We start from the raw sequence: 144,179 nt of genomic DNA, 5'->3' as shown, positions 1-144,179 counted from the left end.
GTGCGTGCCGTACTGCAGTTTCGCATACTTAGACATTCTCATCCTTTGATTCAGCGGCATCCAAAGCGGCCATCTTTCAGCAACACTGCCCGCGGGAATATGCTGGATTCTGTCACAACGGCGGCCTGTGCATATATCATAAGGAGATGCACGAGGCTTGGTGCAAGTAAGATCTCGTATGCAATTCTAAATAGTAGGAATGGCGGATTTGAAGCAGCTGGTTCGCGTAGGTTCAAAGATTGCATATTTTTACCCGCGTGAAGTAGCATAAAGCAAATCTGTCGATGGGGACTGATGAATCGTAGTGCTATTTTCATTCATATGGGGATGTTGGTACTCTCGTTAAAAATAATTCAATCCAGGCATATAATTCGTTTTTCATTGTGTCCTTTCAAAGCGTTGGGCCGTTCCGTAAGGATTTGGCATGGCATATTCAAGAAATTCAATAAAGCTCATGGAAATCTCTCAATTATTAAAGGCGTCGACAATTCAAAACACTCATCAAAGCACACAGCCATTCCAAAACACCGAATTCGGATCTAGATAAGATCAGGTTCTCGCTACCGCGTCGTCAAGACTTACTGCCACAAACAATGTCGTCCGTCACACAACCAAAAAGCGCAATATCGTCATCGTAATTTTTAGATTCGACATCTGATTTGTATAGCACTTATCTTGGGCATTAATCGGGATTTCGCGCGCTGTTGCGCAGCATTGTACCGATTGCCCCGGAGTGGGATGCGTCAGATTTCGTGCAATCATGCGAGAACGGGCAACGAACAATGGTATAAACAATTGGGAATCAGGGAATGTTTTCTAAGTCGGCGGATATCCGAATCGTGAGCGCTAGCGATTGACAAAACCTTCATTCATAGTAAGCGTGATGAAACATATTTGCCTTATACATTGAAGAAGCGTACACTACGCGACACAGTCACCCCCCCCCCACCACTAATTTCTAATGTCAGATGACCAAGATAGGAGTTTGACAGATTAACTTCGCCAACTCCTTTCCACTCCATCCAGTTGTGACTGCATTGCAGTTCTTGTAGTATCTTGAATCGAAAACATGATAACGAACATGATGGTGAGGTATCTGAGGTTACTAAAAACAATCAACCCCTACGTGACCGCGTGTGCTATTTAGTCAGTGTTCGGACGCGCATTACTGTGTTATCGGGTGTACTTAAATTTATTTACACTCAGTCTTATCTCCCCGCGTAAAAAAACTTTTATTCTTACATCGCGCTATGGATTACCAGTAAAACGGTTTCGATTCCGTGACTGTAATGAGTCACCTTTCTTCCAAGCGCACCGTTTGCTGGAGAATTGAAGTATAATTCAACGGGCCCAGCTCTGAGATTACAGTGAAATATTGGATTATCGAATATACAGTGCATCGGAAACGGGTTTCGCTATATTACGTTCGATTCCCCCGACACCGTTAGGAGGCAGAAGATATGGGTCATTACAAAACACACAATTACTAATTACATAAAATTGAACATTTTTATAATAACCATGTGTCGTTGCGTGATAGAAACGGACGTAATATTACTCTAAATTGTCATCTCAAATCACCAATAGTATCCAATAAGCGCAATAAAACTCATTGATCGGAATGTATTGCAAATTCTAGAACGCCGCAGGCGCCAAAACTCGCGAATTCAAATAATGCTTGATGATTTGTTTCAGGTGTCCGGTGGGATTTGACGGCCCGCGGTGTCAGAGCAAAGAACCGCCCACACATTATAACCAGGTATGTTCTCGCTTACGATACTGCTCAATCCATTCTATATCGACCTCATCGTGAAGGCATAGTTACACTAAACGTTCAAGGCTGCGATCTTGCTTGATCCGACTTGAAAGTGCTATAGTTGGTTTGCTTGAAGGATTGGTGCTATTGGATTTCTAAACACGGATTTAAATTACAGGGCGCCGAAAAAACCTGCGATCTTCGTTTGGAAGTTTTGGCGATATTTGCCATCACACTCCTGTCGATGGTGTTCGTACTACTCATCGTCTGCATATGCATGAGGTACGCACTACGAAAGCTTTTTGTAATCATTTGGTATAGTGTCCAATCTGAATGCTATGCAGAATAGTGATTATCTATCATAGGAATCCGAGCTTGGATAATTAGATTTCTATACTGTAGTAAGGGTTATCATTTTTTAATGGATTTCAGACTGTCGGTTGACCTCCCGTGCAGTTTCCTGTGGTGAGAGATAAACATATAGACAAAGTATCTGTTTTTTTTCTCTTTCGCCATTGGGGCTTCGTGAAATTAAAATATATAAAAAATATTTTTCTTCATACTATATGCCACAATCTTTGATATTTCAACTTGGATGGCATTTAGCTTCTATTTCCTGCCGGCTGCAACGAAACAACAACCGAAACCAGCCCTAGCGTAGCAAACACTCACTGAAGTAGGCACTGATGGGCGAAAGGCACCTATGCCCCCACCTAATTGACGGGTTGTGTGACGTCATACAGACTCACAACCTCAAAATATACATGGGAAATCATCGAAATATTCCATAGCCCCTTTAAATCTGACTGATACACATCAATCTACATCGTACAACTGTCCAGTGTCCAATACAGTAAAAAAATCGACCATATTACGAGTATAATGCTAAAGCGCAATGATACTCAATACTCTGATCTATTCTAGGAAGGGTAAAAAGGAGGACAACAAACTCTGGCCGACCAGCGAAAGAGACGAGACCACGCCACTGCGAGAAAGCGGCCGATCGGATTATACGTATGAATCGAACACGACAAATGACACAACGAGCGAAAACTGAAGCCAAAACCGATTAAACACCTCATGTCTTCAATTTTTTACGCGAAAATACTGTGTGTTAGGAAGCGTATATACGTTATATATATGTGTATGTTCTGAAACTCTGGGACGCATTGAATGGCGAACGTGATCGCTAAATCTGCAAAGTTTAGTCATCAGACCAAGCCAAGTGATCCTGTGTCGGCCGCAATATCAAAATGACTATAAAATAAGAATTTTTATTATTTATTGAGAAATGTTGTCTATCGTTTTATTCTATTGCAATAAAGAATGGCCGAAGTTCCGTTCAAAAGAGGCTCCTTAAAACACTTTGCCACGTCCATCACCCTGCGCAGTCTATGAGTGATAATAATCGCGGTAGAAAGTCGAGGAAGTGTTGAAGATTACAATTCGCAGGATTGGATTTCAGTAATCTGGGTTATCAGTGCCATCAGATATTGTGTCGATAAAACGTGAGCTTCCTCATCCATTGTATCGGACATGCGTCTGTAAGATCACAAGTTTAGAGTTGATTTCCTTGTATATGAGCAGCCAGCAGTCAGGTGAACTTAACGGAAGTTCATATATCTATCTGACGTGTTCGGCCAGTATTCGTAGCTTCAGGTCACCTGTATGAACTTATACACAGTATAGCTACCTATTGTATTCAAGAGGTATAAATACTTAGCTAAATGTACACTCTTAACGTACATATAAATTACGGCATTAAATCAATTTCCCGGCTCGTTTCATCCCGTTAACACGTCTTGCGATACAGTGATCGGTTCGAAAATTGCCACAAAGTCAATAAATTACACTATGCACATGATTGGTACACTAGGTCAGTGCTCTTCAACCGGGGTTGTCGTACACCCTAGGGTGTACCAGAATTTGCAAAGGGTGTACCACTCGGATGGGGTGTACAGGGGTGTACCAGATCCGAATTACAATGAGCCGATGGCTAGCTATCACAAAGGCAGGTTTATGGGTCAGTACAGGTTGACGCACAGCTTAATGAGCAATATGGTACGTTATCTCAAGTGTAATACTATAGATATAGAATGTAAACGTTTACATTCTATAGTAATACTGTACACCGCTTGATTGTGATGTCATAAGCAAATATTTCTTCCATTCATTTAGCCGTCGGCAATAGACCAATGGTTCCGTTTGGTGCTGGATAGTATCAGGGTTGTAACCAAGTCACAATGCTTCGAGTCACAAGTCAATCTCACTTTTATAGTTTCGACTCGAGTCTAGTCGAGTCATTTTTAATTACCACCGAGTCAAGTCCGAGTCCAAGTCATCGAGCAGAGATTCGAGTCCGAGTCATGGTATTATGACTCGAGTCCGAGTCCAAGTCATTGTGTTGACTGCTCAGTTTCCAGTTCCAAGTCTGTTAAACCCACTTTTATAACTATGTTTGGTGACATCGAATGGTTCACGTTTATAATATACTAATTTTCCTCGCTTTTAGCAGTTCTGGTCGCATTTTCAAGTACCACTTCCAATAGACGAAATCCTAATAGGGTGGTGACTTTACTATTCTTCGAAATTACAATGAAATGTCGGTCTTGGCCGTCTGATTCTCGAGTCACATGACTTGGTTCGAGTCATGCGCAATGACTCGAGTCCAAGTCGAGTCAATACACAGACTGACTCGAGTCGAGTCGAGTCTTTTCAGTATTTTTAGAAAATGACTCGAGTCAAGTCGAGTCATCAGAAAATCGTGACTTGAGTCTGACTCGAGTCGAGTCATGACTCGAGTCATTACAACCCTGGATAGTATGCAGTTAACAAACATGTGTTCAGCTAGTCATTTGTCTTTTAGTGATTTTTGAGGAAACCACCGCGATAGCTCAGACTTTTTGAATCTGTACTTCCTACCCGACGTTAATAAATACCGCAATGCACATAAATGAAGTGAGGTAGCCAGCCAGGGTCGAAACAACTTCCATGTTGAAATCGAAACCCTTTTGTTTTAAAATGCCGATTGTATGTCCAATATTTCGCAATACATTTGCAATTTAGTATTTTGTTATTACTGATGTAAATTAGCAACAATAGACTGTGTAGTGTATAGCGGCATACGATCTGAGGTTACTGACATCTCTTACAGCCCATGTGCTACTATCGACTGTGTGTGGGGCAGGCCTCACACGCAGTCGGCTGGTGCGCCTGCTATCATCGCTGATCTGAATTACCGCTTCTGCAGCAGTAGCTTTACCTACCCTCTCCCAATACTGTTACATTTAGGTTGATTATCGTTCGTAATGTCATGCTGTTTTTGCTCTGACACGAAATAAATTATAATTTGCGTGGCGGGGGGCCTAACTGGCTGCGAATAGACTCTGACCAAATACTATTTTATTCAAATCCAAATTTTTTGACGGCAATAACTCCGCTTCTACTGGTCGGAATTGAACCAAATTTGAAGAACATCGTTTTTATACACAACCTAATACTTTCATGGGGTGAACAGAAAAATTTCAAATTTTCCGTTATTTATTGTTAAATAATAAATAGAAACTTTCTTCTCCCGTAGCAAGGCGGCTACTGGTTGGAATTGAACCAAATTTGGTGTGTAGGCTTAAGTTAGGTAACCTAACAATTTTATCAAGTAGCCAGTACGATTTGAGAAAAAAAGTCATTTTTGAAGACCCCTAATGAACAGGGGTGTACGAGTTTTGAGCAGACGTTAAAAGGGTGTACCACGTCGAAAAAGGTTGAAGAGCACTGCACTAGGTGACTATGGATCGAGCACTAATTGAACCACTTACCCATTTGAAAGTATGATAGAGAGCAACATCACTTCACACGATACATTTAACTCACTGCAATGAATATACCATTACTACAATGTGTGGTATGACGTAGGTCAAATCAGAGAATTGTATCGAAGCAGCGATAGATTGATCATGATCCCTCGAAAATCTTGTAAGATATGGTTAAAGTCGTGAATCAATGCTAACCCCGCGAGTTCCTGATGTTTAAAAATCTGGCTGACTCTATGGGAATGATTGCCCACCGATGGCCTATATATATGGCCGATACCTATATGTTTAAAATGCTTCAATATAGCACACGAGATGATGTATCGGTGTGGTGATAGTGATATTGGTACTTAAAACTACTCGTACAGAACACCCGATAGTTTTGTTACTTGGCGCCCACGGTACTGACGTTTATTCGATTTTGGTCATACTCGGTAACAATGTCTCAGGTTTCATTCATGAATAATGAACCAAGAGAGTTAACGACTAAATTTATGGTATTTTGAGTGTAGGCTGTAGCTATGTACTGTATAGCCCACGCTAGAACCAGCTGTTGATTCCAGTCAATCACGAAAAGATGTATATCTGCCTAAGGTTGAAATTCACGGCTGGTAGCTAACTCGGATTTGAGTTGCATTGGTTTTATATTTGCGTGAATGTTTCATGCTTAATCATTTATGTACTTCATCGCGTGTACTATATAGAGACATAACGAGTGAGTGTTTTCCAAGATTCCTGGAAATGCGGAGATTGTCCTTGAGGGGTTATCTCTCTTAGAACCCCATCAATGAGTTCATATTAAGTACTCGTGTTAGTGATCCCGATGTTTGTATAACAAACTTTACCCAGAATTTAGCAATATTTCGATTGATGACAAAATACTAGTATGTATAGTTGGCTTTCCGCTCAGTATCTTGGGTTCGAGTTTGAAAGCAATGGGCAAAGTACGGCGTCACTTCCGAAATAAACACGGATTTGATATTTTTATGTCTTACATTGATAAAACTAAAATGTTTTTGCTCGATTAAATGTTGGTGTTGTGGTGTTAGCTTTCTCGCTCTTATGCGTCAAAACAGTTGTTTACCGAGTAAATTGATAATCGATAGAAGACCCCGTTATCTTGAAAAAAATCACTACTGAAGTCATGTAATCCCAACATGCCTCATGATTCAATACCAAAGGATGTTGGTAAAGGTTATCGAATCAAGTCGTCCATTTAGAATAAGATTATCACCTCGAATTTTCACGGATAGGAGAGTCAACATGGAGTTTTGTGACATATAATCATCCAATAACAATCGAGGCAATGTCGCGGACCGTTCAACTGCAATGCAGTTGCAAATTGGCAATACCGGTATAAACAAGTCGTGACACATATCACATATATACCAAATCAGTGTGTTGTATAAAGCACTTACCACTAGCAGTAACCCGGTGTAACACAATACATCTATTGGAGAATAGATACGGGGCGCTTTATTTTGATTTGACAGATGCTAAGGGTCATGTCATATTTCAGAATTTGTGGCTTTCAGGCCGCCTTTTTCACGAATATCGATTTTTAATCTTATGTTGAAAGCTAAAAGACTAATTCTCTCTCGGATGTGAGCAAACAATCAGGTACTCCAGGAATAACTTTTAACTCCTATTTTCATGAATCTCCAATTATCACATATATCATTGTCCTACATAGAATGATTTATACCGTGTACTTTATATTATGTATCAAAGATATATACTTATGATAAATAATTCCTGTCTTCTTGTGTATAGCACGTACTCTTTAAGTTTCTATATACCCGCCTGTCTTGCCAAATAAGTAATGGGATGGTGTGAGGTATTTTTAGACATAGATTGTGATGTTTATAGCCCATTGAGGACATGATCTTGCAGGAGCATTGTGATTATTTTGCGATCAGAGCGGGTCATGAAGTGCTCAGCCCAATTAGCACTCAAAATGAACTAATTCCGCACGTTAAGGCGCGTACATGACCACAGGCATCTGGGTGAGTCGAATAATTATTCAGTTCAATATCCACACATGTGTAAGTCTATGAATGTAATATGTGGAAATGCATTTTATAGTAGAGCGTACATTGCCAGTAGCTTATATTGTACGATCCCACGCACTTGTATTGATATTATAGGACATGCATTGAGTACAACATTAGTTCGGACTGGGAATTGTGCCATGATTCCATTGTAGCTTTCAACGTGACTTCCTTTTGTGAACAGCGCTTCGACCGCTCACGGATGTTGTATATACGGGAATATTAACAGGTTACCATTGCAGGATATATGCGCTTGGTATTCGTTTACATTGTACCCTGCGGTGTCAATTTTCAGTCTTCCGTAAACAGGCGTGTATGAATCACTGAAGCGGCAGAACGAGCATAGGTCATGATATCAGCCGAAATAAAATTTCGGTATAACGAATTGTTTCTGTCTGTGCGAAGCATTGCAAATAAAGTCGAGTGCAATTCACCCGACATACTTCAGTTCAAAATGTAATTATCACTCATTTCTGATTAATCCATGATCTTACAGCATCAAACATATTTATTCAAGACATTAAGTATTTAAATGGAACTGTTAGATACATATACAGATAGCAGACTATAGTGACTAGTTTACACATAGAACAATGTAAACGTGCGACTAAAGCAGTTGTAGATGTATAGCAAATAATATCAATGTCCACATTACAAACATCGGCGATGGGTCAGCACAACAATTTTGTTCCGGTCAAGCTACGATTATTTGCTTTTATGTCATTTGTGGTCCATCGCATTATTCCCCAAAGGGGATTTCAAGTGCATGGTCACAACGTGTCCGTAGTACAGTAGCATCTATTGCAATATCACAGCAGATGCCCGATTTATCAACGCCAGATCATCAATCATTCATATTATGTGTATTGTTACATATGCAACAGTACATGGTGATGGTATAACCGAGCATTAGAGATCAATATTTCATTGTTAAGTACTGGATTTCAACACGGAACGTGCACATATGGGATTCGGATAATTGGATTTCTAGTACTGCTGAAATTGGAAACATCTCCAATTCTTTATTTAATAACAATTACTCCCGCCCGCGACTTAACGGTGGTAATCTAAATACCAATCATATTGATTCTAGTACCCGTTTACTGCTTGATTCGACAAACCACGCTCGCAATTCAACCGTCGTTACCATACGGCCTACACTCTACATATTATCGAAAATATCATGTTATTGCATGTTAGAGAAAGGCACTGACACATATACGTAAAAAATTAATAAACTCAAGGGAACTATTTTCAACGTAGAATGGACGACGCATTTCGTTATTTCGTCACACGCAAAGTGACGTCATCGCTTTTGAAACAGCAGAAGGCAAAGCACTAATTGCCCAAGGCTATCGCATCTCCAGACATAACGGTAATATTGCTTCACGACGGCGCAGTGGCGTAAATGCAGACATGGTTACTATAACGGAACATGGTGCCGAAATATAGCGTCGCGGTACAATCCGCAGCTGCAACACCAATGGGATGCGGGTACGAGTCCGACAGAGGTCGACGCTAGAATTCCTACCTAAGTGTTGGAGGCTTATCTAGGTTAGGGTTGCCATACGTCCGGAATTTCCCGGACATGTCCGGAATTTCACTGTTCAAACTAGCGTCCGGGAGGAATTTCTAAAATATGCCAAATGTCCAGAATTTTGAAGACTTGACGTAGGCTCATAATTTTTTCGTAAATCAGCATAAAGACAGTATTTTTGGGGAATATTTATGCTGATGCATGGTATTTTTCTTTGCGCTGCGCGCGATTTGCTATCACATTTATTGATTTTGATATGGAGCCTACCACCCTCTCAAAATCTGCAATAGAATATAAATATAAGCAACCTTTATTTACTGGAATAAGCCTAATTGTAATCGCAATTATAGGAGAGCGGTATGTTCCCAGAGATCGTTAAGGCGGTTTAAATTAGGCTTACCATATTTTGGAAATCTAAAAAGAGGACACTTTTTCAGAAATTTGCAACTTGCAAAACCGGAATAGAATTCTCAAAAACCGGTGAATTTTTCCCACTTTGCGATCGGTTGACTAAAAAAAAGGTCATCTTTTCGCTCAGAGCTAAAATCACCGTTTTTCACTCCGAAATACCCGCCGGAGAGTCATTTCTGTGCTAATTTGCGGCATATCACTCGCAATTTGCTCTAAATCTGACCTAAATTTCAAAAAAGAGGACAAAATCTCAAAAAACAGGACAAAAGGGCGTCCTCCGAGGACACTTTCAAAAAAGTCAAAAAAGAGGACAAATCCTCTTAAAAGAAGACGTATGGTAAGCCTAGTTTAAATGCTTCATTCAAAGCGAGTGGTTCCAAGCGGGAGGGGGTCGTTTGCCTTTATTTTGGGGTTTGCGAATATGTTGAACGTAATCAGCTTCCAAATTAGCCCGTGAGTAAGTCTGAGCAAAGGTGCTGACTTCTTTTAGTAATCAGCTCGTCAAATTTTGATCTGGGCCACGGAACATTTTCAAATTGGAGATGGAGTCGCGACCATAAAAGGCTGGAAACCACTGGATGTGGGGTGTCTATAAAGCTCCGTGGTGCGCACCGGCATAAGGCTGATGTTATCGGTAGGACATGAACATGACCTAACGATGTACAATTACGCTTCCTGTATTTTCGAACTCATTATCCTCCACCAGCTCTACCGCTAACTCTGATCATGTGGGCGGAGAATAGTATCTAAATATATGGAACGACCAATATTATTGATAGAATTCATTCAAATAATCCAACGACCAGATGCATATAGAAACCAAATTCATATAGCAAGCACCCCCCACCCAGAAGTTGCATCGATTACCCTATATAGTGTGGGCTCAAAATCATTGTTTATTTGGGCGGGAGGAAGCTGAACACGTGTGCTTTCGGTCCCGATTATAAAACACACACAGCCACATACTCCTGAACCGGATCGTGACCACCTCTGGTCTATGAGCAAAGCTTTGCTAGTCTGACGTCATTACTCATTTTGAAATCCACTAGTGGGCGCTAAAGGGTGTCCGGAATTTGGGTTGCTGAAATATGGTAACCCTAATCTTGGTTCCTCCTCAGCATCTCGTCCGTGTAAGCGCTGTCTTATGAAAGCGTAGAAGTGAGCCGTGCTACAAGTTGGCAGCTATGGAATAAAATGTAGAGAATTGGCCTGGTGTAAATGAACATAGCAGTCGACAAACACCATGAATACCACAATACCACAAACAGTAACGGAATATATATTCACACACCATTTTGTAAGTCGGATAAAATGATTGCAAACAAATTGTTACGCATTATCACAAAATATTAAGATTTCCAAGAAAGATAAGACTTCGTGCTTCACACGAAAACTTGATAAGATATGAATATATTTGTGGGTGTTATGAAATGACATTGACATTCGAAATTACATATGGTTAAATAAAGACTATTCCCGTTGCAAAGGTTACAACAAACATCGTCGTGTCGTGTCTCTGCGTCTCTGCAAGACACTCAACTCACATCACATATTCAATCTGTTTATAATTGAATTGCATCTTTACTTGAAAGTTTTTTCATTTTCAATTTTGTTTAGTATAAGTTAATTTATGGATTAGTTCTATTTGTAAAATCGCCATACCGAAGTAATGCAATCATCGCATCGTATCTATATCCCTGAAAATATATAGTTTCGATATAGCTTATGTTTGCATTAATAAGTTTCGTTAGTTGTGGTGCTGCCTGATGCATCTTCCAAATTTAAAACAGGTAGCGGGCTATCAGCAAGCTAAAGTTTGCGCTTTGTTGCAAAACTCTTAACTTGCGTTCTTTTTGAACAATCATTTTCCACTTCAACTCAGAGTAGTTAATGACAATTTCGAGGCTCTTAGTAGAAATTCGTGGCATAATTCAGCTCCAGTAGCGCGTGTTGCTACTTCCCAAATGTCCCAGTACATGGCAGTAGGTACTCTGAGCGGCGAAAACATTGCTGATATAGAAGGGTTTCGCTGACTTTCCCAATGCCCATGTCAGAAAATGGTAGAAAATTGTACCCGTTGCAAGATAAACAACGAAGCTCTATGTCGCTATCTGGCGGTATTTAAAATTGTCTCAGGTGCGTCCTTTGTCGGCATACTTTGACGAATTTTCTGCAGAGAGAGAGAGAGAGAGAGAGAGAGAGAGAGATTTAAATCGTCAATCGACGACGCCAAAATAAATAGAAGTCATATAAATATGCAGTATTTAACAAACACAAACAGTGGTTTATCGGTATTGACGGGTAGCCTACCGGCGATACGATCGTGACGATCTAGAAGCGGGTTTCACTGGCTTGCCCAATGCCCATGTCAGATAATGGTAGAAAATTGTACCCGTTGCAAGATAAACAACCAAAGCTCTATGTCTTTACCTCGGAATCAAAAGCACACAAGTACAACACACGCGCGCGCGCGTCCACGTCGTCCAGATATCATATGATCGACCGAAAAGATAATCGCTCTATCAATTATGCCGGACCTGGTGTGTGGAACAGTATCCCGCCGGCCTTCCGACAGTCAATGAGCATGTCCACATTCAAGTCGAAATACAAGAAACTAGCCGACTACTAAAGAAATACTAGTCCATGTGTAGCGGTCGATGCAACGACTTGTTGCAAGACACGCTGGTCGCTGGTATAGTGCTTGATTGGAGTCGACGCTACAGCTACAGTTCCCGTTGTACGCACTAGTTGACTGACTGATGACCGCTCTGAGTACTCTTGCAATCCTGATCACACATGCAGATCAAAGGAGCTTTCTTTTATAGCACAGAACAGCCAAATAGTAGTAATTTGTGGTCAGAAACTTGTAGATTTACCAGGATCAAATCATACTGCAATATATTAACAAATATAGAAAGAACTAAGTTAGATGAATCTAATTGTCTGTACACGACTCTGTGACTTAACGCGAGCATGCCCGCTACGGCGCTACACTGGCGATCTCTCAAAGCACGTGCTTCGCAGACTACTTTATCGATATAAGATTAAGGTCGTGGGAAATGAGGTTAGGTGCAGGGTTGCGCGGGCAGATTACTGGCACCCTGCTGGGACAGATCTTACACCATGCTCAAGATTACCAGACCACGACCTGACCTATCGATCTCGCCTTCCCCGACATGCCACCCCATTTTTCCGCTTACATTTTCTATACCACCTTACTTTACTTTTCATTCAGTGTGCATCGCATCGCAGTATACATCGCCTAGGCCAAGGTGGGTGTCTGATTCCACAGACTACTCATAGTCGCTTCGACACCTCCCTATCTTTTCATTGTATCGCATTTTTGTGGTGTGTTGAACTGATAAAAATTGCTAATAAACCAATGATGATGATGATGATGATCTTCATGTCAACCGGAACCAGGGTAAGTTGTTATTTAAATGAGATAACCTCATAACGTAATAACGAACCAGGGTATGCTAATACGGAATGTATCGTACAAAAAGCAATGCCGGCAATACCAACGAATATATGAAACACATAACAGTTACAGACAGTCACAATCAATGTGCAAAAAGAGGAAGCAGGGCGGAAAGCATCGTCAAAGTCGCTGATTATAGAAAACGGTTCGTTGAAGAATAAGATGGTTCGCCAGGTTATGGCATATCTAAGCGGATCTAATTGATCTTCGCCATTACCGCAACAAACGAAGATTGGCCATGATATAACGTTCAGCAGGGTTACAACTACTTGACTATAGCGCTATCCAGCGACGTGCGGTCAGGAGAGGTAAAAGGAAGTTGTCAAGGCTTCATTGACTATCTAGATCAGGGGTCAGATCATGTATAGCGGGCCGCATTTTACCAGCAAAAGACGCTGCGGGCCGCAAAACATTATAACCATGCATTTGTGGGCTTCTATCAAATTTAGGCTTCTGGAGCCTATTTATTAGTCGTATACGGGCGTCTAGTCCATTTTTACGCATTCTGAAGCAATAATGGAGAGCGTTTGTAAGTTTGCAATCGCTGTTTTTGTGAGAATATGTATCTTCCAGCGTCGCAAGTAAATCATTTATTAGAGCGTGCATTGCATTCATTGACAAGTCAGTATATGCACCTTGAAACCCTTCCACCAGAGAACGGAACGCTCTTTTTCAATTCGAGGTCGACCGATATTGATTTTAGCAGGCCTAAAGCCTACCGATACCGATTATCGACACACTCACAAGGCCGATAACCGATGCCATAGGCCAATATTAATATGGAAGGAGCAGAGAACCATTTCGCCAAAAATACTATATATTAGGAAAGATCGCACTTGTACATGCCACAGAAAGCTGAACAACAAACGAGAAAAATAAAAATTAAAAAGAATTATTGCTGAATTGTGCACTTTCGTTGAAGTTTGGGATAACCCAAAAATGCAAAACTTGGTACAGAATTGCAAATCACCCCAGTAGAAGTAGATCGTAATGCAGGAAGCACAGTTTCTCTGCATGGTCTTCCAGTTAAACCTGTCTTGCAAGGGTAAATCTATCACGTATCACCCTTTGCGTCGTCGATTTCTTGAAATTGGAAACACGGAACATTGAATTTCCAACATTTTTGAATTTTTTTATATATAAAATATCGTCCTCGATATCCGCCTTAATAGGCCGATATTGATCATCGGGAAAGTTCCAAATATCGGCCTCGATAATCGGCCAGGTCAATATTCGGTCGACCTCTAGTTTTAATGCGTGAGCGAGCAATTATGAAATCACGGTCATTTTTTCGTTACAACAGGGGCCATTATCACTTTGAGCTCTTAGTGATATGAAAAGAAGTCTGGCGTTTCGGGGTCATTTCTGAGCAAACCAATTAAACCATATCCTTTCTTTCCATGGCTGGAGTCCTCCACCAATATAGTTACAGAAGTCAACTTTGTCAAGTTGATGTTTTTCGCTGGCCACCTCCCCTCGTTTGCCTTGCCAGCATTTCTTCTGCAAATATGTGTACTCTGATAGCATGCACCATGCAAGAAAATTAGCTATGCAGTGTCTGTGAAGTCGGTGGATTTGTCCAATGCTAGGCTAAAGTAGAATACGCCGCAACGTGTTTCAGAACATGCGATAAAAGATCGACTGGCTACTTTTCTGGTCACGGTTGAATCGGACAGCTTCAGCTTAGAAATTAGTCAGGTGATGTTGTCCTTTCTGCTGAGTCCCGGAAACATTGAGTATTCCCACACTATGTTAAAGTATTTTTGAAATCACACTTTCTCTAGCAGATTTCTTGGGTTTAGCAATATTCGAATGCGTCTGTAACGTCGTCGGCAATTTTAACAATTCCTCGAACTATGGATTGCTGGGCTTGACACCTAGGTAGCAACGTTTTTTCCAAGATCAGGCGATATGTAACCTAGACGAAACTTTCGCGGTATCGATTTAAGCTTCTACGCTTCATTACGACAACTGTTCTTCGACAAATATGACAGATATAGATTTTCCATTTATATATGAAAAAGCAAATTCATTATTCCACGCAGAGTTGCAAACCCAGTTTTCGCCGTGCCTTATTCTTTTTTCTGTTGAAACCATTCGCGATGAGTGAAGCACTCTTCTAAAGTGTACTTAGGAGCGGTATTATCTTAAACCAAAGTCCAAACCAATGTTCCCTCCAAGCCGCGCACACAAAACGGCCGAAGTGATGACCTTTCTTTCAGTCGTTACACACTGTTGTCCAAGGGGCCGCGCGGTGAGTTGGTGAGTGTGCGCAGACTCGTGAAAAAGGGAAAAATAAAAGGGAACATTGGTCCATACCAGTACTGATTCAGAACAATAAAACTATAAACTCGAAAACATATCAACAGACCAGAACACATCAAAGAATGGGTATTCAAACGAGATAGCGACAGTGCGATAAGAGAGCTAAGTATCTAAATTAATATGCAACAATGACGTGCCAGTAGTAATTGCATTCATAATGAAAGAGGCCGCGGGCCGCAAAATGAACCTCTGCGGGCCGCATGCGGCCCGCGGGCCGCGGGTTGAGAACCCCTGATCTAGATGACTATAGATAACTAACCTATGGGTAGATTAGTAATCTATATAGACCAGGTATGGCCAACCTTCGGCTAAAGGGGCACATGAAATTGATGAACGAGTGCGCGGTACACTAGCCGCGCCAAGCGGGTAAAATTTTCAAAGTTTATAAATAAACTAGGTCAATAATATTATTACTTGAGTATATTACGGGTCTACTGCATACCGCCCGCTAGGCTCAGTCTGCAAGGACACGACTATTCGGCGTCTGTCCACATCAATATCGAAGGTTTCCGATAATACGCGACAATCATTTTGTGCCTACATTTCACCATCGACGATCTCGCAAACGCGAAAAGACTTTCTCCCGTAATTGCGAGTACAGTTAGACTCAATCTGGTAAATTAGGCGTTTTTTTTTTCTTCATTTTCAGTCGAGGGTAGGCTACCAAGCAAGAAATTGTGTGACATTTAAACACGCAAAGCGTGAAGAAAAAATTTCACTACTATTTTAGTTTATTGTAATGTACGACGTTTTACTGAAAATGTGACTGGACCGTGGATCTGATTCGAATGCATCGGAACTGATATTTTAGTCATTAACATCCCAAGTGTCGCAGCCAGACTTTTAATTTTTGGTTGGCATTGCAAGTTCACAATCTGAGCAATTCATTTACGATAATATAATGGGAAATTACCTCGCGGGCTACGCAAACCCTCTCGCGGGCCACATTTGGCCCGCAGGTTGGCCACCCCTGATATAAACAGGCCCTTCGATAATTTCAGAGCCGGAGCCGGAGCTGGAGCCGGAGCAGTGGTAATAATGCGGCTCCGGAGCTAGAGCCGGAGCTACTACATGATAGAAGAAAGCTCCGGAGCCGGAGCTGGAGCAGTTTAAATTTACGGCTGCTCCAAAGCCCTGTCTGGAGGGGCCACAGCCAACCTCCCACCTGGGGTTGTGTGTGACTACAGCTGAGGTTTTGCACTCAGTGTAGCCACCCCTGGTGTAATAGGGTTACTAGTTTCATTGGAAACGTAGAACGAATGGTTACTACCAGTTTTTTTCCTTTTTAGTTGCTTCTCTGTTTGGGGTGCACCCAACAGGGGTTCGGCGGGGAAAACCGGAACGCCCGGCGAAACACCATGCCCTCTTGGTTCCAGAGAGTTGGCACAAGCAGGCTTTGAAGTAGGCGTCTGTGGCTGCCCTTATGCTGACTGAAAACATCGATATATATACAATATACATATATTTTTAATTGCCCATAAACCCCCAAATGGCTGACGACGAATGTTCCTCTCCTGGCAATCTGAATCTCTCAAGACAAATGCCACCCCGCAGAAAAAAATTATTTGCCAGTGACGAAATACCAATTTGAAGTCGTTTGAGTCTTTAAGTTTAGTACGTTTGGGTGATATCACTATCTTTTGACATAGCAGACCGGAGATCACGAAATAACATCATGTAGCGAAGTCATTATACCAACGGTCCCGTCAAAATATGTTTATTTATTACTTACGGGCCCTGCATTTTCCAAGACAACGCCTCACTCAACTCTACCTGTAAATCTGATAATATGGGCAGAGAGAGAACAAAAAATATATCAATATATATGCAATTCCTGATATTATTGCCCGACTCAATCAGGAATGGTGGAAAATTTTCGCGCTTCGCGCGACATATTCAGGCTAACTAACGAGTGTAACAAATCTTGCTCACAAATTGACGCTGAAAAGCATATCCTAAGAGGGTCTGGGGACATAATCCCCCAGATGGTCGGTTTATCACCCTATGGGGGCTCAAGACCAACGTTTTGAGGGACTGACGAAGTGCTGTTTCGGTTCTGCATACATCGCATGTTGCATCACATACATGGCATATATTTTGTTCAGATTGTAATTGAGTCTCGCATGTGTCGTTCTTAAGAGCAGAACAATCGAGTATCCGATACTTGTTGCCAGGGCCGATAGGCAACAACCTGGATAGGAACGACAACAATTGCGCCGTTATATTTAGTTAACAAATGTAATTTTCGTTTCACAAAGCTTTCTCATTCCACAATTTCCTACCTATATTCTTCAATTTAGTAATATCCTACACCGATGGCCTACCGATGGATGTTAGGTTTTTATTTCTGAAATAATCAAACATAGAAATCGTTTGGGCGTTCCACACTATATGTGTGTATCGCTTTATCAAAAAACACGATAGACTTATATTTTGGTCCAAAACAGGCAACAAGAGGCTATTCATTAAGCATGTATCATTGTTATTTTATACAATGAACAGATTAAAGTTTTTCTTCTGGTAGCTCCTGAATGAGACATTCTATTCGTCAATATATGATTTCGTGATATAATTAGGCTCCAATAAAGTTTGTATATGGTATTAGTTTATCAAGATTACAGTTTTTAATACTTTAGATGGAAACACCTAAAAGGTTCGTGTGGACACGCACATATGACGTCACATGACGTCACAATTTTAATTGAAACACAAATCGTTTTTGTCTTCTTGTCTACTAAGTATATGATAACATCGGTGTATGGTATAGTTATAATTCATATAGTGCGTGATATCAAACAAAATGTGTCAATCATAGCGACGTGACTGACGGAGCGAAATGTTCTATAAAGATCTTATAACAACTCATTGATATGTTTCAGATATATCCAGGCTTACGTTTTGGTCCGCAGGGGTCCCATATTTGCATCCAGTACTGTGGGGCTGTGGAGAAAATCTTCGCAGCCAATGAACAATTTCGCAGCACTGGTTTCAAATACTAATTGCAGTTGCATCAGACATACATAACTCTGCCACTGAGCGGTAAGAGGATCATATCATGACACCTACTTCCAGGTCAAACACGCAACAGTGACGAAAGCGAGTCTACTATTTACAGCCGCAGTAGCGTGATATTTCAATCAACATTCTTCCTTTGCTGCCACCTTGATAAAGTGGGTGGCGGGTAGTTGAAATTCAGGGAATTTTGATGAAGAATTTTAGGATTACCGTACAATTCTGTTATTTCACAAAAATTGATCACTTGGGGTTGAACCTACCAATATGTTATTTTGCGATTACAAACTTTTGTACTATTAAGGTGCACTAACTTAACACAAATGTCGAACGTGAGTCGAACGTTCTAATCATCCCTATAGTTCAGTGGTCGGGAACCTATGGCTCGCGAGCCATATATGGCTCTTTTGGGTATAAGATATGGCTCTTTGCCAAATCGTTATTTTTGTACTGAATTGATCAATATTGCAGCGACGTGTTGATAAATATTTATCACGGCCAGAATAATTATTCTCGTGGCAGTATGAACAATAAACATGTTTTTGAGAGGTAAAGACAATGCCGTGTTCAGGTTTAGGGGCTCGGACCCCCTCTTTTCAAAATCTTCAAATTTAAGTTACTGTCACGCCGGCGGCCAATATCACTCGCCAATTCTATTTACCTGCCTCTGAATCTGGAATGGTGCGATACGTTGACTAATCAAAGAGCATAGCAGACATGGCGACTTCCATTTCAAAACGCAGTTTTCAAATACGCATTGTCTTCCTTATCTACGGCGCGAAATGAACTGTTGTGGATGTGACATTCACAATTACAAACTCGAATTACAAACAACGTCATAGCTATCCAATCCACGTTCTTGATTGGTAAGTATAGCTCTGTGTAGTAGCGGCGATAAAATGTAGGCGAGTAGCGCCACGTTATGTTACCGCCGAATACTTTGAAGATTGAGAAGTCGATAATTATTTAGATTTTCGGAATCAGTGTGACTATCGAATGTGACAGTTACATTCGATAGTGTGACAGTCACATTCGATTAATATCAGTTAATATAAATTCTGAGCTACTTACGATGAATTGCGTTATCAGCGATGAGGCTTGGCCCGTCCGCGCCTTACCTCTCGTTTCGAGCTTTATTTTCGAACAATGAATACAAGTTTTTACAGAGAAAATATCGCGAACTCGAGGAATCCCATGTGGTGAGTTCGAATTAGTGCTACCATGACGTCACGAATTCTCAATTGTGACGTAACAGTTGATTGACATGTATGACTCTTTGGTAGTTGAGATGGACAAAATGGGGCCACTATGGCTCTTCGGACAAAAAAGGTTCCCGACCACTGCATAGTTGATAAGGACACGACTTGATTGGTGATTTATAAAACTGGTTGACGTCAAGTAACATTGTTCGAACACTGATCTAGCACAGGACTGTTCAAGTCGAACCTTTATCGGTTCTGGATCACATTATGGATACTTTGGCGCCTCCGTCCGCGTTGGTCTTGGGCGCCCGAGAGATGATGATGTTCATTGAAGAGTTCAAATATAGGGGACAGGCTACCTTCTACCATTTATTTTCAGTCCAGTTCAGTGGCAACTCTGACTAGGGTTACAGTAAATTTTAGATTGACTTATATACCATATATGTAACTAAACCCCTTATATAAATTGCACGCAGCGCTGAAAAAACGCTTTCGGCGATGAATGAATTTTATCTAACTTTTTGTAACAAGATCAACATAAGCAACATATGCTTTGACACAGGCAACATTAATTTTGACCAACTCCTGGCTTTTTCGATCAAATTGGGTGTTAGTTCAGAAGTGTGACGAAATTGTCTGACAGTCAATATTGAATTTATTCATTGCCAAGCTGTCGACGGATGACCAGCCTATTGCCCCGTGCAGTTAAGCAAGTATCACATTGACTTCGATGGTCAAGATTGCGAAGATGTGTTGTGTTCACTGCTGAAAATCCAGCAAATGCAACCTAACCAATCATAAGTGACACTAAGTGCGAATTCGTGTTGGTTATTAGTGGCATTGCAAATATGACACAGAATCAAAGAACAGCATGCCTGTGTTGGTCGCGGGAAGTAGTCTAACGTAGAGCAGGGATGTTGTGAACGTGAGGTTCACGTTCGCGTTCTGTGTATGTGAACCTCGGAAATTTAGAGGTTCACGTTCACAAAGGAACCTTGGTAGGTTCTGCACTGTGAACCTTTATCATGTATTACAATTTTCACTTCATTATAACATATTTGGTTGAAATCTATTGCATTTCAACTGCAGGCCACTCTATGCATGGCGCTGGCAGCATCAGCACTAAACGAGCATGCACCTTGACAATCTCAGAAATTTTGCTAACTTTGTTACAAAAGCTAGCTCGAAATATCCAGCTTTCCGTTTGTGAATATTTAGTGACTCTTTGCTGCGAGCTTGACCCACAAAGAGCGGAATACACTTCATGCAGTCAGCTAATGATGCTTATTCAACCAATCAATGAAATTGATATCGTTGTCTGTTGTACAATACCGGAGTAAAATCCGGAAAAATTGGTACTTTGTAGTTGGTTCATTAAAAAGAGATAAACTTTCAGACTCGACTCCCAAGATACCCACTTTCTATGAGAATATCTCCGTTGGTTGACTAAAACAGGTCGTCTTTGCTCAACTCTCAAAAGACCCGCCGGTACGTTACTTGAGCACTGATTTCCTATATCTCAGTCCAATTTCCCCACTCATTTAGCCAACATTTTCAAAGAAGAGGCACATTCTAAAAAAAGAGGACATTTGGGCGTCCTCCGAGGACACATTAAAAAATGTCAAAAAAGAGGACAAATCTTTTTAAAAGAGGACATATATGGTAACCCTAGGTAATATCGGTAGCAAGTATAGAAGCCCGTTTTACACTCTGTTCAATATCAACGTAGTAACACTCAGACGCCGAATACATTGTCAGGTCCGGTCTTGGCTAGGCGTAAGCTTATATTCCCTTGCAAGTCCTCATCGGAATTGTTGGCAAAGTGACGGAAGACATTGATATTATGGGATTATTGTATCATTTAATTGCCCCAGTTGATACATTTAATATTTCATCTTTTGATTGCCCCAGTTGTTACATTTGGCGACGTTTAAAACGTCAATATGTACTTCAGCATTGTGGGTTTGTGGCATTATGTGGCCCGAGTCGTCGCTAGGTATCGTGTATTGTACATTAATATAGGGCAGGCTATCACTTCACTGAAATTTAGGGTTGGAATTCGCAATGTGACGTCACGTGACGTCATGGGGTTCACGTTCACGCAGAACCTTTCAAACAGGTTCGCGATCACACGAACCTGAACCTTTCACGGGTTCACACCATCCCTAGTAGATAAAGTACCGCGCCATCTTCATTATATAATAGCTCCAATGTGCATTACCGACTTCATATACACTCATGCTCACCCTTGCTGCGTAATTAGAGCATTACATTTTGTTGTTCAGGTCTATTCTGACCGTAGCCAACGCATCACAGAAATACAATGTACGGATGTATAAGAGTAATGGCTGACATTGTCATAAAGTGAAATGACAATTTTAGCTTGTGGCTTCAGGAATCGCACTCCATTTGAAATGTTGATAACACACTGAGGTCACATTTTCCGGTGCCAATCACTGCAGTTAATGTAGCGTGGGAGTGTATTTGCCTCTTGCAAACAACGCTTCATGGTCACCACATTCTGATAAGTATTTGATATCCGCGTAAGTTTAATGGAAATCTGAATTCTGTGATCGAAGAAACTAGACAGAATATTCAGTGTGCATCGCTATTCTGCGATTCTCTTGCCGTATTCTCGTGCAACAGCACCGCCAACCCCGGTGCCCACCGGGTTTTATCTGGAGATACTATTACAATACGATTATTTGATAATTGCATAATTATCATTACCTTGCATGGTTTGACTTAACGCACCAGTCTGCGTGTGATCGCTGCACCGTTCGCGGGAAAGTGCTCTGCTCCCTTAAACTGTCCTTCTATTATTGCTCACCTCGAAGTCGTATCTGTAACGTTGCTGTTTATCCATGTTTGCGTTGCTTAATCTAAGCCGAGATTTTGGGATACATTATTTGGATATATCACTTACGCAAAAGCTCGATGGGACTCAACGACTTGAAACGGTGAGTAACTCGGTATTCGCCGTGGCTTGAATGTACGAATTTTGTGGTTTGTGGACTTTGATCAGCAACAATTTCTATACTCTATTATTTTGGAGTCGACAGAAAAAAAATTTCGCGCACGAAGAAGGTCCGATTTTAATGGTGTGCAGCCCACGAGACGGATTGTGATATTTAAATTGGTCCAGTGGCCCACGTTCACCAAAGCTTGAATTGGAGTTAGCGCAGGGCCAAAACAGTACTTCGCTAGCCCCTTCTGGGGGGCGAAGCCGAGCCGAGCCTTTTTGCCACCAACAGAAAGGATAGTTTTACTGTTATAGGGGACAATTCTTTTTACTTTTTTCTTTAGTTTTGTCTGTAAAATTGGTAATTGCATTTGTGGCTAATGATTTTTCATCGTCACCCAGTCCACGTGATCAGATTTACTGAGAGAGCTGAGTAAGGTGGTGACTTCAGATAGCAGGCGCGAGACTATTCCGCACCTGCCGCCTTATGGTCAATGAGCATAAGGCAATAGGCTAGGGTTACCACATATATGTCCTCCTTCGGAAGGATTTGTTCTCCTTTTTCAGGCAATCAAAATGTCCTCCGAGGACGCCTAAATGTCGTCCTTTCTGGCAACTCGTCCTCCTTTACAGTTTTGACAGCCAGGCTAATGGACAAGCACAACTAAAATACGCCATAAATCACGCGAAATCTGTTATGTGGATGTGCGTGCGGGTCTTGAGGAAGTATAGGACTGGAAATTGACCCTTTTTTAAACACAACAGGATTTCCCGTAATAATCTCTTAATCAGCAGTTTTCAATTCCGGTAATCTAACTTTTGTGATTTGGAAAGAGCGTCATCCTTTCCGGATCCTAAATAGGCTATAGTGATGGTTTCGGCCAACATGTAATGTACGGCCAAGGCTTTATTTGGTAACACACTTCGGAAGTCCCATGTTGGTCGAAACTGCAAAAGTCTTTGTGTGTCGTGGAGCAGTAATGGCTGGCGCTGAAATACTTATGTTTTCATATATGATGCGAATTTTTTCTTGGGGCGCTGCAGGAACCCATCTGAATAAGTAGACATCCGATCACACTAAATTGCGCGAAGCGCTTAGAAAATTTTGATGTTGTTCGAAATCTCCTACAAAACACTCTATAATTTATGTTGATTTGCGTTATAATTTTGGGCCGCCGTTGAGTCAACGAAATTGAAGTAGTCTCGTTAAAACGATGGTGATATATATTAGCAAATAAAATACTTTTAAGGCGTAAATCAGGCACCATGAACAGAAAATGAACTGACGCACAGGTAAAATACAGCAAAATATATTTCCCAGGTTAATATCGATACCCGAAAGTATCTTTTGACGTGCCGATGTAGCTTTGGCGACGTTTTGGCTGTTTTCTTCGCAATGCGTTCTGATATTTGCTTTTCACGACTCCTATATATCTCCACGAGGCGAATTACGAATGCTGAGGCATTTCTTTCGAATTTTGGCGGATCTGCATCATCATAGGCCATTTATATGTACCGTAGTGAGCTCGCGCCAGCCAACAATGGGATGCTTGAAGTATGTCATGCTACCAGTTGGTTGATTATAATGATGACATATCTTCCTCATATCAATAATTCTTCTGAACCACTTCATATCATCCTCGAGATTTGGTGGTGAAGAAAGACCCGATGAAAGAAAGCACTCGCAAGGAATGGGAAGAGCTAGAACGAGCCACGGCATAAAGATCAACATTAAAAATGAACTGTGACATAGTGCACTAGGCTGAGGTGGATGTCAGTTTAAGAGACCGCAACTGCACGTCGTTCGGCATCCTCCAATGTGTTCATTACAACGCATGGTGTCTTATCGCATTGTGTGTGTCTTGATCGGATGGAAATATAATCTCCAGATTATTGATCATTATCTTTTCATACAATTGTCTTCACTTAGCCTAGTGACACGACAATGCGCTTTTTGCGGAGTGCGGAATGCTGTTATCCACAAGCTCATTTGCTCTGATTACGTGAAATTCACACTGGTGCGACAAAAGATATCGCCTTTAGTCTGGGAAATATATTTTACTGTATTTTACCTGCTTGACGATTCATTTTCAGTGCTGAAAGTATTCATATGCGATGTAAATCACTATCGTTTTCTCTGGGCTCTTTCAATGTAGTTCCAGCTTATCAGTGCCATATTCATTTTTCATATATTAGCAATTTCATCATCCAAACTCGATCACAGTCCCGTGTCAAGATGTAAACGCGTATAAAAAGCATCACTTTCCCTTCAGGCATGCCTGGAACACGATATTTGGTCATATCGAAGTGTCGAAATTTTTCACCGTAGATACTATAAATTCATAAATGGTCGAAATTTCAATTTAAAATTGCACGGCCTTTACTGGTCGGAATCGGTGTGTAGCGTTTTTTAGGCAACCTGACAATTTTATCACTAAGCGAGTGAAGTTTGGAAAAAAAAAGTTATTTTTGAACAACCCTAGCCTACACCTTGAATTGTGGCTTTGTAGTTAGACACCACATTTCAACATATTTTATGTGTTATCCGATATTGTGTGTATCAATGCACAATGTGGTCTCTACCCCAACAGCTAGAATCGGAGTTAGACACCACATTATGCATTGTCACACACAATATTGGAAACACACAAAATATGTTGAAACGTGGTGTGTATCTGCATGCCTTGGATTTACAGTGACGTGCATACCTTCCTGAGTTCCTACATGCACGCATAATTTGGATTAAAATGTTGTATTCGATTTCTACCGCGGTGTAAGTCTGAGAAAGGGATGGTTTCGTGTGCTATGGGTGTATATTCACACCCGTATAACAGGGGGGATACACGGGTGGAAATATGTGTAGTCTATTGTTATGTTCTATGTGCAGTCTGGTGCCAATTTTTGTTGGCAAGTCTCGCCATTTCCGTTATCAATTAATATTGAAACGATGGACCTTGTAACTATATAAAAAAAAAGTCAATGTTAGGACCGGACCGCGGTTTTATGGCTTTATTGATATCTGCGATGTTTGTCAAAAAGGTTGCACGGTGCACATTGCACATGCAATCCTCTGATCTACTCTACTTAATCGACTTGTATCATTTTTTGTGTTAGTTATATATATATCTTATATAGATATGCTGCAGTTTGGGAGGTTGGTACTACAGAAGGATTCATGCCTTTAGCAGCACCACTTCAGCCGTATCAATAGATCGGATGGTGCGTGGAAATCAAGGCTATATTTGAATGGTGTTCACATGCAGCTGGAGTGGTGTTCACATCATAAAGTGCCAGAGTTGGTCAAAGTAGTCAATAAAGCTACTCAAGCAGAAATAGAAGTAGCGAGGAAAAAATCTACTCAAGTACGAGTAGAAGTACTTCTTCCATAAGCAACCTAAAACTACTTGAAGTAGTAGTAGAATTGACTGACTTTAAATCTACTCAAGTAAGTAAGTAGTTGTGAAAACGATCCTAATTCGTTCACATGGATTGTCAAAAATAGGAAATTGAGCTATGCGAACGGTGCCGCGCTTGATTCATATTAAAGCATACCAGGAGGTATCCAATTTTCGACAGCATAAGTATTCGTCCGCATCATGGGATGAAAATGCAATGCTAATCCTCTGTTGTCTCGAACAGCACGTTTTAGAAAATATCATGGTACGGCGCCCTCCCCCATATTACAAGGCCCGTAGTTTAGTCGAAGAGCAATATGGTGGACCGCAAAAATGTCATATTGTGTAACTCTATTTCCGATAATCAAAGGCCTTACTACACTTGCTTTTATACTTCAACATGTATGTTATCCAGACAAAAGAACTGATATTAATTAGAACTCAAAGTATATGATACTGGGAATTGAAAGTAAAATATAAATACTGCTAAAATCGGAACATGTATTTCATGTCTTTAGTCTTAGAAAATTTCAAAGGTGGTATGCTAAAACAGCTCTAAAACTAAAAAAATCAGAGTCCACTTTTCCAGATTAGGACACGCCATGGACAGGCTAGATTACGATATGATAAGCAAATGCTAGATTGCGAAAATCAGTTTCAAACGTTATGATGAGCCATTTATACTGAGATGAAATATTTCATAAGGGCGAAGGGCGACAATGTCGTATGAACGGAACCACGCCAACCTGCTACCTAACCGATACTTTCGTGAAATAATACTGGTTACTCCGCATCCACTTCGCGCGAAGCGCGACGAACATTTTGGGCTTTACTCAACTTTTATGAAAATTAAATGTCGATACTCCGTGAAAACAGGCCTGCAATTCCTCAGGCTATCTTCTTGATTGGAAGATTGAACTACTTTTACTTGACAAACTGAAAATAGCAGCGAAAAGTAAGTAAGTAGATCAAAAAATATTACGAAGTAGAAGTAGCGAAACTCAGATCTACTTAAGTAAGTACCAGAAGTAGATGAAACTACTTGAGTAATTCAAAAATGTAGAAGTATTCGTTACTGACCACCTCTGCAAAGTGCTTGTTGAAATGACATTAAATGTCACTATAGGTGGTGCTTACATTTCGTATTTAATGAACATGATCAATTAGGATCCGTGGGATGATAACATAACGCATACGCTGAAATTCCGTGGCAATTCCGATGATACTGAGAAGAGTATTGTTATGACTATAATGCTGATGCAATGCGTGCAATCCGTACATTCGTCTTATTTGGATATGACACAACCAAATCCTGTAATGCCTAACGATTGATGAGGATTCGCAGTAATTAAAATTATCCTTGCTGTCCGCTAAATAGATACACGTCGTTTATTTACCATGGTTTCAGAACAGAATTATATAATCGTCGTTACAATGTCGCGTGTGTTTCCACGTTTACTTGTACGGGTGCGCCTCGGATTTTTCGCGGAACTTGCGAAGGCTCTGCTTGAAAATTAAGGTGAAGGAGCTGGTTTCTTACCTTACGAGCCGGAAGCTTGGAACTCGAAGTCACAGCATATAATATATTAATATACTATTACCGTCATCTAAGAGGCACTATATATAGTCGAGCCAATCGAACTCTGTTGCAACGAAGAAATCCTTGGAGAACCGCATTTCATTGCAGCACACACTCGTAAAGATTCTGAACGTGAACAGCCACAGCCACGAATCCCATTGCCTGGAGTATTGGTCTGAATAAAAAATACAAAAACATGTACAGGTTCAGTAGCGGCTGAGTACTTCAATTTGTGTCGAAGCAGCGTCTACGGTATCCTTGTATAGTTGGTACGATTTCAGGTCAGGTCCTTATCTGAATATAACAGCTTGTGACTACAAATAAATGTATTCAACCATGAGTTTTCATTTCGCTTTGTAAGTTTATAAGTGGAAGTCACTCAAATTCAACTTCTCGCCAAGCAATCAAATGGACTGCTTACGAGAAATGTGTATTTAAGAGGGGATGTTTCAGTGAGCAATAAGAAATACGAGAACTTGCATTTTCGGAGCTGCTATATGTCATAATAAGGTTACATGGAACAAATCTGATATGAACAAAACTTTTTCTGTATATATTGCCAAGTTTTTCTCGTTTTTTTATTGTGAGTTGGTTTCAGGGTCAAAGGTGAAAGATGAATTTTTATGGCTACGTTATGATATTATCCACTGCAGGTTTTACTAAAACGAATTTGTCTACGCATAGTCAAATGTAATGTTGATTTTTTACATCAGATTATCAGTGCAAAATCAAAAATGTAGGAATATTTGGCACGCCCTACATACGGAAGCTGACGACCCCTGGCGAAAAGCATGAATCTCTATTCAAGCTCAACGTCTAGACGTCAACACTGAGAACAATAATGGACGCGTGCGGGACAAGGGTTGCGATGGCCCTGATATTTTGAATTGGCACTTCCTGCCAGATGCTTATAAATAGCGCGGTGTACATAATTGCACGGGCGTAGCCAGGAGTCTCTGGGATCTGGTTTGAGAACCGCTGTGTTAGATGGTAGTCCGGTAACCTCGAGCGGGGATTGGTATTGATCATTTCCTATACGTTGCAACCTTGCTTATCCTTATTTCGATTAGGCCAGGGGTGATCAATCTGCGGACTTGCGGTCGCATGCAGACGTAAAACAATTATTATGCAGCAGTTTATTCATAATTAAATTAGTGTGTGTTGGTGTCCGACAATATTCAATTTGAATCGACGAATTGGTTGCTAAATCTTTGAGATATTTTAATTTAATGTAAATATATTCTTCCCGTTAGACGCGATTCCGGGTGTCTTGGAATTTTCGTTAACATAATTCGTCTGAGATCGCAGGAGCATCAGACATGCGCCGAGGTCCATTACATGCTCGCAAATCGGTGTATTTACTTGGTTTGAGTTATGCATATCAAATTATCGAATAGAAGATGTATCGAATAGAAGATGACCAATGTAATGTGTCAGAGATTCGGTAACATTACTAAGGCTGTATTCAACCAGCTGCTCAAATGTCATAATTTCATCTTCAATTTCAATGTTACCTCTGACCGCTGACGTCGCCAGGGGGCGAAAATGTCTTTCACAAAGATTGTTCTCCGCTAGCCGGGAGATCGAAGAGATTTAAAATGGGCATTGGGCAATGGGCATAGAACAGGGGTCGCCAACTCAAAATGGGTCGCGGGCCACTTTTCCAAATTCCTAGAGGCTGCGGGCCGCATGACTTCAATATCAAGATTAACGTAGCCAACGCAGCTTACCAACCACGCATGATAACTTTACGTAAGTACAATGCTGTGCTCTCTTACATGGGCGATGGGCATAGCCACAACAAAATCAATAATATTTTATTGAACAAACACAAATACAATAAAAAATATCATGCTCATCAATGTCATTATATTTTCTACTATGAGCTGCGCACGATACCTGACAACACTCTGTAGCAACTCAAACACGGGTGGCCAACCTTTCTGCTATTAACGGCCGCATTTTGATTAATCCTGTAGCCCGCGGTCGCATTCCGGTGCATAGTGGTAATGAACAAACTGGCGCCAAATATCCACGTTAAACACACCATGTCCATTGCTGGTACACTCCGGACAAATCTATTTACTCATAACGGCTTACTATGAGCACCGAGATCGTGGATATAGTTATGTTGTGAAGAGCGACAGGGATCCGTACTGTAGTCGCGCGAAGCTCGAAAATTTTTCCATTTTCATAAGGGAATTAATTTCGTCATTAAATATTAGTATAATTTCACATATTACTATCAAATATTCATCCTTTCTCGGCCCATGTGATCAGATTCACCGGTAAAGTTTATGCAGGGGGTGTCTTCAAAAACTTAGAGAAGTTAATGACGTGGTGCATGTTTGGGAGGGCCAATTCTCATTAGTCCCCTATGTTGCATGCAGTTATTTCTTGACATCCCATTAGAATTGTCGTTATAGTGGAAATATATTGGATTCACCCAAACGCAGGCCAACTATAAAAGAAAATTAATTCGGGATGAGGACAACACGATTAATAATTGGTATTTCTTTATGGGGCGCATCATTTTTCTCTGCTGTTCGCATCTATACTGTGGGACTCAGATTACAAAGGACACTGCTGTAATAAAATCCGAAATCAACTCGTATTTAAACGCGCATGGCGCGAAGAAAATTTCAAGAATAATTCAAACATTTCATTAATTAGGGAGTCAATTCGTAAATTCAATTTGCATAATATTGACAGCCGCCAACACATCCTGATTGAATTGAGTTTCGACGGCCGCATAATTTTTCTTCTACTGCCGCAGATTTGCCGTCCCAGGATTAAAGAATCGATATCGGGGTTAGTTATAGACACGGTAGCCTATTTGCTGGAAAACTATCGCCTCGTAAAGCATGGTTTCTTGGTGAGCCCGAAGTCGTTTATCAAGCCTCCCGGTCTTGGCAGTGGTGGTCCATTGCACGCTAAAGCAATATGCCCATTCATATCAGCAAATTATTCCTCCATAGAATGATAAACCATGCCGAACCGAAGGTATAGTGATATTGGGCACAGTAGAATGGCTTACTTTGAACAACAACAACAATATGTTTAAACTGAAATCAATTTCGGCATTTTGAAATGGTTTACGGAGCGTTCTTCAGAAATTTCTCCAAATCAAGCCGCGGGCCGCAAAATATGACCTCGCGGGCCGCGTGTTGGGGACCCCTGGCATAGAAGGATGCAGAAGTGACTGAAGTTTCGGTATATACATGTGACGTTGCTGTTTGATTAAGTTGAATATTTTTCAGAATCACACAGTCTTGACGGCGAAACAAATCAAAACTACCATACATGTTGGTTTACTGATATGTAATCTACCCAACTTGTAACAGTATAGCTGTCAGTCGATAGGTAATGCAACCAGAGTGATCTTATCTGTGTTGTGTGCATTCTCCGAATCTCATTAAGGGCGTTATTTCCGACCTTGTAAATTACAATTATGGTTTATGAGAAACTTTTGTTATATGATTTCTTTGTCTTCGTAGTTACGATGGTGTTGTGTTTCAGTGGGAATATCCTCCGTTTGTGTGCGAAGGAATCGTTTTGATGCTATTCTTGTGAGATCATTTTGTACTCTTGATTTCAATAGTTCAATTTGCCCGCAAGATGCTGTTCTAGTGGTATTCCAGCGCATTTTGTTTAATCGCATTCTAAATCTTGAAGAATGGTGTTGAGTTGGAAGACCACGTCGCCAGATATTTGATCAATCCTTGCTTCTGTGATTAAGACGTGTGTATTTGCGAAGATGGATATCTCAAATGCTACGACGCACGCGAAATGACTAAGGCTGGGCACAATGATTCGAGTACTCAAATCTGAATCGAGTAATAATTTTGATGATTCGAGTTGAGTAGTAAAAGACGATTTTTTTTGAGTACTGAAATTGTAGGCTCTTCGCCACTGAAAGTTAATTTATCAAAGAGAATTAAATTTAAGATATTATTTTCCACTGTGGGAGCCTTGAAACCTAGATTGGCCGTTGTAGCCGTTCGGTCGTAGTCTTCGCTATCTAACTGAATGCGGCTAAGCTACTTCAGGTTCGACTGGATCCAGAGACACATTGCAGATTCGGCGGATATATTACAACGAAGGCAGGCACAATAAACACATCAATACTTCCAATCCAATCCAAGACTTAACACAGTAACAACTCCACACAAAGACAATCCAAGACCAACTCCATACCGAGCCCAACTCCAATCCAACTACCTACCCAAGACTAGCTCCAATCACTTCCTCTTTTCAATACCGCATGTTACCCTACGCATGACTGGTCTTACAACCAGATAGTCCGTAGTCATTATGGCTCCGGAGCCGAGCGGTTACACCGTATCGAAGAATGCAAAACATTGTAAAAAGCTAAGAATGTTACTGGAAATAACACATTTACGAAGTGATGATAATCCCATAACATTGTCACAAAGTGCAATGAAATCGGTATGGTCCAAAAATATACCAAAGTATCTTTAATATGATGGAAAACAGGCATTTTATTCTTTGAGGTGGCATAAAAGGTACATATTTGAACTTTGACATATTACATTACGTTATGACGTCATAATGAGTGGCACTCGAATACTCGACTCGACTCGAAGCATAATACGTGATTCTGATTCAAATCACTCTGGTACTCGATTTTGCCCAGCCCTAGAAATGACCCTGTGAGCGATCAAGCTAATGTAGTCACTTTCCTTTTATTCGCGTGTGATACGGTGGTGAGCAGAAAGTTTGACAATTTGCTGTATAAACCTCGCTCTAAGCTCATTGTGCATTGGTCAATCTGCATTGCCTTACGTCAGTGGTTCTAATACTATGATACGCGTATCACTGGTGCGCAATAGGTTCGGTGGTTTTTAAAGCCACCCAAGTACATGATGCAAGAATTACTTCAGATGTGCAACAATTCAATTAGGGATATCCCTGTCCAGAATACATAAGTACGCATTCATTGCAATCGAATACGTAGGTGTATGTTCGCCAAACTAGGTGGTTCAAGGGTCACCAACGCGGTGCCCGCGGGCGTGGGCGGTAAGCAGTAGCAAATATTAAAATGAGAGATTTGAAGGTCGAAGTGGAGACGGGTTCCATGTGAACAGCAGTTGTACAGGGGCCATTCGACTCTCAGGAACATGGAACGCAGTTTTCGATCGGTGGGGGGGGGCTTTGCTTATGTTCGCTCCTGTAGAGTTCAAAAAGGAATTCCGGTTAATATTTCCGAGCTTCGACCCGGAGATTAGTGCTTCGGCCCCCAGTGAGGCAACGCCATTGAACTTGGAGACACTGGTGTGAGTTCTGAGAAGAGTTATCTTTTTGGTAAAGAGCGGTACCCTGTCCAGTGCTCTGAGCATCAGAGTGAAGAATTCAACCAAGCACGGGTAAATGACGGTAGTAACTGGTAGCCCTTCGCATTAATCAGTGACCAACATGTAACTTTTGGTTATAAAAAGGTTGGTGACCCCTGTGTGTTGGGTTTATATCAAAAACCTGTCTGACGCGGTCATAAAGCCTAGCTTCTCAAAGCGGCACCTTGATACGAACTATCCAGAAAAGACGAATGGAGATTCTCGCCTCGACATAGTTACTGTGAGCAAATGCTCTCGGCCGTGATGGCCGTCAGGCTCACGAGTCTGGTCATTATCTTCGTTTTGAGTAATTTAATGTTATACCCCGGAAACGCAAGCTTGCGCAGAAGAAACAGTTGTTGTTATGGCATTAAAGTGTGTTTGTTTTCTTGCTATTCATTGGTGTTGTGGTATAGTAATGACGGGCGCAAACTAATCAATGAAGGTACGTTTGAGTAAAGTAAGTCGTTACGGAGCCATGCGAAATGCAGTGTAGTAATGAACAATACATTTGTACGCTAACGGTTAAAGTTTAAGAAACACTGCCTTATGTGATGCATGATCTTTACCATAATGCATTCTTTGCGATTATTGTATGACAAATCTCGGATATATAAGACCTATATCGTAATCCTAAACTGGAACCTTTGCACCAAAACTCTCATTGTTTTCGCATCCTATTGTTACGACAGAAAGGGACCAGAGTCTTATCAATACCTCATGGATTTATCTGAATTTCGGTGCTGAGATTATCCGGCACAACAGAAACGCGCGACGCGCCGTAAGAAGGCTTGGCATTCTTGCAGCTGACGGGATCAAAAGAGATTCCACGTCGGTCGAAAATGTGTCAACCACGATGACACCTACCTGAACTTGACTTGCGGCAGTCGCTGTGCTGTCGTTTATGCCGAGCGCTGGAATTCCCGGTAATTACACCAGTATCGCCGTGCGATTCGATTTTAACGGATTTTTCCCGACGTAATCCGCGATGATGTAATGGTGTACCTTCGCGCCGTCGAATCAAGACGAATCCGAAGGTTCGATCAACATATCTGCGAGTTTTACGTCAACGGAGCACGATTGTCAACAGCAGAAGTCAACAAACAAGGAATATTATGTATGTATGCATGAATTTATTTCTACCTTATTCAGACGGCGCGTGACCTACATCAGCGGTTCTCAAATAATGAATCGCGAGACATTCCAAGTAACAAAATATGTAAATTTGCCGTGAATATATGCATCGCATCGGTGTATTATGAGCATGAGGGTGGTTACGTTATTAGAAACGACTTATGCTGTGTAGCGACAGTGCAATGAAGCGCTATCGTCATATGTGCTGTTAACAAGCATGGAAATATTGACTTCGGTCGCGCAACTATAGCATTACTCTTATTCTGAATGTGTGAAAGGTAAAAGTTTGGATTTTGCAATTCATACTTACTATGTATATCGCGTCCTAATAAATAGCACTCGTCTCGAATCTTGCCAAGCGACTCGGAATCAATCTGTAAGGTACTCGATTCAGACCAGCCCTAATAAACGCGTCAGAATTTATCAACGTAGTCGGTAGTAGGACCATCACTGAGCAAAAAAGATTCGATAAGAATATGGGTTTGGGTTAATCATGACATTACTTGGCATGGAAAGTCTTTTAATAATGGTATTAGTTGTATGGGAATGCGAGTATAGTAATAATAGCTATTGTATGTTTTTCCATCATGCGACTTCGGAGAAATATCGCGTGGCCCGAAAAGTATTCGAAAACTACCGACCGACATCATATATGTCCGCATGGAGAATCGCACTCAGCAAATATTCAATGATGGCACACTAATACTTGTGGTAATTTCCGAGCAATCCGAAAATGTACCTGCATCGATTCTACCGTCCACTTCAGATATCGTTGTACGCGCAACTACAAACAAACGGATGGTGATGCTGAGACCTATGGAAAAATGGATCCTAAGATCCGTGCTAGAATTCACGAATAAAGCGACACGTGTTAGGATTAGGACTCAGAATCGATCTGATTCAAGTCGCTTATAGTGAAAGAGGATTTTTTTTTCGAGAACTGAAACGATACGCTTCTTGCATTGCAAGTAAACGTCAATTTATCAACTAAAATTATAGTTTCGATACTATTTTACATGAGGAATCCTTGAAACCTCGATTGGTTATACGCAGCATACGAAACCTGTGATAAAAAGCTACGACCGTAGTGGAAACGACATGCCTTTGCTGTCATGATCATCCAGGGTTGTAACCAAGTCAGAAGACTCCAAGTCGCAAGTCAATTTCACTTTTATAGTTTTGACTCGAGTCAAGTCGAGTCATTTTCAATTCACCACCAAGTCAGCGAGCAGGCGGTCGAGTCCGAGTCATAGTATTTTAACTCGAGTCCGAGTCCAAGTCATTGTGTTGATTGATCAGTTTCCAGTTAAAGTATTGTTAAACCCACTTTTCATAACTCTGTTTGGTGATGTCGAATTGTTCGAGTTATAATATACTAATTTTCCTCACTTTTAGCAGTTTCTGGTCGCATTTTCGAATATCAGTACCAATAGACGAAACCCCAATAGTGTAGTTACTTTGTTTGTTTGTCTGTTTGTAGTATTCATGGTGTTTGTTGACAACTATTGATTATTTACACTAGGCCAAATTTCTTCATTTCTATTCCGTAGATGCCGACTTGGAGCACGGTCCCCTTCCAGGCTTTTATAAGACACCGCTTACACGGATGAGAAGGCGAGGAGGAGCTTAGATAAACCTCCAGCACTTGGGTAGCAATTCTGGAGTCGACCTCGGTCGGACTCGAACCCGCAACCCATCGATGTTGCAGCTGTGGATTATACCACTATACGCTATCTCGCCGTATAGTTACTATGCTATTTTTCGAAATTACAATGAAATGTCGGTCTTGGCCGTCTGATTCTCAAGTCATATGACTTGGTTCGAGTCATGCGCAATGGCTCGAATCTAGGTCAAGTCGAACAAATTGACTCGAGTTGAGTCGAGTCATTTCCGTAATTTGAGAAAATGACTCGAGTCAAGTCGAGTCATCAGAAAATCGTGACTCGAGTCGTTACAACCCTGTAAACATCTCAGAGCATGTCACAAGTATATAGTCGAAAAAATACCAAATTATCTGTAATGTGATAGAAGTAGCATTATAGTAGCATTATATTCTTTGAGGTCGTATAAAAGATGAATATTTTAACTTTTAACGTTATTCATACCGCCGTGGAGTCATAAACGAGTGATACTCAATTATTCGAGGCGAAGCCTATACATACTCGATTCAAATTCGAATCAGTCAGCTACCCGATTTTTCCCCGCGTATAATGCTATTTATCATGGCTCCCATGTGCCACTTCAATACCTATCCCTAACTATGTTACTTATATATACTGTCGTGTATGATTTCACTCTGTACTAAAATCCGGCCAGCACAAAATCATCGGAAATGGGCCATTCCATTGGTGCGAACCTATCTTGGAAGTTTCGTTTTCGCCTTCCGCGAATCGGCGAAGTGGTACGCCTATTGAATTAGCGAAGACGCCCGTCAATTAGAGCTTATATGATTAGAGCTTCTCAACATGTCTAACAATAACAGCATCATTCCCTTTTTCATTTTGCGGTGCAAATCAATGTATTCAGTATTCCGAGAAAAATATAGATGCGTTTGACTTGTAAACTATTGACTATTATCACGTATAAAGATTTTCATCCTACCCGGTGTAGGTGTCGTCGACCCTGACAGTTTTCACTTCGTGATCCCTAGTAAACAACATTTGGAATGACAATGCACAATAGCGAGATATCGGGTGCTGTAATCTGCAGGGAACACATGTTTTGGAATTGATTGTTTTTAGACAGCAAAACACGAAGCTATAGTAATTTGTCTGGGCTGTGTTCTAAGGATTCGTAGGATATGTTTGATAACAAGGAAGCAGGTGCTTGACGTGAATCGCGACAGAGGAAATGACGTACGTAACGCCGGATAAGCAACTTTGTAGTTTGTACCTTATGTATTTGTTGTGCTCTTTGCCATGTTCATCAGCTAAAAACGCTGGCAACACGTCGCACTGAGCGTCAGATGTGATGAGAAACGGTTTTGACCGCTTGCAATACACCGACCTTTCGTGCCACTAATTATTATCGACCACGCAACATAGTTGCGTTCTTGCGAAGAGAAAATGTTTATGTACCACTTACGTTAAGAATATAGTTCATTGTGGAGAAATGTAAAATGGATGTTGTGGCCATGGATTATAAATTTCCATTCGGAGTATAGTCACGTGTACAGTTTCACGAGTTGTCGCCATAAATGTGTGTGCGACACTTATGGAATCGTTCCTGATAGAGAGATGGGGAGTGCATGACGCGAATATTATTCTCTTATAAGACATGATCAGTATATCGGCGGCACTTTTACATGACGGGCCAAGTTGGTAATCCTTCACCGTATTGGTCTTTGCCACTGTCCCTTAATTTCGCCTGCTGCTCGTTTTTTTCAATTGATGGTGTTGTTTCTACTTTCTAACTGTTACAATTGAAGTGGCCTGCGGTAAAACCAACAGTCACATATTCCTTACTCTGGTGCCCACACAATTCGTCGATTCCGATATCCTGAACTGGTGTTGGAATATAAGTCCTAGCATGCTTTTGCGCTTGAAAAGGTGTATGAAAAAGTGGTATTATGGTCATAGATCTAACTTCTCATTAAAAGATTGAAACAGGGGGAAGGAAGAGATTATGATGTTGGAATCCGTGTTGTGGGTATGTCATTTGGAAGTTCTTCTGCGACGGATTTTGCGGCATATTATCGTGTTCTAGGAGTGATCATCGATTGTCTACGCGTCTGATCATAATGCTGGACGATGTTGGCTCAATAGAATTCGGCTGTATACTAGGTTTACCATATTTTGGAATCGGGGAAGGAGGACACCTTTTTAAAATCATAAAAGTTAGTTTACCAAAACTGAAAACAGCTGATTTTAGATATTTACTTGAACTTTTTTGTGTTGACTAAAAAAATTCATCACTTTGACTCGACTCCCTCATTACTCACATTTCACGACATTTCTCTAAAAAAAAGGTCATCAATCTGATTCGACTCCCAAATGACCCGCTCGAAGGTCCGCATTACCTATTTCGCTTCATTTAAGCCGGTCCGTTAGCCAATCCTTCAGCCTAACTGTAAAAGCTGAAAAGAGGATGGATTGCCAAAAAGGAGGGCGTTTAGGCGTCCTCGGAGGACATTTTCGATTCCCTGAAAAAAGGAGGAAAAATCCTCCTATTATGAGGACGTATAGTAACCCTACTATATAGCAGTGTTGGGATCAAGTCACTACCTTCGAGTCACGAGTCATTTCGAGTCATTGCACATTTTGACTCGAGTCAAGTCAAGTCAATCGATTTTCGAAGGTGACTCGAGTCAAGTCAAGTCACTCGATTTTTGGAGGTGACTCGAGTCAAGTCGAGTCAAGTCAAGTCAAGTCACGAGTCAAGTCACATTTCAAGTCAATTTGCCTTTTCGAAGTATGAGGCATGCCTACGCCATTGCATTTTGCTAGCTGTCTGAATACAGATTGACTGGTCATTGATTTTGAACCGATGAACGAATATGAAGTTAAATATACACGTAAGACGGCGCTGTATCGCTTACATATACGTAGAAATGCTAAACCACGCAAGTATAATTGCATAGCCTCAGTTTATAGTTACCACCCAAATAGAATAAAGAATAGAGAATAGAGAAACGAATTGATAAGATGTAATACATCACCCATTTACAAATGGATATGATACAATTCGAACCTGTGCCGATGGTCGAGGACTATATAACCTAACTTCGAATTTAATTTCAATAAAACAAGAGGTTTGGTTCAGGTACAGAGAACAGTAATAGACATTTTTCTTTACTACTTTACATTACTATACTATACTAGTTTACGACAGCGTAAGCTGTAAGCTTCGATCCCTTCGTAAGCGGTCATTTTATTTGTGAGAGAACAATGGGGAGGCTCAGTAAAACGCACGATCATTGAATGATTGATTGGTCGCTCCAACGGGTTACACCAGCGTTTCGCGAACAATCCGATTGCAAGATACAGTGATTTTTATCGACATCGATTGCTTGATGACTCGAAATTGACTCGAGAATTCTGCTTCGAGTCACGAGTCAATCCACTTTTTTGATACACCGAGTCAAGTCAAGTCAAGTCATTTTAACAAAGTGACTCGAGTCAAGTCAAGTCATACGAAAAAGGTGACTCGAGTCTGACTCGAGTCAAGTCATGACTCGAGTCATCCCAACACTGCTATATAGTGTTATGCTTGGTGTTAGTTACAGCGCAAATGCTGTTAAATAGTTACACATGGAAACGCTTATTAGAGCATGAAACTGCCGGAATCAATACGAAAGTAAATTGAAGAGAATCTGGTGCTTGAATTAAGTCTGTCAACGTGTAGAAAACATGCGACTTTGGTTTTTGAAGTGAAACGAATTTTCCAGGTCAAGTAGGCCCAGTGTATGCGAGGGAATAAAACCAAACTGTGTTTCCGAACTCGGGCTGCGGTCCAAAATATAGATAACGAAGAACTGACGATAGGTGAAATGACTCACCACACCGGTTCATGAGCCCGGAGGTTAAGAAAGCAAATAAAGGGCTCTTGTTCACGCAGTTTATTACGAATCATATTGCATTGCGTCTAACAGTTCGATCCGGAAAGATCAGCCAAACGGAATTGAGTGTCCCGGTCCGCGGTGAAGCACTATATCATCCACTGGTAGTCAGTGTAATAGTCTGTAAAGGCTATATCAACGCCTGACATGTTTTGATGATGTTGTGGAACGAACGCACCAACGAACGCCAGGGGGTTCCTCTAACTATAGGACACTATGCTCTAACCGTCAATTTGACAGAATCCTTATTTTTCACTGGAAGCGTGGTCGACACTCGCAACCACAGGCTGGCCTAATTCGAGAGCGCTGAAATTAACGTCCCATAACGTCGCATTCTGTCGAATTTACAGACGGCGAATGGCGTTAGATCGATTTTGTGATCTTTGCGCCTTGCGGTTCATACACGAGCTGTTTTGAGCTTAATTACATAATTACTGTTGTGAGTTAATAATGGTCGCGATACTACAGCATCAATGATTTGCCAGACTTCCGCGACATGTTCCAGATACGATAATTGTGTCGTAGAGTCCCACATCATTCCAATTATCGCGGATTCAAGAACATTATTGACATTTGCCTTGATGAGTGTACGCGATATCGGATTTTAATGATATATTTGGCCGGCGCAAAACCTACATGATTGTGATCTGTTGCGACCGGGGAATGAAGGATGCTCGTGTGAAGGAACTGTGATCTAATTGCTCAATTTCGTCTCATGCCCCAGGCAGGCGATCAGCTCACAAGGGCAGGTAATTCCGTTGACCATAGCACATATATATATATATATAATATACATTAATAAACTATACGCTTCATCGTAAGCAAGATACAAGCGGCATCGTGGCAATACACCACGAATTCCTCAAAGAATACATACTGGGTGTTGTTGGGAACTGCGCCTACATCGGTCGGGAGTTGGAGGGACCCTAATCTCATCCCCCCCTCCCCCCCCCCCCCCTCAAAAAAAAAAGTCAGTCGGAATCGGAAGGTCTACATTACAGTCCAAAATTTTGGTGCAACATTAATCGTTGATCATTTGAGGTGGATTCATTCCGATTGAAGCCCGAAATGATTTCCCAAGTAGAGTCCGACTCCCCCCCCCCCCCTAAAAAAGCAGACCCAAATTACACCTCTTTGTAAAATGTGTGGATGCGTGATAACCCCGTTCGTGTCATCGGTTGCTGTTAGTTTAAAATGGTGACAGCATTTAACTTGTGGTCATATATTGCAGCGGTCAAAGATTGTGTTTCAGATCAGGGGACCCGAACTTAAATGTGCTCGCGGGTCAATTGTCTCGTAGTCGGTATAATTATCATAACAACCAGCGAAATATCATCCTTGCGGTTCTACGATAACTTACGACCCGATCATTACCACGGCAAGTGAAATATGTTCAGATATTCCACTCTTTTGTGTTGTTGTAATAAGTCGTTTTCATTAGTCCCGAAGATACACCTTGTGATTTAGAAAGTAGCCACCTTCAGTTAACCGCTAAAATTATGTTACTCCCCTTTGTAAACTAATTTTCGAAACTACTTACCTCAGCACTTTACACCAAGTAGTTTAGACATTCCCTGTAAATCGTTACTACTTCATACTTATACCATGGCTACCGAAACTGGATATTTCACCGCCGCTAGTTTTGGACAGATTTCCATCACTTTTATCAATGAAATTGGCACGCCAACAGAACATGACTAGGAAAATCGCACGGATATTTGCGGTTTCAGTAGACATTCTGTGGTGCTGGCAAAGGTCTTGCAATCTCATTGCAATTTTGAAGGCTACCAATGGCAATTTATTAACTATAAACACTCTATACGCAACGTACTATTTAAAACTACACATATACTTGATCAATTATCATACAATTCATTATATAATCTAATTCAATCAGTTTAGGCACATGCTTGTAATTGAGTAAATATCTACGACACTACTTCTGCTTGTACCGAGTAGCATCAATGACAATTTGACTTTGCGAAAATAAATATGGTAGTTCTGTCGCAGGTGGCGTGAAGAGAAACTCCACACATACAATGACGCCTGATAGCGCTCTATAATCTGTACGATCTCCGCAATCCGCCGCTCTTTTACGTATTTCGAAATTTATTAGGGTCAAACTCCTATTAACCCGTAGATGCCCGCTATCAGTTCTCGCCTGTTCCAGTTATCTGAACAAATCTTACTTTCGTGATATCGAATTTCCGATGCAGTCCGCATAGGCACAACAGTTTTTGGTTCCCCGAGGCTCCAAATCGAGTCTTAAAATATACACGGGCCTCAGTATTTGATGCGATTGTACCATGATGTATTTGATGCGATTATAGAAGGACGAAGATTCGTCTCACATAGTAGCAGTGAGTGCCTTTTACGGCCCGTGATATTCTTCTGAAAACGGGTGAAATGCACCGGTTTACGCGGTCCAATTGTATCTATAGTTCTTTTGATCACCGGCGAATAAGCTTCTGACGTTTTCGAAATCGAATATGGATTTGGTAAGCTCGTTGCTTCCGTCGTGTGTCACGAAGTGACTTTATCTCTTCGTATCAAATGACAAATGCAGACAAATACCTTTATAGATATGACACTCTGATAACGAGCCAGTATTGGACGTCTTTACCGCTAGGCGCGTGACAACAATAAAATTTTATAATTCACACGATAACAAGCTACAAAGCGACAAAAGTCGATACGCCATGAGGATAACTGTGGCAAAACTGTACGGAAACCACGATTCTTGTTTCGGTCAGCGCGTGACATACCCTAATGATACGATGGGTTCCAATGCCTTGTTCGATAACTCTTCTAAACATCGCAGTAAGCTTACGCGATTGGACCAAGTGTAAGTTTATCTTGGCAAATCAGCGAACTTGGCTTATTTGTTATCGCTAATCGGAATTCGTCAAACGTGATGATTTACACATAAAATATGATTGTACTTCGTTATACAGACTTCCATCAAGTGTCTAGAGATTTTGTGCGTGCGGATTTTGCTATTTGGCATATGCCAATTCGGATCATTGATACGTCCGTTTGTGGAAATTGTGTCCGTTCCGCAAACAAGTAGCTATATACCGGGTCCTTCACCCAGAAAAATGGTTGGAGGTAGCGTCTACACGAAAACAGAACCCACAACCCACCCCACCCCCGGGATATATCTCCATAAGAATATGTGTATTTTACTCGTTTCCACCCACTAGTGAATGAGTGTGAAAGTAGCATCTCGTACCAGAAAGTGCCGTTTACCTGATTTGCGCCCTGTACTCTAATCGGCGAAATGCAAGATTTGCTTTTACAGTGTAGGACTGCTTTTGAGGAAACACGTCATAAAGCTTTTCACCTGCGCAATATGGTATTCTTGTCCAATACATTGGCATCGATTACATAGAACTACTAATTAGCGGCTTTGTTCCTTCTGAAATTTTGCAGCCATTGAAATATCTAAATTGCGAGACTATGAAATTGTAGGAACTAACCGATGTAACCATACACGCTATCACCATGGTCCGAGGCAGCGGGGGTAGGCATATGTTGCTCATGCTAAATACTATAGGATAATAGCCTATTTTTCATATCGACACAGTGACCACCCGGTTTGGACATCATCATAAGATGTCGCATCGTTAGATTTTGCGTCGTCTCTTGAGCTGAATTTTCATGAAACTCTTTACCATCGAGGGTTTGAACCTTCCGTTGTATGCTGGCATCAAATTCACGGGAAGACAAGAGCTGAATCCTCATCTATATCACTCCGATTCCCATTGCATACCAACTTGGTATGAAATTCGGGGCAAACGTCTAATATTTCCTTTGATTTACGAACCGAAACTTGTTTGTAGATAGTCGTGACGATAAATTCCTTGTTAGAAAGATAAGAAAGTATTGGAGTACATTATTTGACTGCCTAAAACAATGAGCCCGACACTAACGAATACGATTTTCTTACATTCTCGACATTGATCTACAAATACGAACCGATACAGTCTCATAATCATTCAGTTTCATCTTATCTCTAAAACTTTAAATAAAAACTGTAAATACCACACCGTACAATAAGGAATAGATTCCTTTTTGCTTCTCCCTTGAAGAAGTGTTATACAGCCACGGGCGTAGCAGCACCGCACAAGTACATCGTCTGAATGGAAATAATTCGCCAGTTCAGCGGCTCATTGAATCATCTGCTGTCACAATCGGTATCACCGTCATCATGATCATGCAAATTGAAATCCAACATCTAATGCCAAGAGTTAATTATTGTTTGACTCGGCAGACTCTGATGACCACGTTGACAAAGGTCGCGTCGAGAACTCCTGCATGGTCCAGCAGGCTATGAGCCCGATACCACGAACAATAAATCTGAATAGTGAAAGGACAGGACGTAGTTTATTTTTGTCCTTGATGTTGACTACTCCCGCACGTATCCGATGATAAAACGGGATAGGACTGGTGTGTGAGAATACGAATGATACATAAATTCATAAATACATACTAATATTTCCAATTATTCAAGAGCTTTATGAGCTATTCATTTCCAACATCGGTTATCTGAATGATCTAGTCCAGATGGTTCTCAAATTGATACACATACGCGAAAACCTCCGCGGTTTTTAATTGCTTTAGTCTGCAGTTTACTACCCTTTGTAGTAGCTAAAACAATTGTAAATACGCGATGCAAAGTAACTTGAGCTATGCAAAATTTCACGTTGGTATTCCTATGTTACAGTGATTCACAATTATGTAAACCAAGCAACTGCTCCAGTCCGATTGGCTAACTAGGGTACTCGGGGAATTTTTTACCATGTCGAAACGGATCTATGGTCCGAGAAATATGAAGTATCGATTCATCGCAGTCGAAGACGGAGTCCTACGTTTGGCACAGTACGTGGTGCATTGATATATACTGGTATTTGAGTAAACTAAGTCGTTCTGGAACCGCAGGTGGTACGAAGAGTAGCAAAACTAAATTACTAGTGCGCACTGGTAAAGGATTCACTAGCACTGATCTGTTCTCAAGTGTGATTATTGATTTCTCCACTCTGCAATATGATTCCACTTACACCGAAGACACGGGTAATCATGAGTCATCGATACTGATCCTTTAATTTCAAATGGGAGAAGGGCGGGTGGTAATCATGCCTATACGCGAATCATGTATACAGCTTAATTTGATCGTTTTTTTGTAAGGGCGTTTCTGGGCTGCAAACTAATACTTGGGTTTTGGGTCACTGTATTTGCCACGCGACTATATTTTTCTTTCTTGTTCCAACTCAATCAGGGTCGGCGCTTTGAAAAAAGGGGTAGTGGATGAATACGTCTGAAACATATGTTTGTTTGCAGTTCGGTTGTTTACGTAGTAAAATAGATGTGTCAAAGATGGTGCTTTCCGTGATAGACCGGACCTGTCATCGATGATTAATGAATTTGGTGCAGTGAAAATTTATTTAATATACGTCGTGAATTCACTCCTAATTTGTGAATTCTAAATTGTGAATGATATCAGGATATTTGTGCTTTAACGATGACACTCACCAATGTTTTGAACAAGTCAGGTTAATTTGTATACCTAATGGATAATTTGTCTTTCGGTCACCACAGTGACGTGTTTGACCTTAAACCCCACCCCAAATTTCCCAATCAGGAATTAAGCTCAAGTGACGACTAAAATTGTGAATGTAGTTCGCATGAATTGTACCGTTCTCCTAGGAACTACACAATAGCATCTTCAAGTGAATGTATTCTACTTGAAATTTTTTGGTCGAGCTCAACGTGTTTGCTACACGGAAATCTTCTTTGCCACCACTTTAATGTACAGAAGTCGTCGTGGTCCAAACCCCTTACGCACATGACCAGGATTAATTGTGTCGTCTGTGTCTGAGAATCCCATGTTCAAACTTAATTACTGTCTTTCTCCATCCATCCACGAGAAATTTTGTGTTATTGGGTATAGTTAGAAATCTTCCGGTATGAGACAATTCATAGTAGCTGGTATTCCGTCTTCAGTAGCATACATAAGTATAACAATCATACCGTCCTAAAACTCCCGTATGCCATGATCGAAACGAATAAAATACGTGAAACAGCAATTGCCTTCATCCTATCATTCTTTGCGTGAACTCATAATCGCCGACCGTACACAAACAATCCCTGAGCAATCGATTACCATGGCAATATATAATCGCCCCACCCCCGCAATTGTGACTAGGACGTAATAGCCTATACTTTTCAAACGAAGTCAATGAAAAATAAGTAGGTATAATAATTAATTCTAATGTCTCTAATCCTCCGGCACCTGCCATACTATTGTAAATACACAAACAGTTCTATAATAAGCACTCATTGTGTAAGAACTTTGATATCGAATTTCGTGATGAAGCCGTCGTGGATTGAACCGCAATCAAACGCCGATAATGTCACGGCTAGACGTTAGCGGTCTCAATTGTAATGTACATTTGTAATTTTTGATTATAATTGATGCTGTATGATACGAACTTTAGTGCAGTTCGACGAAGCCCGGCATCTATGTACTGGGTTGAAAGGCGCGGATTTGCTCAGCTGAGCGTTCTACTGCCAATCAGGTGATGACACGAGCCTGCATATTTGCATTCTGTAGGCCTACTTGGAGATTCAAATTAAGATTCGATCTACAATCGTAATAATAAAGTTGGTGCATTTCAGAGGTGTATCCTTGTATTGGGTAGAGTAGATACAAAACCGCACAACGTGTGTTATATAATCTCGCATCGCTTTGTATGATATCAAATTTTAAGTGTCTATCTATATCATAAATACTTACATAATTATCAGAATCATCAGCGATTGCGGCAGAGTCGGCTCTCGTATACAGACAGGGATTCGGAATGCGGGTCGATTCGACACAGGCTTACACCATTTCTCTAGTGCAATTAGATATCGATGAATAATAAAGTTGTTTACTCTGTGTGTTAATTGGATGACCAACGGAATAAATAATAATTGTGATCCGCCAATCCTTACTACTCGAAACAAATTCCAAAGGGCAAAATTCATAGATAGATACATTAGATATATATCCCTGGCAAAAGTGAGCGGTTTTATAGCAAGCACAAATAGTGACATGGAATTGCATTGAACACTTCCAATATAGCAACTTGATTCGGTGGACAAATTGCACAAAAAAAGAGAAGAACTTCGTTACTGACCACGTGACCATCATTGAATTTGTGCGGCCCGTGAAGAGATGTATGCGTAAATGCGGATCGCTGATGCTAATGTTCACCATGCCCTGATCTAGATGCACTGATTTTCAAGACTAGCTCAATGAAGGATCCCGATATATATATTGCCAAGAGCCGAGCTCATCGAACGTCTCGATCGAATATGACGTCCCAGTTTCCAAGTCTAAAATTTTGGTAGCAAATGTACACTTTTCCTCCTCGTGCTATACTGCCCGGTGTTAGTTGGCATTTCGCTTCAGGAGCACTGTGTTGAAGCGTCAAATATGACTTGGTTCGTGTCAATAATAATTGGAAACATTATGAAGGCCTGCTACAAAGTCAAGTTGCCTCTTGGGTAATTACAGCTATGTTGGCGCCGTTGTGTTTACACTACATCTGTATATATGTATCGCTTACTTGCTACAAACTCCATTTCAAATCCTTCTGGTGCTGTATTTATTGCTGTATTTTCGGTTATATAGTTACCTTGGCTGCGATCATGCAAATTACAACTGCCGCGGCATTCTACTAATTGAATAATTGATTCATCTGTAATATATTTAGACGACTAAAGTCAGAAATTGGCAAAAACACGTCCGGTTTGAAATTCCATGAAGTAGTCTATACCTGCACCATGCTATATTTGTTAGTGTTATAGTTACGTGCTCTGCCACATCTTCACCTGGATATATAATGATTTCATTAAATAACTCGCCATTACACGGGTGATCTATAGATAGGGTGCACAAACAGCATGTGGTGGCATGTAATTCTGAAAGTTTCAATCATACACCAGAATGCGCAAAATAATTTAATTATACAGTATTCTAGTGGTTATTATAACATAGTATTTATGCGAGTCATATTGTAACACGAAATTCCCGCAACGCGTTTAACCATATTCAGAGTTATGTGTATAGGTAGCTCTCGTAATCCCGTTATTTGTCTTGAGATGTTCCATTCTCTTCAGAAAAGGGTATATTGCCCGGTATGCGTGCGGCACTTGTAACGGAGATAGGTGGTCAATAAATATTCATGCCGTCCTTGAAGTACTTTCCCATTTCTGAGACGCCATTACCTCTTCCGACAGTGTCACGGACGATGTTGAAATGTGAGGTCACGAAAATAAGAACTATATGGGAATGATGATTGATGTCAAAAGTTGATTCTCCGATATCATCCTGTCAAGATTTTTTTTAATTGCTTGTAATGATCTGTCACAGCAGCTACGTTCAGCCTCCTGCCAGACAGCGTGATATAAATTGTGTTTAGGAACACATTAGGAATGGAATTATGCATGTCTTAATTGCGTATCTATGCCGGTAAGTCCCGGAGTAGTCAACAACCCGACGATTTCGGAGTATTGGTGTAAATAAGATATCGAGATCATGTAAAGTTGGAGAGTTTTCGTGTGTTCTGTACGGAGATTTCCTGCGCGATAACGCTTCCGACACTATATATTACGATCGCGCAAGTATTTTATTGACTTTCACGACCGCCAGCGTAAATGTCAAGCTGCCAAATAATACAATGATGAACCGATACAGGTGCGATTATCGGTATTTTGATTATATATCATAGGCTTGACTCAACGCAAATTATAAATCAATGCTTTGAGAGGCGAACAACAGTTCACAGTCGAGCGATGAGTTTAGTTTGTCATCGGAGATAACTGACGTCCATATTCTATTTCACGGATATAATATATATCCGAATGATATCTAAAAGTGTCGATTGGGATCACCAAAATAGGTACCTGAAATGCACCTTGTGCGTATTGAAATAGAATAGGTAACGAGATATAGGGATATGAGACTGGTCTACATTACAACATGTACTGGATGGTTACATACTAACTTCACGCATACAAGCTATCTACAAATTCAGCTTGGAGATGGAACCTTATGAACATCCTGCTGACTCACCCGGTTAACGTTACTCAGCAATTTCGTTTGTTGTGTTCCGTTTGATACGAGTGTGATAGTATAAGTTCGCGTTTCGCGACCCACACAAAGACGTTTCGTACACTGATTTCACTATCGAAATATGCCAAGGATCTGTAGTGGCCAGGACTTAGTATGTTTAACATTTGATAGTTGTTGTCCTAACAAACCAGATTAGTATGCGCATACGTGTTTTGCTGACTTGTGCGTAAACTGTGATTAAAAAGATCATTAGCTGATTTAAAGCTAACTATTGTAATGAGATATTCCAGTTTAAAAAAGCCCAACGAGTTCGCCTATTACCTATAGTCAATATTTGGGTTCTAATGCGTAGGTGTCACTCGCAAAATTGATGCAAATGGATTCGATCCGTCTTGAATTTGACAAAGTGGAAGACGTGAAATGTAAAAATTTTGGCTTCAAAAACCGTAGACACTGAAATGCTCCGAAAATAAAACCAATGTATAGTATATAGTGGAAAGAGAAAGAACCAGTCCTCACTGACTGCCTCTCTGGTTCATAACCATAATCCGCGGTACTTGCATATTCATCCGATCGTGGGACATAATTCGATGCACCGGACTACAGCGATATCAGAATATTTAGCGGACGCACATATCGCCAAGGTAACATATTTTGCTGGTAAAACCAATCTTTTCAGTCGATATCATAATGTAACAGACTTCAACTAGAACTATTAGTGACAGTAATTTCAAAAATTTATCCAATGTAAGCATCATTTACTTGCAATACTCCTCTCCATCTCATCCGTGTGAGCGGTGTCTTATCAGAAGCCTGGAAGTAGGCCGTGCTACAATTAAGTCGGCAGTTACGGCATAATAATGAAGAAAATTACCCTGGTAGTAGGATAGTATATAGTAGTCGACAAACACCATGAATACCTCAAACCAACAAACAATATATGTTTACAATAATACTGCACCTAAATTATGGAGTTATACCAGGATTTCGTGTTTAATTATTTTCTATGACAAGTGTTCTTGCCCCTAATTTGTGCGTGAATATGGGTTGCGTGGAAACGGTGGACCCACTAACCGCGAATTTTCGTTGCTGATGACTAAACAAAAAGAACATCATTTTCTTCAATTCCTATTCTCGGTCTGATCACCAGCTCGAATGTTTTTATCGTCCCTGCGACTATTGTGATCAGTGATGGCGCTGAAAGTAGGAGTGAATAAGGACATGCGTAAAAATAAGGAAAGAAGTCATAAAGAAGGACAACGTAGATGGAGTTTCAATATTGACCTTTCAGGGACCACTGAAAATTAGTTTGCGGAATCCCAAGAGCTTCATGGACCCAGGTTAAGAACCCTTGTTCTCAGTGGTGGCTTTTGGGGTGGGCGAGGTGGGCGGTCGCCCGGGGCCCCCCTGGTCGAAGCCCCCCCCCCCCCCCTATTTGGATTATGCGCTTTTTTTCAAGGATAATAACGAATAAACATGGAAATACGTGTACCAAGCAAGAATATGATTCCGTACAGATGTGTCGATCAGCATCAAATCTCTGCATTTGTTAGAAAAGTCTCGTATCCCGATAATCATCACGTCTCTGCATGCCGTATAATTACTTAGTTTTGATGTAGTCTATCCTTACACACATGCAATAATAGAGATGGCCGAATTCAGCACCTGGCCAAACCTTGCCGGGGTGAAAGATAGATAACAATAACAGATGCGAAAGGGGGGTCTGGAGGGCGGAGACCCCCAGAAGTTACGGTTGGATACTTAAAGGGCCCCCCCCCCGGTAAGTCTCGCCCAGGGTCCCCCCGTTCGTAGGGCCACCACTGATTGTTCTATAGACTTACTTAAAGTGGACACCAATCGTAATTTCGTAATTATTTGCATAAAATTTGAATTTGTCGTCGGTCATATGCTTATATCGCACGTTGGCATGGGTTGAAGCTAGAATGGAAGTTGGTTGTATGCGAGAAATCGTCAGCAGTAAGGTTGAGCAATGGATAAAATCTCAGGTACCAAGCAAATGACGTAACACGATTCAACAAAATTGTTTTCCAATTAGACGCAGTCTTATCGCAATCGAGAATGTGTTCAATGCTCAAGTTCTATATCGGAAGCAAGAAACTGAATACTCGCGATTGCTTCTTCGTGTAATCGTAATCGACTGCTTCGAAGTTTTGATGTAATCGTAATCGACTGCTTCGAAGTTATGATGTAATCGTAATCGATAACGTGAATGCAGTGATCACCCCATTGCCGGACACAACGCGATGCAATGCACAGTATAGAATCGTGTCGATACGACTAACTGCACTGACTATCTGCAGACGCAGTGTACATTAGGGTGGTTCAAAAATAACTTTTTCCTTCGGATTCCAGGCATTCACTGATTAAATTGTCAGTTTACCCTACAAAACTCTGGACACCAAATTTGGTTAGATTCTAACCAGTATAAGCCGCCGCAGAGCCAATTAAAAATTTTAAATTATAATGAAAAATGCTTTTTAAAAAATTTGCAACTTTTTCTGTCAACCCCATGGAATTGTTGAATTGTCTTCAAAAACGAAGCAGTACAAATTTGACTCAATTCCAACTAGTAGAAGCGGGGTATTTGAGTTATCAACGAGAAACTCGAATAACTCTGCCTTTACTAATTGGAATTGAGTCGAATTTGTTTTGCGTCGTTTTTGGAAACATCTCAGCAATTTCACGGGGTTGACAGAAAATTTTGAAACTTATTTTTGAAACTGATGAATTATAAATTTTAATTGGATCTGCGGCGGCTTGTACTTGTTAGAATTGAACCAAATTTGGTGTGCAACGTTTTTTTTATGGTAACCTGACAATTTAATTAGTGAATGGCTGGAATCCGGGGAAAAGTTATTTTTGAACAGTCCTAGTGTACAATGTACATTCAATCAAGATCCAATCTGGCATGGCCTACAGATATTATTAGTGTTTATCTGTCGATATATCATTGAAATTAACATCGCTGTTCATGACAGCTGGCTCGCTATTTCATTCTCTTTCTCTACTAGTATTTCTGTATCTTTTGTAAATATATGAACTGCGGCACAAGGAGGAGACTCAAACCCACAGCCCACATTGATGATGTTCGACGGTGGCCTTATGAACTAACTGCGCTAACTCGGGTGACCATAGTAAAATTTCTGGGCTACAATTACTTGTTGGCGTAGCAGTTAACATTCATACCCCGCCCCGTTTACGAAGATGAGGGTGTAGATTTGATTTTAGCCAGCTTCGTTGAGTTGGTTCGGGCCATAAGCATACAAGAATTCATTCATTCATTCTTTCTTTCCTTCCGTGAATCCGCTCATTTCCAAGTGGAGTTGATCCATGAAGAGAAATTAGTGATCTCGAGTGAGTCCGATTTCGGTTCTGATTATTCGGCAATTATTACCATTCCTTTGTAACCGCTATTCCGTCTCAAGTGTGTTTATCGAATCTTATGCACCTCTATCTAAGTAAGGAGTTGAACTCGGTAACTCGTCTTTTTAGTTGTGAATCCATATTTCACCGCAGTCACGCGACTCTGGGTAATAGGCCGCTATGTGTTGCGTTGGTGGATGTGTGGCATTTTAGGATGCAGCAAATCGACTCGTCTGCATCAAAAGCGGTGTATAACCAGCAATCACCACGTCTGATTATACTAGCAGACAGCCGCAAAGTGTTTCTCGAGTGAAACCGAATTAACAACGCTATCAGGCGCACTGCTCCCGCCATTTTTTTTGGCAATGCGCAGCCTGCAGATGGATCACATGTTGAATTGTGTACTGTAACGCCCACCTAATCATAGTTACAACAGCGTATTCCAGTGTCGTCCGATTGTTCGGTAAAAGAGTGCGTTTCACGGTCACTGGATTCTTTGTGGAAGGATTTGGTATATATCTTGCGGAGAATGAATCAACCGCGCTGCATTGATTACCACAGGCGTCCATTTTACGTACACGTCTACACAACGAAGGTCTCAGATCTATCGCAATGATTTAATTTGCCATGTTTCCTTGAAGTACAAAATTTCTATGGACAACATCTAGTTGTATACCATAGCCCCGTTACTTTTTGACCTGTATTCACCTAGTTTTATCCACTGATGTTGGGTAGGCCTATTTCCTAATTGCTTCAAATTCTGATTCATACATCTGCTATAGATCGCGAAAAGGGATTCGTTACGTTACGTTCGAAGTCTGTGTGTAGCCGCAAACATGTACGAGTCGAAAGCATTATATCCTCACCTATATCACAGGGAACGGCACGATCACTATATTACAGAGAACACAAACATCAACATTCAACAAGCGACAGGCCGTAGAGCGCATGGTATAAATATACAAAGATGCATAAGGAAATGTTATTAGGCACTGATTTAATACACTAAATAATATATGATCATCAATTCAAATAAAGAGCTGTGCGATTCCAACGTATGAACACAACAGTTATCGCGTATCCTTTTTACTTATAATTTGACGTTTGTTGAATGTTGATGCATGGTGATTTGACGACCACGCTGACATGCTCTTGCATTCGAGATGGGTCAATAATAACTGTATGTGAAAAGCATGTTGTACGTTGTATCTAAGGTTGCATTTAAAACAAAAATCAATTTAAAACAAACATATTTAAAACATGGCCCTTGTTTAAAACGTGTTTATATTGGTTTTGTTTCGTTTGTTTTTTTAGTCGTGGCGTCATGAATCCTTTATTGTGACGTCTCAGTGTATTGACATTGACAATTGAAAATATCGGGTGAGTATGGCTCCTTCTACGAAAAAGGCTTTCGTCCACTGTCATAAACAGACCAAAAATATCTTTGACCAGGACTAGATCGTTATGCGACATTTACGTTCGGCAGTCATCATCATCAGAACACGCATTCCGTACCAATTATCTATATCTATTTGCTATAACTGTTGAACCGATAACGATTTCGAGGGTATTAGCCACTCCATATCGTATACGCCGACTATATCGGGTACAAATCGTCAGTAGGCTCATACTACATGTTTTTTTCTAAATTGTTTACACAATTATGGCATGATTATACAACGCTTGAATAACAATTTTTTTTGTTGAAAGGCATTTGTTTAAAACGCTGTTTAAAACATGTTTTAAACAATGTGTTCTATAACACTATTTGTTTTAAATGCAACCCTAGATAATTGTATCTCTTGATTTATAAATTGCTGTTGAATTATCCATCATTGGATTTATTGCATCATCCTCTATTGTCAGTATCTTTGCAACGGGGATTTGGTAAATGTATTTATACGAATTTTAGTGCTGGTATAACACAACACCCAATGTCTAAATCCACGATGTCATCGTTATCACATTCGTTTCAGCGCCATCATGTCATGAATACAGGACAGGGAAAAACTTGAGAGGGCCTCAATGTGACAACACTGCGATAAACCTTAAACTTTAATGGAAGTTTGTATACACTTGAAACTGGTGGCCTACCATGAGTACGGTGGAATATACATGCCTATATGGAGAAATACGGAGGCACCATCAGAAGCAGTTTCGTGGAATCGCCTACACGAAGTTGAGAAATGAAAAATTGAAAGCAGATTAGTCTCTTTCTCTATAAATTCAAGATCGTTTCACATTCATGATCAAGTGCTAAAGTGTTGTTGATATTATTTTTGTAGGTGGTGCCACCGTTTGTTTGTTAATTCGACAAAGCATATTTCTCATTTTTACCGACTGTTCGCGAGAAAAAATCGCGGGGTTGAAAGAACATTCGGTCCAGTCACATAAATTGCACTGAAATGTACATACGTGCCCCACATGCATATGTCGCTTGTACAGCGTGCTAATGGAAATAGCAATGAGTTATCAATGTCTACATCCGTGTGTATAATTAGCAACATTCGTAAAATCTAGGCTTGCGACTTTCCTGCTGCTAAATTTCATAACATGATTAAGCGCTTCCTTGTTGCAGCGTGTAATTATATTACGTTATAAATAGATCGTTTTCTACTCAGTAGCAAGAGAAATAGTCACGAGGTATACTGGAAGGCGAATTCGTAACCCGTAATACAGATTCCACGGGATCTGACCCGCTGTCTGTATTGGGCTTTCCAGAGGGAGTCACCGACGCAATGTACATTATACCATACTGCATACTGCGTACTGTTGGCGTGATTTGAACGGCCGTGAAATTTCAACTAATGACAGATCGCACTGTGGGTAAATATCCGTTTTAGACATGCTGAAAAGCGGAAACACTTTGGTCGCACAGCATCCAACCGCGCGGTATAAATACTGACTGAAACCGTGGCAATACAGCTACCGCTATTGCAATCGGGATTGGAATGGTCAGAAACTGAATTGTTGCGAGTCCACCTGCAATACGTAGGTACTGGAAACCCGGATCATCATAAATTTGCTATATATTGCGGTGCCTTTCTTATTTCAAGAGAGAAACTGTAACTGTTGCTCAACGTTGCCGTGGTGAGCTAATAATCCCGAGATGTACAATAGAAATCTACTTGTAGGGTATATTTCGTAGCATATTCATACTTTCGAACTATTTCTTTGGGAGTTATGTTATCTATACAACATATTAGTTTACTACATCCTCATTTCTTCCCTACCAAAAGACAGCATCAGCAAGTATAACATATATGCAGACATACTATACGTTTATCTAGAACAGAGCACGAACTTGTCATCTCAAGTATGTGGTCTTTCTGGGAATCACTCGATAGGGCGAAATGAACAATTCATAATTCAGCACGCTGGTGAATCAATTATATCGCAGTCAGATAGAGAATTATCGGCGGTGTATCTTCCAACACCGACTTACTCCTTGTCCGAAGCCATTTCTACTGGTGTTATTCAGTTATTCTTCAAACGGTATCTTACATCTGTGTGGAATACGGCAAAAACCGCAGCCGGTACGTACTGTCTGGATCATTAAGATTCTCCCTAAAGATTTTAACCGTTCGCGTTATTCGAAGAGTTGAGATGAGCGTTTATCTGTGTAATTCGTGATATCGAATATCCACTCGGAGATGAGTTATCTCAGTCTAATTTCGAAACTCGCTCGCTGTCCGCAATCGCGACTCCAAGATTGGGTTATCAGAACGAATCTCATCCGTGCGGACGTCGCAGTATATGTTTTATTGCTCCGTTCATTAGTATTTTGTCGGTTTTGAGTTCCAGATAGCGTGTTTATGGCTGGGAAAGGACGGCATATGCGGCTTCTTTGATGAATTGTATGTAGATTTGTAGATTTCAAATTCCCGGCATTAAAAGTATCGTTCGGAATGTGTTAGCATACTTAGAACACCAAGGACAAATGATTGTTACTGGAACCAACCCTAATAAAACCTCCGTTTCATTCACATGCTGCCAATAATGTTGATATAGCGATTTTATATCTGACTAACGCGTGCAGTGCATAGATCGGGATGCCGGTCGGTAGCGTCGGTCCGAATTCGTGTTTTGATTTGGTGAAGAGAAGCCATCAAGTTTAGCGGAGTTGTGTCTTCCTGCGCTCTCGAAGATATGTCAAAGATGTTTGGCGTGTAATTTTTGTACATTATTTATGGCCGCGAGACATGCTAAATTATAAGTTATTACTAAATGACGCCGATGATTCTGTAACGATATAGCATCGGTGCAGAGCATGTTGCTTGAATGCGCGCATAGGATTGAGTTTATTTTTACCGCCGCTTCGGATATATTAGTGTGTTTTGTTGCCAGAAATAGGTCTATAACATATAGGGCGTACCAGTTCTATTTCGCCGTCACGATATCTGGAGCTCTGTCCGCACGGTATGTCCATTGTCTTAGTCAAGATTAGCTCGTACAGCAGTCCGGCGCTTAGTCATGCATGCAAAGACTGTCTTCATTTGTCAGGCCATATTTTTCGCGATGTAGATGACACATTATCGGATCGTTAGCTGCTGCTCTAGGAAAGGTTAGTCGCGACAATGTCTTGTGCATCCCAAGAACTTAGTCGAAGAGTTTGGGATACTTGTAACAACTTTGTCGTAGTATAGTGAGGTACGCCTTTACCGAGTGATTGCATTGTCCTGAGAACCAGCATGGTCTCACAATGTGCACCTAAATAGTGGACGCCCGCCGTAGTCATAGGAAACTAGGTGGCATATTTGTGATTGTATGTGAGCCAGTAGAAGTCAAGTAGAAGTCAATAGAGTCATCGTTTGCCGTTGCCATGCAAATGTCAAGCACACACCGCCACTGCAAAAGTGTTTCCGTGTTTTAGGCTCACCGCAATATACTCAAAGTCAAAACTTGATTTCCACTTTCATTAGACTACAAGTCAATAACATAGTGGTTTTCAACCTTTGACCTTTCACGGTGGTAAGATGTCTCTTACGATCATGTTAAACCTGATTATCGACACCTTTTAATTACCTAACTGCGTTGTCAATTGTGTTTCTTCCTCCTCGGCATGTATATTAGCAAAACGAAGTCGATAACGTTATTAATATATTTGAATCAATGGATAAGATTGGTAGATATGTTGTCCGGTCACTTACTGACTCCTGTATAACTTTTTGTTCTAAATACTTCGCAGCACAGTTCCCAATTAGGTCACAAAACTCGATGATTTATGCATCCTGGCGATACGTCGCAACATCGTAACTCCCACAACCTAAATATGGAACACACTCACTTTTCACAGGAAGAATATCGATGATAGATATTTTATTTGTATTTATCTTTGATTTATCTTTAAAACCTGTCACATTTTTTGATAATGTGGCCGTTAATCAACTACGCCCAGAACAGTAACTGTCGCACCTTGAACCTTCCCATAGGGTGGAGCTCCGATGGTGATTTTCTCCGCGCTTCGCGCGATTTCTCATTACCGTAACTCAAAGGACCCCAACCTGAGGGGGATGAATCTCTTGGAAATTCGGCGATTCTATGTCATATATATATGACAGTGCTTCAACGCACAATTTAACGCAGTAAGCCTGAGCGCGCAATCGGAAGTAGTAACATTTTCTAGACAACTGGCGACCTGAGCGAGAAAAACGACTGGTACCTTTTAGTCGCCAGGGATATTTTTCTTATGGGTTTGAATATCAGACTGCGGGGTCTACGGGACCAGAGGGTACATAACTCTTTATTCACAGGCGAGTACCCCGCGTAGTTCCCAGAACCAAGTCTAAATGTCTTCATTGTAAATCGCAGACAAAGTTACAAGACTCTTAGTGTGGATTTGGACGTGCTTAGTCTCGAGTAGCAGCCATCTCCGACCCCTTTGAAAGGGTGTGGGACTATTCTGTTTCGGCGGCAGGGCATAACATGAAATATCAAGGTCCGGCTGACATGTGACGCTGATAGTGCGCTGCTAAAACTACCCAAGTTTAAAAACGACCCTGTATGAAGTCTACTCCCAAAATGATCACCGCATGTTGGTGAAAACCTTAAATCTAGATGATGTACGCCGCCCCGTATTTCAGGGCCTGTTCTGTAATATATCAATCTGACCACATTGCGTCTTTCTAATACTAGATAGTATGGAACTACAGTAAAGGTTTAAGTGATACGCAACCAATAAACGTTTGAAATCCGCTGCAATTACCAATCATTTATGACCCAGCTGGCACCTGTGAATATAGTTGTCATTCGCTCCATCAAACTATATACATCGTTGGAAGTAGTCAGTGAGGGCGTATAATCGACATACTCTTCGCTGTGAGCTCGAAAGCCGAATTGCGAAAGTATAGTAGCATTAAATGATTATTACTAAGATTTGATCGGATTATCATCTGAAAAAATGTTGACTCAGTCCGTCGTTGGTGCTGGGCCGAATCAAAACTAAACAAGAGATTCACTAGCAGTTTGTCGCTTTCAGAGGTACGCTGCATAGATGATTTGAATAAGCAGGCCTACAACAAAGGTAAATACCACCGTCCACGTAAACTGGCAATAAATCTTCACCCATAAAAATGATTTTACATACTTTATATTATCCCGGGTTCAACGTTCTTCAAATACCAGGCATTGGCGCAATACATCAGGTATAAAATGGGAATCATTGCCAAACGAGCTGTAACGAAAAGTACCCGCTCTTTCACTTACAATGGGATATACTGTATTGATTACGGATGGATCATACTGATATCGTGACAGCATGTGCTGTATCCGAAGCATTAGCACATCCTAACAGACAGCTTTCCGATGAATTCACGATAACTTGCGAGTTTTTCATTGTTTATGTTTGGGTTTTCGCGTACCTCGTGGATACATAACTTATATTATTGGCGTTTGACAACCGCCGAGAAAAAGAACTACACATGGATATTTTTATGCAGAAAATTCTGAATTGAACTTGAGACAAAATGCCACTTCGAGTCGTCAATGTTCGGCTTCATTCTAACAAAATAATAAAATAATATTCATTGCGTTCTGCAGAGCAGTCCACGTGCTGGTAGATTATCGCAGAGAGTTATTGTTAAGTTAATGTATCATGCGCTTTCTATTTACCAACATTAGGTGTTTGGTGTACAGAGTTATTATATTTGCGGTTTTGATATTTTGAAGTGCCCATTTTAATCCAATTAGAAAGTCTTCGGGATACAGTCAACCTGGCATATCCAGGTCCATGACCTGTCACGATGACTAGTTTAAAAAAAATTGTAGACCATGAGATGTTGATACGCGGCGCCTATATATTTACATCGGGCAAAATACAGTTTTAATACGCTGTCCTGGAACTATATCAAAAATTCCAACCGTAATTGCTCTTAAATATAGCTCGCTGGCCGCTTGTCAAAATGTACAGATGTAAATTTAGATAGGAGCCGAGATAGTATTGTTCGATGTAATAATTCTGAAAGCACTTGCGTAACGACAATAACCGCGGGTTACGATACATGATGTAAATAACCCTTTCAGTCAATCTTGCAGATTTATGTAAAACGTTGATAACAATCGCGCGATTATAATGAACCAACAAGAGCATGGAACATGCACTTGTTATGCCAGCGAGCTTAGTGCAGACAGACACTTCAAAAACTTCAGTACAACCCCTCCGGTGATTTTGAAAATCTAGGAAAAAATAGGTAATCCGGAAAAAAGATTGAATTTATGCTCGGACATAGCTTCAGTGGTGCTAGTTTGCTGCTGTAGGCTTGTGACATGGTTATTCATACCGCGAGTTAAAATGAGACGAAATCGTATATTTATATAAATTGAAAGTGTAGCATATCGTAACATATAACCGATCACTATTTGAAGAAGAGGTTCTATATGAATACATGTTGTTTTAAATATTATTGATCTATATGTTTAGCTGGTTGTAACCGTTATTATTCATAATGACCATAGAGGAATTCTGCTCCCTGGAATATCGAAAAATCACCCGCCCCACGGACTTCGCAAAAATGATGCTATTTGGACAATACATCCTTCAAGTTTGGATACTTCTCCTTTTCCTCACCACTACGTCTGCACAGAAGATATGCGATCCGGCAGACCCAAACAGCTGCAGGTTTATGGGGAAGTGCGTGTCGATCATGAAACTGGAGCAGTTCAACAGCAGAATGAATGAAAGTCTCCACTTTTGTACCTGTCCAAGGATGTCATGCTTTGACCTGCCTAAAGAGTTACAATGCGGCGAAATGGGGTCGAAAAAAGAGTAAGTATTAGTTTGAGTATCCTGGCAATAGAACTGCTGTAGGCGGCAGTCAGTTTGATGCTAATGACTGAGGGAACAAAATCTTCCATTTGAAACGCATATAGCGTATATAGGTCTAACCTGGAATCATGAACGCAGTGTATACTGTAACTATGGGGCTATCTTGGTGGTCGATGGGCGTTACAATTATTTAAGTGTGGATACGAAGTATTCTGATATCTCGGCAATTACAAATTCTGATTTATGTGGTGCTTTTCGGGTAGTCAAAACTGAAATAAGCTCTGCAGACAACGTGTGCTGCAATCTGGTACGCATATGCGCTTATGAAGTTCACGGCAAGTATAACAATTAATAAAATCCTTTTATAATTCAGGAATAAGTTTCAGGAGGCCAAATTTTCTCATATTACATATATTTCTAATTTCACCATGCAGATTGCTTTTTATTATTTATATTGTGTACGTCGTTTGTCATTATGTTATTAATTATTATCAATATCAAACTGTTCACCAGGGCCCATAATTGAAGAATTGAGTAAAATTAGAACTTCCACTAAACCTGATATTACTTTTGTACTATTTTTAGATTGTTTTACAATAGCATGTGCCGAAGACTGCGTGAATGTGAAACGCAGAAAAGGATAAAAAGAATATGTTACGGGGAATGTGACGACAAATTCTGTGAACGTAAGTGCGCCAGATAAAATCAATGTGACAAATGTATACATCTATTCCTCGTGTCACCCTAGGTCATAAAACTTTACGTTGATCGCCTAGAAAATGAGTTTATACGACTTCCTTATTATATCGTTATTCGGACTGAAGTCATATATATCACGAATGTTCGAATATTTTTATTCGTAAAGCTATTTAGGAGATACCCTAATTCATTTAATCACGGAGCTTGTGCAAATGGGGTTATTAAACAGGTCATATGTAGTCTCGTGTACTAATTCTACGAATGTGTGGTTCAGATCCCTTCTAACTTCATGCTAGCCGATTTTGAATAAACGGAATGGACTGAGTCATAAAATCGTACCACGTGACATCGACTTTGTGTTGGCGCCCGTCCTTTAAATTTGTGTTGTGTTATCTCAAGCTGAAACTTGTCGGGCAGTTAATACACGATGCGTTATTTATTTGCGAGAGCAAGTCCCTAGTGAATGTTTGTTGTGAGCGGATATTATCTTATACAAAAGCCCTGGCGAAAACACCACAAGTCGAAGATATTCAACACAATAGAAACTATTTTCATGTTCAATGCCGCCCGCAGAAAATCAATATTTCAAACACAAAAAGGAGCGCTTTGCAGGAATTCTGCATAACCGAAATAAAACAATGAATAAGTCTCGGTATACTTTAAGAGTTCAGATGAACACGCAAAAGTTGCGGTTTTTATTCAGTGGCTCGGCTATATCGACTATCAACGCATTGTGCGTAAAATACAAATATATCCAGAAAATTATTTTCGTTTGAGCAAAAACAATTCCAGAAAGAACATGACCAATCAACATTTTAAAGATTTTCCCGGACTATCTCGTGATCGCAATTGAAATCATTTTAGATTATGGATATCAGCTCTACAGTACTTTATATTTATGTATGTGCAATAATGCATAGCCGAATTTATATTTAATCTATATGCTATATTCTAGGCAAAGACTTATCGTCTCGTTCGTGCCCGCCGCATCAAGAAAATTTTTGCCAAAACGGTGGACGCTGTCTCATGGTACCGGGCGGGGAACCGTATTGCAAGTGCGTACTCCTAGCTTTGAACCCTGAACACAAACAGCACCATAAACCTTCCCGTCATTAACCATTTTAGGTGCTTACACGGATTTGACGGAAGAAGATGCGGTTCAAAGAATCCTGATATAAGTCCCGTAAGTAACCTTTTTTGACTTTGAGTGTCAGGCGTCTTCCCATTGGTATAACCTGTATTCTAGGCAGTTGCTAGCAAACTATTGCGTATAAAAGGAGAACAAGCTATTGACTGCACCCTATCTTTATCATGATGGTTTGGTATCTCGCTATTCCTTGCGGTCAACCCGTGCAGTCGTCATCTAGAAAACACACTCCCGCCATTTTATAAGCGAAGCCGAGTTATCTGCCATTGGCACGCGGTGTAAGCGTGAGTCTTTATTGAAGCGAGGCGCCCATCGTCATAACAACCATAGAACCATAGATGCCCAGTGCCAAACAAGATGCATGTAAATTCGTGAACAGTAGAACTGAAAACGTCATCGACGCATTCGCACACGATGACATATTGCATGCACGTTGTTAGCACAATACGTATGGAACAAACACACCTCTGTCCCATGAAAGTCCAAGATCTGAACGCGAGACTGGTCTCATTCACGTAACGAAAAAGTGGAATTTGTGGAAAGATGATGGCGTTGATACGCCGAGCGACGGCAGTCAAATCCGATTTGGTGGCATAATCTGACACGCGCTCAGAGATTTACATTGTATTGATTGCAGACGTTAAAGCGAGTTGAAAATAAACAACACTGTAATCTGTTTTCATTATCAAATACAAGTCTCGATGCATGGATAGAAAATGTGATCTGCAATTGGTGACAGTCCGACCTAACCATTTATTTATTAACATTAAAAACACGAGGCAATTGTTTCCAGTTCAAACAAGAATAATGTCCACATTAGTCCTATTGCCTACTATTTCTATTGAAAAACAGAAACAGAAACAGAAACGAAACGATTGATGTGATAAGTAATGTCATGTCAAAGATATAGCCTATCTCTCTTGTGCTCACGGGGTCGACCGGTACCCGCCGCATGTGCTGCACGTTTCGAACAAATGTCATAATATCAGCACCTTAATTCTGCATTTGAAACTTGAAGTATAGCAGAGCAAATTCCTTCCATGAGGTATCAACGGTTGTTAAACTGGAAATGAACGATTGGAATGTTGCTTTCATCTTGAAACTAAGAAACTTAAACATATGCAATGGATAATTGTTTGCTATTCCCTGAAAGTATCGGTAGAAAAACGTTTCGGTACGACACGGTGTGCTGTAAGGCTCTGAAATGAAAATATACCCAACGGTCGTTAGTGAGAGTGTGTCGAAATACACTGATGTCTCTGCCTAAGTGCGTGTGTGATTTCATTTATTGAACATATATTTCGTTTATTCTAATAGTTCGAGACCGGCAGACAAGTGACGGAGCTTCATGAACCGTATCTGGGCCGAAAGAGGCGGTGAAATCAGTGGTGCGGAATGACTTGACCCCACGTGAAGGGCAAGTGTATGTATCCAGATCACAGCATGCCGGCTAGGCAAGATGACAGGAGGAGTGCAGCGCGTAAAAGCCTGTGAAGCAGCTTATCGCGGAACGCATGCGCCAAAAACGATGCTTAACACGCGACGAAGGACAACACGCCGATAAGCATAAATATATATAATTTATTTGCCGTGTACTCGAAGGCAGCGGTATTTGTGCAATGAAATTTTAGCTTTGAAAATTTACTTTCTATATTTCTAAAAGAATAAATTCTTCAATAAAAAAACTCTATAAACGCGAAACGGGCACGGTCTTTCCTGCGTATCGCGGAACAATTCCAAGGCAGTTTCGAAGAACTGTAGGTATTGATAAGACATTGGCGTGTGGGCAGTAAACCTACAAAATGAGTGTGACGTTGCAACTTCATCTTCTACGCAAACGAACACAGATGGATCCCAGGATACTGTTTACTGCTATCATAGATTTGTAAAAGACGGTCATGTCGATTTCGGAATTATAACAGCTGTAGTCGCGACAAAGCTCCCGCGCTGTATGTGACAGTGATCTATGGTATTGTTGCTTGAATCTATTGTCTTTTGTTGGAATCGAAAAACTGCTTACATCACGCTCGAACATGGATCATTCCGTCATACGAAAATGATACCGTTATTCATTCGATACTATATAAGTGCCAGTCGTTCTCACAAATTTGTGACACATGTTTCATGAATGCGCGCGTATGCGTGCTGCACGGGCACGTGACCAAGGTATATATAGGCAAGACCCGTTTTCATAATCATAGGTTATAAATTGCGAGACCATAATCTTCTGGATGTCGAAATAGAACCGAAGCGTTAGTCCATTGCAGGATAATATTACCCGACCAAAGCGCAATCAAAGCAAAGTCGGCGAAATTCAATGTGAAATATATGACTTTTGTATCTTGCCCTCTTGCGTATAGTTCCTGGCGACATAGAAACCCCTCATGTGAGTAACGCTGTTTGTTTAATACTAACGAACTATTAATGTAGGTCTACCCACGGTCAGTGTACCAGTGATGAGCGGATAATGATTTTTGATAATCTGAATCCGTCGGACAGCTTGAGTAGCTGAGAAACAAACCTTCCGAATCCGAAGGTTCCGACGAATCGCATCCAAGAATCCGTGTTTAATAACTTTGTCGAAGACCCAAACTGAGCTGAGATACAGTTATAACATAGCCTTTGTCTGTGGGTAGGCTTAATAGCTGATTAATATTTGGTTCGTTGGAGGCTAACACATTGTGTTCGATGTTTGTGTTTGGTTATCTCGGTCAGTTGGTTCTCAACCGCCGGTCCGCCAAATATATTAGAAATTTTATATCTCAATTCGAAAATACAAAAAAGTTGATTGGAAATTAGGAACATATTTTTCTTTATGGTGTCGTAATATAGAGTTCATGGCTTAGTACGTCGCAATGCTGCAAATGATGTACGAAACTTCTTAAAAGTAGCCTAAACTCGTTTAAGTCAGGTTACCATATTTTTGTCACCCTCTGGACGCTCTTTAGCGCCCACTAGCGGACTTCAAAATAAGGTATGAGCACATAAACGATCAATATGACGTCACACCGGCAAAGCGTTGTTTATCGATTAGAGGTGGGCACGATCCGGTTCAGGAGTATGTGGTTGTGTGTTGTGTAACCAGGACCGAAGCCACATTTTTTCAGCCCTTCAGCCCAAATAAACACTGACCTTGGACCCACTGTAGAGTAATCGATGCAACTTCTGGGGGCTTACTATATACATCTGGTCGTTAAATGATTTGAATGAATTATGTCAATAACATTGGTTCTTCCATGCATCACTATCCAATTTTGATCTTCTCTCCGCCCACATGATCAGAGTTAGCGGTGGAGCTGGTGGAAGATGATGACTTCGAAAATGCAAGGAGCGTAATTGTACATCGTTAAATCATGTTAATGTCACACCGATAACATTATTTATCTGCCTACTGCCGGTGCGCAGTGCACCACTGAGCTAAATAAACACCGCACATCCGGTGGTTTTCCAACCTTTCATGGTCGCGACTCCATTTTCTATCTGAAAATGTTTCGTGGCCCAGCTCCAAATTTGATGAGCTGATTACTAATTAAAGGACGGAACATTTTCCCAGACTTACGGCCTATTTTGGAAGCTGATTACGTTCAACATCTTCGCGAACCTCAGAGTAAAGGCAGGTTCCAGATATGAGCGGATTTGAAATTTCTATGTCCTAATCCAATCCAAATCCGAATCTTCATGTCCTAATCCTAATCCATTGAAAAAAAAATCGAAAATCATGATCCAATCCTAATCCGTCAAAATTTAACAAATCCGGGTTTCCCAAATCCGAATCCATGCTCATGCTCATCTCTGCCAGGTTTAAAACCAATATCTTTGAATAAAGTATCCAAACGGCCTAAAACTGACTCTATGAATATGCCGCTATCTTGTAATTGCGATCACAATTAAACTTATGTTTGTCAATGAAGTTGGTGGGGTGGTAGTCCCCATATTAAAGCCAATATATGTGATATTTCGCAATAATGCCACTGTGCAGTAATTAGCCGGGAATTCACTAACCAGTTTAAAAAACAAAAGATTTATTCGGAACATACTGACGGCGATAATCACCTTTAACAGACCATGATCTATGACCGACAACTGAAATTCTATTGAACGTGGTATTATATTGCTAATCAGCGTGTACAGGTACACCTATTGATATACTCTCACAAGTCACAACTCCCGATTTTCGTAATGCGACTCTTTAGGGGTCGCTATTTCCAGTTTAAGAAACGTCTAATATAGAGAAAACCTGTCGTGAGTAGTAAATTAAGCACTCTGATCATCTTGTGAATTGTTGCAAGCAATGTTCCCTCTAAACTGCGCACGTGCGCAGATGCGCAGTGCTGACACGGTCTCTGCGCACGGAATATCCAAGTTGCGCACAAAAAATCCGAACTGGTGACCTTTTTTTAGTCGTTACGCACTGTTGTCCAAGGGTCTGCGCAGTAAGTTGGTGAGTGTGCGCAGACTCGTCAAAAATTAGAGGGAACATTGGTTGCAAGGTGGGGGATTTTACAAATGAGCAATTGACGACTATGTCATTATGATGTCATTTTCATCGTTCTCAAACTATATGGATCGTCTGTAAAATGCATTTACACGGTTATGGTTGTTAGTCAATATTCTTCAGCAATAATGATGGAAATAATATATCTTAGGACGAATATGATTCTTGGTTGTTTGTTACGAATTTGAGCCCCATTTTGGTGGCGATGATTATGGATATAAAAGGGGTAAAAATATTTCGCAGTAACTAAATCAATTTCTATTTCATGAGATTCACCTGTGTAACCCACCGGTATGAGTGGTAAAATCCCTGTGATTATGTCAGTATAGTAGGGGAGATGTGGTACCGATGGATCACTGGGACCGAAAATACTTTGAAAATTCTCTATGATAATTCCATGATTATACTCCGTGAACTTGTCTACAATTGCGTGCTGGCAAAATCTTTCCTCACATACAAAAAAAATTCGACGTGCGCGAGCAATGGGGTCTCTCACATATGATTTTTGTTTTAAGGGGTGTGAACTAAATTTAGATTGACGTATACATTTTTCTTTGTAACCTTCAACACGAACAAACCAGCAATCATTTTTATTGTGAAGTGTAGGACTTGTATCAGGCTATATAATGGCACCTATTATTTTTTTCAGTAATTTCCTTGAGTGGACTTTTTTCGATTCATGTATAAAATTCGTAGGGTGGGGACCGATGATACAATAGCCAAATCAAGCAAAATAATCAAGCATACTAATCATGAAACAAATGAAACATGTCTACGTACAGAAAATCTGTATGTAATAATTGCATATGATGTTTTATCGCTATAACGAGGTATTTGGAAGTCACACTGTCAATTCTCGGACAATATGTATGTACCCTCAAATTTATAAGTCCGAGCCAAAATCGAAACGTGATTTTATGACAACATTTGTGTTAATATTTATTCTATTTTTTGACAGATGCGACCAAACATTCTTCTTTGGCTTGCTGTAGCTTAGATTATAATACTGAGCAAGAAAAGTAGTTACATTTGAATTTTTTACGGTATATGTGTCATAGGTCCCCGGGTCGTGTGTCATTGGACCCACCGGGTGGGGACCGATGACACATTCGAGCAACAAATTTTGAACGCCCATAAATATTTTCTGAAAAGACGGATATTCATGTATATGTGCGCGATAGGTAGAGCTTGTATCAAAGTGCTGAACCAGCAAAAGATCTGCTGTTTTCGGCTCAACATTTCAGGGCCAGCGATCATTTTCCGATTTTTGATCCATCGGTACCACATCTCCCCTACAAGTCAGTTATAAGTTGCTGCTTATATTATGCGTGATGTCCATGGAACATCTTGCATAGTATAAGCGCTCATATAAAACTGACTTGTTATGGTTACATGATCACTCGGATTACGGATCAAACAGGTCGGTTCAATTTTATCGAATGCATAAGTATGCGCAATATACTTTAAAGATTGCATAGGCATTATGCAATGCTACCTGCATGCACTGATCCTGCTAATCTAAAGGATGTCTTATTTTATCTATTCAGGCTTGATTTGAATATCAGTCACCAATAAAGCTTCAAAAGGTTTGTAGTATTACACGAGTTTCTTTAGTAGGCTATTAGTCGTGTTTCGACTCGATCTTTTCTAAACATTTTTTTTCCTGAGCTGCCGACTTTTAACACGAAGACTTCAATTCCGGACTTTTGCAAGACGGCCCTTATGCAGATCGGATGGCGATGTGGAGTGGATATGCCATGAGCTTCTTAGCCGCGAAGTCGATTAAAAATTATCATTGAAACGACGGATTTAGGACGTGTCTTCTCTCGTTATTTCGCTGTACGAACGTTTGTCAAAAACTCATTTTGTCCCCATCCATGACGTACTCTGCGAGTGATGATTGAATGATATTACGAGCAACGCACATACTCATGTGCACTGTGCAAGGATGACGCAAAAGGTAGCCTACGATATGTCACATGCCTCCATATAATTTGAAGTTAACAATATTGTAGCGTCACTGTCGAAACCTAGTGTGGATTGGTTTAGTTATTGAAAAAAACATGTCGGTATCAAAGGGTTTCATTTAAAACAAACAAGTTTGAAACAAGGTCCTTGTTTAAAACATGTATTTTTGTTTGTTGAGCCATGACGTCACAAATATTCAATTATGACGTCATAGTGAATCGACATTGACAATTGAAAATATAGGGTAAATATAGCTTCTTTGACGAAATATCTACGTACTATAGCTGTTGAACCGGACATTTTGAGGGTTCCAACAATCCCATAACGCATTCGTCGGCTATATCGGGTGGTAATTCTCCATGTTTAAAAAGCATTTACATAATTATGGCATAGTTTTACAACTTGAAAAAAACAATTTTTTAAAAGGCATTTGTTTCAAATACAACCCTAAGCATACCCCTATAGATCGGTGTAGTTGCAACATATTTATATTATATATTTGCATTATGTTCTTCAAGCATACAGCGTTGAGGTTATCGCTACTGAAAAAAATCGCTTTTCGACTCATTTTTCCTAAAAACCATGCTCCCCTTGTGCACTGTTTGCTATTCTCGGGTGTCGACGTCACAGATTTCTTAATGAATTATACTAATTACTAGGGATGGTGTGAACGCGAGGTTCACGTTCGCGTTCTGTGTGTGAACCTCGAAAATTTAGAGGTTCGCGTTCACAACAGAACCTTGGTAGGTTCTGCACTGTGAACCTTTTTGGTAAATTGTAATTTGTACTTAACTATAGGATCTTTGGTTGAAATATATTGCATTTCAACTGCGGGTCACTCTATGCATGGCGCTGGCAGCATAAAAAATCAACACTAAACGAGCATGCACCTTGACCACATTAAAAGTTTTTCTTGCTTTTTTGTTGCAAAAAATTTCTCGAAATATCCAGCTTTCCGTTTGTGAATATTTAGTGACTCTCTGCTGTGAGCTTGACCCGCAATCACACAACATCACGAGCGATATACGTAGTCAGCGAATGATGCTTATTCAACCAATCAATAACATTGATATCGTTTTCTGATGTAAAAAATCGAGCGGGCGTACGGGGTCAATCTTGACTTCATATCCTTACTGTATCATTAAAACCAAATCCGTGCGATTAAGGTGCTGGCTACTGCTATATAACTTGTTGTTTATGGTATCGGTAGCGAGTATAGAAACCCGTTTTACACTCTGCTCAATATCAATGTAGCAATACTCAGACTCCGAATACATTGTCCGGTCTGTCAAAGACCGTTAAGGCGTAAGCTTATATTCCCTGGTAAGTCCTCGTCGAAATTGTTGGCAAAGCGACGGAATGTATTGATTTTATGAGATTATTATATGCATTCATAACCGCGGTTGATACATTTAGCGACGTTTGAAACGCCAATATGTACTTCAGTAATGTGACATTATGTGGCCCGAGTCTTCGCTAGGTATCGTGTACAATGTATGTTAATATAGGCTATCTTTTCATTGAAGGATAGGGTTGGAATTAGCAATATGACGTCACGGGGTTCACGTTCGTGTTCACACAGAACCTTTCAAAAAGGTTCGCGTTCACACGAACCCGAACCTTTCAGAGGTTCACACCATCCCAGTAATTACAACCAACTGAAGATGCAACATTGCCCCCGGACGGCAATGATGTAAATTATCATGTTCGCAATTTGCTATGTTGATGGATTAGTTACTTAAAAGCATTATTACTACAATCTTAACCTTAATAGAATATATGTTGAATAATACTAGCATTTCTTCATTGGGTATGTAGGCCTACTATGCATTGCATCGCGGGCAGGATGAAATAGTCCTACAGTCCTTTGTTTCAACTCCGTGTTGTTACTCCCGACTTCAGGTTTAGCTGCATAGGCATACCCAACCATGCATGTGCGCAAATATGTTTTCAAATTCACTCCGACGCAATCACATGAACAATTAATTCTAATGTGACTAACCCTTTCTCATCGATCACAATTGAATCCCATACTACAGGATTTAGATTAGCAGACGACGACAACAACAATCGCTTTGACGGAAGCGTAAGTATATTAGCATGTATGATTCATTATTGATATTTCATGATTTTCATTTCAAACTCGCGTTCTGATCCGTTCACAGCAAGAAGAAGACAAGAAATGGACAAAGCAATACATAGGCCTACGCCCTATATACGCATGCGACGCAGCGTGTGATAAAAAGAAAGATTGTCTTATCTATGATGGCCAAACAAGTCGGAGCCAGGCGATTCCCATTGTAATATTGTTTGCTGGGTATATTTTACGTTTCGGTAGCGGATTCCGATAATTTGCATACGATCATATTTTCATCTCTATCGTATGCAAAATAAACTGCATGTCGACGTCTCTCATACGCAGCACGTGTAAACAGAATGAGCGCGAATGGATGGATCTCTGCTTTTGAAGCGATTTCAAACAGTTTGTCAGGTAATTATACAGTAGGCTTACCCTTACCATATTTTGGAGTCGGGAAATGAGGACACTTTTTCAAAATTTTCAAACTCAGAATACTGGAGTAAAAACCTTTGTGGTTGGTTGACTAAGAAAAGTCAACTTTCCGAGCTCAACTCCAGAAATACAGTTTTTCTTTCGGACTTTACGTAGGTTGACTAAAAAAAGAAGTCGTCACCTTCGTTCGAGCCACGAGATTTCCTATTTAGCGTCATTTTTGCCCATTTTCACTCGATTCTATCCTCTTTCTTAGCTCTGGCAGCTGTAGAAGACGAATTTCCTAAAAGGAGGACATTTTCGAAAACCTGACAAAGGAGGACGTATGGTAACCCTAATATACAGTAAGCTCTCTCTTTAATAGTACACACAGGCGACCGTTTGGCCACACAACAGGCAACGGCAGTGATGAAATCGGATAGAGTGACCATGGATTGTTTCGGAATTTATGAGAGGGTTACAATTTGCCAGAAAATTGAGCAGTCGGGTCACTGCTCTACAAGAAGTCGTATCCAGAGACTATATTATTCGCCTGAAAATCATCCAAAGACATCAGGGCTGTGGAGTCGGTGAATTTTACAACCACTTTCAATATACCCACTCCAACTCCGACTATTTTCCTCACAGAACCCCGACTCCAGCAGTAGCCTACTACAAATTTACTTCGAAAATCATATGCCACAGTGATGGTTTAATGAATTTCATATAACCATTAAACATATACAATATACATATTATTCACGATGGCATGCAAAATGGTTTCATTGAGGCATAGCCCGAAATACTCACTGTACAATTAACATGGAAGTATTTATTTCGAAATATCCTTCCTTTTTCATATGCTAAGCAGTGTTGGGATGACTCGAGTCATGACTTGACTCGAGTCAGACTCGAGTCACTTTTTCGTATGACTTGACTTGACTCGAGTCACTTTGCTAAAATGACTTGACTTGACTTGACTCGGCGTATCAGAAATGTGGATTGACTCGTGACTCGGAGCAAAATTCACGAGTCAATTTCAAGTCATCAAGTAATCGGTGTCGATAAAAATCAATGCATATGTTCGGATTGCTCGCGCAACGCTGGTGTAACCCGTGAGAGCGACCAATCATTCAATGATCGTGCGTTTTACTGAGCCTACTACATTGTTCTCTCACAAATACATTGATCGCAAACGACGTGATCGAAGCTTACAGCCTACGTTGTCTTAACTATAGTATAGAAAACTAATTTAATACCAAAATGTCTATTCCTGTTCTGTTCTGTTAACTTAACAACCAAACCTCCTGCTTTATTGAAATTGTATTTAAAATTACTTTATATAGTCCTTAATCATTGGCGCAGGCTCGAATTGTATCATATCAATTTGCAAAAGGGTAATGTATTACATCTTATCAATTCGTTTCTCTATTCTCTATTTGGGCTGGTAACTATAAACTGAGGCTGTGCAATTACTTACGTAGTTTATTAGTTCTACTTCTATGTGAGCGATACAGCGCCTCACTTGCCTGTATATTTAACTCTATATCCCTTCATCGGTTCAATATCAATGACCGCTTAATTTGTATTTCAGACAGCTAGCAAAATGCAATGACGTAATCACGCCTCATACCTCAAAAGGCAATTTGACTTGAATTGTGACTTGACTCGTGACTTGACTTGACTTGACTCGACTTGACTCGAGTCACCTCCAAAAATCGACTGACTTGACTTGACTCGAGTCACCTTCGAAAATCGATTGACTTGACTTGACTCGAGTCAAAATGTGCAATGACTCGAAATGACTCGTGACTCGAAGGTAGTGACTTGATCCCAACAGTGATGCTAAGTGTGCATGCCTCCTCTTTCGCGTTGGTCACGAAGATGCATCCTGCAATATTCCTCTATGCAACTGAATTGGAATTTGCAAATAATGTCAAATGTTATCATTGGGTCAGATCATGTCAGGTGATCCAGAAAAATTTCAACTTATGCCCCCACCATCTCAGATTATCATGGAAATTGGTATGCTTAGAAAACTTTTCTTTCTGATTTCAGAAAAACAAATTTTACGAAAATCGGTCAAGTAAAACTGAAGATGTGGCCGTTCAAAAATTACTGTTTTTGTGATCGCTCAAGCGGAAAAAATGTCAGAAATTTACACATGTAATTGAAATCTGCTATATTTTGGTCAAATTAGGGCCGTGGAGGGTGACACTTTCACACTTGTTCATTTACATCCTACTTGATACTTTGCCCCCTTCTTTGACACCTGGGGCTGCATAGTCTGACCTTTAACCCCATGATTCTGTTCGCGTCTTCGAAAATCGCTCACACGTGACGTCATTTTTAATTGCAAATTTCTTTTGACCAAGAGGTGGTGTCATCAAGTGTAAGGTGTCATTGGAAAGCTCCTGATAAGGACTTTCAGAATCAACTATAACATTCCTCGCTATAGAATCATTACATACCATAAGAGTGCCATAAAACTAACCTGCAAATAACATGTTTTAATTGAAAATCTCACCTTTCTCAACATGACAAAAACTCTGTAAAACAACTAATTTTACTTTTATTCTATATACAGTACCTATTGTACTACACGCAAGGTAGTCAGTATAACTCAGAACAGATAATTGCCGACATAAATTATGCTGGAAATAATTTTTGAAAATTGAAGAAAAATTTGCTACACAGTTTGAGGTGAACACACACTAGGCTAGGGTTGCCAAACGTCCAGAATTTCCCGTCCATGTCCGGAATTTCACTGTTCAAACTTGCGTCCGGGAGGAATTTCTAAAATATGCCAAATGTCCGGAATTTGGAAGACTTGACGTATGGGCTCATAGTTTTTTCGTAAATCAACATAAAAACATTATTTTGGAGATTATTATTCATGCTGCACGTTAATTTTCTTCGCGCTGCGCGCGATTTCCTATCACATTTATTGGTTTAAATATGGGGACTACCACCCTCGCAAAAACTGCCATAAAATATACATAAAAACAACCTTCATTTACTGGAATAAGCCTAATTGTAATCGCAATTATAGGAGAACGGTATATTCCTAGAGATCGTTAAGGCCGTTTAAATGCTTTATTTAAATATAGTGGTTCCAAACGGGGGGTCGTTTGCCTTTATTCTGGGTTCGCGAAGATGTTGAACGTAATCCGCTTCCAAAATAGCCCGTGAGTAAGTCTGGGAAAAGGTGGTGACTTTTTTTAGTAATAGCAAGCCCCCCCCCTCCCCAGAAGTTGCATCGATTACCCAATGGTGGGCTCAAAATCATCATTTATTTGGGCGCGAAGGGGCAGAAAAGATGTGGATTCGGTCCCGGTTACATAACACACAGCCACACACTCCTGAACCGGATCGTGACCACCTCTGATCTATGCGCAAAGCTTTGCTAGTGTGACGTCATAACTCATTTTGAAATCCACTAGGGGCGCTAAAGAGTGTCCGGAATTTGGGTCACAGAAATATGGTAACCCTACACTAGGCCTACTTCAAAAATGAATCAGAATTCACAACTAACGCAATGATAAGATGCAATATTTTATGTATTCTACACAATACATTTGGGCAACGACCAGCACTAAACAATGAAATGGACAATAACAACGAAAATCAATGTCAGCGGGTTGGTAGATTTCATATTATGGTGAGATATCAACTATGAACTTGCACATATCAGATATATATATTTATCTTTGATGATATGTCTTCCAAACTTCTTTGACTTTCAGTGTTGTTTATACATACTCTTTTTGATGCTAACTCGGTCTTCCAACGGCATCATCCTATTGTTTTTGCTGTTTCAAAAAAACTTCACAACTTTTTCAATTTTTTCATCTGAAAGCATCTTCCATTTTTGTGGTGGTGGCAAAGAATAACTCCAGTGTCTTGTTCTTGCTGTTTCGCATCTCTCAACAACCTTCCACTTACTCCAAAAATTTCCGAGATTTTCATTCTTGACCAATTGTTAAGATTTGAATTTTTTGAGGTCTTCTTGAATTAGGGCTATTGTTTTTTCTTGTATTTTTGATACGATATTTCAAAATCAACTTCATTTTCATAATCGTCTTTTCCCGTCCCTACAAATTCTTGAATCTCATCAACATGTAAAACCTTGGCAAGCTTTGTTTCAACATTGAGATTCAATTCTTGTATTTTTCTTTTCCCGTATCTAATTTTTCGATTTCCATAAAGAGAATGCAGCTTTACTGGAGATTCACCAACAGCATGAAGACTCTGATATGTGCATTGTTAATATCTCACCATAACATGAAGACTACAATGCATGAGATATTGCATATTATCATTGCGATAGTTGTGAATTCTGATTAATTTTTGAAGTATTGTGTGTTCACCTCAAACTGTGTAGCAAATTTTCTCCATTATTTTAAAAATATCTCCCAAAATTATTTCCAGCATAATTTATGTCAGCAATTATCTGTTCTGAGTTATACTGACTACCTTGTGTATAGTACAATAGGTAGGCCTACTGTATATAGAATAAAAGTAAAATTAGTTGTTTTACAGAGTTTGTGTCGTGTTAAGAAAGGTGAGATTTTCAATTGAAACATGTTATTTGCAGGTTAGTTTCATGGCACTCTTATGATATGTAATGATTCTATAGCAAGGAATGTTATAGTTGATTCTGAAAGTCCTTATCAGGAGCTTTCCAATGACACCTTACACTTGATGACACCACCTCTTGGTCAAAAGAAATTTGCAATTAAAAATGACGTCACGCGTGAGCGATTTTCGAAGACATGCGCAGAATCAAAGGGTTAAAGGTCAGACTATGCAACCCCAGGAGTCAAAGTAGGGGGCAAAGTATCTAGTAGGATGTAAATGAACAATTGTGAAAGTGTCATCCTCAACAACCCTAATTTGATCGAATTATGGCAAATTTAAGTTACATGTTTATATTTCTGACAATTTTTCCGCCTGAGCGATCACAAAAATGGCAATTTTTGGACAGTCATACCTTCGGATTTAGTTGACCTTTTTTGTTGAAATTTGTATTTCTGAAATCAGAAAACAAAGCTCTGTAAGCATGCCAATTTTCATGATGTTTCGAGATAGTTGGGATATGGCCTGGACCAAGTGATATGATATTACCCCATTATCGTTAATAAGAACAGTGATTGTTGGTACATACAAATTCTAATTCATTTATTATGAGTAGTTTTAAGAGACCTTTGAAAGCACTTTCTTTGATAGTAAAGAAGTTGGAGTAGGAGTCGGGAGTATTTTCACAAACTCCGACCACGATTCCATTCACTATTTTTGCACGATTCCGACTCCAAGAAGTGCTAAAAAAATTTGAAACCACGACTGCATTGAGGAAAAACTTGGCGAAACTCTGACTCAACAGCCCTGCAAGAGATATGCATTTATAACGAAATCACAGACGAGGCGACAGTTTATCACGGAACTGAGATGATAGGTATAATTGGGCACAGAGGCGACAATTCGCTATAAAAATGATCAGAGAGGCCTCCGGTCACCAATATATTGTGCAGTCAGGCCACAGATTTCCAGAAAATTCATGTGCAGGGCACAGTTGCGTCCGAAAAACACACAAATGGCCTCCGTTTGTAGCGATATCGTACACCAGCTGGCCTAGGCCACAGAACTGAGGGACAACAGTTCGTCAAGAATTTGTGCTGTTAGACCGCAACTCTCCACGAAATTGAACAGAGATACCAGTTTATACCAGTGGTCGGGAACCTATGACTCGCGAGTCATATATGGCTCATTCGGGGATAAGTTACGGCTATTTGACAAATTTTTCATTTTGTAGTTAATTTATCAAGATTGCAGCAATTTTTTAGTATATTTTTGGGACATTCCTGGTAAATTTTCATAGCGCCCAGAATATATATTCTCGTGACAGCATAACTATGTGTTGGAGAGGTCAAGGCGACGAATGACATATCCAAAGTTAGGCAGGGGCTCGTGCTTCCCTTTTCCAAATCGTAAGTTGCTGTCGTGCCGCCGACCAATATCACTCGCGAATTCGATGCACCCGACATAGCACGTCTCGAAATCACGGATTAGACGCCGAACGACTTGCTGCAATCAAATATATAGCACCTTTACGTCTGCTGAATGTTTCATGTGACACTTCTACATAGCTTAGAAAGTATGTGGCAAGAAAAGGAAGGCGAATAAGATTCCAATTAGATTAGAGTTGCCATACGTCCGAAATTTCCCGGACATGTCCGGAATTTCATTGTTCAAACTAGCGTCCGGGAGGAATTTCTAAAATATGCCAAATGTCCGGAATTTTGAAGACTTGACGTAGGCTCATAATTTTTTCGAAAATCGGCATAAAAATAATTTTTTTGGGGAATATTTATGCTGATGCATGATATTTTTCTTCGCGCTGCGCGCGCTTTTCTATCACGTTGATAGATTTTAATACGGAGACTACCACCCTCGCAAAATCTGCAATAAAATATAAATAAAAACAATCTTCATTTACTGGAATAAGCCTATAATTATAATCACAATTATAGGAGAACGGTATATTCCTAGAGATCGTTAAGGCCGTTTAAATGCTTTATTCAAAGATAGTGGTTCCAAACGGGGGGTCGTTTGCCTTTGTTCTGGGGTTTGCGAATATGTTGAACGTAGTCAGCTTCCAAAATAGCCCTTGAGTAAGTCGGGGCAAAGGTGCTGACTTCTTTTAGTAATCAGCTCGTCAAATTTTGATCTTGACCACGGAACATTTTCAAATTTGAGATGGAGCGCGACCATAAAAGGTTGGAAACCAGTGGATGTGGGGTGTTTATAAAGCAATTACGCTCCCTGTATTTTCGAACTCATCATCCACCAGCTCTACCGCTAACTCTAATCATGTGGGCGGAGAGTAGTATCTATATAGTAAAATATGGAACGACCAATATTATTGACAGAATTCATTCAAATAATTTAACGACCAGATGTATATAGAAAGCAGATTCATATAGCAAGCACTCTCCCCAGAAGTTGCATCGATTACGCTTGTGTGTGGGCTCAAAATCATTGTTTAATTGGGCGGGTGAAAACATGTGCTTTCGGTCCCGGTTTCACAACACACAGCCACATACTCATGAACCGGATCGTGACCACCTCTGGTCTACGAGCAAAGCTTTGCTAGTGTGACGTCATAACTCATTTTGAAATCCACTAATGAGCGCTAAGAGTGTCCGGAATTTGGGTTGCTGAAATATGGTAACCCTAAATTAGATTGATAAATTGTGCTCGAGATTACTTACTACCCAAGAGATCGAGATATGCCACATTTTCTTCGCATGAACTTTTATGTTGTCTTCTGTTGCTATAAAATCAGTGTACAAAATGCATCATATTCGGGGTTGTGGACTGTGCGGAGTCGGTTGACTCCAGCTTCGAATTAGTATTTTTCACAGCAATCTAAGAAAATTTTCCATTCATTGCATATTGCCACAAAGTGAATCAACGTAATCCAAAGGAATTTTGAAATATTTAGGCTCGTTTAAACAGGGTTACCATATGTCCTCTTTTTCTACTTTTATGAAAGTGTTCTCGGAAGACGTCAAATGTCTTCTTTTTTTGAAAATTCGGGGAAATGTACGTGAAAATCGAACCGAGGTCTAGGAAATAAGTACCAAGTAATGGTCTAGCGGGTCACTCCAGTTTAAAGATATATTCGGCTAGCGAAAACCCGCCTTCGTCAATAACTCAATTGCTGTAACCACAACGGCATTTTAGTAACACTTGGTTGAAGAGTGAGGCAGTTGCAGAGTATTTCAGCAAGTTCACACCGCCTCAAGAAAATTTAACGAAAAACTGACTCCACTGCCCTATTCTTATATACGTGTTCTAGGCTAACGTGACCAGTATTTTCGATCGAACCGCTCCGCTGTAAGTCGTTTTCAATACCTCCCCTCTTCTCTTTTTATTGCAATGTTGCGATGTCTTCAAATGATGAAATATTAATAATACTAAACTGACCTTCACTTATATCTTCCAAGTGTGGGCTGTGGAAAACGTCTTACGGTATCGCATAGCAAAATAGCACGGAAGATTTATTTTATATCAAATGCCTCGATTACTGAGGCAATGAGGCAGACACGGATTCTAGACCTCGCGAGCCGACAGGCTCAGAGACCGGTAACCTCTCGATCTTCTCCACAAAACCGGGATCGTCACACAAGTCCAACGCGGGAACGTACCGCGCTACGTCCACGCGATACAGACGCTTCAACGCCACTTTCGCGGCGTCAGCCTCCGCCTTTATCACAGACTCCCCGGCCGATTCCGCCAGCATTTCCCCGTCACGGTACAGCCCCACGAAAAACACGGGTTGAACCGAGTTTACACCGGCCCGTTTGGTCAGCCTGACTTCGGGCGCCGGCAAGCCTCTCGAACGCAGTTCGCCGACCAGTTCTTTCATGGGGTCTGCGGGTCGCCATATATCATGAACGATGTCCTTATTCATCAAATCAGTTACCAAGAAGTCATTTAAAAACTTCGCGGCTTCCAGTCGGCCACCGGGGCCGTTTAGTACGGCGGCCACGCTGGCTAAAAAGCACCGTCGCAGCATTCTCGAATCTACATCAGCTTCCGCTGATTGTATCAAATCCCCATAACCTAAATTACTAGCGACGTACGACAGCAATTCCTCTGATAACAAATAATCTACTACACTGTCGCAGCACTTTCGGCCTGCGTACGGAAAAGCTTCGGCCACGTACAGCCGCAAAAAGCGCGCGGAAAATATCAGCCCCGTTTCGACCAGCTGATCGTTGTTCTCGCCCGACCCGGTCTCGACCATTCTCTCGTCGTTCTCGCGCGAACAGTTTGGAACTGGTTCCGTAAACGCAAGCTTGATGACATCTGCGTGAACTTGAATTTTTAAACGGTGCGCAAACGCACTCAGCTCTGCGTTATAATCCCAGTTTAGCTGAGCCGCGCGCGGCGTCGGTTCCGGCTCGCCTTCGATTTCGGCCTTGCGTTTCATCAGGTAGAGCCAATGTACCTTCCACATAGGCACCGACTCTTTACCTACAAGGTGTGAGAATCTCCAAGGATTGCCTACGTGTTCTGAGCGTTGATTAGCGCGTAACGCGCAGTCCGTGTGTAAACAATTTACCTGCGGGTGCAAAACTTTGGTCGCCGCGCATTCCAACAACGCCGCGGACTTTGCGATTCCGCGTAGACGCATCATTTTTTGGCGGGCGCGCGGTCTGCGCCGAACCCCGAACAGCAGACTTGCGGGATGTGGGAATATTTTTCGCAGCACGCGCGCAAGCGCTCGATAGCCTGCACGCACTTGGACTCTTGAAAGTGATTCTTGTCGAGGCAGGCCTGTATCTCGCAAGCGAACTTCTGGCACACGTCTCTCTTAGGCATAGGAGTTTTATACTACGAGGAGCATGCTAAAACGAGAAATGAAAACGGTTAAATATGTAAGCAGATGGAATTAGCAGGCGTGCGTTCGCAAGAAAAATACCTAAAAGAAAGCACTGGAAACATGTCATCGGTTCAGGTCGCACATACCAACAAGAATTACAAGAAGTATTTACCACAATTATGGGCAGTGGTTAGGAAACGGCTAGGCAAACCTGTACCGAGGTTCAGTCATTGCTAGTCAACGATGGTCAGCAATATTGGCAACAGTGGGTCGTCATATCATCAACTTAGCCCTACCAAGTCTTCGGACATCGCAGAAGTTGACAAGAGACATTGTGACAACCACTGGTTAGTGGTTATGGCTGGGCAAAACGCCTCGAGCTCTGGATTCAGAGTCCAGTATCCATTGTTGTGATCCGAGTTGAGCACGGAGAGTCAATTTTTTTCCGAGTAACAAAAATATACGCTTACACGGCGAGAGTAGTATTTCAAAATCAAAACAGTTTCAAAACTTTATTTACGCCGTTGCAGCCTCAGTTGGCCGTAGTTCAGCTTCGAAAAATGGTCGGTCGACATACGAGCATGCGACACAATAGATAACTGCAGTTGAGCATGGGATACTTAAGCATGCGTCACTTCACCATGTGACTTTATAAACCAAAAACTAACCCTAACCCGAAACATAACCCTGAAAGTAACCCCTATATATATATATTAACCCGTAATTTAACCCACATGCTCATATGTCGCATGAAATAATGTCTCATGCTCATATGTCCCCACGGACCTCGAAAAACATATTGAACAAGGCTACGAATATTCATGCGGACTATTTGCACGATAGGCATTAGTTTCCTTGTGATAGCAAAAAGTTGAAAATTTTTTTGATAGTCACTGTTACTGTTGCGACACCATAATCAGCAGTGCTCGAATACTCAACTCGAAGCTTACCGCTAGACTAGGACTCGAATCAGTCAAGTACTCGATTTTGCCCACAGCCCTACCACAGGACGGCAGAGTGGGTTTTACACAACGCGAGATGCCTGCTCGCCTTAAAGCACAAACAACAACGCCCGTGACCGTGCAGAATCTCCGAAACGCGCGAATACAATGAATATACAAACAGCACCCGTTACGTTAGAGTTGGAGAACAGCCGGCCATTTTTCGTCAAGCACTATAAAACGAGGGTGAGCATTTTCATCGGTCGGAAAAACCAAGTAATCTAGCTCTCGTGTCTGAAGTCAAAACTACTCTCCTGACAAATAAGTCCAACAAACTCCGCATTGCTCGCTGCAACGTTCCAAATTTCAAAACTTCAAACTAGATCGTTCAGTACTTTTGGATTCAGATACACATCCACATTGGATATTTCCAGTCGACGGGCAACGTTCCAAAACTCAATAATATCTCGTTCCACAGTCTCCAAGGCGCGTCTAGCCCGCACGCGGCAGCTATCGGCAGCTTTGGTTTCAATTTTCGAGCGCTCGGCGATAAATACTGACGTCAGCCTTCAGCGCTGGTGCCCTCCCCGTCATGGTGCCGATACTCGGGTTTCAGTTCCCACATGTTTTTGTGCGGGTTCTTTATGTTGTAGGTTCCGATTTCGCGCAAAAGTTCCTTCAGGTACGACTGTAAAAATACGCAAGTGGGTCAGCAAAACGCCGTGTACGCAACGCACATTTCGGTTTTCGACTTGGTGACTTGTGGTAATATGCTTGTTAACTCGAATACTATAAATAGATACTGTTATATCCCTGTCCAACGTCATTTCGTGTAATGTATGAGTTGATTTCCGCATGTTACGTCACACTTCGCCAAATTGCTTTTGATTTGGATCTCTGTTTATATATGATTCTTATCGTGTTGCTCACTCCCGATATGCGGCACACGTAATGTCTTCGAATAAACGAGTTACATTGCAATGAATAAAGTCTTGAAAGCACAGTTTCAATTCTCGAGCGCAACCACCAAACTAGGCCAGTGGTTCTCAAACTGGGGGGCATGAAGCCGCAGTTGACTTGAAAAATTTTCGTGCTCGGCGCAATTCACCCTCATTTCATTGTTATTACTTTGCATATTGTCGGAATTTCAGAATTCGCTCATCGACAGCAATAACTTTCAATGGCATCAAACTATCCGTTGGATTTGATATTTTTTGATATCACGATTAGGGGGGCGCGAAATTTTTCACTGTCATAAAGGGCAGCGTGATGAAAAAAAGAGAACCACTGCATGCAAGTAGTCTCCTGAAAAGCCCATTAAAAGCAGCTTAATATATTTTACAAGATATGAAGATGATTTACAAGACTTCAATATATAACTGCATAATAGATTCATACCTTGAATAAACCCGAATATTATCGATCCGACATTCTCATTAGGGGCAAACCAGGCGACTAGAACAGTGGTTCCCAACCTTTTTCGACTCATCGCCCCCGTATCAAGCTCGACAGAAATTTTCGCCCCCAAATTTACAGATTCGAAAGAGGACATAAACGGGAAATTTATTCACCCAACTTTGATTGACTAAAAACGGGTCATTTTTCAGAACAGGTGTTCGGAAAACTAGTTTCAGCGTCCACTTTTTGTTGAGCTAACCTTTTTTTCGCGTCATATGCAGAATAAGCCGTCTTCACATGCATATTTTGGCCGTACTAATTCAATATATCTCCCTGGTCGTTCTAACATTTTCGCCCCCTTTGGCCCATTTGCATTATTATATATCAAACATTAGTTAATTGGACTGATAAATGGGCATTGCTTACATGAAAATATTTGACATAAATTTTAAGACGTTGAAAAGGGGGGGGGGTCCGAGTTCCTCAAACGTGCTAGGTACGCCACTCTGCTGACCTCACATAGACTTGTCTCCGCAACCACAAGAATAACGACTGTGGCCGTTAGAATCTACGAAAAGGTTGCAACAATATCGATGAATAACATGCGAAATAGTGCGAAATTGAAAGTTATCAAAGAGCCATTTATGGCTCGTGAGCCATAGGTTCCCGACTCCTGGTGTGTAACCACATAAAAAAGCATAAAAAGTGATCGCAAATCCCGAATGACTCTAGAGTCGAGTGTTGGACACTCAAATTATGAGAGAACAACATATGTATGTGAGTGATATGTAATGCAATGAGCAAGGCAAACATGAGAACATTTCGTCTGCACTCACTATGGGCTGCCTGGTGACCTTCCCGAGATCCTGTATAGTGTAATACTGATGCCGTTCGAAGGCTTTGAAAAGCATTTCCATCACTTCGTCCTTCTCGCCCCTCGACCTTTTACCGACGTCTTTCATCTTCTTTTCGTTCATCACCTGCAACAAGTGAATACACGATCTGCTGATGAATGATCTATCTTGACCCGATACACAGGGGATAGAGATATATCTTCAGTCGAAAATAATCTGTTCAACAGCAGCAAGTAGCATCCAGCGTAGGATATTAGATAACACGGGTAAACTAACGATCCCACAATCATTGAACTTATCAACAAGTGAGGGAAACAGAAATACTAAATGAGAGTTCCCAAAATCCCAGGTCATAAGAAATGAAGCGTCCAATAGTTAACCCTTTGCGACCGGCGGACCAGTATACTGGACCGCGATTGTTTAACACGGAGGAGTCGTTATTTATTCTAAGATAGCTCGACCTGCATTACTTTCTAAACTGTAACAATCGATTTATATGGATAGTTATTATGAATACGGATACATAAGACTATGTACAACCTATTATATCAATGCATATCCTGCTTCAAATGCAGATTGAACACGCAAAAACGTTTCCCGCAAAATTGAATTTGTAATGATGTTCGCGTGAATGAACGCCTGGAATATAAACCATTGTATCTTCCGTTCTAGACGTCATATAACCAATTACAGTTATGTTCTATGACTTGTTGTTGGTCATACTATTCAATGAAAGTCCTTATATCGAAGATTAGCACGTAGAGATGTTTCAAATCGACGTGAAAGAAGGCAATACCTTCTTACGTGAAAATCATGGCTGCGTAAGCTCATCCGACTCGTTGCGGCTTCAAACAGATGTACAATTGCTTCAGGCAATTGCAAATTGTACATATGGTTGGCCATTATAAGCGTGAGAGTTAGGCTATTTTGGTACCAGAGCCTGTATTAACAACATCATATAGAGGCAATTATATATCGGTTTAGATGGTACACGAAGTTACTGTTGGCTTCTATGACTACTGTTGATCATACATGGAACATTAGCCGTGTAGAATACAGTTCAAATTGATGTGAAATAAAGCAATAATGTATCACATGAAATGACTTCTCGAGCGTATATGGGCACTGGGCAGTGTCGAATAAGCCAATATGTGTATACTTACGAATCCGTTATGCAGTTGCAAGTTACATATAACAAGCCACTGGGGTTGATACCACTTCAATAGCATGGAGATATATAAAATAGTTACTATGTTATGTAGAATTGGAGGTGAATTGCCTTCCGCGAGATTACGCGATTACGTAATCGATTACTCATCATCGGCGGCGGCCGCATGATTCGTGCTTTTCATGTCTAACTTTCCAAGATCGTAGCGCTGGGCTATGAAGCGCTATAGTAGCGTGTAATGAAGCGCTATAGTAGCGTGTAATGTCTCGTTGGAGCGTAGAGATTCATGCGAAACGCAATCAAGTGGTCATATACCAAGAGAGGGCCTAAGTATGACGTCAGGAGATATAGAAGAACAAAATTGTACTTTATTTTCAAGAAATCGAGAACATTTTCTCGCACACCGCTATTCCCTCTGGCGTCTGAGCCGTAAGAGTATCTCAGACCGCTAGGCGGCTACTTCAGGTTTACGGCAATATATTGGGCGTCGATTTAAGCCATATGGATGACATTTTATCGTCTTTTTTGTGGATGCAGTAAAATTTTGGTCAGTAGGCCGGCCGATTAGAAAGGGTTAATAGTAGTGTCCAGTTTGTGTAATATAAACTCTCTTTGGCCTTTGCGAGTAACAGTTTGAGAGGCTCTGCTTTAGTCGGTACGATCCCACTGATACCAATCTTACTAACATTTTACTTTGCCAAAGATACATGGCCATAACGAATTTCAAACGCAAGTTACCTCTTCTCGAATCCGAGCGACGGGCTTGTAGTTGCTCCTGACGGCCCGATCAAGTTGCTGAACAGTGCGCGAAGGCTTGGTGGCCGACAGGATCTGGGACATTTTGAGTTGCATGTATTTCTGCCCGCCTTGCGGCATGCAGTCGGCTTTCTGCACCACACGCCCTTCGATAGAACGCTTTTCGAGTCCTGTAAAGAGAGTCGGCGTTAGTTCAAGGAGAGTACCATTTAGAGTCAAGGGAAAACACAGTAGCTGGAGTTGAGCAGGGTTGTAACGAAGTCACGAGTCACAAGTCAATCTCACTTTCATAGTTCTGACTCGAGTCAAGTCTATTCATTTTTAGTTCACCAACGAGTCAAGTCCCGAGTCCAAGTCAGCTCGCAGAGAGTCAAGTCCGAGTCATGGTATTTTGACTCGAGTCCGAGTCCAAGTCATTGCGTTGACTGCTCAGTTTCGAGTTAAAGTCTTGTTGAAACCCCCTTATATAATCCCGCTTGATGATATCGAATGATTCGCATTCAAAATACACTAATTCTCCTCAGTTTTAAATGATTCTGGTCGCATTTTCAAGTACTAGTACCAACAGGCGAAATACCAACAGTGTGGATACTTTACTATTCTTCGAAATTACACTGAAATGATAGAATTGCCAGTCTGAGACTAGGGTCATATGACTTGTTCCGATTCATGTGCAATGACGAGTCCAATTCAAGTCAATACACAGATTGACTCGAGTCGAGTCATGACATTTCCGTATTTTGATAAAATGACTCGAGTCAAGTCGAGTCATCAGAAAATCGTGACTCGGATCATTACAACCCTGGAGTTGAGGTTGGTCAAAATTAGAGCCCGACCGATATTGGATTTCTGAGCCGATACCGATAACACCGATATCCAGTACCTCCACCGATAACCTCGATATATTCAGCCGATATTCAAAATGTATGGAATCTAGCTCAAGGCCCATATTTAACGCCTCAGAGCATTTATTTCAACAACTTTACAGCCATTGATATGCTTGAACATGAAATAAATGATCTAGGGGCTATAAAAATATATCAAAAGCACCAATCCAGCAGTTGCAGATTACAGTTCACGAAGCACAATTTCTCGGCGCTTTCTCCAAGGAGTGAACTTCTGTGGTCTTTCATAAATGATGTATATAGTACTAAACACAGTGAGCAGTCTTTCACTTGGTACCTAGTGGCACAGCAAGGATTGGAAATCTTTCTTCATTTCGGTTCCACCGCTCCCTTGCAGGGGATCTTTCCTTCAATGGTTTCACCAAATATTGATATTCTTCTGGCAGAGCACCTGGAGCCTTCAGCACATCATCAACAAATAGCTGAAGAGAAAGTTGAAAACAACTCAAATTGTCCATGTCTGCAACTGCTCCACCCATCCCCCTTGGGCCTTGACCATGACCAGCATTTCAACAATCAATTGATCAATATTTTACGCTCTTTTGTCAGAATTGGCCAATGTCATCATGGAAACAAAAATGTTCGGATCTGTTATTGGCTTTACTCCACCTTTGCTTGATTTTCTTGCCCTCTATGCTCGCATATTTCCTATCATGGTGGCCCCGCAGGTCTCAGCCCTCAGTCAGAGTGTCAGACGACTTCATACATTACTGGTATAATTAGCTCTGTTGGTACCGAACCAATAGCACTATCTTCAGAGAAACGTTTCGACGCGACGCTTTTCTCTATCATCACGAGGGCCAGTCCAGCATGATTGAAGTTCTCATTTCTCTTACTGATTGAAATCTTCTGCAGACAACTATCCATCCAGGATCCAGCTGCTCTCTGTCTTTGGTGATCGATTGATTACTGCAGGGGGATTCCCACGAAGTCAGCGGGGCATAACGGTGATTAGTTATCTACAATATTTTTCAGATAGGAACGCCTACTGCCCTCTATGCAGCATGCACTATATACAGCTTGGCCATTTATTTTTATAATTTACCACCCTCACGTCTTCTATCGACTTCTCTGACTCCCTGCCACCATGTTGTGACGTCACGAAAAAGGCCGATATTTTTTTACCTTCAATGGCCGATACCGATATTTCTCTCCAAGCGTGATATCGACTCGATATTATCGGCGAGCCGATAATCGGTCGGGCTCTAGTCAAAATGCCCCAACTCTGACTCTCCAACTACTGTAAAATCTAACCGGCCGTTGCAGTTACACAAGTGAAATTTTTCACATGGGCATACTTTCACGAAGCTAATAACTACGAATGTATTTAATTAAAAGTTTGAGATCTTCGAAGAAAATATTAGGAGTTGATGAGTTTAAAGTTAAAGGGTTGGAATATAGAGAAATAATGAACCGACCAGTGAACCAACAGCCCTGGCTAGTACTTCTACTCAAGTCAGAGCAGGAGTAACATCGAATTTGAAAGTTTCTTATTAATCAATTAACAGAAGGGACACATTTCCAAAACAAGCCGAAATTTTTCAATTGGAAGTGGAAAATGAAGGTAATCGAGGTCCATGTCCCAACCCCGCAACCACGGCAATCGCCATCTGTATGCCCAGCCAGGTAGGCCTATTGACCAACCTAATCATCTTTGCTGAAAACATCACGAAACACTCACCGCCTGGTCCGAGCGACTGCGAGAAAACGGCGAGGGTCTGATGGCCCATTCCTTGCATCGAAAACTTGTGATCGACAGGGATCGCCGGGTCGGTGTCGTTGGGGCCCTCTCTCGCGAGCGATTCGTCCAGCCGGAACGTGACTTGAGACTTTCCAAATTTCCTGACGTGAAAAAAACACTAGTGGTATCTCGACCAGGGCTGGGCACAATGATTCGAGTCGAGTGGTAAAAAAAAAATTTCGAATAATGAAATTAGACGTTCGATTTCACTAAGAGTTAATTTATGAACGAAAATTAGTTTCGATAGTATTTTCTATTGTGGTGGACTTCAAAAACTGATTTGTCATATCGCAGCACAGAAAACATGTTACAAAGCTACAAATTACCTTTGTGGCGTCCAACGGACATTATATTCTTTGATAGCATAAAAGGTACATATTTGAACTTTCCATTACTTTCATACTGATATGACAACATAATAAGATAGCAACCACGTTGATAGCAACCAAGATCTTAATATTTTCTATATCGTCTGCTATGGGTTCAAAGAATTATTCAACATAATAAGAGATACTCGAATACTCGACTTGAAGCCAAGAACTTGATTCTAGTTTCGACGTGCACGATCATTTTACACTTTTAGTGATTATTAACCAGGGCTGCCATGCCATCCTTATGAGACTTGCCCTTATTTTCAAGGCCGATGTCTTATAGAACGACATTATTTTTTATTCACAAGATTTGTCACTGAACGATAGTGACCATATTTTAGTAATCAGTTTCATCATCGCCCAGTTATCAATCGCAACCGGCCTATATCGCCCCCACAAAACCAGCGGTCATTGGTAACGAAGTTATGTACAGTACTTGTAATAATTATTCAAGTAGAGTTTCTATGAATAACTTCTGAATTGTATGTAAAAACTAGTTTTTGGATGCAATCCAATCTGTCAAGAGAGAATGAATAAATCAGTGGTTCTCAACCTTTTTCTTACCAAGTACCACCTCGAGGTTCTATAAGTGTGCTGCAAACCAAAAATTAACGAAAAACTCAACTCAACCCCAAATGTATACAGGATTATTAACATGGGTGGATTAGCAGATAAGATAGCCCGTAAATTTCAAAGCGTATGTGACGCACGAGATAATTCCCTCCTGGTTATTCACAACACACTCTAATAAGGCAATATTTAGTGCGATGGTTGCAATCGTTTCTTCTCCATAAGTCGAGTCGAATGACGCCTAAAGCATTCGATGAAGACATTTTTTATAGTAGATCTGTGAAGACTGCAATTTTACTTGAAATGAAATGCATTTACTGCATACCACCTGAAATGTCTTCACGTACCAGAGGTTGAGAACCACTGGAATAAACAGTTGTATCTAAGCCTACAGAGGCTGTATAGTTTTATATATCTCGCTGTGAAGACTTAATCAAGCGAGCTGAGATTTCGTTGGAGACTATTCGACTCACGATTGTATCTTCATTTTCCCCACCGGCCCGCCCTTTCCTTCCAACCATTTCGCGGCGACGTACTTGGGCACTTTCACGAGCCACAGCGAGTGTTTCGCGCCGGAACAATCCAATTCGGGAATGCCGTCATCTTTATTTGTCATAGCAGATAGCGCGGAAACACTGAGAAGTTTAGAAATCGGCCGAATCGGGAGATATTTAAGTTTACTATGTCTGAAACCGAGATCGGACATAAAAGCTTTGCAAACATGTAAAAAAACGAGTACAGTCGCATTCCGCGACTAGACAGTTATAAAAATAATGATATCAGTGAGGAAGGATATAACAAACAATATATCGTACAAAAATGAACATTGTTACCTTCAAGCCAGATTCTCTCAGAATCTGATGAAGCAGAGGCACATGCACGGAAGTGGTCAAAGCAGTCATTGTTTTTACTCAAGTAGAAGTGACAGCGTAAATTTTTACCCATTTACAAGTAGATAGAAGTAAGGAAGATTTGAAAATTACTCAAGTAGGTTCAAAGAGTAGATTCGGTCGAGACGACGCATACTTCTAGTTTACAATCCAAAGTGGCCTCTTTCGAAATTGCTGGATGCATCTTTGCAACTAATGCCACTACGAATTGGGGCAAGATCCAAAAATACATTCAGAGATTCAGTTACAACGGTAAACGAGATATTTCACTCAGAACGTGACAGAAACATCCACAAATAATCTTCCTACTTTGCACAACCGAAAGTATCCTAAGTGAAGGTAGTCAAAATAGACAACCGCCCGAGAAAGTAGTGTGAATCGTTCTCATCAGGTATCAATCGAATGGTCCGAGAATCATTCCAAAATCACGCGGAAACATTCAAGAAGGGCTTTTATCACAACAGGCATCACACCAAAATTCTAGCTACTCCTTAGAGCAGTGATTTCCAACTAGTGGGGATCAAGAATTTCTGAATGGTACTTCAACAAGAGGGCTGCTTTTGGTTGGTATGGAATGCCAGCAATCTTATAATTGACATGATAGCAATTTTATAGGTATAAATCAAAAACCAAGTCTAGACTTGATCATGATCTGACCATGTCTATTATGCAAACTCAACTTTTGAATTTATAGTAAATTGCATGTGAATACACTTTTCCTTTTCTTATTAATTTGTTTTTCAATTGTTTGATCATATCTGCGGTTGCACAATAGAACTTGCATTAAAAGTGGGCTGCGAACTAAAAAAGGCTGGGAGCAGTGCTCTCCAATCGATGAGCACGGTGCATGAAAATCTGTATGGGGTGCACCAGTGCGAAAGGGTGCATGAGCAACAATACACTTTAAATATTTAAAAATTAACATCCAGGGGGGAAGCTTGTGATTTTGTCGACCTAATTTCAGTAATCAGCCTCTGTAACGAACCAATATTCGGCAGCCAAGTGAAGGTGACGACCTTTTTTAGTAGGTACCCATATTCTAAGCAGTATGAACACCGACATCTAACAATTTAACATGCATATGAAACTGAAACTGATGACCTTTTTCATGTAGCTTGACCTGATAGGGGTGCACGAGTCGGAGCTACAACTTTGTAGGGTGCACCACTCCAAAAAAGGTTGAAGAGCACTGCCTTAGAACACATGCTCGATTGTGTATTCGTTGATTAACTGATGTAACAGATCAGTCTCGTGAATATCGCTGAAGGATATTGCAACACAGCACAAATTCTCATTGCAGATCAAAATATCGTTTCCAATCAACGTCGCCTCTTCCGCGTTTTCGACAATTTCAAGATGTCTTCAGACCCGTTGCTGCTCCAGGCGCTATCCGACAACGGCATGGGAGCGTGGCACGAAGGACATTTCCTGTCCTCGTCGGACATGCCGCGGAAATAAGTCACAGAGCAGTATCCGTGAATGCGCACGCCGCAGCCGACACAACGCAGCCCGCGGAACACCATCTCCTTGCAAATGCCGCAGTGGCGCAGAGAGTCTTGGTGCTGGTCCTTGAGATAGGGTTCGAGCTCCAGCACGGATCGCGGACTCAGAAAGAGGACACCTTCCCTTTCTCCTAACCATCGATGGGAGATAAGCTTTGAAATCAAACACTGAAACGAGGATATGTATTAGCGCTCAAGAATATCATCTCATAGGCCTATTTGAATTAGTGGGGCCTACACACCAGCGCTGATATCCTCCTGCAATATCCTATAGAGCTGGGTAAAATCGACTAGCTGAGTCATTCAATTCTGAATCTGGTATTAAGCTTCGGGTGGAGCATCCGTCACTTACTACATTGTCATAGCAGTACAGCACGTTTAGAAAGTTCAAATATGCAGTCTAGGCCTTCCGTAAACACATAACCGCAAAGAAAATTAGCCAAGTTACATGCCGCAATATGGATAATAGTTTGGATTTTTTCGGGTAGGGTAGCCTACATAGACATATGAGCATGCAACTCATTGAATGTGACATTTCAGCATGTGGGTTAAATTTCGAGATAGGGTTAGAATTAGGGTTGAGGTTAGGATATATATAAGGGTCAACTTCTGGTTTAGGGTTAGTTTTGAGGTTGTAAAGTCAAATGCTGAAGTGACGCACGGTTAATTGTCATTTTTCATTGTGTCGCGTGTCCAAATGTAGTCGAGCAATTTTTCAGGCTGGTCGCTACTTCCCAAAAACTCAGTCTTGACCGTCTGAGTCTCGAGTCATATGACTTGGTTCGAGTCATGCGCAATGCCATGACTCGAGTCACGATTTTCTGATGACTCGAGTCATTTTCTCAAAATACAGAAATGACTCGACTCGAGTCAATTTGTGTATTGACTTGACACGACTTGGACTTGCGTCATTGCATTGCGCATGACTCGAACCAAGTCATATGACTCGAGACTCAGACGGTCAGGACCGACATTTCATTGTAATTTCAAACAATAGCAAAGTAACCACACTATTGGGATTTCGTCTATTGCTACAGGTACTGTACTTGAAATGCGACCACAAAATGCTAAAAGTTAGGAAAATTAGTATATTATAAATGCGAACCATTTAATATTACAGAGTTATAAAAAGTGGGTTTACCAAGACTTCAACTAGAAACTGAGCAGTCATTACAATGACTTGGACTCGGGTCATAATACCATGACTCGACCCTCTGCTCGCTGACTTGGACTCGGAATTGACTCGGTAGTGAATTGAAAATGACTCGACTTGACTCGAGTCAAAACTATAAAAGTGAGATTGACTTGTGACTCGGAGCCTTGTGACTTGGTTACAACCCTGGGTAGCATAAATGGAACAGATTTGAACTTTCCAACTCATCACATTGTTATGACTTCATGACGAGTACTTCTCGAATACTAGTAGGGCCTGCTCATCCAGAATCGAATAACTTTAGCCTAGCCCTATTGACCACCTTTGTCCACACGCAACGCCTAAAGTACCTGCACGTCAGACTTTGTAATATTTTTCTGCGGCAATTCCTCTGTGATGTTCAAGGCGTCGACAGACGACATCGTCCCCTCGTCGGACGTGACGATGCAGTCCACGATCCTCCTGAAAATGTCTATTTCGAACTTCAAAAAATATCCGCCGACAGTGAGCCGGTTGATGTCATGGTCCGTGATGCTGATCAACGCATACACATCGGTACCATCGTCTTCATTCACGCCCTTCCGGATTTCCAAGTGAAACGGTTGGATTCGTTTGTTAATTACTGCTACGAACGAATTAATGGTACGTTCGGATCGGTCGTAACCGGATATTTCGCTTGAGTCTTCCAGCACAGTGCGGCATTCCTTGTCGTCAACCACACCTCGTTGCATCAAAGATTGCAAGAAGTAACGGTGGGCATCAGTGTACTCTTGCATGGCTGTAACCGCACTAGCAGTATATATATTTAAGATGACAGTACAGAATATAGCCTATTATTAATTAGCACAGTAACAGTACATTTTCGAGACAGCGATACATAATACAGAAAATCAGACACTGGGCCAGTGAGCAATAATTTGTGGTATGGCAGTTCACTCGTGAAATTTCTGTGCGGTTTGTGATTTAGAATTTGGCTGTAAGGATGGACACGGGAAGTCAAATTTTGAAATGGATCCCCTACTGACTCAAGCAACCATTTGTAGCGCAAGTGCAGGCTAAGTGACTGATATAATTTGCAATAAGCATTCCTCACAGATATGACTTTTGCGAGCAGTCACTATCTTGAATTCAAAATTACGTTCACACCGTTTTAGTTACGATAGGACAGCAAACTATTCAGTGTCCTGTACCATAGCTTCAACTTCACAATTGCAAAATATATTTCACTGTCAACTAGCAAAGCGAAGAAATAAATCAGCAGATTTTATCCGAGCAATTATACAGTAAAACATAATCGTGAAGATAATTTAAAATACAGTCAAAGAAGCAGATGGTTGCATCAATAATAACATGATGACATCACCGAGAAACTTGAAATTACCTCAAGCAAAGACACAGTGGGGCACATACAGTCAACAGGTACAATTAAAACCACATGCAATATCGATGGTAGTAAACACCAATACCAACATAAGCTTACAATGGAGTTTCCATTGTAAAATAGTCATTTCCTAGATGATATGCATTGCTCATTTTGTGCTTGACAAAACTACAATCAAAAATCAAGTCTATGATATATCAGTCTACTCAGGTAAGTGTGGGCAATGTATGGCAGAATATACACCCACCATCAAAAAAGGTGATATTATTTTGCCTTAGCTGCTGTACTTTTAGCCGCAATTCCCACAAATAATTGAATTCATGCGCATACAATCCAAGAATAAGTAAGAAAATGAGCTGTTATTGCGGGGATCACAGGTCACAAGTCACATCTACCGAAGTAACAATAAATATTGCAGAGAGCTGGGCTAAAATTCGGCTTGAATATCTGGTCTCCACATATTCTGGTACAAATTGTAATAGGATAAATATCCGACTGAAGTAAGTTTTTATAAGATATTATATATAGATATATTTAAATATGGAAAAGTGCGTAGACAAACATACTACAACAACAACATAATATATTAATGAAATATTTCAAGATTGTGTGGACACGTTTGTCGACATATATCTGGATCATTCTGTGTTATCGAGTCGAGATTTTATGACGGGATGGTAGTAAGGCATCTCCAGTTATCAACTTCAGAATGCAGCAGTCGGTTTGGTTATAGATTCCGCAAATGTTGATATCCAAATAAGTTAATAATAGACATTAGACAATTAGGCATTGATTACGTTATAGTCGCTCACACCAAGTCAACTTGTGATGAGTCACCAGGACTAATACCAACAGACAGCTGATATAATATCTTGGCACAGTTAACTGCTAAAACCAATGTTGGGATGACTCGGTCTTTCGAGTCAATATATGCAACTCATGGAGTATTCTCCACTGCACTACACTCCGAACTTCTCAGCTGCATTGAGAATGGATCACATCCATACCGATCCTATTTTACACGTTTTCAAAATGATTAATTCCATCAGCGGTGGTATCACAGACATATAGGCCTACAGCTGTGGTGTGTGTGTTTGCTTGTTTCCAGACATTGTTTGTTCATTTGTTTCATCAGAGATTCAACTCAAAATTACAAAATGAATAGGCCTACGTCATAACATGACTCATGAATGATTTCTACAATAGGGGACCGGGAGAGGGGTAAAAGTTTGTACTTGGACAGTATGAGCTAAAGCTTTGAGGAAAAGTTTGAAGTCCTTCGATATATAGATTTGGCATGATTACATTAAAGATAACATCTTTTCTGTAAATTGATGATAATGAATTTGGTACAGAGGATACGTTAATATTCGACAAATTTTAAATTGGCATTGGGTACATCCTTGGAACCCCTCAAAATTCCCTATAACGGTGAAATGAACATACATCGGTTGGCCTATCCGATTACATGTCATGGCATAATCGTGGCTGGCGTAGTACAGGCGAGATGACCTTCCTAGATCCAGGAATAATACTACGAAACATGCCGCAAAACCATTGAAGCAATCTGACAGACACCTTGCACGGTTGCAAATCTTGTAACGCCTGTACCGTATTTACAAATAGCTCGCAATAAGACCACGGAGGTCTCCCTCCGTTAACGTACAAGACGTACGAAAATCCATCGCACTGCCGACCATCGATAATATAGTACGATTTCAAATAATTCCACCTTTGAAAATTAAGTCCAAGGTAGAATCTGATCGCTGACGTATTAGTGGCTAAGACATGAAGATATACGGCTTTTATAGAAGCTTGCGAGCGACGCGACGACGTCATTTCGGTCATGAATTTTTCAAAAAGCCGACTCGCGATACCTCTCCGACGAAAATACGGATGGACCCCCAAGCTCAAGATGTACGCCACGGGCGTGTCGGGCCCAAATTTGGACGCCAAAATATCGGACCCTTGGTCGGTCGCGACTTGACATTTGCATTTAACTTCCGCGACAAGCATGCCGACTATTTTTCCATTTGAAACCGCAGCGAGTGAGAAAAATCGGCTGTCAGACGTGATCAAAGAGTACCAGAAGTGAGGGTAATCGAGGGGGAAACAATATTTGCAGAGTACTTTCATTTCCTCGATGTCGCTTGTCCCGAGAAATCGGAAAGATATCGGGAAATGTCCGAGCTTGTTCCTCACTTTTAAATCCGTCGGCACCACATCCATACTGATTTGCTGGTAATGTAAAGTTATGTGTCAGCACAGATGATCTCGATTGTACTGCACTATGTAATAACAGAAATAACCATCTAAAAAAGGAAGGATACGTAATTGCATTGAAGCTTAAGAATACTCAATTTCCAGACAGGGCTGGTCAATAATTGCGAAGCAAATTCGTTTGAGATAATGCGCTGGAAGTCACAAATGCAGCACAAATAATTGGGATTGAAGAGAAGTACCTAATGATTCTAGACGCCAATAAGTGTTCAGTTTTCATAATACGAAACGTTTGAAAGCAAACTGCAGTCGCAAGCTAAAAGTTACGTAAAAATTTGCAATAGATAGTACTTGACATGCCTTAAGTCGAAAAGTAGCTAACAGAATCATGAACGAATTAGCATATGAACGGAACATAAGCTAATGAAAAGTCATGCTCTTCCAAAATGCAGGCATATCGACAGGAGTGCTCTGAAGAGAGTAAAATTTGAATTACTAGTGGCATACCCTTCATAATTGCGACAAATTCAGTTGCCTATTCCAATATATGCAAATTCCCAGACCAGTCTCCGGCAGCTACCATGCTCGACATAACAGGGTGGTATTGCACAGTAACAATAGCTTTGTCATCTTTGGCATCATTACGAAAGCTGCCTTTATTGTCGGTGCAAATTCTACTGAGCAGTGCAGAATCTTTGAACTTATAAAAACATACCGATCCATCACTTGATCCAGACGTCACGATTTTACCATCACTTGAAATGTCCAAGCCAGCTGGAAAACCTTCGACCTTGTGCTTCTCATATCTAACGTATTTGTCAAGTTTGTATGGAGGATGTGTACTGAACCTTGCAATGTAGTCACCGTTAGTTTGAGCTAAAAAGCAGCTACCGCTAGGATGCACGCATAGTTTCGGGCATGTATACTTTTCATGGAATATTTGATCAGATACTTTGGCGCCTGTTTCGAAATCCCAGACAACAACAGAATGACTAGCGGATTCCCTGCTCACAGCATCGGTTGATGTTACAAAATACCCAGTGCCTGGTAAGATTGAAAGATCAAGAATGTTTCCGAACTGTACGTCGTAGGATGTAATACATTTGTGACTTCGAAGATCATATGAAGATAGAAATGAATTCTGACCACCAACAATTATAACATTATCGTCATCCGGCCAGTAACGTAATACCGAAGGAATCTCAGGGATATTAATCGATGATTTTTCTGCACCATTGGTCAGAAAATCAAACTCTTTCACTGTCTTGGAGAAGTCACAAGACAATATCTGTTTGCAGGTTCTCGACCACGCAATATCCTTAATTTGAGCAGCAACTTCATTGGAAGTCCATACATCCTTGAGGTCCTTCATACAGTCATACAATTTTATGGCATTACCACCTACACATGCCAGTAAATGACTGTGCTTCACACACCATTCTACACGCCATAAGGGTCCCGCATGATTGACTTTTGTAGATTTCAAAACATTTCTAGGGGGAATACTATGTTTTTTCAGCAGGCTATTTTCATATATAATTTCGTTAGCTACAAATATTTCCTTGTCGAAATGATATGACCGTTTTATGGGGATTTGCGAACTTGTCGGTTCTGGATCTTTCCTTTTTCGCTTTGGGATGTATGGTCGCACAGCGTGTAGTTTTGGAATATCGCTCATGACAGGCGTAATCAATTTCCGTTGGGCTTGGGTTTCTTCCGAGCCGGTATTTCCGCTTCGTCGGGTGAGCTTTCTGCTTCGTCGTCGTCTTCAACTGTGGCGATAACACAGTTATTGTCGCCTGTTGCTTTCTCTACCAATACCAGTTCCGTTAATAAATCGTTGCTGGCTTTCTGCATCTGTTGTAATTTCTCGACCAATGAAGCGTTAGGGTTCTCGCAGGACAAGTTCTTAGAAACTCCGTCGCGATATACTAAATTTGCCGACACCTCCATAAGCATAACACGCGCTAGGCTAGTCAATGTTGAGAAAGTCAAAGCAGCATTGTTGATTTTAGCCTGAGCGCCGTGTGGAAAATGCCGCACTGGGTATATTTCTATGCGGTAAAATTCACCTGCCAGCTTCCGCCTCGCTGGGTCTGATTTAAATATCTCAGTGATCTGATCTCACTGAATAAGTAAGAATTCATACAGAGATACACTTATGCTGTACTCTACCACTGTCGTTCTTGCGCATGTGCAATGTGCTTTCAATCACGTTAATTCTGGAGAATCTTGAAGATCTGTAGTTAACTAGCGCAGTCGCCTTGCTAGCAGATACCTAAGTCCTATCATCACATCCAAATGCAAGTATATTCGGGTTTTGCGTGATGGCCCTGAATGCGATTGGGTTTGGTGGGTTTTTGTATGTATCCTTGGCAGTCGTTTGGACGATGGTTTGAGAAAATTTGATGAATAATATCAGTTCAGATTAGAGTTCGGTTCGGTTTATTAGCAATTTTTATCAGTTCAATCAATATGATATATCATTGGTTCAATACACCAAAAAAGTCGCGATACAATGAAGGATAGGAATGTGTCGAAACGACTTCGAGTAGTCTTTGGAATCAGACCTTGGCCTAGGCCAGACCTGGGCAAAATGCGGCCCGCAGAGCTATTCTGAGCGGCCCGCGAAAAGTTACTTGGAATTCAAAATATAAAACCTTCTTTTCAATGTTACTACGTGGACTAAAACCATATGCTGTAGCTGTATAAACTGAACCGAAAATACGAACACTTTCAAGCCTGTTACGGCGATTACGCACTCGCATGTGTAACCCAGGTTCGCCAAAAAACAAAGCTAAAAGTTGAAATTCCAAGAAGGTTCGGAGCAATAAATATTTGTTTACTGGAGTCAGGGGTAGTCCCGTCTTTTTAGTGGTTAGTGCTTAGCAGGTCGCCGTCTTTAATGAGTATAATTTAAGTAGGTTTTATGATAAAAACACGAATGCATATACTCGGTCAAAGGAGGGCTAATTTCAGAACAACTGTAAGCTTCGCTCAACGACAAGGCTATTTCGTCAAGCTGCTCGGAAAGCAGCGACCAAGACAATAACAAGCCTTTGTGGAACCCAAATACATTTAATGTCTTGATAGAAAACGAGGATAGGGGTTTAAAACAGGGCTGTGGAGTCGGTACATTTTACTCCGACTCCGCTCATTTTCAATGGACCGACTCCGACTCCTGAGTCTTTAAACCAGGGGCGGGCAACTTCTCCAGTCGGCGGGCCGGATATAGGAAAATTAAGAACTTGGGGGTCGGATTGCTGAATCGATACATTATTCGCCCATCCACATATACAAGGAAGAAATCGTATTTAATGAATGTATTTTAACGACAGCAATGTAACTTCAAATCCATTTCTCGCCAATAATGACGAACACAATGTGGATTTGAGAACAGCATTGTCCATACTATAGATAACTAACCTACGGATTCTGATAATATACATTAAATTTTCATCAAGGCAATGGAACCACCCCGAAATAGCCTACAAAATATGAAAATCGGCATTGTTCTAAACAATCGCAACCACGCACGGACCGTTGTTATGGTCATTGTGCTGCGCCGTTGCAATTGTTTTAGAACAATGCCGATTTTCATATTTTCAAGGCTATTTCGGGGTGGTTCCATTGCCTTAATGAAAATTTAATGTATATTATCAGAATCAGCGCGACTGTAGCTTTCAAATAAGATCAACTTTATTTAATTTGAGCGCTCGGGTCGTCATCTATGGGATTAGCAATCACGCTCCCGTTTCATGCTATGAAGCGACAACAAATCTGCCGTTGTCGCATCACTCGACCGTGACTCTCGTGCTGCCCATCTATCCGTAGGTTAGTTATGTATAATTTGACGGTCATTTTTGACCGGCTTGCCGAGCATTAAATTTGTTAAACGGGCATCAATCGAAAGCTGACTCTGCACTGATTACGAAAATATAAATTTTATTCCGCTCGTGTCCCTGGAACTCCCACAATCAGCCTCGAATTTTTCATTGTTATGGAGATTGGCATTGGGACGCAACAATGGTGTCTGGCTCTTTTTCTCTTGAGCTACTCTCTCGTTTCGCCAGACAGCATTGTTACGTCCTGAGCTACTCTCTCGTTTCGCCAGACAGCATTGTTGCGTAGCAATGGCAATCCCACATTGTGGTCGGTTGACAAAAAAAGGTCAACTTTCTGGCCCAGCTCCCGAAATACCCGCCGGAGCGTAATTAATTCAGTGATGATTTGTTGTATCCCAGTCGAATTTTGCCATGTTTTTAACCAAAATTGTCGAAAAAGAGGACAAAATCTCGAAAAAGAGGACATTTGGGCGTCCTCTGAGGACACTTTCAAAAAATTTTAAAAAAGAGGACAAATTCTCTTAAATCCTCTCAAATCCTCATAAACGAAATTTAGGAAGTAGTCAAATAGCCTAGCATATGTCTAGTCTACTCGCACTTAGGACTTGAAGCGACTTTCTTAATCGTTTGTTCGACCCAAGCAGCTAAGCTGAACTACAAATATTTTTTTATTTTGTCAAGTGGCGGGAAGGAGCGTTTGGTTATATATACATCAATTTACAACCAGAAAATATATTTGTTCTGTCACAATATCAAGGTAAAATTCCAAAAACTGCATCAATTCGGGACTGCATCGTGTGAAGATGCATATTGCTTCTTTCTTCCTCTATGCAACGGAACTGTAATTTGCAAATAATGTACAATTCTATATATATGCCAGGGGTGGCCAACCTTCTCGACCAAAAGGGCCACATGAGATTTACGAACCATTGCGCGGGCCACTTGAATGTTGATAACCCCTACGCTTTAAAATTGATACCAATTATGTCATGAAAACTCTGTGTGCAACTGTACAGTGTGCACTGTGCAGTGCAGTCGTGCCCTGTTACCGCGGAGCACGAAATTTTTTCAAAGGTACTGATTGAATTCGATCAATAAATATATTACTTGTATAGATTGGGGGTCGCCTCTGTATAGCAATGGGCTCATTTGGCAAGGACAGGATTATTTGACATTTTAGTCATAGCAATATCGACGGTTTCGGGGAACATGCCTCAGTCATTTTGTGCAAATGTTTCATCGCCGACGATCTCGCTTCGAGCGCACAAGCGAAGACGCATGTTGGACGACACGTTTTATCTCCTAATTGCGAGTATAGTTGGACTCAATTCTGTAAATTACGTGTATTTATAATTTCCAGGAGGGTTCCAATACTAAATGCAAGAAATGTGACAATAAATCATGCGAAGTGCTAAGGAAAATTTCAAGTAAAATAAATCTGCTACGGAATATATTCTACTGTATGGTCAATTGGTCATATACAAAGATCTGCGATGAAAGTGACTGGCCCCTGGTTACGCCAATGCGTCGAAATTGATGTTTTAGTCATCATCCAATTTCGCGGTCAGGATAATTAAATTTTGGTTGGCCTTGCAATTTTACCTGATGTTATATCTAATTTCGAGAATTACTTTGCAGGCCACACAACACCTTCTCGTGGGTCACATTTGACATGCGGGGCACGGTTTAGCCGACCCTGATCTGTATCGTTACTATAATAACAGTGATTGATGGTACATAAAAATCCTATTATAGTTGTTATGATTAGTAATTTAAATATAGGCCTACCCTTGAAAACAATTAATTGTTTTCATGATAAAGAAGTTGGAGTCGGAGCCGAAGTCAGGGTCATTTTCACAAACTCCGATTCCAGTCAGTATTTTTTCTATGATTCCAGCCACTACAGTTTTCACGACTCCGACTCCATCAAGCGAAAATTAGCTATAGTTTATAAACTCCGACTCCACACCACAGCCCTGGTTTAAAAGGGGTTCAAAATGTATAATTTTATACACTGTTTCGAAATGTGACGGCAAATAATAATAATTATGGAAATTAACCGTCATCACACTTCCTAATATCAACACATCCACTATAAGCAGAATCTATCAACAGTGTAGGCTAATTCACTGCTTTCAGTTTTGAAATAAAATTAATACGCTGGAGAACACAGCTAAAATTTTTGACTCGGCTCGTCAACGTCTTTTTTGCCTCTCATTTAGCTCGCGGAGAAAGATAATTGCCCAATACCCAACCCTGGCTTAGGCAATGTAAAGAGGAGGTATGTACATTGCACATTGAATGGCTTTAGTTCGTTTCGAAGGTTTATTCGAGCACCTCCCCTGAGCCGCTGGTCTTGCAGCATCTTTATACAAACAGGTAGTCCGGGGCCTACGAATATCGGGTAGTCATTTATTGTTTTGTCAAACATATAAATATATAAAGTCCAGAGAAATATACGGTGAACCACGAATACAAAACGTGAAAGCATCAACGAGAAAGACAAACGGAGAGATCAAGACCGAGCACTGTTACGTCGGGCATTCGTGCTAGTCATAGCGTTGGGCCGAGGTTGGACTGATACACCGTCCTTGGTCGTTTCGACATCCGTTCCTTGTATCGCATTCTACGTGGTGTGTCGTGAGTGTATGAAAAAAATGATCTGATAATTATAATAACTTTGTACACAGTGCCAATTTCACGAGGAATTCCGTTTTCACAAAAGAAATGCCATATTTAGGAAATATTGTAGACTTGCCCCCCCCCCCCCCCCATTTAGTTGATGTTGTCCCAAACATTCAATTCCTCTGCTTTAATTTCCGACTTCTAAGTTCATAAAATTGTGCAGCTAATTAGGACTGGTTACCCAAACGGTGGTAACTGATTCCACCATCACACCCATGAGAAATGAGGGCTAGATCTGCTCATTTTTAGTACAAACTCGGCATTATGCAACGAATCGGCAATCAATAATAAAAAATATCCATATCCACCTAATCGTTATCACTAAATTTCGCCATCATGGACGTAGTGTTTCGTTTTGCGTACAGCTCCGCCAGATATAGTTGTCTACATGCTTGTGTTAAGCTCAGGCGCTTGGGGATGTTGTGGTACTGATTTCCAGTGTTGGGATGACTCGAGTCACCTTTTTCGTATGACTTATTGACTCGAGTCACTTTACAGAAATGACTTGACTCAACGTTTAAGAAATGTGGATTGACTCGTGACGAGGAGCTAAATTTACGAGTCATGTAGTAGAGTAATGGCGTCGATAAAATATGCTGATCTTGCATATATTCGTTTGTTTGTGCGTGATACGCTTGTGTGACCTGTAGGGTTGTTCAGAATTGATCGACTTTCAAAATGTCGTGGTTTTCAGTCCGATTCCCATGCCTTATACCATAAAAACATATTCTAGGTACTTTTTTTCGTAATTCATCCCTTGCATCCGTGTGCACATCGAGCTGGAAGAATATCGGCTAAAAATAGGGGATTCCCCTAAAATTTGAGTGTCGCTATTCGGACTAGGCTAGTAAAACGTCATATCTAAGCTGGTTTTATGTAGCTATTGCGGTTGGAGTGCTACATAACCTCACTATATAAAGTATTGTCAGTTCAGGACACCATTTTCATGTCCCACACTGCCTTAGAACTCCTCAAAACTGCCTGAGACTGATAGTCATTTTGTTGGATCACCTATCCTACACTCCTCAACCCTATCCGAGATTGTTCATCAATTGCCGGGATCACCACGTGCAAGAATACAACTGTAAATGTATCACTCACTCACAGCCACATTATTAACATCACATTGTTCAAAGGAAACGAAACAAAAAGGCAAAGAAACAGATCAACTTGGCAAATACTACTTAAATCAGGTCCGGATGAAATGGTCGCTTTAGAGAAATCGGCATATCTGTTCCCGTTATCTTCCACGGCTTGTAAGAGGCTCGCTCGCTGTTCTTTGTCATCTGTTTTGAAAGCATCAAAGTCGGTATTCAATTTCACCAAACGCTCTGCTGCGCCGTTAAGTATTTCAACGCTACTCACAAATTCTTGAGCAGTCACGAAATGCGAATCAGTATGCCATTCCGAAACTGGAAGACTAAACCAATCATGTTCGACATGTATAGCATTGAATAGAAACCATGATTTCGGTTCAATTAAAGCAACCATACTCATTGACTCAGAGACAGAGTCAGAGATTAGACTCAGAGGTATAGCCTACCTCTGCGAAATTGTTCAAGGATTGGCATTTGCAGCAATTTAGCAGCCATCGCTTCCTTCACTTTGTCAGGAATCTTTGGTTTAGCCGAGAACATTGTTGATACCACCGTTTCGTCGGTGAGATGCCAATGATGTTCTCGCATCTTTTTATATGTCACATCAGCAACTGTGAAATCGCACAATGAAAAGTCTGTCATGCCATGAAGGAATTTGAGATCAATATACTGTGCGTCACATGCATTACCAGTTTTCAACCAAGCTGGGACATAAAACAGGGCAACTTTCTAATGAACTCTTCAGAATAGCCCATTTGCTCTCTCCACATGAACATTTTTGACAGTACAGCATTTGACTCATCCATCCAGTGCTATTAGTAGCACCAGGCTTGCGAAAACGATTATCAATATATTGGGCAGCTACAATCGCCAAGGTGCCTGTTGCACATTCTCTGTAGTCATTTATTATCAAGACTTCTTTCTGCTTTCCATTATATGGCTTCATCAGTGGAATTATTTCTTGCTTAGCTTCATCAGCTTTGATCGCCAACCAGCTGCATTCATCAAACTGAAGTGTTTTAGAGCTTCTTAATTGATCAATATCTTTCCACTTCTTGGAAGGTATTAAAATCTGTGTTTTCACGGCCTTTGGTCGCAGATCCAAACACACTTCACTTCCAGACCTCCCCGGATGACTAGTTCATAAATATGATGGCGACAAGCAGAAGTAGAAAGTAGAAAACTTTCCTGTTTATCAATTCTTCAAGTAACAGAACCGCACCTTTATTTTTTCCATTGTTTGAGGGTGTTGTGCCAAACACAAAAGCTCTGACATTATTTGTTAAATTATAAAGTTCCAGCAGTTCAAATGACAGATCAGCCTGTGCTTTTCCTGTAGCACTCTCCAGAGTTCGATTGCCAAGAAGTTTGCCTTTCTCAAATGCGTTGGAATACGCAGACTATGCCAGCACTGCCAAGGCCTCAAATTTCCCTCCGAAACGACTTCTAGTGAGCTTTGCATCCCAGTGCAATGCAATGTGCCAAGTTGATCTGTTTCTTTGCCTTTTTGTTTCGTTTCCTTTGAACAATGTGATGTTTATAATGTGGCTGTGAGTAAGTGATACATTTACAGTTGTATTCTTGCACGTGGTGATCCCGGCAATTGATGAACAATCTCGGGTAGGGTTGAGGAGTGTAGAATAGGTGATCAAACAAAATGACTATCAGTCTTAGGCAGTTTTGAGGAGTTCTAAGGCAGTGTGGGACATGAAAATGGTGTCCTGAACTGACAATACTTTCTATAGTGAGGTTATGTAGCACTCCAACCGCAACAGCTACATAAAACCAGCTTATATATGACGTTTTACTAGCCTAGTCCGAATAGCGACACTCAAATTTTAGGGGAATCCCCTATTTTTAGCCGATATTCTTCCAGCTCAATGTGCACACGGATGCAAGGGATGAATTACGAAAAAAAGTACCTAGAATATGTTTTTATGGTATAAGGCATGGGAATCGGACTGAAAACCACGACATTTTGAAAGTCGATCAATTCTGAACAACCCTAGTGACCTGTGAGAGAGAGAGAGAGAGAGTCTTTATTTTTCATCAAACCAAAATACATAACACTCGGCAGTGGTGGTGGTACAGAAAATATGCATGCACAGTATTCGGTATTAGATAGGAATGATCGATAAGACCGTGAGGGTCATCTAGTCTGATCACACCAGCATCAAACAGGTACACTTGACTCTAAACAGTCTGGCTGTAAAAAACGTTACAGTAGTTAAAAAAATAAAATAGAAGAAAAATTAAACGATGGTAGCAAATGATCAATGAGAGCGAGCAATTGTGCGTTTTACTGAGTCTCCTGTGCTATCACAAATAAATTGACCGCAAACGAAGTGATCGGGGCTTACAGCTAACGTCGGTCGTCGTAAACTAGGAGTAAAGTTATCTAATGGCAAAGTATCTCTCTGTTCTATGGACTGCTCATCATGGTCGGCACTCACTTTAACCAAACCTCTTGTATGATTTAAATCGAATTTAACTAAAGTTTATAAGGTTTTATTGCTCGCCAACCATCGGCGCTGGCTTACATTGTATTTCACGGATAAGCAGGTGGGCTCATATCAATTCGTTTTTGAGGTTTCGTATTCTTATCTATCTTTTGGCTGGTAATTATAGATTGAGGCTATATAAATACAGTTACTTATTCATTGTTTAGCAGTATGCGTATATTCGTCCATCGATTCAAAATAAATGGCGACTTTCAAACAGCTATCAAAATGCATTGACGTAATTATGCCTTGGACTTCTAAAAATCAACTCGACTTGAATTGTGACTTGACTCGAGTCAAAATGTGCAATGACTAGTGGCTCGAAGGTAGTGACTTGATCTCAACACTGCTGTATTCTTGTTCCATTGGTGTGGATGTGTTTGATTGTCAATCACCCTGCACGATGGGATGCCTGGAGAAGTAGTCTGAGACGATCAGGAAGACCCTACCCTTGATATCAATCATAGGCTATCAGTTCCTAGTTTCACAACTTCCCAGGGGCCATTCGTGCATTTTCATTGGGTGTTTTGCTTGTTCCAGTAGCAGTTCCTAACTACCTAGCATGATCGATATATTTCAGAAAATAATCTTGGAACGGTTAACTGCATTCTTGCGGATGTGAACAGTCTTCAGTATATTAACAATGTCATCTTTTCAAAACACCACAAGACTGCGGTACAATGAACAGATAGGAAGACTAGTATTCATTCAGTAGAGATTGCTTGTAATTTAACTTGAATGTGGACATGCTCAATGTCTGTTAAAAAGCCAGCGAGATACTGTTCGTCACTTCAGGCCTGGCATACTTGATAGTGCGATGATCTTTCCTGTTGACCATATAATAGTTGTAGTTACGTGCTTTAGATACCAAAGTAAAGGAAGTCATTGAAATTTTTGGGGTAGTGACCGCAATGGAATGGACACATGAACTTGGCAATTACTAGTTTCCACATATCGTTCATGTTTAGGACCCTGAATCTTTTGTGCAGTGATTTGTTTAAAGCACAACCTGGCCCCCTTCGGGCCCTGGCTATGATACGGAGGACCTTCTGCAGATTTTGCAGCACGGCTTGAGTAACTAACACTGGCAGCCGCCAGCAAATGATGTCATATTGTAACTTCGATTGGAATAAGGATTTTAAGAGTCTCGGTAGTCTCTAAGGCTGTAGAACAGACCACAGTTCCGTGATAATTTTGTTTTTAGTGGCTGGATGCGATTCTTCAAGGACATGCTCGAGTCCAGTAAATCCCCCGCATATTCCACGCTCAAAATTGGTTGACCTTTCACCTTTCAAGTTATGGATGCCTTTAAAGTAGTCTTGAAATGATTTTTTCAGGTCACCTAATATGTCTAGGTCTAATGTCAAGATTGTGGGAATTACTTCTGATGAAAAGAATTATCAATCCAAAGCACTCAATACGCGAACCGGAGTAATACTGTCATAAAAGGCCCTGGCTGTAATGGACTCGGTTTGAAGTTCCTTAACATCTTTGTGAGCACTGAGCAGTAACCCTGTAAGAGTGTTAGCTCCAACCCTCGAACTCCAGTGTCGATCTTAATTTTCCAACACGCATTCACTTTTAGGCTCATATTCTTGAATTTAATTTTGGTTTATCCTTCTTTACCCTGTCCGGTCTTGTGGTCAATAACATCTCAAATGGTGATATATGTCATTCTGTTCATTAGGTCATCGTCACTATCAGTATCAGGGCTTTGACAGTCGGAGCTGCTATCTGTGTCATACAGTATAACTTCTTCTTGTGGAGTATGTCGACTCTGTTCATGTCCGTTACGCCTATTTGAATTTATTATTCCCTTGCATTGGTGACTCTCTTGTTGCTTTCTTCTCGCATTTCCATCGTTATCACGCTTCTTCGTTGCACAGAAATCCTCCCAGTGGCCATAGTTTCCGCAATAATTACACCGAGACTTGAATGCTGGGCATTTCCAGCCGTGTGATCGTCCGCATTTGTTACAGGTCATATTCCCTTCGCGGGTTTTGTCAATGCTTGAAGTTGCTTCTTCGTGAGTATCACAGCTATTGTATGAGTGTATCGCTTCCAATTCCAGACCTAGCTTTAAAATTTTATTGATGCTGAAGCCTTTCGGTTTTTTCAAGATTTTTGCTCGGAGTCTTGCGATTGGGGTTGAAGCCACGATCCTTTCCACCAATCTCTCATCCATTTCGTTGTCTTCAAAATCACATTTCTTGGCTTTTATTCTGATTCTGCGGACAAAGTCTGTCAGTGATTCGTTTTTCAATTGACATAGTTTTTCAAACTCTAACCTATGAACCCTGTAGCTTACTTTGTCACTTGTGTCCATTTCCAGTTTGAGTAACTCCCATATTCTTTCTGGTACTTTCCTATCTTCAGAGGTCAGTCCGGATTGGCTTATTCTTCTCGCTCCTTCATCGCCTAATCCCATCAATATGGTCGCAGCTTTTTTGGCGTTGTGGGTCGCGTCATTTAGTTCAAAGTATGCACTCATCATATCTTGGAAATTTTCTAGAGCTTCGGATAGGGGGCGATATTCCCAGTCCATCTTAGGAATTGGAATAGCCATTATGTCTCCTGATACTCATCTATCGGATCGGCAGGCACATTTACTTGTCTCTTCTGGGATTATTCTTGACTCTGGCTAATGTTCATACATTTGCAGCTGTTATCATATCCAGATAGGTCTTTGCTTTTTATTTATTACCAGAGAACTGATCTGAATCATAGAAGAAGCCCACGATCACAATAAAAAACTGCTAGTGTTATTGTTATTATTTTCCTGCATGTGCCATCGCTGTAACGAGATCCCTAATATGGCTCATATTACCGCACTCTGACGCCGGAAAAGCATTCCTATTCAACATTTCGATTGCTTCAATGAACAGTTGGTTATGGGCTATCAGTGACGAATTACTGATGTAGTAGGGCATAGTAGAAATTTACGACGCTACTACTACTACTACTTGATTACACAACACTGACTGTTTTGACCACTTCTGGTTTCACTTGACCTCACTTATCGTCGCTGCGGAATCAATGTAGCGGATGTCCGGTCCATTTTACACATTTTGAGAAACTGACTTGGCACGACAGCTCCACCTACAAGCGAATAATCAGCGTGCCATGATTTAATAGAACCTTTATGAAACTAATATCAGTTGATTACATACCCCATCAATGCTACAACCAAGTCCAAACGCTCCGCAAATGCTGGGGTTACCGTGTTTTTGAATAGGGAAAGGGGGACACTTTTTCAAATCATGTAAGTTTTTACTGGAAATCCTCTTGTGTTGACTAAAAAAAGGTCCTCATTCCAAATCGACTCTCGAAATGACCCACCGCCTCACACACTCCGCGTCATTTAGCTGACCTTGACCACTAGCCTAGCTTTCAAATCTGTAAAGCAGGACATTTCCTATTTCGGGAAAGTGTCATGGTGATGCGTCCGGCTTTTTGATCGGTAGGTGGTGAAATCCATCCCCGGCCAGGTCAGACTAAAGACTCAAAAGCTGGTATCCGCGGCTGTCCTGCTGGACACTCAGCATCCACTGATATCATGTGGAGAAAAAAAACGGGGGTGCAGGGCTGCAGGCCAGATAACCTTACGGTAGGGTTACCATATTTCAGCAACCCAAATTCCGGACACTCTTTAGCACTCGCCGAGCGAGATAGTGTAATGGTTATGCGACCGGCTTCTCGAGCGGTAGGTCGTGGGTTCGATCCCCGGCCGGGTCATACCAAAGACTCGAAAAATGGTATCCGCAGCTATCCTGCTAGGCGCTCAGCAATCACGGATAGCATGGAGGAGAAAAAAAACGGGGGCGCAGACTAGATGACCTCATGGGGCCGTATCGCAACTCCGTCGCCAAAGCATCTCGATGGTGCAGGCGAGAAAGAATATCATATCTCTCTCTCACTAGTGGATTTCAAAATAAGTCATGACGTCACTCCAGCAAAGCTTTGCTCATAGACCAGAGGTGGTCACGGTCTGGTTCAGGAGTATGTGGCTGTGCGTTGTGTAACCGGGACCGAAAGCACATGTTTTCAGCCCCCTCCCGCCCAAATAAACAATGATTTTGAGCCCACACTATAGGGTAATCGATGCAGCTTCTGAAGGGGGTGCTTGCTATATGAATCTGGTTTGTATATGCATCTGCTCATTATATTATTTGAATTAATTCTGTCAATAATATCGGCCATTCCATATATTAGTATATAGATACTACTCTCCGCCCACATGATCAGAGTTAGCGGTAGTGCTGACGGAGGATGATGAGTTCGATAATACTAGGAGCGTAATTGCGCATCGTTATGTTCATGTACTACCGATAAGATTGTTAATCAGCCTTATGCCGGTGCGCACCACGGAGCTTTATAAGCACCCCACATCTAGTGGTTTCCAACCTTTTGTGGTCGCGACTCCGTCTCCAATTTGAAAATGTTCCGTGGCCCAGATCAAAATTTTACGAGCTGATCACTAAAAGAAGTCAGCACCTTTGCCCATACTTACTCACGGGCTATTTTGGAAGCTAATTACGTTCAACATATTCGCAAACCCCAGAATAAAGGCAAGCGACCCCCCCCTCCCCGTTCGGAACCACTATCTTTGAATAAAGCATTTAAACAGCCTTAACGACCTCTAGGAATATATACCGTTCTCCTATAATTGTAAGTAAAATTCGGCCTATTCGAGTAAATGAAGGTCGTTTTTATTTATATTTTATGGCAGTCTCCATATTAAAATCAATAAATCGGTTAGCAAATCGCGCGCAGCGCGAAGAAAAGTACCATACATCAGCATAAATATTCCCAAACAATAATGTTTTTATGCTGATTTACGGAAAAATTAAGACCCTGCGTCAAAATTCCGGACATTTCGCATATTTTAGAAATTCCTCCCGGACGCAAGTTTGAACAGTGAAATTCCGGACATGTCCTGAAAATTCCGGACGTATGGCAACCCTACCTTACGGTTGTGTCGCATCTCCGGGCGAAAATATATCATTTCCCTTGCAAAAGGAGCACAAATCCTCCTACATACATATGGTAACGCTAGCTAATGCAGACTCGTGAGATGAATGTGCCCCATTCAATATATATTTATGAAAACAATCACATAGAGAACAGAATCCGTAGACCAACCACGCCAATATAGTATAAAAACATAAAAACAGAGTGAATAATGTCGAATATTTCATAACGTTAAATTCTCTGAAGCGGTGAGCTGATGGCGTCAGAAAATTCATTTGTCTCATCACGGCACCGTACGGTCGAGAAGTCGCTCTATCCTTTCCTCGCTCAAGTCAAATTTCTCAGCGTCGTCAGCAGCTCCACTGAATTTAACCACATCAATTAGCACACACGCCACGCCAATCATGGCACAAAACGCAATGAAAAACGTATTATGAATACCACGGATCCTTTGAGGATTCCAGCAACTGGAGAAGCTCTTCCGGGTGTATTTTAGGCTCGGAAGTCAAGTCTTCTTCGAGATTGCCTTTGAACAGTGCCTTGAAAGACAAAAAACGATAGACTGAAGAAGGATATAATCATTCAAATTACAAATGCAGAGTTATGACCTTGGAAATAAGTGTTATCCAGGTTGGTCGAGTGACAGCATCCAAAACATGTTTCACAAAGCTGCATACGTCAGTCGAAACGACATTGTGATCGAGACACAGCATTGTTACGAAGCAAAACGAAATAGGTATAGTCATAAAATATCATTATCTTTAAATGTGATGAATACTAGGTAATATATCAGTTTGGTCACCTAAAAGGCACCTATTTGAAATGTACAAGCTATCCATACTGTTTTCACAATCGAAATTACTAGGTACCCGATTCAGCGCAGCCTTAAAACCAACTGAAGTAAGAAAACCGAAGACTTGAAAGTACGCTCGCAATGACATCCTTACGAATGCCAGTTCTCATTTAAGATTACCAGACCATGATCAGAAATATCTATTTTGCCTACAGACATGTGCCACTTCATTATCATCCATTGTAATTATTGAGTTATCTTCTGCTACTTTTTATTCAGTGTGCCATGGTTGTAATGACTCGAGTCACGATTTTCTGATGACTCGACTTGAGTCATTTTCCCAAATTATGAAAATGACTCCACTCGACTTGGACTCGTGTCAATCCGTGTATTGACTCGAGACTCAGACGGCCAAGACCGTCATTTCAGTGTAATTTCGAAGAACAGTAGAGCAAACACCCTATCGGGATTTCGTCTATTCGTAATGGCACTTGAAAATGGCACTTGAATTATAAAAAGTGAGTTAAGACATTTTAACTGGAAACTGAGCTGCCAACAAAATGGCTTGGACTCGGGTCATAATACCATGACTCGGACTCGACCCTCTGCTCGATGACTTGGACTCGGTGGTGAATTGAAAAACGACTTGACTCGAGTCAAAACTATAATAGAGATATTGACTCGTGACTCGGAGCCTTGCGACTTGGTTACAACCCTGCAGTGTACATAACTCTCTACTGACATGATCTCTAGATCAAGATGGGTGTTTGACCAACAGAAATACTAGAACAAGTCTTTTCGACACATTCCTATCATTCATGCGTCGTTGTAGAATCACAGAAATGATTAGTAAACCAGAAGTTCACAAAACCTTATGCATGACGAGCCTCTCGAGTGCCAGCTTCCTAGCTGCCCTTTCCACGATTTGCTCGTCGATGGTGCCCGCCGTCACGAGTCTGTACACCAAAACTGGTTTCACTTGCCCGATCCTGTGACACCGATCTTGGGCCTGAGCGTCGTTTTGCGGATTCTGAATATCGATAGGGGGTCAATGTGAGATGTCGACAATTTGGGGGGTGTTTGTATCAGTTACATGACTGAAATTGCAATATCGGTTGAGTTCAATAGCCCTTGTATTACGCTAACGGAATACAGTTTTTTTAAATTGCACCTATTTGGAGTGTTGTTACTGATTTTTTGTTTATTAGTGAAGACACGCCCTGCAATTTTCGAAATACCTACTAGCTGCTAAAAGTATGCCACCCATTGATCAATTCTACTTTGTGACATATGCAGTGCTTTTCACATGTCTTCAAAATTGCTGCTACTTCTAATTGTAGCCGAGAAATTAATTGAATAATAATAATATATTCATATCGTAATAAATCCAAATATTGTCAGCTGACACTCGTCTGGAGTGACTTTTATGATTACAGCAACTGCATCCGACAGCATGTCCACATTCAAGTCGAAATACATGTGACTAAATACTAGTCAGCCCTCTAGTTCACCAGGCCACGATCTGACAGACCGATCTCGCCTTCCTTAACATGCGACCTCATTTTATCAATTGTCCTTTTGTACGAACTTCTTTTACTTTTTATCCAGTGTACAGTACATGCCTCCTCTTTACATCACCTAGGCCTAGGTGGGCGATTTCAAAGACTGTTCCAAGTTGTTTCGAGACACCTTCCTATCTTTTCATTATAGCAGAGTCTTGTGGTGTTTTGAAATTAGGAAATTCTTAATATAATCTTACTCATACTTTGAATGCAGATAAGACCGAGATGCTCGTTTTAAATAATGCCAGTCATAATTTCACTGTGAACATCAATCATAAACAAATCTCAATATGTGACTCAGCAAAATATCTCGGCGTCACCATTGATTCCAAATTGTCTTGGAAGCAGCATATTGAATGCACAATATCAAAACTAGCTCGGTGTGTGGGAATAATGACCCGACTCCAATCTTTGGTTTCCAGATCAGTGCTACGAACCATCTACTTCTCTCTTTTTCACTCTCATCTGCAATATGGAATCGTAGTATGGGGAAATGCATGCACAACATTTTTGTGCAGAATTCGAACCCTGCAAAACCGTGCGATACGGCTGATCTCATCTGTACCTTTACGTACCAATTTATCGCCTTACTACTGTAAGCATCGAATTTTGCGAGTTGATGAACTATATCGCTTCGAAGTATCAAAAGTTGTTCACAAATATTTTTCCAATAGTCTGCCTCCTGTGTTTGATGACTTTTTCATACCTGCTAAACATGTCCATTCCCATTACACGAGATCCTCGTCTAAAGTAAACATCTACTTACCCCCACCCAATAGCAACCTAACTAAGAGATCTATCGACTACTCGGGACTTATCATCTGGAATGCATTACCACCACATATCCGTGAATTGCCTTATAATAGATTCAAAAAAGCCCTACTTGATCACCTCTTGTCGTTACACTAACACTGTTGCCCTACCTCGCCCAGACATTGCTTCATTGATCATTTGCCACCATTGTTTAATTTTTTTTTCTATTTTCTTTTAACTAAACATTTCTTTACGGCCAGACTGTTCAGAGTCAAGTGTACCTGTTTGATGCTGGTGTGATCAGACTAGATGACCTTCACGGTCTTATCGATCATTCCTATCTAATACCGAATACTGTGCACGCATATTTTCTGTACCACCATCACTGCCGTTTGTTATATATTTTGGTTCGATGAAAATAAAGACTCTCTCTCTCTCTCTTGATACAGGTACTTTACACACATGTATTTTCAAATTAGCAACGCAAGAGGTGATGCTAGAGGCGCCCTTGCCACTAACAAACTCAGCCAAGTCATAAAAAATATTCAATTACCCAGTCCGAGTCGTATAGTATCACTGTGTCGCCGGCAGTAAGATTTATTCCCAGACCACCTGCTCTGGTAGACAAGAGGAAAATAAACACATCCGGATCCTCCGTGAAGCTTGCAATCTGTAAAACATCGCGGTAGAAGGCGAAATTGGAAGTAGCGCAAAGCTCAGGTCGCCTTTATCAAATTTACATTGTGGCTACGCCTACCAGACAGATAAAAGACAGCGCATTGCTATAAAGAAATCCTCACGCTTTCAACACGGTCATCCCTTTTCATCTGCCCGTCAAGTCTCACATTCCTGTACCCTTTCATGTAGCAGTAATCCTCCAGTATGTCCAACATCCTTGTCATCTGGCTGAATATCAGCACCTGTGTGGAAGACAGAAGTAAAACAACTTACGAATATGAAACGAAGCATAAAATCTAATTGTGCTACCTTGTGTCCCCTCTCTTTGAGTTTCGGCAGGAGTTTGTCGAGAACTACCATTTTTCCGGAGCACGTGACCATGGCCTCGCTCATCTATGACAAATTCGATTTTAAATATCGATAACTTACCGCAAAGCCGCACAATCTAAGTATAATCGCAACGGTATGAAGCATTTTTAAATATATATATCATGGGTTACGTGTTGACAGCCGCACGAATTTCCCTCCACGGCCGCAGGTTGGCCACCCCTGGTATAACGTATTACGAACCTGGCTGTCTTCCCCTTCGATCAGATAAGGATGGTTGCAGCATTTCCGCAGTTGCATCAGAATGTTGATCATCGAGAAATGCTTCATCGCAACCACATCCCGAGTGTTTCCAGTGTTCGCATGTACGTCACCTTGTCGCAAAATAAACGAAACCTCAATTTACGAATAACTGCACCATAACTTGGCTTTGGGATCAAGTCACTACCCCAGATTCACAAGTTATTCGTGACCTTACAAATTTTGTGTCAAGTCATGTCGAAATTTTTTAAAGTCAGGTCAAGTCATTGAATACTTTCAGTGAGTAGTTGCATCTCAAATGTGCGAATGCGGAATCCAGTAAACAAAGGACTAGTATTGATCACACAGCTTTGCGAACCAGAACATTTGTGGACTTGAAAGTTGAATTGAAAATTTGTCTCTGAGTCACGAGTCACATCCAGTCGCAAAATAAATTATTATGGTAATGTGGTGTTCTACAGCCTTAGAGACTACATGCCACTCTGGGTCCTTCTGATACTCTTTAAATCATTATTCCAATCAAAGTTACAATACGGCATCATCTGTTGGGCGGCTGCCAGTGTTAGCGCATCGAAGTCATTGCAAAAACTACAACATCAGGTCCTCCGTATCATAGCCAGGGCCCCAAACGAACCAGAATGTGCGTCCAAAAAATCAATGCTCAAAAGATTCAGTGTCCTAAACCAGTGCTCTTCAACCGGGGTTGTCGTACACTCTAGGGTGTACCGCTCGGATGGGGTGTACCAGATCCGAATTACAATGAGCCGATGGCTAGCTATCACAAAGGCAGGTTTATGGGTCAAAGGTAATACTGTACACCGCTTGATTGTGATGTCATAAGCAAATATTTCTCCTATTCATTTAGCCGTCGGCAATAGACCAATGGTTCCGTTTGGGGTTGGAAAGTATGCAGTTAACAAACATGTGTTCAGCTATAGTCATTTGTCTTTTAGTGATTTTTGAGGAAACCGCCGCGATAGGCCAGACTTCTTGAATCGGTACTTCCTACCCGACGTTAATAAATACTAATAATGCACATAAATGAAGTGACGTAGACAGCCAGGGTCGAAACAGCTTCCATGTTGAAATTGAAACCCTTTTTCGTTCGTAATGTCATGCTGTTTTGGGGCTGACACGAAATAAATTCCAATTTGCGTGGCGGGCGGTCTAACTGGCTGCGAATAGACTCTGTGACCAAATACTATTTTATTCAAATCCAATTTTTTTGACGGCAATAACTCCGCTTCTACTGGTTGGAATTGAACCAAATTTGAAGAACATCATTTTTATAGACAACCTAAAACTTTCATGGGGTGAACAGAAAAATTTCACATTTTTCGTTATTTATTTTTATATATTGAATAGAAACTTTCTTCTCCCGTAGCCATGCGGCTACTGGTTGGATAGGAACCAAATTTGGTGCGTAGGCTTAAGTTAGGTAGCCTAACAATTTTATCAAGTAGCCAGTACGATTTGAGGAAAAAAGTCATTTTTGAAGACCCTTAATGAACAGGGGTGTACGAGTTTTGAGCAAGCGTTAAAAGGATGTACCACGTCGAAAAAGGTTGAAGAGCATTGTCCTAAACAATAAGAATATGCAGTAACTAGAAATTAAATGTGGAGCCCAGATCAATCTCCGACACGAAATCGAACCCAGGCAGCAAGAGCTTATCGTCACCACTACGCTAACCCCCCCCCGGTCTTAAGGCAATAACTACTGTCCTAGACTTACCGCTCCTTGTAATCTTTGTGTCTCTGTCCTGTTCTGTAGCGCCGGTGAGCTCCTGGCTGTTGCGTTGCTGCGCTATCGCATGCGGACAGGCTACGCCGGCGGTAGTGTTGTAATACTGAACGATTTGCGATATCGTAAAGCTCTGCATGTCATTTTCGATATAGCGTACTTCACCTCTTTTTGTAACACGAGCTCTGTGATGGAACGGTTGACTAACGCCCGGTAAAACCGTTCCTGCTTAGCCATCAGACGCGCGTGAATGACGATTTCCTTCTTAGGTGGCAAATTCAGATTGACGTCACATTTCATACGACGTAACAAAAACGGTGTCAAGATCTGGAAAAAACAGTAGGCTATTCCTGTAAATGCGTCATTAGTAGGACGATTTTTTTTTGACATGTCAAAAAAGTCAAAATTAGGTCAAAAAATGTCAAAATTGTTGAGAAAGACAAAATTTTTTTGCAACCTGCATTTCGTTTGTATCGTACATTTTGCACTGTCGGAGAACTTATCGTTTGACATTTTACAGCTTGAAGCCTACTTTACAGGCCTACCGTTGTAGACGGCCCGTTGTCTGCTCATTGTGAATCATTATCATTCAAATGAAACATGGTTGACATGGTGCTATGCTAGACGTACCACAATCTCCTAAGTGAAACAAGACTGCATAGGCATTGCATGTTTTTTTTTATATCAAGAGCATTATGAAAAAATTGTGATGTACACCATTGTTGGAATAAAGCAACACGGTGTGTCATCAGCAGTGTACGCACAACTTCGGTGTTGTCAGCCAACAGCTGCTACAGTTGAACATTCTTTCTCCATTCTGGGCAAGCTACTTAGTAAGGACAGACACTTTCTACACGAGAATGTAGGAAAGTATCTTTTGTTTTACTACAACAAAATTTAATTATTTCTACCATAATACGTGATGTAACTACTGGAATTCTTCATAGGGCCAGATTTCGTTCATAGGGCCAGTTTTTTCATGTAAAAAATTTGTCACATTTTGAGTCAAAAAGTTTTTTCAGGGCAAACTACTTCGTAAGGACAGACAGTTCGAACCAGAAATGAAGATAAGTAGTACAATTCTAACATTATGCAGGAAAACACCTAATTAGCATACGTTAGATCAAAATTTGGTCAAAATTTATTTGTTAAGGTCAAAAAGTGTCACAATTTAGATTTTTTAGGTCAAAATCTTCCGTTTTTAGGTAAAAAAAAATCGCCGTAGTCATTAGTAAAGACTATAGAAAGACACAATCGAGTGTATCTGAGTGATTCGACTCGGAATGAAGTGTTAGGTGTCGAGTCAAGCCAAGCATTCAGGTAACACTCATTCTGACATAACATAACATGAAAGAAGTGGAAATTTTAAATACGTGCCTTTCATGCAACCACAAATAATATAAAATCATTTTGCTCAGACCTAGAGAAGATGAATTCGATCTCTGTGACATCACACTGCAACAGCGCAAAAAGAAAACATGAAGATTACCTTATGTATCATACGTAGCAGATTTTCATTCTTCTGTAGCTGATCAATATCGAACCAGGTTTCGAATCTGAAAAGGTTTTTTGCGAAAGTTAAGGCGAGCCTAAAAACTTCATGCAGAGGTATTCGATAACAGACTGTTTCTACATTATAGGAGTAATCTGTTGAAAATCAAGATTATCATACTACTCGAGGCCTTTTTGAAGTGTTACATATATTGTACATAGTGTGCGTTCGTTGTTTACTGCACGATTACACAATGAGCACTGCACAAATATGTGCAGAAGTTGCACTTTTTAGTAACATATATAAAATATATATTGAAGTGTAATGTTAACAATTGCGTATATATATCCGCTGGTCAAAGTACTCATCAATTCTACTCAAGTAGCGGCTCCTGCATTTAAGATTTAGGGAGAAAAAAGCAATGTATATGAGATAGTCAAGGAAGCAGTAAATCCTCTATTTACAAAAACCTTCGAATTCAAAATTATCCGCAATAACTGTACAACACACCAAATTTCAGTATAGTCACAATGAAGTCAGAGGTTGCGACACAGGCGGAAAGTCGTTCACTGCAACACATGAAAGTGACTGTATCTCTTCGAAAATTGATGCAAGTCATACAAAAAATCCTTTTCTACTCGACAAGATTCCTGAGCTAGTTCCAAATCTGGTTTTTAAAGACAAAAACATCAAAGGCAAAACAATTAGAATAAGCAACAAACGCACTGGCTTCAAACGCTAGTTCGGCAGAGACCCTTGTCCTTTTTATGTTATCTCCTGTTACTTTTCATTCAGTATCATTCATTCATTCTTCTTTACATGGCCTAGGCCCAGGTGGGTGTCTGATTTCAAAGACGACTACAAGTCGTTTTGACCCCTTCCCATCTATTCATTATACCGCAATCTTACGGTGTATTGATTTGATGACATCATTAATCTAAAACTGAAGTGAACTGAGATACAGCAGCCCCGTTAAAGGCCTTGAATATGAATAATCTGTTGTCATTATTCAAATTTTGAGTAATAAATCAATTTTGGCAAATACGCCGGAAAACTCACGTTTCCAGATCGTCAAAAACTTCCGGCAGCAGGAAATTCAAGAGCGACCATAATTCCGACAAATTATTCTGCAGCGGCGTGCCCGTTAACAAGAGTTTCTGTCTCGCCTGTAAGTTACTCGATGTCAGTGAATATGTCCTGTAGCCTACATCTGCGCATAGCCCTTTTACCTGAATAAGCCTGAGCTCTTTGAGAAGTTTGCATTTTACATTTTTAATGCGATGGCCTTCGTCGAGTATCAAGTAGCTCCAAGTATGCATCTGAAAGAGAGATGGTCAACGTATTCAGGTTTTGTGCTCAAGTAAAAGTAACCAAGCCACAAGGTTACGAGTCACACGTCAATTTTACTTTCATAGTTTTGACTCAAGCCAAGTTGAGTCATTGTGTACTCTATTCTATTTCATTATTTACTGTTCAGTGTCCAGTTCAAGCCAGATTCAACTCACTTTTGTGAAACTCACGGGTGATATCAAAAGCCTCGAATACATGACATACTCCTTTTTCTCACTCTAAACACGTTTCTTCCAACAGATAAAAAACAGTTTCAGGGCCTATTTTTCAAACATCGATACTGGTACATGAGACTTGAATCTATTCATATAGAATGTCTCGAGTAATGCGCAATGACTTGAGAACAAATCAAGTCAATACACAAATCGACTCGAGTCATTACAGCCCTGAATTTCGAAGACATGTCAAAACTACTTAAAGGGAGAGTAGAATACGGGTAGTAGTTTCAAAAAGTCGATTAAAAAAGGGGCCTGCACAACACGCTGGATGGAAAGTAATAAGGGTAGTGCATCCATCGACCGCTTATGTTAGCTACCTGCAACACCAGATGGTCTCTGAGCAGTATATCGTAAGTCGTAATCACGACGGGACGAGTCTTAATACGTTTCCCGCATTGAAACATACAAAGGCTCAGCGTCTCACGTTCCGAGCTGGTGCCGTGGTATAGAAGCACAGGGATCTGCGAGATGAAAAGTGACAATACGCACCGGTTATATATCATAGGTGCAGGTGATAATCTAACCGAGCACCCTACATCTACTGATAAATACTAAAGGAAATCAAGTACACTTGCATAGATTCCCAGGTTCCACTTCTACTTGACTATATTAGACGCTATTTCCATGTTCATTTCAAATTTACGAAGTCCGTGGATGTACTTTGCATCGATGGTATGACTATGAGTGAAATCGGCTAGATTGCAGGCCAACTTGGTCTCTATATCCGTATTACTAATTCATAGCTTGAAAATTTGTGAAGTCATGGATCTCCAGAGATCTGCCAGCTGTATTTTTTAATTGTTAGCCAACAAAATCTGTATTGACTCGAAGACACTCTTGGAAGTATGGAAATTCAAAATACACTTGAATAATACTCATTTTGTAACAAACTCGAATATTTTTGACTGACACTGACATTTCCACAAGTTGCTGACGATTACTCCTGGCGGGTGTCAGCCAAAAGTATCAGTGTTCATGTCAATATGGATTTTTATTCAAAAGTTTCCAAATCATTGACCATAACTACTTTTCAGATTCTTTACAGTACATTTCTAACTTTACGCAGTCTCTTGCTAAGCGCTATCTGGATGTAAGCTACATTAGTACCTGTGGCCGTAAAACCTGGAGGCATGGGTAAATTCGAATAAACGGTGAGCCAACATCACAGTATGCGCTAATAAAAGCGAACGACACAAACCTTTGGGCAAAATCTACGAAATTCCAGAAACCAATTCTGTATCGTTGACATGGGCGCGCAGATAAGGTACGGGCCGGTCGACCCGACTTCAATCATCTCCGCTATGATGGCGATGCACTGGATCGTTTTGCCAAGCCCCATCTCGTCAGCGAGAATTCCGTTTTCGCCGTTCTCAAGTAAAATCTGGAGCGAGAATGAAATAGAATGGTGACTTGCATCTGAGAACGTCAAAAACATTTTGCCAAGAAGGTTAAATTTATAGAAGGAATGATAGCTAGTTCTGGACTGCAGACCAGACTGAGCTAGTATATTCGAAGCTAAATGACAAAATAAGTTGAAATATCCAACAAGTCATGTGTGCATCAAAATAGCATTATTTGTACCAGATTTTGAGTTTAATCAAACACGGAAAAGCATTTCCGCGGACATCTTGATTTCAGTTCAATATCAACGGGACGGTAGCATAAAATTGCTCATTGAAGTCAGCACTACAAATCTCACTTTATTGTAAAGTTTTGACTACTACCTACCTATCCAATAGACAGATGGGAAGAAATATCTGGATTTACTGTAACTTTACGAGTTGCAAAACTTGAAATGGTAGGAAATGTCACCCCTGATATCTGCTCAGGTCATGTTCTGCCACAAACCAAGTTGAAAATAGACTACCTTCAGCCATTGGAAGCCAGTGATCTGGTAGTCTCTCAGAATTCCGCCTGTAAACAGTTTTGGCTGCGCTGGGTCCACTTTCACGCCCTTGAAGTATCTTAAAGTGACAAATACTCAAATGGCAAACAGTCTCTCCACTCTCACAAGATTCAAAATTGCCAACAAAGACCCCGTCTCATTTCGGATTATAACTTCGTACTATTCCGCAAAATGCAAATCTCTCGACTCTTGAATATTTCAGGAACAAATTTTTTAAGCAAAACCTTACACAAAACTACGAGTCACAATTTTGTTTACGTAAGAGCCAGAGTAGGAACTGGAGTAGCTGCAGCGAGTCCTGAATCAAGAGTCAGGGTCAGAGTCAGAGCCACAACCAGGGTTGTAGCCAAGTCACAAGGCTCCGAGTCACAATGTAATGACTTTTATAGTTTTGACTCGAGTCAAGTCTGAGTTCAAGTCACCAGCAAAGGGTCGAGTCCGAGTCATGGTATTATGACTCGAGTCCGAGTCAAAGTCATTGTGTCGACTGCTCAGTTTCCAGTTAAAGTCTTGTTTAACCCACTATTTATAACTGTTTGGTGATATGGAATGGTTCACATTTATAATATACTAATTTTCCTCACTTTTAGCAGTTCCTGGTTGCATTTTCAAGTACCAGTACCAACAGACGAAATCCCAATAGTGTGGTAACTTTACTATTCTTCGAAATTACAATGAAATGTATGTCTTGGCATTGTGTGTGAGTCTCGAGTCAAATGAGTCAAATGAATGAGTCGAGACTTGCACTTTAAATATCACCATAATCATAAGTGCAGTCGTAAATAGCAATCTGCACAAGCACCCAGCCCCGGCGTCAACTCCGCAAACCCACCTGACCCCGTCCTTTTCCGTCATCATGCTGCGCGGCGCGTCCTCGCCGGCATTCTCGGGAAAGTAAAATTTTTCGTCCAGCAGAGAGCCACCTTGCATCTCCCATTCCTCACCCCGACTTCCGGCGTTGTACAATTCCACAGCTGAAACAAAAGGTATTGGAAAATTTGAGGGGGCAGAGCTGCTGGTACCGCCGTGCAAAAACGAGCACCTGGGTAAATTCATTCCGAATCTAGTATTAGGTAATAGGCTTTGATTCGAGTATTACTCACAAAGACGCCATAAGAGCAGAGGTGGTCAAAGCAGTCATTGTTGGTGCTCAAGAAGAGGCATAAGTAATGTCGAAAATATCTATGTAGAAGTAGAAGCCGCTATTTCCAAGGAATAAATAAGTATTCTAGGCCTGGTAAAGTAGTACAAAGTAGAAGCGCTTCGTCACTGAACACCTCTTCATAAGAGTATGCATGATGTTGTGAATTCAAATGCGTACCTTTTACAGGACCACAAAGAAAGTAGCGCCAGTGCTACACCACATAAAGATAATTCAGCAGCATTTCGATTGTATGTATCGGACAACGCCGCAAGTTGATCGTGGTCTCACACAAATATCATTTGCATGAACATGTGTAGCTTTCTTTCCGGTGCTGTGATATGATGACATGACCGATCGAGGATTCAAGACTTTCGGGTTTGGAAGAAATTATTGAAACTGTAATTCACCAGGGTTGTAATGACTCGAGTCATGACTCGACTCCAGTCCGACTTGAGTCACAATTTTTTGATGACTCGACTTGACCCGAATCATTTTATCAAAATACGGAAATGACTCGACTTGGACTCGAGTCATTGCGCATGACTCGAACCAAGTAATACGACTCGAGACCCAGACGGCCAAGACCGACATTTCATTGTAATTTCGAAGAGTAGAAAACTAACCACACTATTGGCATTTCGTCTATTGGTATTGGTACTTGAAAATGAGACCAGAAACTCTTAAAAGTGAGGGAAATTAGTATATTATAAATGCGAACCATACGATATTACCAAACAGAGTTATAAAAAGTGGGTTTACCAACACTGGAAACTGAGCAGCCAACATAATGACTTGGACTCGGACTCGAGTCATAATACCTTGACTCGAACTCAACCCTCTACTCGATGACTTGGACTCGGACTTGACTAGGAGGTGAATTGAAAATAACTCAAGTTGACTCGAGTCAAAACTATAAAAGTGAGATTGACTTGTGACTCGGAGCTTTGTGACTTGGTTAAAACCCTGTAATTCATGTTGATGAATCAAATCCTAGTGGAAGGCGTCGTATAATCTCAGTAATCAAAAAAATCGTCTTTTGCTATTCGACTCGAATGGATTTTGACCGATAAAACTGACAATTACCACCGTCACCGATAACCCCAATATAGTTGGAAGATATTCAAAACATATGACATCTAGCTTAACGCGCGTTTCCAAAACTTCACAGCATTTATTTGAACAGCTTTACAGCCATTGCTATGCTTGGACAGTGGACATGGACATGAAATAAACTAGACACTGGCAAGCTCTATAATAAATAGATCGATATTCTCAATACAGAAGTCGCAGACACTTCTATGACTCCTACTACCATGTTGACACGTGACAGAAATTGCGGATATCCATTTACCTCTAATGGCTGATACCGATATTTCTTTCAAAGTGTGACACTTACGTACCAGAATGAATGTCAGACGAAAATATCCAGTCGTCGTACAGATCGCTCCAACCAATGTAGTGAACCAGGTAATTCCAGTCACCCTCCTCTTCTGTGGGACAGCTGTTCAGTATCCTGGCCTTGTAGAGTTTGGCCGTTTCGTCCCGACCCCACTTCACTCTCACAATATCGCCTTGGTAAATAGAACACCATATAACGTATTGAACCATGACACTTCTATTCAGATAAAATTCGCTGTTTGACAAAACCTTATTCTCTCCAACTCCCGCTAGTTCAAAATAGAACAAAATATTCTCAAATGTTACTAAAAATTGCGGTATATGATGCTAATGCAGTTGTGTCTGCTATTTTCTATGTAGATCGAAACGGAATGGTAACGCGAGTACATCTTGAATATTGACTACAAAACTTGGTGGTTTTTCAAATAAAGGAATAATTTTATAAATTGTTTATAAAAGAATACTGGAAAGCATATTCACCACTATTGGGAATCAATACTGCAAAAAATGGGTTGATTCAATTGGTAATAATAACTGAAAAATGTAATGATTGTATAAACTCAGGATACAGGTCACGGGAGAGGCAGGTTTATGCTATAATACCTCCAATAGAACTGGAGGAAAATATTTGTTACATAGCTTTAAATAAGATATGATATATTCTTGTACTACGGTAGCTTCCGAAGTTTCAACCATACGTAAACTGGCAGGGCCAGAATTCATTCATTCCACGAAATTGCGAATCGAAATCCGAATTTGATTTCGCTACTCAACGCAATACGAGATTCTTACCTACAGTGTATGTTTGCAGTTCAGAGTCTGGCGCGACAATAATTGTATTCGTTTTGTTACAATAACTCTCCTCTTTCTTGATGGATTTCTTTTCAAGTTTTTGTACAGGTTCTTCATCTTCTTCACTGTCTTCTTCAGAATCCTGCGAAATAGTGAGCCAGCTTACCAAGGAATAGAAACGATACAATACAACTTGGCTATGGAGCAAAATGTAATGCAAACTATCGCCACCAAGTTAACCAAAGGCTAAGATGCTAGTATTCGAAACAGGATTTTGAACGAAACTATTACCAGTAAAACAATCTGCTATATGAATGGATACTGCTCAGCCCGCAAGATTACTGGACTTCGATCACCTAGCGACACATGTGCTATTCATTTTCATCACTTGTCGTTTTATGATCTCTTATTTCTCTCCATCCAGTGTGCAATGTGCATGCCTCTTATTTACAGGTGGGTGTTCGATTTTAAAGACTACTTCTACCTTCCTATCTCTTCATTGTATCGAAGTCTTGTGTACTTTTGGAAAGATAAAATCATTATTACCCTGAGTGCGCGACATAATAGCATGCGACAATTTAGCATGTGACAGATGAGCATGTGGATAAAATGACATGTTAGGGTTGGGGTTAGGATATATATAAGGGTAAATTTCAGGGTTATGGTTGGGGTTAGTCTTGGGGTTATTAAGTCAGGTGAAGTGATGTATGCTAAAGCGTTCCATGTTCAATTGTTATTTTTCATTGTCGCATGTTCATATGACGGGCAATATATGAACACATACATCGTTCCAGCATGTGATTAGTTTGATAAAAATGCTGTACAGGTGTTATCTAGTTTAAGTATTTCACCATTTTATGTATACAGTGACTGGTAGCAAGCGCTTAGGCAATCACACCTACAGGTTCTACATGGATATTATTTTTGCATCCATACTTCAATCATCTTGAGCAGTGTTTCTTATACTTTTCATCTACTTCCATTTCAACTTTATCTGACCAATCCAAGGAGGCGCTGTCACTCTGGGACTTTTACATCTTATTTAGGGTTACCATACGTCTTCTTTCAAGAGGATTTGTCCTCTTTTTTGAGATTTTGTCCTCTTTTTTTGAGAATTCTGTTTAAATATAGGGTGAGATAAGTAAATCAGCACTGAAGTAACGCTCCGGCGGCTATTTCGGAAACTGAGCCGGAAAGTTGACTTTCTTTTTCAGTCAACCGACCACAAAGTTGGGGAAAATTTACCATTTTTTTCGGATTTTACTCCAGTATTGTAAAAGTGTATTTCACATTTCCAAAATATGGTAACACTAATATTATTACTCCAAATCTCAGTATGCTGTAAGTCTACGACCGGAACTTATAAGGAGCTCAGATATAGTAATATCACTGGCTGTCAGAAAACGTACATTTGCCCTTCAATATCAGACTGTTATCATGCTAACCTCATCTGTATCATCATCACTGTCTTCTTTGAATGATCTCTTGCGTCCCGATAACCTCGTGGATCGTCTCAACTCACTGGTCGGTTGAATTGCTTCATTCTCACTCTCCGAAGAGCTATCGCCTACATACTCTCTATCACACCGAGATAGATCGGCCCTTGAAGAGCATTCCACAGAGGTATCGTTCAATGGATTAGTAGAAAAACTCTCGAGATTAAGGATGTTGTTGTTGGTAGTGTCACAGTCATTCGTTTCTGCGGAGGAATCTAGCACAAATGTCTTGCAGGATTTCACTTTACTTGTGGTCTGATCGGATACAGTCGAAGAAGATAGGTTAGCTATTGAAGAACATTCTATAGAGGTATCGAATACAATCTGGAGATTATCAGACGGACTCTCAATCTTCACATGGTCCTCGGACGTATAACAATTCTTTCTTTCTGTATTAGAGTCAGGAAAATCTGTCGCGTAGGATTTCATATTACTTGTGTTCTGATCGGATCCAATGAAAGTGAATAGGTTCGTCCTAGAAGAACAGTCCACAGGGGCATAGCATACGTTCGTAGGATTACCAGCTGAACTCTCGGACTTGTCATTGGTAGCATTATAATCCTTCTTGTACTTAAAGTAGTCAGGCACAACTGTCTCACAAGATTTAGAATTCCTTGTGCTCTGATCGGGTTCAGTCACAGTAGACAGGACCGTCCCTGATGAGAATTCCATAGAGGCACCGTACACGTTACACAGTATATCAGTCGGATTCTCGGACTTGACATCGTCCTTACCAGTATCGCAATCATTCCCTTCTACGAAGAAGTGCGGCACAAATTCCTCACACGATTTCACATTACTATCAGATACAGTCATAGTGGAAAGGCCAGTCCTTGAAAGGCATTCCATAAAGGTATTGTATACATTCCACAAACTCCCGGGCTTGACATTGTTCTTGTTTGTATCACAATTGTTCCTTTCCGTGGAGGGGTCCGGCATAACTGTCTCGCAAAATTTCATATTACTAGTGCTGTGGTCGGATTCAGTCCTAGTAGATAGCTCCGTCCTTGAAGAGCATTCCATAAAAGCATTGTATACATTCCACAGATTACCAGCCGGACTCTCAGGTTTCATGTCCTTAACTATATCAAAATCTTTTATTTCCATGCAGGACTCTGGCACAATTGTCTCAGAGGATCTCTCATAACTTGTGTGCTGATCGGATTCACTCACAGTAGATAGATCAGTCTTTGAAGAGTATTCCGTAAAGGTATTGCATACATTCCCCAGCCTATCAGCCGAACTCTCGGGCTTGACGTTGTTCTCGGTAGTATCGCAATGATTCTTTTCTGCGCAGAAGTTTGGCACTGCTGTCTCATCGGACATCACATTACTTGTATTTTGATCAGATTCTGTCACAGTAGCTAGGTCAGTTCTTGAAGAGCATTCCTTGAAGGTATCACAAACGCTCAACGTATTACCAGTTGTACCCTCAATCTTCATGTCGCCTTTGGTAGTATCACAATCATTCCATTCTGTGGATAAGTCTGACACAACTGTCTCATAGGATTTCATGTTACTTGTGTTCCTGTCGGATTCAGTCGATATAGTTACGTCAGTTCTTGAAGAACATTCAATACCGGTATCATATACATTCAACGGACTACCACTTCGACTCTCAGGCTTTACGTTGCCCTTGGTAGTTTCACAATACTTCCTGTCTAACACAACTGTCTCGCAGGATTTCGATTTAGCTGTGTTCTGATCAGATTTAGTCGAAGTAGGGACACTGAACTTGCTCTTTACACTTTTCATCTTCTTGGCATTTTTTCTTCTCTTTGTAGGTGGCCTAAATTATAGAACTATATAATTGACATAAAATCATAGTCGAACTCTCCAAGCTCAGGTATCATATATATTCGCGCTCATATGGTTTGAACCGAAGACTTGAAGCATACAAATGTCAAAGTCATAACAGGTAAACACATCATAGGGTTAAGGATTAATATAGTATGAATAAAAAGGTCTGGAGTGCTGAGGTGACACAAATTTACTATAAAATCAAGAGATATTCGTGATTATCTTATCATTGCAAACATATTCCGACCTTGATAAAATATCCATCATGATGATGTGTTTGTAGCCAAGGTGAGTTTTACCAGGCTCCACTGTAATACCAATGATACAACGATTAACAATAGCAGTTTGGCACAAGGTTGACTGGAATGTTCTAAAGCAGAGGTGTACAGCGCATGAAATAAATTTCTTTACGGTACAATCTCGTGAGTTTGAGCTGCGCTCAACGTAGGCTAAGAGCGGTAACAAGACACCGAAATGCCATTGTTTCACTGCATTCTTATATAGATTCGATTGTGAAAAGGTTCAAAGTTCCAAGTTCAAATTCTTCACCCAGTGCTCTCACCTGTCGGACTTTCGTCGCAAGGCGACTCTTTTCTCTCCTCCAAGGACACAGTTGTCCAAATGCTTGTTCATTCTGCTCTCTTTCAGTCTTTTACCACAGATAGGGCAGGGAACTGAAAAATGATCAGAAAATGCAACCAACTTGATACATCTATAACTACATGTTCTCACTACAGGCCTCATCGGCGTGCCGGGTAATAGTGATCTGCAAGTGGCCCACACGCAACTAAGCCTATTACAACAACTACAAGTTGGATACCGCTGATTTTGATAGCGCAAGAAAGTGCACATTACGAGACACATAAAATAGATTGTCGAGTGTAAATAGTAGTAACAACCGGCAGCATTCAAATCAAGCATGGATAAACAGCCTATGTGTTGTTTACTCTAAAACAGTGACTTACTTTAAGCTATGAAATTCATAAAAATACAAGTCTTCACTATAAGATAAGCGATCTTGGACAAAATATAAAGTTAACACACAGATATGGGTGACAAAACAAATATGTCACACGTGTGGAAGTGTCTAATTGAAATTAATAATACAACCTTGAACAATAGGTCCTGAACCTGAGCAAGAGGCATTCTATAAAAGACGTTAGCAAGATTTTACCTTTGCAAGAACTGGGGCCGTCAATGAGTGATGGAGAATTTTCTTCTTCATTGTGAGAGCTGTTGTCTACGAGAAATGATGCGGCCCATGGATTGCTTGTTTGAGATTGAGTAGATTCTGAGATGGTGAGCACAGAAGATGGTTCCGACTCACAAAAGTAAGAATTTGATGTTGATCCATTGTGAGCACCGTTGTCTTGGAGACATGATATGGGTGATGGTTTGAATGTTTTGGATTGAGTAGATTCCGAGATATGGAGCACAGAGCATGGTACCGAAGCACACGAGTACGAGTTTGATGTTAATAGTCCGTCTTCCACAGTTTTTGTTATTTCTGAATTGTGGGCGTGCTCTGGTGTGACAATTGCATATTGACGACATACTTCACTCACCATGTAATCCATTATTTCCTTACAAAGATTCTTGTCAATATCGGTTTGAAAATTACAATATAGCGGAGATTCATCTTTTGAATCCGACGAAGTTGATTCCTCTGCAGAGCGGACATCAATCATATCAATGTTTCTTCTGCACTTCAAGAAAACGCTTCGCTCCCAGATGGCGCTTCCGTGAGAAAGCGGAGTGACATCACAACAGGGAGTCTCGCGGCGAGAAATTTTGAGCAATGGGTGGGTGTAGCTGGATTCAGGTATGCACGAGGAATCTATCACTTTATCGATTCTTCTCAATATCATCTCTACAATATATCTCATGTCAGACTGGACTGACATACCTGACTTCATGGTAACACTGTCTTCCAAAATTAAGTCTTTATATTTTATAACACCTGAGCCCAATGTGGTTATGTCTTTCTCGACTGTATCCACCATGCCATCTGTGATATACTGCACATCCGAGTTCGTTATCATTTCATCCTTCAGCACAGTGTCCACAATTTGTTGCAATACATATTTTGCATCTGACCAGTTATCTATGTTATCTGTATGCTTCACTGCTGCGGTGACATCTTGGTTTATAAAATGCTGTACATCTGAGCCAACTGTCACTATGTAGTCCTCCACTGTATGGATAATTGCATCCATGATACATTTGACATCAGAGTCCATGTTGACAATATTCATTTTCACTGTGTCTACAACGTGATCAGTAACATTCTGTACAGCTGAATAATCTGCCAGTCTACAGTTCTCTACCGTACACATGATTTTGTCCATGATATGTATAACTTCCGAGTTCAGGGTGACAATATCCTTATCAATCATGTCCACAGTTTGAGTAACGGCACATCGTTCATTAGTACCAGCTCTAACTGTCCTGTTCTCCGATAAACCCGTGATACATTGTACATCAAAGTCGACAATAACTTCATTATTTTCAGTTGTGTCAACAGAGTGATCCACGACATGATGCCCATCGGAACAAGCTATCACTATGTCGTTCTCCACTATTTGATTCACCGCAAAGTGCTCATTTGTGCCAGTTGTCATGATACTTTTCACCACGGAACCCAGAATTTTGCTCATCACATAGCGTACGTCAGAGTCCACAATAGCATTATGATTTCCAATTGTGTTGGAAATTCCATCCATGACATGATACCCATCTGGACCAGCTTCCACTATATCGTTCTCCACTGCTCCCACAAATACGTCTACGATGACATCGTTCTTATCGACTACATCCAGAATTTGATACATGATATCTTGTATCTCAGACTCAACTGTCAATGTAGCTTCCAATGTATCCAACATTGAATCAATGACATATCTCACATCTTCAAAATCATCAGAAAATACGCACAATCTTGACAAGTCCTTAAGAGGATGAGGTTGCAATTGACCTGCGTTGGAATTTTCATTTTCCTTCGCATTCAACTCGTTTTGCAAAAATATATTCTCCAGCTTGCTCTTTTTCCAATCCCAACTCAATATCTTGTCAATATTAGGACGAAAAGATTCAATGAGACAAGACACTGATAACGGCTGTGGAACAAAATTTTTGGATAGAGCATTAGCTTTTCTGACTAAACGACTGACCAGAGTAGCGGAACGGAAGCATAACTTTTCGCCGAAAAACAATTGATTATCTTCTGATTGTAAAAATACTTTGTATGGCGCCGGAATTTGTATACACTTCTTTCCATAGTTCTTTTTGATCTTTTTCTCGACTTTCTGAGAATTAAGAGTGTACAATCACAAAAAGAGGTCAATCAATCATAATTTAGTGAATTTTCAGCATTTTGATATAAGTTTGGAGCAGTGGTTATTAACCTTTACTGAACTGGGGAATACTTATGTAATCTGCAAGCCTTCGTCAAACCCAAAATTTCTGTTATAAAAGCAAGAATCCACCATAATACACACCTAATGCAATCAATACTAGTTAGCCCTCTAGTTTGCCGGACCACGACATGACATATCGATCTCGCCTTCAGACAGATGCCACCTTTTTTTTTGTCACCTGTCCTTTTATATCATCTTATTTTACTTTTCATTCAGTGTGCATGCCTCCTTTTTCACACAAAATGAAAACAATACAATGAATATCTAATGAAAATCAGTGTTCCATAGCTGCTGTTCCCTTTCAGATACCAGTTCATAATTATTTGAGGCTCCCCATTGGAAAGTGTCATTGTATTGTTGGGTCGAAACACAAAAGCGTGATAGCGTGACAAATAAACTTGAAAATATTAGAGTTAGAATTGGCATTTCATAAGGACATGGTTTCACTTTTGAACCTGACTCTTCCCTGCGTACGGCAGTGGACATGGAAGTCCCACCACAACAGTCATTATTAGAGTACTGATATGGTATGATTGCAAATAAACACAGTAGCCTGTACCGGTACCTGTAATTTTTCTTTGCGCACTTGCGAAGCACATTCTGCATTGTTCCGTTTTACTTTCTGCTGTTCATTTATTACTGACAATAGGGAGTTGGCGTAAAAATTACACCGCCTCAATAAGGATCTAAGCATAGTGATGCTACCGTGTTGCTTTTCCTTCTTCACGGTTGTTTTTCTCTGTAACATAATACAAAATTGTGAGATTCAGTACTGTCTTGGGGTTTAAAAAAATGCGAAGAATTTAGATTGCTATTTATATTACACACTAAAAATACTCGAGATGCCATATACATCATGATTAACGAAGCCGATGCTGGTCTGATGTAAAAGAGTACCGTAGGGCATCCTAAATCAACCGGCTATGTAGCAGCCAATATGGAATCGGCGTCTCGTGCACACAAAGTTACTACACACAGGTGTGACGCTGAGACCCGTCTTGGCACACCAAATATATTACGCTATAAACGTACCGGGATTCGAACCCGGTGTAATAGTGTAATCTACGTACCTTCTTTATTTCTGCCTCAAAATCGTAATCCTCGTCATCGCTCTTGCGTTTTCGTTTTCGATCTGATCTAAATCTGATGTGTTTATCTCTCATCATGCTTCGACAATATATTCGACAAAGCAAGGATCGAAAAAGAACAGCTGACCGAACTCAGGCCTAGGGGTTCGAATCATGAAGTTTCTATTCCAAACCGGGCCCGCGCAAAAGTCATCTTTTGTTGACAAAATCTTGTCACGTGACCATTGATCAAAATCACACCAAAGCATTTTCCGGCTTCAGATACAAATCCGAACCGAAAGACGAAACTTTTTTCATATTCGTGTCGACGATATCCATAACTCACATCCAGAAATGGTCAGTAACAGAGTAGCCTACTTTTTCGAAGTAATCCAAGCAGGTTTTGCCTTCATGCATCACTTCGCCAAGTGGTTAGATTTTAGACAAAGCTAGGCCTAGAAAAACTTAAAATCGCTACTAAATCGCTACTTCCATTGGTACTCGAGTATAAATTGAGGAGGTTACTTTTACTTGTACTTAAGTAACAGCGATGACTACTTTGATCAACTGTGCTCGAATCCCATTCAAATCTCTGTGTCGTTCGGTTCCGACAGTCGTCGAACATGTCCGCATTCAAGTCGAAATGCTAGCAATTTCATCTAGATCAGGGGTGGGCAAACTACGGCCCGCGGGCCGCATGCGGCCCTCCACACCGTTCTGTGCGGCCCGCGAGAGTATAAAGAAAATTATTAAAAATATTGATAAAATGCGTACTAAAAATTGAATTAAAGCTGGGATTTGATTAAATTTTTCTTAGTATATTTCACAATGATAATCCTAAGGCAGTGGTTCTCAAACTGAGGCGCAACCCCCTTGAGGGGGTGAAACCATCTGAAGGTGAGCACGAAGCTAAGCTCAAAAAAAACAAATTTCGCGCTTCGCGCGATCTACATCACATTCATACTGGTTACTCTGTATTTTTGTCAGAATTTCATATTTCAAAATCTCTCATCCACAGTCGTAACCTACCATGCCATATAACTATCCGTTAGGTTTGCTAGCATCGGTTGCGTATTGTGAAATGAATATATAGGGGGGCGTGAGCTCTTTTACCATCATAAGGGGTGAGGGCGTGTGTTAAAATGTTTGAGAACCACTGTACTAAGGTGAATACTTCGTATATCATTTTTTATGTTTAATTTCTGGCGCGAAATCCCAATCTCAAGGCCCCCGCAGGTTGAAAGGTTTCAACTGCTAAACATCACAGAAATCCTAAACGAGATTTATATAATTCGGATCACTTGTGTGATTACTGATTGGCCAATCCATTATTTTAGTGACATGCTTATAAAAACGATTCGCGCGTGCCTTAGATAGATTCGTTCTCTGTGTGCGCAGAATTAGGGTATTTATATTTTATCTACACATATAGTAGAAGCGTGTTTGAAGCTAACATGGTTATGATGCTGTCAGTATTGTGTGTCCTGGAACTGATCCAAAAGTGGAATTAGCAAATCTACGAACTGGTCACTGCTCACAGATTTAAATTTCATTCCTGTTCTAAGAATCGAGACAACCTACTTTCATCTCTATAGTTTTGACAAATTGGTTATTGAGGTCGACTAGCCTATGAAATCTCGTCACTGTTTCTGACACGTGTAGGATATCATCAAAGCAATCTTTAGATTGTTTTAAATAAGCATATATGTTATCTCCTTGTCCTCGCTATATAATCAAATATCAATATTGCGTTTTGGTTTGTAATCCCAATTTTATATAGTGCGGCCCGCGAATGGATTCAGATATTGAATGCGGCCCGCGAGCTCAAAAGTTTGCCCACCCCTGATCTAGATGAATACTAGCCAGCCTTCCGAACTACCGGACCACGACCTAACACCGACCTCGCCCTCCGCCACATGCCATCTCATTTTGTCGCTTGCGTCTTGTATTCTCTGCATTACTTTTCGTTAAGTGTGCTGTGCATGCCTCATTCTTTACTTCGCCTAGGCTAAGGTGGGTGTTATGATCTTAAAGGCTACTCCAAGTTGTTTCGACACCTTCCTATCTTTTCATTGTATCGCAGTCTTGTGATGTTTTGAAGTGATGAAAATATTAATAAAAACTGATTGATTGATTGTTCATAGAATCAGTGTACGTGTTTTGTCATAACATCTACGATGAAATAAACTTGAAGGTGTTTACGTAACATCCTGAAATAATCGGTGAAAGCGAAGTTACCACTGATTTATATATTGTAAGTTCAAACTAATGTCTTTTGAGACCACGAGCTGATCTGCCTATGAAAGACAACTTATCACAAAACTTGAAGAAGTCACATAAAAACCGGCCACAAAAAATCAGTTACGCAACTTATTAAATCACACGCACTGACTCATGACAGTAATGACATAACTCATTAATAATTTTGTGATTTTATTCAGAAAGTAACATGAAAAATTGAAAAGAAAGGAAAAAAATCGTTGAATGAACTTTCATTCACGAGCGCGCCATCACGGGAATGAAATACTGCAGAGACAGATCCTCGAGTAGAAGAAAGAACTGCACGGTGGACTTGTCAACAATGTCTGAAACAAAAACGCATGTCAACCTATAATTCTGTAGATTGCAGACCAACTTATTTGATCTAAAGAGCCTAGAAATAGCACAGTGAAAAACAACTTGGCGAAAAATCGTGTAAAATTGAGTAGGCCTACTTGGGGAAGTATTCAAAGCAGCCAACAAACCATCGATTATAAGAGGCTGGTCCAATTGTCTAACGTACACAACAGCATTCACATTCCCAATTTATAATATAGATATTCACCACTTTTTTACAAATATCTCAGTGCAAAAACTATCACCCTACTGCAAATCACTCTTTCAGGATTGACCAGTTGACCAGCAAGAAACTGCAAAAACTTCTTGATGTCAATCGTGACGGTCGCAAATTCGTCGGCAGGCCACGAATAGCGATGAGAGACGGACTGCACGTCCTGGCCTTCATCTCCAAGATCCGGTACCTCAAGGTCTTCAAATCTTAAAGTGAATATCTCCATAAAATACAGGGAAGAATTTGGTGGATCGTATTTTATCCATATCGTAATCAAAGATTTTAACAAACTATAAAATAAGAGGCGGTCAACGTAGACCAGTGGTTCCCAACTGGGGTTCCGCGAAACCTCCAAATTTGAAAAATGTGCGATAACCTAATTTCTATTTTTTGAATTAGAGAAATCGCGAAGCAGTTTCGTTTCATAATTGCTAAAAACTCAAGGACTCACATAAACAGAATGGCAGTCTGAGATGGAAATTGTCTACCGTGAAAACTCATTTTAATTGCCAAATTGCCAATAACCTACTGATACAAACATATCGCTGTTTAGAGATGTTTTGTTTGGGTTTCGGAATAAATTCGCTTGCAAAAAAAAAATTCTCTCCTGTGATATACATAACCGCTCTTCCAGAATAACTTCAATATGAGGTGATACATAGAAATGATTAGGCTGGACGTATGTTGCGATCAGACCAAAAGGTGTCGTCGGAAACGTTACTTTTTATTATTACATCCGCCATCATTTATCTTTGTGCAAGTTAATGGATTTACAGTGTGGATTTTCAAGACACGGCAGCGTGTTTCAAGAAATGCAGCCACAGAGTTCGTGTATACGTCTTCCCAATTTCTACATAAATATTATGATGTTAATTTCAATAAAGGGCATTTTGATTCTGTTCATCACTAGCCTACAGTTGATATTTGCATAGGACAGATGACGGTTGCACGATATTAGAGCTAAATTTGAACTAAAATTCGCGCAGTCAAGAAGGTTGAGAACCAGTGATGTGGACGTAGTTACTGTTGGTACTCAACTACAAGTAAAAGTAGTGTAGTAAATTTGCAGGCAATCAATGAGGTTACAGTCCACCAGTTCATAACAAATACATTATAATTTTCTTCACAAATGTTTGATGATAAGAGTGCAACTGTACTAATACTACAGTGTAAATTTTGCTCATATACTCCTCCCTCCCGCGAATTTCATATTTATCAATATTTAGAGTGCTTCTTTGAGGTATAGAGCCTCAATCTACAATTGAATAGTCTATTCATCTTGAAAATGAAGCCTAACCTTTTCGGCTGACACCCGTCAGGCATTATCGTCAGCAACTGGTAGAGAATTGCAAGGAACATTGTATATCGACAATCGTATCACAAAATATGACGTCACCGGCATGAACTAAGCGCTCTTCGCCCCGATTTGTATTCGAAATTTCATGACGGTAACATCATATTATGTGATATTGATATACAACATTTTTTCCAATTCTCTACTAGTCGCTGACGATTACGCCTGAAGAGTGTCGGCCGAAAATATTCAGGTTCATTTCAACATGAATATACTATTCAATTGAATATTTAAGTGGTGTCAAAATGTTGACTCACATAGGAAAATGGGAGGTAGACATGAATTTTTAGGATATTGAATTCACAACGTAATGCTAACCAATCACATAGGCTTACCTAGTCTTCACCGTAACAAGACTAGTCTCAACTTGCATAGTCATGTCCCCCTGCTGGTTAGCTCCCAGTGTCAGATACGTGCTGATATTTTTCATGCGTTCAGCAATTGTCTTCACCTGAAATCGTACGAGAATTGTCCAATGTCGATTGAGAGAGATACCAATACCAAACAAAATTATTGAAGTGACATGGGCTTCTATCCAATCGAAATACATTCCCAAGCAATGCTGTACCTGTAGTCATGATCAGGAATTCAATACGTCTAAATCTAAAGCAAATTTCATTCACAATTCACAATCTTGCAGCTGTGCTCGCACACATACTCTAAAGTGTAAAATCAAGTATTTTTGCCTAAAATCAGCACAAAGTAGAAGTGGAAGTAATCTAAATACATAGCTTCTTGCATAAGTATTGTAAGCAGAACCCAAAAAGATCAAAGTTACCAACCGTTTTCAAAGGAGGCATGTAAATTGTAACATGATAATTAGGCATGTCAGGTTCCGCATAATCCCCCCAGTTGCGCCGCGGAATTATGGTCACAGGTATGTCATGGCTGACAGTTCGAGAGTCGCTTGCTAGAGAAGGCTGTAACAAAAATAACTAGTTATTTTAATCCAATTCCCCACACAATGCTTGAATTAGCGTTTGGTTGATGGCAATTCAAAGAAAGTTAATTAGGTTAAGTAGACAAAGTGGACCCAAAGTACAGGCCGTAAGCAGAGATAGTCAGTAATGATGTGTTTCTATATTTTTGTAGCACTAAAGTAACCTCCGTCCACTTGCATTACTGACAAGGAATAGAAAGAGCAACACGGAGCCGCTGAATAGCGATTAACAATGAAAATGAGCTGTGACATTGGGCACTAGGTCGAGGTGGATGCCAGTTTAAAAGACTGTAACTGGTCGTTCGGGATCCTCCTTTCTATTCATTACATCGAATCGTGTCTTATGGCATTGTACATTGTGTGTGTCTTGATCATATGATCTGGCTGATGATTTTTATTGATATTATTAAAGTGGCTTTTTTAGAAGATTTCCGCGTCTACTTTACAATTTTTCAGGCAAAACTACTTTACCCATTGGATTTCATAAAGTAGAGTAGTTTGGGGTGTTGATTAACATGCAACAGCTCGACCAAATCTACTTTTTTCAAATGCTTATTCGAGTGCTTTCGGACTTCCATTCGAAGTAGCTTTGTCATGACTTCGAAATTGCTACTTCTACTGCAATAGAGTGGGAATTTACGGAGTCAATTCTACTGGATTAGAAACCAGGACTAAACTCACAGGGTAAAAATATTACCTAAAACGTACTCAACGAATAATTTTCAGAGTAGATTTACAGGAATGGTTGAGTCGGAGTTCCGTGAAGGAAATATCAGGAGTCGGAACACACTGACTGAGTCCGGCTCCAAGTCGGAGTCAGAGTTGGAATATTGAAAATGCCTGGAGACGGATTTGAAGTCGGTGGTAAAATGAACCGACTCCACAGCCCTAGTAGCAATGCTGACTACTTTTATGGCCATAATCACGTGTACTCAAAATTGACCTTGTAGAATGTGGGCTACTCATACTGTACACTAGGGTTGTCCAAAATTTGGAAAATCTCAAAAAGTCTCCGTGATTGTGTCTCATTCTATAGATTATTGATAAAAAACAACAATTAGCCTGAAAGAAGCTTACAGGAAATCCGTTAAGATTTCGGTCAAAGCGTTTGAAAGCAGCTGCTCAAGAACGGGCGTGCCACTGACCATAGAACGGCGAGAAGACTAGTAATCAAATAACCACGGCTCTTGATTGGCTAATCGGCTATGCTTCAATGACCACGGCAGCAGCAGCTTGCTGATCAGGTGTTCAAGAAGTCTGCTACCGGCGGGGCTTCTGAGTGCGCATTGTTAGTAGTTTGGCAGGTGATGATTTAAGATTAATTCAGGACATGTTGAGGTACAAAATACATGATGAACAAACAACACCTGCTTCACAGAAGCTTTTACAGCATGACTGCTTCATTATGAAGGAAACGGCTGAAGCCTACATGTCGCGTTTTCATCGAGAGAAAGCAAAGGCGCTTATGCAAGTGTTGAGCGAATTCACCGTTTCAGTACGGATCCGCCATCAGTGAAGGCTGTGCTGGATATGGTATGTTAAAGTCCTTATTGATCCCGCTGAAAAGAGGTGTGAAGAGAAGCACAGACTACGCTGCATATAGTATCGAGCATAGTTTGGATATCATATCCAGCATAGCCTGTGCTTACCTTAAACCTCTTTTCTGCAGCATCATTAAGGACTTTGACAACACTTATAAGTGAATTCAATTTGCTGTAAGGATAACTGCCAAGCATAACCGGCCGATTCAGTCGATCCCTAGAACCTTCAATACTTCACTATATACTACAACTTGGATCCAATAAGATCACACAAAGTATAGTGCCATTGTTAAGCTTTATATATTTGTATTCACTGATGGTGGATCCGTACTGAAACGGTGAATTCGCTCAACACTTGCATAAGCGCCTTTGCTTTCTCTCGATGAAAACACGACATGTAGGCTTCAGCCGTTTCCTTCACAATGAAGCAGTCATGCTGTAAAAGTTTCTGTGAAGTAGATGTTGTTTGTTCATCATGTATTTCGTACCTCAACATGTCCTGAATTAATCTTAAATCATCACCTGCCAAACTACGAACAATGCGCACTCAGAATCCCCGCCGGTAGCAGACTTCTTGAACACCTGATTCGCAAGCTGCTGCTGCCATGGTCATTGAAGCATAGCCGATTAGCCAATCAAGAGCCGTGGTTATTTGATTACTAGTCTTCTCGCCGTTCTATGGTCAGTGGCACGCCCATTCTTGGGTGGCTACTTTCAAACGCTTTGACCGAAATCTTAACGGGTTTCCTGTAAGCTTCTTTCAGGCTAATTATTGTTTTTTATCAGTAATCTATAGAATGAGACACAATCACAGAGACTTTTTGAGATTTTACAAGTTTTGGACAACCCTACTGTACACGACCAGCAAAATTTTAGGACGGTCATTTTCAACACATACCCGCCTCAAGTAGCACCCTAGGCCTACTTCTCTTACCAAATCGATTTCCATTGACAAGCATGGAACTTGCTTCTTCGCCAGGCGTATTCGAAGTGACTTCGCGCACTGCGCCGATTTCAACGCCCGGCTCAGATTCTCGGTAACAAACTCGAGGAAGATCTCGTTGAAATCTTTGCTGACGCCCTCCATTTGATATTCGTCAAAGAAGTTCTCCTGGTAATCGTTAGAGGGGATTATGATACACCCCAAAACAAGGTTCACATACCTATGTAGGTCACGAGCAAGTTAAACTTGTGACTAGGGATGGTGTGAACTTGAGGTTCACGTTCGCGTTCTGTGTGTGAACCTCGAAAATTTAGAGGTTCGCGTTCACAACAGAACCTTGGTAGGTTCTGCACTGTGAACCTTTTTCATATATTACTATTATAATATTATAACATCTTTGGTTCAAATTTATCGCATTTCAACTGCGGGCCACTCTATGCATGGCGCTGGCAGCATTAAAAATAAACACTAAACGAGCATGCACCTTGACAATCTCAAAAGTTTTACTTGCTTTGTTATAAAAGTTTGCTAGAAATATCCAGCTTTCCGTTTGTGAATATTTAGTGACTCTCTGATGTGAGCTTGACCCGCAATCACAAAACATCACGAGCGAAATACGTAGTCAGCAAATTATGCTTATTCAACCAATCAATAAGATTGATATCGTTTTCTGATGTAAAAAATCGAGAAGGCGTACGGGGTCAATCATGACTCAATATCTTTACTACATCATTAAAACCAAATCCGTGCGATTGAGGGGTTGACTACTGCTGTATAACTTCTTAATGGGGTGATATAGGTAGCAAGTATAGAAACCCATTATAGCCTACACTCTGCTCAATATCAATGTAGCAATACCCTGACGCCGAATACATTGTCCGGTCGGGCCTAGACCGTAAGGGGTAAGTGTATATTCATTGATAAGTCCTTGTCGAAATTGTTGGCAAAGCGACGGAAGTTATTGATTTTATGGGAGCATTATATACTTTGATTGCCTCAGTTGATACATTTAGCGACGTTTAAAACGCATTAGTATTGTTGCATTATGTGCCCCGAGTTGTCGCTAGGTATCGTGTACAACTGTACATTAATATAGGCTATCACTTCATTGAAAGATAGGGTTGGAATTAGCAATATGACGCCACGTGACGTCATGAGGTTCACGTTCGCGTTCACACAGAACCTTTCAAAAAGGTTCACGTTCACACGAACCTGAACCTTTCAGAGGTTCACACCATCCCTACTTGTGACATCAAAGTGAAGGGGCATGGGGATGGAGACCTGAGCATGTGGTTACCGTACACCCACATACAACAGTAATCACCTAACCCTATCGATACCAATCGAAGAGTGTCATGGAAAGTACTGTCGAACAGTGTGATATTTGGGATTGGGAACACTCCTTATTGTGGTGCGTGTATTGAAGTAGCCAATTAGGCTACCAAAATTTCCGATTTCAGCACCGTGGAAACCTCTACAACCTATATCCACTATAGCAAAAAAACAAGCAGCTATTATACTTGAGATCTTGATTACAGCCGCGAAAATATGTAGAATTCAATTCAAGATAACATGCTTGTCGCCTCGCCTGCAACACACAGTGATATAATTTTGGTTTTATTTTCATGTCGTATTTGGTTGGAATTAAGGCTGAAATTAAATTCGATCAAATTTGACTTTTCTCAACGCAATGTGGGAACTCATTACAACTAGGCGAGATTAATTAGGAAAAACAAAATCTGTCATTCCATCTTTTTTTACTAGGGCTATATAAAATCTTAGGTAATTTAGTCACAAGTATCAATGATGAATATATAGTGGAGCATATGATTTACCAGTACCTTGTTTCCACTTCCACATGACAAAATCGTAAGGAAGTGACGTCAAGCACTAGCTTGAGTAGCTATATCACAAGTAACAAAACACGTCAATGTACCTGTTTAATTTCACACCACATGCTGACACCCTGGCCCGCCGCTTGGTCCGGTAGAATGAAAAACAGCTTCTCGCGCGTAAAACGTAGAGTACATTTTTTTGCCAGCTTCGCAATAGTGTTCACCACTCCTGAAAAAGTTACAACGGGACTGCCGGTAATGGTATGCGCAACTACAATCACAAACATTGAGAATAAAACGTCTTTACTTGTTAGGTGATGAATGCAGCCGATATCCACAACTTTAGCGCGGAACCTCATACCTAAAAGCTCATAGTTAGCACAACGGAGGCATAACGTTCGCAAAACTACAAGACCATAACGTAACAATACCAGGGGGCCAAAGGCAAACCTATCTTCCCCAATAAAATATTATAGAATGTAAACGTGGAATGGCAGCGACCGATTTTGCAGCTTCGTTCCGCTTCGCTGAAGCTTTACTCAGACTTATTTTACGGCAGCTACTGTAGGATTTCTGGCAATCCGAAAGTTGTCTTCCAGAATTTACTGAATCTGGTCTTGATCGAAAGCTACTGTCACACTGACATCGAAAATATCAATCAAAATATGGTCAGGCTCCGTACTTAGATGAAAAATCACCCTCAACATCTAAAATCTGCATTGTTCAGAACAATCGGATGACCGCAAAACAATGACCATAACAATGACCCATTGCGGCTCTTCGATTGTTCGGACAATGCCGATATCTCGGACTTGAAGGGCGAATTCTAAGCGGTACGGTGCCTGATCATATTTTCATTTACATTTTCAGAGTCAGTGTGACAGTAGCTTTCGATCAAGACCAGATTCAGTAAATTCTGCGCACTGGAAGACGACTTTTGGATTGCCAGAAATCCTACAGTAGCTGCCGTAAAATAAGTCCGAGTAAAGCTTCAGCGAAGCGGAACGAAGCTGAAAAATCGGTCGCTGCCATTCCACGTTTACATTCTATAAAAATATACTTCCCGCTC

General features: G+C 40.7%; 10 protein-coding genes and 1 long non-coding RNA gene across 13 annotated transcripts in view; 3 read left to right on the top strand and 8 right to left on the bottom strand.

Moving 5' to 3' along the window:
• LOC145437473 (tomoregulin-2-like) overlaps window positions 1-3,104 on the top strand; it is a 5,227-nt gene extending 2,123 nt beyond the window's left edge. Inside the window, exons 3-6 of the mRNA XM_080314732.1 lie at window positions 55-166; window positions 1,696-1,759; window positions 1,935-2,038; window positions 2,681-3,104. Coding sequence (XP_080170858.1) covers window positions 55-166; window positions 1,696-1,759; window positions 1,935-2,038; window positions 2,681-2,813 — 413 coding nt within the window. The 3' untranslated portion in view covers window positions 2,814-3,104. The remainder of the gene's footprint in view (window positions 1-54; window positions 167-1,695; window positions 1,760-1,934; window positions 2,039-2,680) is intronic.
• A 29,856-nt stretch (window positions 3,105-32,960) lies between these two features.
• On the top strand, window positions 32,961-35,813 carry LOC145437472 (uncharacterized). Its single transcript, XR_013914672.1, has 2 exons — window positions 32,961-33,991; window positions 35,559-35,813. It is a non-coding gene; the product is annotated as an uncharacterized LOC145437472 (long non-coding RNA).
• A 24,016-nt stretch (window positions 35,814-59,829) lies between these two features.
• On the top strand, window positions 59,830-63,880 carry LOC145437471 (uncharacterized). The gene is made up of 5 exons (XM_080314730.1): window positions 59,830-60,333; window positions 60,919-61,019; window positions 61,988-62,087; window positions 62,158-62,215; window positions 63,497-63,880. Exons 1-5 carry the CDS (start codon window positions 60,014-60,016, stop codon window positions 63,557-63,559), a joined length of 642 nt encoding a protein of 213 aa, XP_080170856.1. The 5' UTR covers window positions 59,830-60,013; the 3' UTR covers window positions 63,560-63,880.
• Window positions 63,881-79,170: 15,290 nt separating this feature from the next.
• Window positions 79,171-80,548, bottom strand: LOC145438272 (large ribosomal subunit protein mL44-like). Its single transcript, XM_080315661.1, has one exon. The coding sequence runs from the start codon at window positions 80,336-80,338 to the stop codon at window positions 79,220-79,222; it is 1,119 nt and encodes a 372-aa protein (XP_080171787.1). The 5' UTR covers window positions 80,339-80,548; the 3' UTR covers window positions 79,171-79,219.
• A 1-nt stretch (window position 80,549) lies between these two features.
• Window positions 80,550-91,418, bottom strand: LOC145438279 (general transcription factor IIF subunit 2-like). Its single transcript, XM_080315673.1, has 5 exons — window positions 89,702-91,418; window positions 88,228-88,388; window positions 85,624-85,811; window positions 83,700-83,843; window positions 80,550-82,153 (listed from the first exon to the last, which is right to left on the bottom strand). The coding sequence occupies exons 1-5, from the start codon at window positions 89,932-89,934 to the stop codon at window positions 82,028-82,030; spliced, it is 852 nt and encodes a 283-aa protein (XP_080171799.1). The 5' UTR covers window positions 89,935-91,418; the 3' UTR covers window positions 80,550-82,027.
• Window positions 89,914-95,176, bottom strand: LOC145438281 (non-structural maintenance of chromosomes element 1 homolog). Its single transcript, XM_080315677.1, has 2 exons — window positions 93,124-95,176; window positions 89,914-91,788 (listed from the first exon to the last, which is right to left on the bottom strand). The coding sequence occupies exons 1-2, from the start codon at window positions 93,547-93,549 to the stop codon at window positions 91,438-91,440; spliced, it is 777 nt and encodes a 258-aa protein (XP_080171803.1). The 5' UTR covers window positions 93,550-95,176; the 3' UTR covers window positions 89,914-91,437.
• A 152-nt stretch (window positions 95,177-95,328) lies between these two features.
• On the bottom strand, window positions 95,329-96,386 carry LOC145437470 (N-alpha-acetyltransferase 60-like). The gene has a single exon (XM_080314729.1). The coding sequence runs from the start codon at window positions 96,381-96,383 to the stop codon at window positions 95,619-95,621; it is 765 nt and encodes a 254-aa protein (XP_080170855.1). The 5' UTR covers window positions 96,384-96,386; the 3' UTR covers window positions 95,329-95,618.
• Window positions 96,387-96,465: 79 nt separating this feature from the next.
• LOC145437469 (WD repeat-containing protein 25-like) lies at window positions 96,466-98,438 on the bottom strand. The gene has a single exon (XM_080314728.1). It carries the CDS (start codon window positions 98,050-98,052, stop codon window positions 96,910-96,912), a length of 1,143 nt encoding a protein of 380 aa, XP_080170854.1. The 5' UTR covers window positions 98,053-98,438; the 3' UTR covers window positions 96,466-96,909.
• Window positions 98,439-103,946: 5,508 nt separating this feature from the next.
• On the bottom strand, window positions 103,947-105,550 carry LOC145437468 (uncharacterized). Its single transcript, XM_080314727.1, has 2 exons — window positions 104,448-105,550; window positions 103,947-104,190 (listed from the first exon to the last, which is right to left on the bottom strand). The coding sequence occupies exons 1-2, from the start codon at window positions 104,641-104,643 to the stop codon at window positions 104,006-104,008; spliced, it is 381 nt and encodes a 126-aa protein (XP_080170853.1). The 5' UTR covers window positions 104,644-105,550; the 3' UTR covers window positions 103,947-104,005.
• A 6,027-nt stretch (window positions 105,551-111,577) lies between these two features.
• On the bottom strand, window positions 111,578-133,951 carry LOC145438263 (uncharacterized). 3 transcript variants are annotated; one of them, XM_080315646.1, is made up of 23 exons: window positions 133,671-133,947; window positions 133,166-133,339; window positions 130,359-132,489; window positions 129,747-129,858; window positions 127,334-129,173; window positions 125,889-126,030; window positions 125,099-125,269; window positions 123,387-123,528; window positions 122,516-122,612; window positions 121,847-122,029; window positions 120,966-121,109; window positions 120,310-120,399; window positions 120,140-120,246; window positions 119,078-119,144; window positions 117,754-117,915; window positions 117,580-117,694; window positions 115,830-115,960; window positions 115,569-115,652; window positions 115,382-115,501; window positions 115,135-115,251; window positions 113,138-113,296; window positions 111,915-112,012; window positions 111,578-111,835 (listed from the first exon to the last, which is right to left on the bottom strand). In XM_080315646.1, exons 1-23 carry the CDS (start codon window positions 133,764-133,766, stop codon window positions 111,757-111,759), a joined length of 6,561 nt encoding a protein of 2,186 aa, XP_080171772.1. In that variant the 5' UTR covers window positions 133,767-133,947; the 3' UTR covers window positions 111,578-111,756. The 3 variants fall into 3 exon arrangements, with proteins under 3 accessions (XP_080171772.1, XP_080171773.1, XP_080171774.1); XM_080315647.1 differs by lacking the exon at window positions 125,099-125,269 and having other exon boundaries at window positions 133,671-133,948; XM_080315648.1 differs by lacking the exons at window positions 111,578-111,835; window positions 111,915-112,012; window positions 113,138-113,296 and having other exon boundaries at window positions 115,196-115,306; window positions 115,344-115,501; window positions 133,671-133,951.
• Window positions 133,952-136,087: 2,136 nt separating this feature from the next.
• On the bottom strand, window positions 136,088-143,596 carry LOC145438278 (checkpoint protein HUS1-like). The gene is made up of 7 exons (XM_080315672.1): window positions 143,418-143,596; window positions 143,212-143,339; window positions 141,267-141,443; window positions 138,634-138,771; window positions 138,187-138,302; window positions 136,534-136,703; window positions 136,088-136,252 (listed from the first exon to the last, which is right to left on the bottom strand). Exons 1-7 carry the CDS (start codon window positions 143,467-143,469, stop codon window positions 136,164-136,166), a joined length of 870 nt encoding a protein of 289 aa, XP_080171798.1. The 5' UTR covers window positions 143,470-143,596; the 3' UTR covers window positions 136,088-136,163.
• Between the last annotated feature and the right edge of the window lie 583 nt (window positions 143,597-144,179).

The sequence above is a fragment of the Botryllus schlosseri genome, chromosome 4, assembly GCF_051294905.1.
Source record: "Botryllus schlosseri isolate E-star chromosome 4, Bs_hap1, whole genome shotgun sequence".
Taxonomy (NCBI): domain Eukaryota; kingdom Metazoa; phylum Chordata; class Ascidiacea; order Stolidobranchia; family Styelidae; genus Botryllus; species Botryllus schlosseri.
The sequence above is the reverse complement of the archived record's forward strand: the minus strand, read 5'-3'. Positions and strand labels throughout refer to the sequence as shown.

Coding starts and splice junctions, on each gene's coding strand:
- LOC145438278 (XM_080315672.1), bottom strand. CDS start 143,469: ATGAGGTTCCGCGCTAAAGTTGTGGATATCGGCTGCATTCATCACCTA. Junction 138,772..141,266: donor TGTCAATGGAAATCGATTTG/GTAAGAGAAGTA, acceptor TTTTTGTTACAG/CCTTCTCTAGCAAGCGACTC. Junction 138,303..138,633: donor ACATGCCTCCTTTGAAAACG/GTTGGTAACTTT, acceptor GTACGATTTCAG/GTGAAGACAATTGCTGAACG.
- LOC145438263 (XM_080315646.1), bottom strand. CDS start 133,766: ATGATGAGAGATAAACACATCAGATTTAGATCAGATCGAAAACGAAAA. Junction 132,490..133,165: donor TGCGCAAAGAAAAATTACAG/GTACCGGTACAG, acceptor CTTAATTCTCAG/AAAGTCGAGAAAAAGATCAA. Junction 122,613..123,386: donor ACGGAAAAGGACGGGGTCAG/GTGGGTTTGCGG, acceptor TGTCACTTTAAG/ATACTTCAAGGGCGTGAAAG.
- LOC145437470 (XM_080314729.1), bottom strand. CDS start 96,383: ATGGATGTGGTGCCGACGGATTTAAAAGTGAGGAACAAGCTCGGACAT.
- LOC145438281 (XM_080315677.1), bottom strand. CDS start 93,549: ATGCAAGAGTACACTGATGCCCACCGTTACTTCTTGCAATCTTTGATG. Junction 91,789..93,123: donor TTACAAAGTCTGACGTGCAG/GTACTTTAGGCG, acceptor TCCTCGTTTCAG/TGTTTGATTTCAAAGCTTAT.
- LOC145438279 (XM_080315673.1), bottom strand. CDS start 89,934: ATGTCCGATCTCGGTTTCAGACATAGTAAACTTAAATATCTCCCGATT. Junction 88,389..89,701: donor GGGAAAATGAAGATACAATC/GTGAGTCGAATA, acceptor TTTTCACGTCAG/GAAATTTGGAAAGTCTCAAG. Junction 83,844..85,623: donor TCGCTCGGATTCGAGAAGAG/GTAACTTGCGTT, acceptor CACTTGTTGCAG/GTGATGAACGAAAAGAAGAT.
- LOC145437469 (XM_080314728.1), bottom strand. CDS start 98,052: ATGAGCGATATTCCAAAACTACACGCTGTGCGACCATACATCCCAAAG.
- LOC145437468 (XM_080314727.1), bottom strand. CDS start 104,643: ATGACAGACTTTTCATTGTGCGATTTCACAGTTGCTGATGTGACATAT. Junction 104,191..104,447: donor CCTTGAACAATTTCGCAGAG/GTAGGCTATACC, acceptor CTTTCAAAACAG/ATGACAAAGAACAGCGAGCG.
- LOC145438272 (XM_080315661.1), bottom strand. CDS start 80,338: ATGATGCGTCTACGCGGAATCGCAAAGTCCGCGGCGTTGTTGGAATGC.
- LOC145437471 (XM_080314730.1), top strand. CDS start 60,014: ATGACCATAGAGGAATTCTGCTCCCTGGAATATCGAAAAATCACCCGC. Junction 60,334..60,918: donor GAAATGGGGTCGAAAAAAGA/GTAAGTATTAGT, acceptor TACTATTTTTAG/ATTGTTTTACAATAGCATGT. Junction 62,216..63,496: donor AGAATCCTGATATAAGTCCC/GTAAGTAACCTT, acceptor TTATTCTAATAG/TTCGAGACCGGCAGACAAGT.